The sequence below is a fragment of the Podarcis pityusensis genome, assembly GCF_964106645.2.
Source record: "Podarcis pityusensis genome assembly, chromosome: Z".
Taxonomy (NCBI): Eukaryota; Metazoa; Chordata; class Lepidosauria; order Squamata; family Lacertidae; genus Podarcis; species Podarcis pityusensis.
The window spans coordinates 18,954,678-19,063,835 of NC_138044.1; the positions used below are offsets into that span (position 1 = coordinate 18,954,678).

The 109,158-nt window shown below is 46.1% G+C and overlaps 2 protein-coding genes across 4 annotated transcripts; both read left to right on the plus strand.

Moving 5' to 3' along the window:
* The first annotated feature begins 6,875 nt into the window (after positions 1-6,875).
* Positions 6,876-19,265, plus strand: UBAC1 (UBA domain containing 1). The gene is made up of 10 exons (XM_080989902.1): positions 6,876-7,090; positions 7,723-7,843; positions 8,415-8,488; positions 9,390-9,497; positions 13,331-13,433; positions 13,709-13,817; positions 15,449-15,686; positions 16,273-16,359; positions 17,566-17,704; positions 18,417-19,265. Exons 1-10 carry the CDS (start codon positions 6,953-6,955, stop codon positions 18,530-18,532), a joined length of 1,233 nt encoding a protein of 410 aa, XP_080846028.1. The 5' UTR covers positions 6,876-6,952; the 3' UTR covers positions 18,533-19,265.
* Positions 19,266-38,349: 19,084 nt separating this feature from the next.
* Positions 38,350-81,283, plus strand: LOC308468001 (gamma-aminobutyric acid receptor subunit alpha-3-like). Of its 3 annotated transcripts, none has more exons than XM_080989873.1 (10): positions 38,350-38,742; positions 48,520-48,650; positions 51,932-52,056; positions 56,306-56,373; positions 67,931-68,151; positions 69,033-69,115; positions 70,980-71,114; positions 72,221-72,373; positions 73,104-73,315; positions 74,656-81,283. In XM_080989873.1, the coding sequence occupies exons 2-10, from the start codon at positions 48,562-48,564 to the stop codon at positions 75,013-75,015; spliced, it is 1,446 nt and encodes a 481-aa protein (XP_080845999.1). In that variant the 5' UTR covers positions 38,350-38,742; positions 48,520-48,561; the 3' UTR covers positions 75,016-81,283. The 3 variants fall into 3 exon arrangements, with proteins under 3 accessions (XP_080845999.1, XP_080846000.1, XP_080846001.1); XM_080989874.1 differs by lacking the exon at positions 38,350-38,742 and adding an exon at positions 39,529-39,793; XM_080989875.1 differs by lacking the exon at positions 38,350-38,742 and adding an exon at positions 39,837-40,048.
* Positions 81,284-109,158: the final 27,875 nt, after the last annotated feature.

Below are 109,158 nucleotides of genomic sequence, written 5' to 3' on the forward strand. Positions count from 1 at the left end.
AGAGCACTGTGTATAACTGGAATTGGTAGGTTTTTTTGGTCATTTTTACCATAGCTTATATCACCTCTTTCTCTTCCCACTTCCCATTTTTCAGCAATGGAAGTACAGTAGCTGTGATTCCCATGCCATATAAACCATCTTGATTCGTTATTAAATTCTTTTTATTAATCTAAAGCACTACAAAGAATTTGAATGGCTAAATCAGGTGCTCAATAGTCATTTCCTCTCTGCTGTAGCGCTATAAATATGAGACTCATTTACGAGCCTGAGATGCCAGATGAGAAGGGTTCTGTCGGCCTTCATCTTTATTGCTTTGTGTTACGGCAAAATGGGGAAGAGGCCCCCCCCCCCCGATAAAACATGCCATAATGCACACTCTCTTTCTAGGTTCTTAAGTAAAATGCAAGCCCCCTCAGAAAGCTCCCTACCTCCTCGTGGCATTGGGGAAAACAAGACCTGTCCTTTGTGGGGTTCGGTTGCTGAAAATGGGATCTGGGCAGGAACAGCACAGTCTATTAAGCTGTTTTTAAAATACTTTGAGAGTTAGTCCATCCATGCAGGGACTCCTGAGATTCTGTCCCATAAAGAGGGAGAAGAGGCAGTGCAAAATGGATTCCCCTCTAATAGCCAGCTCAGGTGGTTGGAGGCCAAGAGGAATAGAACACCAGGTTGAAGAGGAAAGTATCCACATGCCGAAGTAAGCTGCAAGACATGCAATGGAAAAAAGGAGGCATTGAGGATGGGCCGAAATTCCTGTTTGAAATCCTTACACAATTTGCTAGCAGCCTGGGGGGAGGCCATAAGGACCTGGGGTGCTGTGCAAGAGCTGAACTCTTCTCAGGGGATGAGGATACGCTGCACCCTTTTTGTTGCAGGTCCCCTTTCTGCTCATAGTGACACTGACTTTCCCAGTCCAGCTCAGAGTAACTGAGGCCATAGCATCTATCTGTTTGTTTAAATTTATGCCCCTTGATTGCTTTAAACAAAACAAAAAGCAATTACCAAAAAGATAAAACATTAAAATCCAGGAAAAAAATACAACAATACTTTAAACCATACAAAAGTTAAAATACAAAAACAGATTAAAATTCACATCAGCTTTCTAAGCATATGGACAGGCTTATCAAAACAGGAATTCTTTTAGCAGTCACCAAAGGAATACCGGGAAAGCACCAGCTTGATATTAAGATACAGGGAGTTCCAAAGTACAGGTGCTTCCACACTAAATGAATGAGTTCTTACAAATGCAGACTGGGTATGGAATTCTGTTCAGGGGTGGGAATCACAAGGGTCCTCTAGTCCGACACGCTGCAATGCAAGGATCTTTTGCCCGATGTGGGGCTCAAACCCATCACCTTCAGATGTCTCATGTTCTATGAACTAAGTTATCTCAGTGGAACAGACTCCCTTGGAAGGTGATGGTCTCTAGTTCACTGGAGGATTTTAATCCGAGATTGAGTGGCCACCTGTCAGGGATGCTTTAGCCATGATTCCTGCATTGCAGGGGGTTGGACTAAATCAGTGTTTCCCAACTCGGGGCCATACGGCCCCCTGGGAGCCCCCAGGATATTCCAAGGGGGCCACAGGTGGAAATCCCGTAAATGGGGGTGGGGTACAGCACAAGGCTAGGGGGCCACAGAGGGAAATGAGAAGTAAAGGGGGAAATCGTTTTTTTTTTTTTTTTTAATCCTGATTGACTGGCTATCTGCTTGGCCAATCACAAGTTGGCAAGAGGGTGGCCAACCAGGTCCTAATGCTCCTTTTTGCCACATGGGTTTTCTTGGAGCAGTCCTGGTTTGTTTCTGGAGGGAGAAGGTGATTGCTGAGCCTCCCATTTTGACCAGTAGAGCCTGCTGTCCAGAACCCCCAGGTCAGGTGAGTGCAGTGGTGGGGCAGCAATTGATAGGGCTGGGCAAGCCGGAGCTGCTTGTTGGTGCTTCCAGTGCTGGATGCGGTGGCAGCCTGGGCCTCACTCTGCAAGGTGCAGGGTGCAATCCACCCCAGCACCTAGTGGATCAGGGCCTTCGGATGTTGCCAAGTGACGCAGGGCCCGTCGGCCTGGCTCTACAAGGCACCCGGTGAAATCCACCCCAGTGCCTAGTTGAGTGGGGTTATCTGGTGTTTCTGACTTGCATCTAGTAAATAACTAAGTCTACTCAAAAGAAAGCCACACCGAGTTCAGTGGGCCTTACTCCCAGGTAAGGGTGTGGGGGGCTATAGTGTTTTATCTAGGCAGCCAGGGCTTCTCTGAATGACGAGCTTTTTGCACCAAGTCAGCGAGGACCACTTTCTTTTTAAGATTCTCCCATATATACAGAACTCCCTGTGCACCTTTTGGACTGTATCTGTAGGTTTCCACCTCTGTGTCAAATAACTAGGGTCAATTAAGTATTGTTTACTTTTTTTAATACATAGAAGATGGGTCTCCCTCAGGAGGTTCTGGACTCAACTTCCTTGGTGGTTTCTAAGCAGAGGTTGGATGGGCATCTGTCATGGATGCTTTAGCAGAGTTTCCTACATTGCAGGGGGTTGCACTAGAAAGATGATTCTATGTTTTTCTGTTTCAACAATGTTTCATTTTGTTTCTATCATTTTATGTAATTGTATTTTGTATAAACTATAAAAAATATAAATATAACATGTTCTATTTACAAACAAAACATTTAAATAGCTAACTTTCTACCAGTAGGATGGAAGGTGGCATGGGTGTAGCCAGGATTTTTGTTAGGGGGGGCAGAACCTCAGATTTGTATTGATTTGTTACTTATGGGGGGCAGCTGCTCTCCCCTGCCCCCTTCAGCTATGTCCATGGGGTGGGCCACAGGAAGGAAACCAGGTTGGAAGGGAGCCATGGTCGGAAAAAGGTTGGGGAACACTGGACTAAATAGCCATCAGGATCTCTTCTAGCTCTACAGTTCTGTGATTCTATTCTTCTATGTTCCTTCCAGAGGCAAACCATCTGTTTATACAACTTTTGTACTAGGACAGTAATGCTTTCTTCAGGTATTTTGAGTACATAGGCTTTAAGCATCTAAACCCAACTTTACCCAGTTAGGGCACACAGTTAAGCAAAGTAATGGAGCTGGGTCTGTAAAATACTGGAAATCAAGTGACGCTAGCCACCCCATTAAGGAAACCATCAAGGAATAAACGGCACAGCAATAGGGCTTTATGAATATTTGGAAAAGACAAAAAAGAATTATCTCAATCCTCAAGATCATTCAAAGCTCAGTGCAAGGGTGGCTAGAGGTTTGCCTGATGAATCTGGGAGGAGGAGGAGAAGATGAAGAAGATGAAGAAGAAGAAGAAGAATTTATTATTTGTACCCCGCCCGTCCGGCTGGGTTTCCCCAGCCACTCTGGGCGGCTTCCAACAAAGATTAAAAATACATTAAAATGTCACACATTAAAAACTTCCCTAAACAGGGCTGCCTTCAGATGTTTTCTAAATGTCAGGTAGTTGTTTATCTCTTTGACATCTGATGGGAGGGTGTTCCACAGGGCGGGTGCCACTACCGAGAAGGCCCTCTGCCTGGTTCCCTGTAGATTTGCTTCTCTCAGTGCGAGAACCGCCAGAACGCCCTTGGCGCTGGACCTCAGTGTCCCGGCAGAACGATGGGGGTGGAGACGCTCCTTCAGGTATACTGGGCTGAGGCCGTCGGAGCATAAACCAATCTGGCAGGTTGCATGGGGGAATGGCTTGTTCCCAGGAAAAACCCTCACCCCCACAAAAAAACCCTTCTCACCCTAGAAACATGGGGAAAGAAGTGTTGCAATGTTGAGGTCACATAACACTGTTTAGCAGCCACATTGCAGCACAGGTGAAAATAGCAACACCACATGCATGCCCCAGCCAACAATTTCCAGTGAAGGAAAGTGGTGGAACTGGAGCCCCTTTTCAAACCATCCACAGCATAATTTGTTACCCTTTCCTGCTGCCCCCAAACTTCCTGTGGGGAAAGGGGAGGCCATAAGAATCCCAAGATGAGTCCCCTTCAGGAGTCAGGCTCCAGGTGCTACCTTGAACTGGCGCTTCTCAACCTGGCAACAAAGTTTTCAGTTCAGATCCCCAAAGCAGGGTGCCAGGAATCAAAATAGAAGTGTCTGGCTTTCTCCCATGGCTGCTGATGTCCCTTTGCTTTCATCAGCCTGGGAAAGGAGTTTTATTTGGCTGGGGAAGAGGGGCGGTCCTGGTCAGGAGCTGGTAGGCTGAATTGATGTCAGGGGAGTCCAGGTGTATTCATCTGACTTATTTTCTGCCTGCCTTGGAGTCGTGTGTCTCTTTGTTTGTGCCCACCCTGTACCTTGCATTGCAAGGGAAGTCAAGTTTGAATGAAATTCATTGCTTTAATTTGAAGTAAATAGGTAAAATGCAATAAAAGAAGTGTGTGTTGCACTTTCCAATTAAGTATTGTTGCTAATGGGAATCCATCAATCACAGCAGATGTTCTAAGCGGCTGCTACCCCCAAGACCCTCTCATTGCAAGGAGTTGGACTACATGACCCTTGGGGTCCCTTCCAACTCTAAAGTTCTGTGATTCTATGCGGTGGAGATGATTCAATCTTTTCTGGCTGGTGCTTCCAGCCCTCCTCTGCCCTCTTGTGGGGCTTTGTCATTTCTAGAGCATCACTAATCCATCACGAAGGATGGCTTTGCCTTTGCCTTTCTGTTCCTTCTAAATCAAATTGTCAAAACCTATTGTGAAAAAACACCTTTGAAATGTTTTCTGTTTCTGGGCGAGAATTGAGACTATGACACGAGTGGGATCCAACCTCCCCACACTCACTTTCTGCGGGTGTTCCAGTCAACCCTCCTTGGAGACACCAGGGAGCAGGGTTAGAAACTCACAGCTAGGTCCCAAATGACTGCTTAAACCAAGGTTGTAGTCACCAAAATGGAATGTTTTGTTGTCATTTTTGGGCAAGACGGCTCTAAAGTCTTATTTTTCAAATGGTGGGCTGACTTTGATTGATTCTCAGTTAAACATCTGGCTAGTTTTGATGACAATCTTGAGCTAGGTTAAAAGCTCTGAGAACTTAAAGAAGAAAATTCACTTCATTCAGGGACAGTTCCTGTATATATTGACCTATTCCAAGCTCCTTTTCTTAATGGTGACTGTTCCTGCTCAGGCTGCACAGAAAAAGCAATTTGGTTCCAGAAATTCATTCCAATTATGCAGATAAAATATAACTGAAAGAATTCTACAGGATGGGATATTAGTGTGTGAAAATAATCCAGATCCAATGAGATATTGAGAGTCATCCTGGCACCCGGGCATCTTCACTTGGTCGCAAGTGGTCAAAATACAGGTGCAAAATGCAACTGGAGCCTGGCTAATTTCGAACACTGCCAGGGAGTCAACCTCACTGGGCTTACTCTGGAGTAAACCTGGGTAGATATGTTCAGGGCACATGCAAAACTCTGGAGCAGAAAGTGGGAATTCTGTGTTTTGGGGAGCAGCTGGTGTTCTGTCTCTCTCTCTCTCACCCCCCCCCCCAAGACAGAAAAATACCTTGAGCTTTAGGCAATGTGGTTGCAAAACCAACTTCACCCAGCTCCCACCTCCACCCTGTACAATTTATTACTACTGCTGCTGCTACTACTACTACTACTACTACTACTAATAATAATAATAATAAAATAAAGAGACCACTGGGCCTTTTACATATTAAAACATAACATACATAATATAATTGGGGCTTTTTTTCAGCCATAACTCACTAGAACTCAGTTCTGTCACCTCTCAGTTGGATGCCATTGCCATTATAAGAAAACAAAGGAAGCATTCATAGTGAGTTCTGGCACCTCTTTTTCTAGAAAAATAGCACTGAATATAATAATAGTAAAAGTGGGGGAGACAGCACCCATTCCATGCCACTTTCTCAGATGTCTCTGATGCAGGGATGCTACTGCAGGCAGTGGGAATCCTTAACAAACTACTAAGACTTATCTGCTGTAATGAAAAACCAGCAAAACCTTTCTCAAGGAACTGGAGGGGTTTGTCTAGGTACAGCCCCCTTCTTTCTCTCTGAACTACTGTGTAAGCTGTTTTCACTGTCCGATCCCACACCTGCAGTGTGGGAACAGAAACCTTGGCCTACACTGTGAGGTTGTAGGTCTCTTCCCCCCACTTTAAGCTGCAAGCAACTTTTCAACCTCGGAGTCCCACCATCAGCCCCTCGTGTAAAATTACAAAATCGTCCAGTAGCACCTTAGAGACCAACTAAGTTTGATCTTGGTATAAGCTTTCGTATGCATGCACACTTTTTCAGATACACTGAAACAGAAGTCACCAGACCCTTATATATAGTGGGAGGATGGGGTGGGGTTTTCCTCAGAAGGGTAGTAGGATATGGGTGATTGACTCAATGGGTATGGTAAACCTGTGGCTGTTAACGACTGCAGTTAGTCCTACAGGAAAAAGCAAGGGATAGTATGCAGATGACCAAAAATAGCTTTAGCCAATGTAATGAGACAAGAATCCAATATCTCTATTCAGACCAGGTCTCTCCATAGTTTTCAGTTTAGTAACTGAATAGAGATATTGGATTCCTGTCTCATTACATATGCTAAAGCTATTTTTGGACATCTGCATACTATGAGAGCTGTTCTCTCATGTTTGAAAACTGCGCCTGAAAGAGGAGCCTCTTTCCCCAAGGAGTTCCGCGGGAGTCCACTCGGGGTGGAGCTACCGGGTTGGGCGGGTTGGAAACGGCCCCCGAGGTTGCCTCTGTCAACCAGGCAATGATCCACTCTACAGCTTTCCTATCTCTATAGAAGAGCGTCGGGTAGTTCCGCGGCGGAGGCTGGGACTGCAGCTCCCGGTATCCCACGGGCGACGGGCTTCCTGCCCCTCCCCTCCCTTCTCTCCGCCCACATCCGGTCTCCTTTCCCGGCCGGCCGTTCGCATCCTTGCGTTCTCCCTGGGCGGCTTCCCGGCGGCGATGCGGCGATGTTCGTACAGGAGGACAAGATCTTCGCGGCGAAGGTGCTGCGGGTCCGCGTCTGCGCCCTGGACGGCACCGAATGGCTGGAGGAGGTGCCCGAGGACGCGGCCGTGGAGCGGCTCAAAGAGCGCTGCCTCAAACGCGTGAGCGGAGGGGAGCAGAGGAGGGAGCGGAGGGGGGCGCTGAATGCGGGGCCTGGCCAGGGGTCCTTATGTGCTCGGAGCGGCCCCGATCCTGCTGGGTTCATCAGCGGGGGGGGGGGGGGGGAGGGAGGCTTTGCAGGGCCAGCGTTGAAGTGGCGGCTGGTAGACGCGCCCGCTTCCCCGCTTCATAGCTGTCAACGCTTCCCTTTTTTTAATTCCGAATAGGATTCCTCGCAAGAAAAGGGAGAAGTTGACAGCTATGCCCCGCTTGCAGTCGCAGTTGTTGCCTCGAGAAGCTGTCGGATCCGACCCTCGGCCCTCTGGGGTTGGGAGTCAGGGGTGCTGCTATGCCCCCTCCTCCGCGGGGCCTTCTGCAGGCGAAGCTGGTGTTCAGCTGCGGAATTCCAGCCTTCCCTACCTTGCGTTCACTTCCTTCTCTCCCAGGGTTTTTCTGACCGTTTGTGATTTTGCAGAACATAGGGGCTGGGTTTTGTTTTGTTTTGTTGTTGCGGCGATGTACCTTGGAAGCGTTTGGCCCAGGTGGAAAAGGCTTGCGTGCACACACACCCCATCCCCACCCCCAGTTTAGTAGTTTGATTCAGCTTCTGCTTCTTTTTACTTTCCCACCTCAGTGTGCACCCGGCAGCCTGGAGGATCCAAAATGTGTAACACACCATAAATTGATACATGCAGCTTCAGAAAAGGTGCTGACCGACACAAAAACGGTCCTGGAGGAAAATATTCAAGACCAAGGTAAGGGAGTGTTGTGATAAGTAACACCCCAGGGAGTATCCAGATACCCAGAATGTGCAATTAGTCTTAAGCAATGGGCAGAAGTGTGCCCATCTGAATTGCTGTCTGGAGGACAACTTTCAGCTTCTTAAGCACTCAGGACACTGAGGGGAATGTGACTGTATCATTTACTGCCATATGCTGTCCTCAGAAATAGTATTAAAGTCATTACTCTGCAGGCAGCCCCCCGTTTATGCACGTTCAATATGTGAACAATTGTGTATACGTGCATCATGCTGAAGCCAGAAGTGACCTGGAAGCATCATGAAAAAATCACTGAAGCATCACTAAAAGGGGGAACAGGGTGTTGCAGGCTTTTCAATGGGTTTCAATTATACGCGATTTCACTGACGTATGCTGTGCCTCAGAACACCCATATAAATGGGGGCCTGTATTTCATTTCTCCTTGTGGACTCATCTTCTACTGGTGGGGACATAACACAGCAGAATACTTTATCTTCCCATACCCCCTTTGCAGAAAATGTGCAAGGAAGGCTTGTTCTCTGACTCCAGACAATTCTTCTCTCTCTAGATGTTTTAGTGCTAGTCAAGAAAAGAGCTCCACCTGCCCCTCCAAAAATGGTGGACATTTCTGCAGAGGAAAAAGTGAGTCCAGGGGCCTTGTGGGGTGGCTTCTTCTGGCCTTTGCCTTGACAAGTTGTAGAAAGATACCTGTGGCTCATCTGGCTTGGATTTCAGGAGAGAGCCCATCTTGTCAGCTTGTAGGAGTATTTCTGCTTCTTTCTTTGCATCCTTTAAGGCACAGTCTGCCTGTGTTTACCCTGTGAGTCTCTCTGTGAAAAAACAGCCAGCATGGGAGCTACCCAAAGCCAGTGCAGAGCAGATCTCCCAGGGCACTGGGAGAAATTTTAAGAGTCAGGTTTACGAAGTAGAGCTGTGTGGCTGATTGTGTGCATGTTGGGCGGCAAAGGCAGATCTGGGCAGCAGGTGGGAAGCAGCTGCTCTCTCTCCCCCCCCCCCCCCAGCCGGCTTTGAGCTCTATGTCCCTGCAGCCTATTTTGGGCGGTGTGTGCTGATCATTCAAGATCTCCTAGGTTCTATATTTAGCTGCTTGCTGGCAGCCTTCCTATCCTTAATTGATAAGCAGGGTGTCTGTATGTCCCCAAGAGAGCAGTTATCAATGCACACATCTTGTAAGGCATTTTTTTAAAGGGCCAGGGGATATTTTTTCTCCCAACATTTTTGTGGAAGAGATGAAAAGAACTGCAAGGCAAGAGGCATGACTAGCTGGCCAACAAAATGTGCATGTAGGGTGGTTGGGAAAGGGTGGCTGTTGCATCGTCCCCCCACCTGGTGGGCACCATTGGCAGAGAGTGAGAGGGTGCTTCCCTAAAGGATCTAGAAAGGCTCCTCAAGAAATGAAACCCTCATTATAAGAGGAATGGGCATTTCCTTTCTGGAGGAGCTGGTTCTTGTCTCATTGATGCCTGCTTCTTTGAAGGAGATTGCTGCACTATGCAGACAGCATATTTCACTTCTCTTTTAGCGGAAACAGGAACAGAAGGCACCTGACAAGGAGGCAATTCTGAAGGCAACCACCAGCCTCCCGTCCCACAGTGTGGACCGCAGTGTGGCTCACCACAGTATGAGGGATGTGAGTACTCTGCTTCTCTTCTGGGCTGCTACAGTCTGGGGCCCATCAGCTCTGCTCAGCGATCTCTAGCAGTCACTACTCTGCTGGCTAGGGATGCAGGTGGTGCTGTGGTCTATACCACTGAGCCTCTTGGGCTTATTGATTGTAAGGTTGGCAGGGGTGAGCTCCTGTTGCTCTGTCCCAGCTCCTGTCAACCTAGCAGTTTGAAAGCATACCAGCACAAGTAGATCAGTTGGTACCACTGTGGCAGGAAGGTATACTTGTCAGAGTGTTTCATGCACCAGAAGTGGTTAAGTCTTGCCACATGATCCGGACGATGCAATTAAAGGAATTAAGGTGGGGAGCAAAGCCTATAAATTGAAAGCATTCACAGATGATCTAGTAATCACGGTGGAAGATCCGATAGTTTTGTTATCGGAAGTACAGTGATACCTCGGGTTACAAACGCATTGGGTTACAGACTCCGCTAACCTGGAAGTAGTGCTTCCGGTTAAGAACTTTACCTCAGGATGAGAACAGAAATTGCGTGGTGGCAGCAGTGGGAGGCCCCATTAGCTAAAGTGGTACCTCAGGTTAAGAACGGTTTCAGGTTAAAAATGGACCTCCCGAACGAATTTAAGTTCATAACCAGAGGTACCACTGTATTGAGGAAAATAAAAAAAAATCGACCTAGTATCAGGTTTTAAATTAAATAAACAAAAACAAAACGTATAGTTAAAAATGTCTCAGGACAAGATAAAATTAAGATAGAAGAGAAGGCAGGTATAAATATTCATAAAAGAGTGAATTCTTTAGGAATTTGGCCAACAGGAAAAATATAAATATAATTAAAGATAACTATGAAAAAACATGGAAAGAGATAAAGAGGAATTTAGAGATTTGGATAAGAATAAATATGTCATTGATAGGAAGAATATCATTGATAAAAATGAATGTGATAATAGAGTACAGTGGTACCTCAGGTTAAGTACTTAATTCATTCTGGAGGTCTGTTCTTAACTTGAAACTGTTCTTAACCTAAAGCACTACTTTAGCTAATGGGGCCTCCTGCTGCCGCTGCGCCGCTTTCTGTTCTCATCCTGAAGCAAAGTTCTTAACCTGAAGCACTATTTCTGGGTTAGTGGAGTCTGTAACCTGAAGCGTATGTAACCTGAGGTACCACTGTATTGTCAAGAGTATGTAGCTTGTTGCTTGAATGGGATACTAAGGATGAAGACGTCAAATGTGTAGTGATAAAGTGGGCCAAAGACATGGGACATAATATCCAAATGTCAGATTGGAAAAAATTGTGGGGAAATGATTTGAAATTTACAGCTTGTACATTGTTAAAAGAAAATTATATGAAAATGATGTATAGGTGGTATTTAACGCCAGTAAAATTATCATAAATGTACAAATAAGAAGAAATGAAATGTTGGAAATGTAAAGAGGTAGATGGTACATTTTATCATGTGTGGTGGCAATGCAAAGTTATAAAGAATTTTTGGGAAAGGATATATAATGAATTGAAAAAAATGCTTAAAATAACTTTTGTTAAAAAGCCAGAAGCCTTTTTATTAAGAATAACAGCAAGGGGAATACCCCAAAAATATAAAAATCTATTTATGTATGCAACCACAGCCACACGAAAATTGATAACCAAATGCTGGAAAGAGGAAAAAATTTTCACGAAGAAAGATGGGCAAATTAAGTTGATGGAATATACAGAGGTGGCAAAATTAACAGGAAGACTCAGAAATCAGGATGATAACAAATTTAACAATGAATGGGAATTATTATTATTTTTGCATATATGTCAAAGCATTGTATACAAGTTGATACATCAGGATTTGAAAAACATTTGCAGTATTATGATGATAGATAAGAATTAGATATATACAGATGGAAAATATGACCTGGACATGCTTGATATAACCAAAAATAATGGAGCCATGGAGAGGGGAGAGGGAAGTCACAGGATGGGAAAATTCCCACATTGTGATATTGTATCAATGTTTATTTTATATGATGTTCATTATGGAAAAACTACTTTAAAATTTTATTTTTTAAAAAAGAGACGAGCACCATACCCCATAGTCGATTTCAACTGGACTTAACTGTCCAGGGGTCCTTTACCTTTACTCTGTTGGCTATGAGCACCCAGGGACAGCTGCTCCCTCCTGCCCTTCAGGGGCCCAGTTTACAAATTATGGTTCTGTTTAGCCATCATTAAAAATAAGTGATGGTTCACTGCAAAGTAGTTGCATGCTTCTGTACTAATGAATCCTCGCTGGGTCCCTACACTGCTTCCTGTTAGTGCTACATCAGGGCATAAACAAAGCTGAGTCTGGCTCCCATCTTGCTGGAGTCAGGGCAGCAGAAAAGGTACCCAGTCCAGACAGCACTGGATTCTAGCTATGGCTGCCTGTCTGTCAGTGTCATGTGTGGAAGGTTGGCTGCTTTTGAATCTCATACCAAAAGGTATTCTCCACCCCTGTGTTAAGCCATTATTTATTTATTTATTTATTTATTTAGTTATTTATTTATTTTTACTATATACTACAAAAAAAGAAATAGAAAAAAAGAAATAGAAACAATACATAACCATACATAAAAACAATTTGTCTACACAATTTTCCAGAATGCAGACTAGAAAAGAAGAAAGACAAAAGATAAAAGAAAGAAACAAGAAAAAAATGAAGAGAAAAAATACTTTTCATAATCAATTATTCCAAATTCATACTTCAAACATTACAATATTTAAATCCTAGTTAAAATATTATAAAAGACTTCCACCGCATTCACCACACGTCTCTTGGTTATCTAATTCACCTTTACATCTGTTCTTCAGTCCCTTCCTTTCCTTAAATTCTTTCGGAGTCCATCTAATCTTTGTATTCTCTGTATTCTTCACAAGGTTAGTCTAAGCACAACCAAACTTTCGTGTTTGATGCCTGTTTGTGTAAATATTCATTTAAGCATTCCCATTGTTTCTGTACCATAGTTTTAGATTTATGCCTTATTATATCCGTCAATTTTGCTAACTCCAGATACTCACATAGTTTACTTAACCATTCCTTTTTTTGTTGGGATGTTATTTACTTTCCAGTAACTGGCCACCAACATTCTCGCTGCTGTTGTTGCATATAGGAATATGTTAATTTTATCTTTGGGGATATCTTTACTCAAAATTCCTAATAAGTATGTTTCTGCCCTTTTGTTATATGAAACCTTTATTATTTTTTTAATTTCTTCATGGATTGTTTCCCAAAATTTTTTGATCTCTGAACATGTCCACCACATATGGTATAGAGTGCCCTTCATCTTATTGCATCTCCAACATTTATTACTAATCAATCTATTCATTTTTGCAAGTCTGTCTGGTGCCATATACCATCATTTTTAACTATGGTTGAATGTCACTAGCAAACCAGGCCAGTGATTTGGCATCCTCCTTTTCTTGATGGAACTAATAACTTATGTGTGTTGGAAAGCAATCAGGTTCATAAGATGTTGTGATCTGATTGACTTTTTGCAAGATTTCATGGATGGTGCTTTTCTAGTATTAGCGTAATATGAGTGTATTCTTAAGCTGCACCTCTTTCCCCGAGCCTTTGACACCTGAGCCCCACAGTGTTTTTCTGATTTGAACATTGTATTGTTATTTTATTGTAACCTACCTATAAACCTTATGGTGAAAAAAAGGTGTTTAAGAAACCCCCCATACCTTCCTCACCCCCTTCATTCTGCTCAGTACTCTTTGCCCTCCCTCGCTCCTGGCACAGGAACAAGGGCGGAAGGTGCATGCCTGACAAGTGACCTACAAAATGCCTTGACTGCCTTCCCTCTTTCAGTTCCAGACGGAGCTTCGGAAGATCTTGGTTTCTCTCATAGAAGTTGCCCAGAAGCTGCTAGCTTTGAACCCAGATGCAGTTGAGCTCTTTAAGAAAGCAAATGGTACGATGGGGTGTTTTCTGACCTTCTTCCTAGGACTTACATCCTGAGGTGTGTTTGGTCCACTGGTCATACAGAGGGGCTGACATGGCTCCTGCCATGGACTGCAAGCACTGTTTTGGAGATTAGGAAGGTCTGGGGAAGTTTAAGCGTGGTGGGGAGCAAGTGCCCCCCGGCTTTCGTGAGTAGAGATCGATGCTCCAAGCACACATGGACCTGCTTTTCCGCAGCACTGGTAGAGCTGAGGTGTGAACTGACCTTGCCATTCTTGTCCCTAGCCATGCTGGATGAAGATGAGGACGACCGAGTGGATGAGATTGCCTTGCGCCAACTGACAGAAATGGGCTTCCCAGAAAGCAGAGCGGTCAAAGCTCTTCGCTTGAACCAGTAGGTGTCCCTGGCAATTGAGCCTCCCCTTGAGATGGGTCCCCGCCCCCCACAGAAGACTGTAAGTGAAGACTCATAGAATTGTAGAGCTGGAAGGAACCCTGAGGGCCATCTAGTCCAACCCCCTGCAATGCAGGAATCTCAACTAAAGCACTGATGGCAGATGTCCATCCAGCCTCTGCTTAAAAACCTCCAAGGAAGGAGAGTCCACCACCTTCCAAGGGAGTCCATTCCACTGTTGAACAGTTCTTACTGTCAGAAAAGTTCTTCCCAGTGTTTAGTTGGAATCTCCTTTCTTGTAACTTGAATCCATTAGTTCGGAACCTACTCTCCAAAGCAGGAGAAAGCAAGCTTGCCCCGTCTTCCATGGGACAACCTTTGAGATATTTGAAGATAGCTATCATATCTCCTCTCATTGTCCTCTTATTGTCCTCTTCTCCTGGCTAAACATACTCAATTCCCTCAACTATTAAGACTTGGTTTCCATATCCTTGATTATTTTGGTTGCCCTCCTCTACACACCTTCCAGCTTGTTCATATCCACAGCACTCATTGAAATTAACCAACATGACAACAGGAGCTATAACCCTTTATATTGAACTTGTGCTTCGCTTCTGAGGATGAGCTGTTCCCTTTATTAAGCATTATATATATATATTAAGTGATGGTCTGATGACTTGATACCAGTAAATGAATCCGAATTGGAGAGGCTCCTTCTCCCATGATTGCATTGCTATTTGGGAATGCTATGTATAGGTATGCTTATTTTTTTTAAAAAAAGAAAGGTTCCAGGGAGAGCCACCATGTGATTTCTCTCCCTGTTCCCTTTCCAACATATTCCCCAAGCATATTATAGGTTTTATGAGCCAGGGGAATGGCAGGGGGCTGTTGCTGGTAGACAGAACTGCAAGTGAGTGTGAAGAGATGGTTGGCTGCCTGTTTTCAAGTGACAGGAGCAAGTAGAGTTGGCCACTTGCTGCCTCTTCAGTTTTGTGAATACACAGAATATACAGAAGTTGTAGCTTTCTGCTGCTCTTGAGGGAATTGGTGGTGAATGGTGAATGCTCGAGCTTAGAATGGGAGGCCCAGCCAAGTTTCCAGGCTGAATTAGCCAGTTGGCGTTGAGTTCTGTGAGCACTTGCCATAGTTCCTGCCCCTCTATGGCTTGCTAAAGGTCCCCAGCAACACCCAGGTCTCTGTGTTCCAGGTGTGCAGTTCCACAGAGTTTCAGCTGTCCTTCATTTCCTCCAGCTTGTTTCTGGTGCACACGCATAATGCTCTTTCTCTCCCAGGCTCTCTTGTCTCATAGAATCATAAAACTGTAGAGTTGGAAGGGACCCTGTGGGTCATCCAGCCCAACCCCTTCAGTGCAGGAAGCTCAGCTAAAGCCACCCAACCTCTGCTTAAAAACCTCCAGTGAAGGAGAGCTCACCACTTTGCAAGGGAGTCCGTTCCACTGAAGTACAAAAGTGTGGCTGGTAGTCACTGTGGTTTGCAGGGCCACTGGCAAAAGTGGCAGGAGCCAAAGTCCACTGAGAATCGGCAAAGGGTAAACCCCCACCCCCACCCCAGTTTGTTTCTGCCCCAATGTAGTTGGTGCTGCTTCCTTACTTGTCAACTTTTTCACCCAGCATGTCTGTGACGCAGGCCATGGAGTGGCTGATTGAACACTCGGATGACCCCACCGTTGATGCCCCCCTGCCAGGTCAGTTCTCTCTGGAAAATGCCTCAGTGGAAGGAGTGGCAGCCCCCCCTGCCCAGGCGCTCGAGGGGCCCAATCAAGAAGTCGGGAGAGAAGAGCCAAAAGATGAGCTGACAGAAATATTCAAGAAGATCCGCAGGAAAAGAGAGTTCCGGCCTGATCCGCGGGTATGCTTTCTGTATGTGCACATGTGTTCTTTTGGATTTTGGTGTGAGAGTCTGCTGATGCCACTGGAAATGGTCCATAAATTCTCAGTCCACAGTGTGTCAGATTCCCAAAATGGACATTTGATTCTATACAGTGGTGGTATTTTGTGGTAACTGCTTTTTTAATCTGAAAGCTGTGGCCGTCTGTTTTTTCCCCAAAAGCCAACATGATAAAAATGCTTTTGGGTAGGATGGTAACCATTTAGAAATTCTTCAGCTTCCCAGCTTGTCCCCTGGGCTGTTGCAGGCATCTCTAGTGCTGCTGCTGTCAAAACACCCACTTCAAATTTTCCAGCACTGACACCAAAAGGGCCCAATCTAGCCTGTGATATATTTTTGCATCTCTTGCATCTCAGAGCGTGGTGACAAGTGGGGCTCATCAAAATCAATGCATACTCTTTTACAGACAGGCTTGTGTTTTACAATCTCCTTGCTCCTAGAAACTTGGCCTCTCTCCTCCTCTTCTGCCACGTACTTGGGTATGTTGTAGACCTTTGGAAGGGCTTTGCCCTTGTCCCTGACATAAGCTCTGTGGTTCTGCTTTCAGGCTGTCATTGCCTTGATGGAGATGGGCTTTGATGAGAGAGAGGTGGTGGATGCCCTCCGAGTGAACAACAACCAGCAGAACGCAGCAGTGAGTACCTGTACCATCATGCCTGGGGGCTCTGCCTGTTCTCTTTTGCCTCCCAAACCATCACATGCACCTTGTGGGTGCCTTTGGGTGATGAGCCTCATGATGTGGGTGAATTCTTTCAAGGTCCCTTCTGTGGGGAACGTTTAGCGGATGGCATGGCTTTTTCCTAGATGCACCAAGAATGGATCCTTGCATTTGAGATTTTGGTGGAGATGCATGTAATTCTCCCTCTTTAAAAACCCTGGGCCACCCCAGTGCAATTGAATTGGCACAATCCTTGATCCTTGCCATGAAATGCAGTAATTCCTGCTTAGTGGAGAATTTTATAAAGCTGCAGCTTATTTCAGCTCATCCTGTTAGGACTCCTTTGGGCTTGGGAGTTGGAAGCCACATGTGAGGAGCTAGTGTTAAGCGGGATAGCACATGGAAGTTGTACTTTGCAGTGGGTGGCAAATGCCAAGCCTTATACTGGAAAGGACCATTGCTGGGCTGGGGTGGTAGTAGTAGAGAGGGGTTAGAGCAGGTAGCCTGCTTCTGTGTGAAATCTCCATTGGCTTCCTTGGAGCTTGTGTTCGTCTGCCATGCTCTTGTTTCCCTCATCAGAAAACAAATGTTGTTAGAAGATGGATGCTCTGTAAAAGCAAGCGAGGAGTGAGGCTGTTGCACTGGGGGGCTTTTCTTTTTTTCATCTGGCCACCGGATTCTCTAGAAAATGCTTGCAAAGCAGGTCTGTGTAGCAGGAGAAATTGTCTCCTTCCTGGGTGAGCTTCTGCTGCTTTCAGGTAATCTCTTAAGAAACTTTGTCTGTGTCTGAATTGTAACCCTTGTTTTTGTGCAGAAACTGTACTAAGACTTCCAAACTAAGCATTAAAAAGCAGAGCCATGCGTGAATTGTGTTTACAGGGAAAGGGAAGTACCGTGGTACCTCAGGTTACATACGCTTCAGGTTACATATGCTTCAGGTTACAGACTCCGCTAACCCAGAAATATTACCTCGGGTTAAGAACTTTGCTTCAGGATGAGAACAGAAATCGTGTGGCGGCGGCGCGGCGGCAGTGGGAGGCCCCTTTAGCTAAAGTAGTGCTTCAGGTTAAGAACAGTTTCAGGTTAAGTATGGACCTCCGGAACGAATTAAGTACTTAACCCAAGGTACCACTGTAAAAGGATTTGCTGCCTTAACGTATTTCCTTCTGACTTGCTCTGCAGTGTGAGTGGCTGTTGGGAGACCGGAAGCCCACCCCAGAAGACTTAGACAAGGGGATAGATCCTGCCAGCCCCCTCTTCCAAGCCATCCTAGAAAACCCAGTGGTACAGTTGGGACTCACGAATCCTAAAACGCTACTCGGTCAGTACTCTCGTGCCATGGGAAATCTGTGTGGGCTGAATTAGTATAACTCTTTGTAAAGGGACCCCTGACCATTAGATCCAGTCGTGGCCGACTCTGGGGTTGTGGCGCTCATCTCGCTTTATTGGCCGAGGGAGCCGGCGTACAGCTTCCGGGTCATGTGTCCAGCATGACTAAGACGCTTCTGGCAAAGCAGAGCAGCACACGGAAACGCTGTTTACCTTCCCGTTGGAGTGGTACCTATTTATCTACTTGCACTTTGATGTGCTTTCAAACTGCTAGGTTGGCAGGAACAGGGACCGAGCAACAGGAGCTCACCCCGTCTTGGGGATTCGAACTGCCGACCTTCTGATCGGCAAGTCCTAGGCTCTGTGGTTTAACACACAGCGCTACCTGCGTCCCTTTGTGTTAAGCAACCCCAAATCCTGCAGTATCCCAGGAGGCTTACAAAAAATGGTATTGCGTTTCAGATAAGAACCTAAAGACGGCAACAAAATGGAATCTGCAGCAATTAAACTACAAAAGTAGTTCAGCCTATTGGACCAGTTTCTTTTTGTAAGGGAATTTTCAGTCTCTCCAGTTGATGCTTGTTTTGGGCTGCTTAACTGGACTCAGAGTCCAGGTTGGAAACTGAGATGGGGAAATGCATAAAATGTTGTAGTTTATCTTGTATCTTATAAATTGAACATCCCCACCCTCCTTTCTTTGGCAGCCTTTGAAGACATGCTTGAAAACCCTTTAAACAGCACTCAGTGGATGAACGATCCAGAAACAGGGCCAGTCATGTTACAGATTTCCCGAATCTTCCAGACCCTGAATCGCACATAGGAGGAAGAGGAGGAGGAAGAAGAACAAGATGAAGAACAAGACGAAGGGGGGAGGAGTAAACCTCCTTGCTTGTATGGTCATTTTGGACTCTTTTTGGCCCCGAGTCTCCAGAAGAACAAAAAGGGCAAATTGTTTACCAGGAGAGAGCAGAAGTAGTGTGTTGGGTGTTCACTCTTTGCATTTTGGGGTTGCTGTGTCACCCACTTTTTTGTTTGCAGTTCTGGCTTACATACTGTGTGATTATTATTATTATTCCACACACACACACCCCGTGTTAGTGGAAGATGGTTTGAAGACTTAGGTGTTTGTTTTCTTTCAAGTGTTTCTATAGAAACAGGAAATTATACATCTAAATACATGAAAAGGTGTTCACAGTTATCTCAGAATGTGTTTATTGAAGAAATGAAAAGATAATTCATGTTTTTAATGTTCAGACTGAGTGCAGAGGCCTCTTCCTGACTGGCCCCACAGTGTCAGCTCCAGAATGTTTGTTTCTCCTCATACAGTTACCTCTGCACTGAGATAACGAACGCCATTCTGGCATTCTGTTTTTTGTCATTGTGGAATAGAGAGACCCTGGAAGTAACCTTCCTCACCCCATCTGAAGGAGCTGGCATTAAGAACATAAGAATTGGTCACCTCCAGCTTTTTCTTTCTGTCTGAAGCCCTTCTGAGGCCGGGCCTGGTTTTGGTCAGGGTTCCTTCGCAGAGAATAAAACACATCTTGCATGTGGCTGTCTGTGCTAGTTGTTTCTTGAGGGCAGCATGACCGGGTGGGGGTGAGACCAAGTGCTGTTAGACCTCTGGGAATAGGGTTGGTTTGTGCCTACCCTAAGAGCAGATTTGGTGTAACCAAGAAAAGCTGATTTGGTGGCTAGGAACAGGGCAACTGAATCAAGGCCATTACATATATCTTCAGGAACATGTCAACACAAGTGTTCAGGAAGGGTAGTGAAGAAGGATAAATCCTGGCATTAAGCGGCTAATATCATGTGCCTTTGGCCCTGTGGGAGAGGGGAGAAGTGTGCCGTTGTGTTAATGTTCCCTCATACTCAACTAGCAGAGAAATATTTAGCTTTGCACTCTCCCTAAGGTGCAACTAAACACCCTAGGCCAAATGAACCTATGAATTGGATATGGAGGAAGCAGAACAAAACCAGTGTGAATGCACCTATGCATGCAGAGGATTCCTAGTTCAATGCCCAGATACAGCTAGGAAAGACTCCCTGCTTGAAACTCTTGAGAGCGGCTGCCAGCCAGTGTAGGCAATACTGAGATGGATGTGACCAACATGATTCAGTATAAGGCAGTTGCTGCATGTGTTCTGTGAAATCTCTGAGCGTGGATTTCACTGGAGCCTTTCCAAGCATACTTGGACAATATAACATTTCCACACATACAACAATTGCTATGGACCAGAGGAACTACTGTCATAATTTTCAAACCAAATTATTATTATCATTATCATTATAATATTGTTTATACCCTGCCCATCTGGCTGGGTTTCCCCAGCCACTCTCTGTGTGGCGTCCAGCAAAATACAAAAAATAATAAAATGTTAGACATTAAAAACTTCCCTGAACAGGGCTGCCTTCAAATGTTTTCTAAAAGTTGTGTAAATCTTTATCTCCCTGACATCTGATGGGAGGGCATTCCACAGCCACTGCTGAGAAGGTCCTCTGCCTCTTTTCCAATGCAGACTGGAAAGGGATCTGCACTCTCAGCAGCAGTAGATTTCGGATGGCCTTGTCTGTTTTCAGACCCTCTTTGGACAGTTTCTAGCTTGAATGCAGTTCATTCAAAGTTGGAAAAATTAAGCTCAGCAAAACAAGATTACTGAATTTTTCAGAGTATAAGTATAATACAATGTTTCTTGCTAAAAAAAGTTTGTCAAAAATTGGGGGCTGTCCTTATACATGTACGGTGAATGCACAGGAGTTTGGGTTCTGGCGTGGGTGGCTCAGGTTCTAGTTCTGGTTCGGGCAGTCCAGGCTCGGGTTGGGTTCTGGCATGGATGTTTAAAATATTGATTTCTTAATTTGGGGTTCAGAAAAATAGAGACCATCTTATACATTGGGGCATCTTATACACAGTACTACCCTTGTTTAGAGGTGGAAGCTTTTCTTTTGTTAATTAATTGACCCTTAGCTTGAAAGGAACTTTATACATTCAGAAAAGAGCATAGAGGAAGGAAGAATCCTTGCACACTGAAAAGTAGCAGTCATTTTTAGGAGGAGGCTCGAACCCTTCTCCTTGACACACTAGCTTTCTTAGCATGAGGTTCCTGACTAGGCAAATGATTCATCCTAGCCATCCTTTCCTTGCATCCTGAAGTCATATAGTTCCATGAAGGCTGCATCATGGGTTTTTTGTAAATAGGTCCCAAATAACAGAACAGGAACTGTTGACCAGAAATAATACTACAGATTAAAACTGTTGCATACACAGGAAAGAGGGCAGGTTGGACTATTACACTCATCCTAAAGTGAAAAGGTGGGATGAAATTGGCTATCTGCAGGTGTTAATAGATGTGTGTTTCAATCTCTACTTGTCCTGTGGTTTATTGCTGTAGATCAAGCATGTCCAACAGGTAGATTGTGATCTACAGGGTGTTACTGGTAGATTTGGCCCCTCAGTGATCTCCCCCCTCCCCAAAAGGGGGGAAAAAAACACTGTGGCTTCCTGAAAATAGCTCAGCAACTTCGCCTTTCCCAAAAAAGCTGAACAACTCTAAAAAAAGCTGAACAACTTTGGACCATCCAACAACAATGGGTAGATCACTGCCACTTTTCCTATACTATGAGTAGATCACAGTCTGTAGACTATTGCATAGGTTTGACAGGAGACCTTCCACAATGAACTCTGCTGATCTTACTCTTGGTACAAGTCTGATCTCCAGATGTGTCCCGAAGGCATTCAGGAAACATCATGAGTTCCTCACACCTTGCATAAAGATCAGCATGTGTACATTTTGTTCCTAGTTGTCTTCTTTGGTAATCAACTCATAGCTGAGTAAGATTCCATGAACATGGTCTTAAGAGTGAGTCCGTAAGTGACTGTGGAGGCCAATTCTGGATCCACACATCCTTCCACACTGGAGATGTAAGTTTCCAGGTAGGAGTTGATCACAGTGAGGGTTTGCCAAATGTGCTTTCCTCTTAGCATGTTTCTCCCTTTTGTCCTGAGTTCAAGCATCTTCAAAGCCCATGACACCTTTGGTAAAGGCTGTTCTCCAACTGGAGCGCTCGCAGGCCAGTGTTTCCCAGTTGTCAGTGTTTATATTACATTTTTAAAGATTTGCCTTGAGGGTCTTCATACTACATTTTTTAAAGATTTTCCTTGAGAGAGTCTTAGTTGGCAACCAGCATTATGCTTTCCATTTTTAAGAATAGAGTAGTTGCTTTGGAAGATGATAATCAGGAATCCGAATAACATGACCAGTTCAACGAAGTTAATGTTGAAGAATCATTGCTTCAACACTGGTAATCTTTGCTTCTTCCAGTACACTGGCATTAGTTCACCTGTCTTCCCAATGTGTAAAAATTTTCAGTGACACTGTAGATGGAATTTTTCAAGGTGTTGGAGATGGCGCTTATAAATGGTCCAAGTTTCATAAGGATACAGTAAGGTTGGTAGTACAATAGCTTTGTAAACAAGCATTTTGCTTTCCCTGCAAATGTCCTGGTCCTCAAGCACTCTGCACTTCAATAGGGAGAAAGCTGCATTCACAGAGTTCAGGTGATGCTGGATTTCGGCATCAATGTTGGCCCTTGTGGAAAGATAACTACGCAGGGCGGAGAAGTGATTAACACTTTCCAACATGACACCGTTGAGTTGGATTTGTGGCACTGCAGAGTTGTTGTTTTGTGCTTGTTGGTGCAGCACTTTGGTTTTTTTGGATGTTGAGTGATAGGCTAAGCTTTTCATAAGCTTCTATGAAGATATTTAAGGTGGTTTGGAGGTCATCCTCTGAGTGTGCACACATTACGTTGTCATCAGTATACTGAAGCTCTATAAGAGAACTTACAGTAACTTTACTTTTTGCTTTCAGCCTACTCAGATTGAAGAGCTTTCCATCTGTTCGATACATGATTTCTACTCCAGTGGGCAGTTTCCCTTTGCCAAAGTGTAGGATCATGGCAATGAAAATAATAAACAGAGTTGGGGTTGTTTAACACCTGATCCCATTGTGAATGATTCACTTTGAGAGCCATTGTTATCTGCTGGTTGTTGCTGTCATATTATCATGGAGGAGCTGAATGATGTTTATACATTTATCTGGGCAGCCAATTTTCAGAAGGACAGTCCAGAGCATTACAATTTACAGTGCCGAAGGCCTTAGGTCAATAAACACCATATACAGGGGTTGGCTTTGCTCTCTGCATTTTTCTTGAAGTTGTTGAGCGGTGAAAATCATGTCCACTGTCCCCATAGAAGTCCTAAAACCATTTTGGGATTCAGGAAGGGTAGCCTTGGATATTGTTAGGTTTGCTAAGATCCTTGCAATAATTTTGCTGGCTGCAGCAAATAAAGAGATGCCTTGATAGTTTCTGCAATCCGTTCTATCACCTTTTTTAAAGAAACTGATAATTTTGGCATCCCTAAAATCTGCTGGAATCTCCTCTCCCAGATTTTTTCGATGAGCTTGTGAAGTTGTGTAAGTTCAATTCTTCCCACTTTGAAGACTCATCAGGTATCTCATCAGGTCCTCTGGCTTTGTTGTTTTCTCATTTGGTTAATAGCTGTGCACAACTCCCAGATTTGGAGATACTAAGCTGATCTCTAATTTGTTTTTGTGGAATTTGTAACCTCAGCAACTATGGGGGAGCTGCAGTTAAGGAGATGCTGGTAATGTTCTTTCCAGTGCTTCTTTGTCTTTTAGAAGTGTGGTACCATCTGTTGAGCGTAGGGGGCGTATGCCATGATTTATTGGCCCATAGATGGTCTTTGTGGCAAAGCCTACTCCGTGTATTTAACATTCTTGTTCTGGTAGGCCTTTCCAGAAGAATGTGTAGCCTCCTTTTTGTTCCTTCAGTTGTCACTCTCCTGCTCTTGAAACTCATTCTTGAAGCACTGCCATAACAATGTTAAAACGTCGCAACTCTCTTGCTTTTTTTTAATGGGGATATTTCAGGTTCTACTTTGGCCAGCAGGGGGTACCAGAGCCTCGAGAACAAAATCTAGTTCCCTTCCCTTCCAGCTGTGGAGTAAGGTGGGATTCTGACTGCTAGGGTAAGGAAACTGGTGTGATTTGAGTCTTACCAAACACAGTCATTTGCTCAGGTGCAAGTCCAGGGAAGGTGGAGGGTGTGTGTGGTAAAAGCAAAGGAAGAGCAGTGCCTATTGAAACCACTGTGGAGCCAGCCTGGGCACAACTGTGCATTAGGTAGTTCCTTCTTTAGTTTATGTGGGACATGGGTGGCGCTGTGGGTTAAACCACAGAGCCTAGGACTTGCCAGTCAGAAGGTCAGCGGTTTGAATCCCCGCGACGGGGTGAGCTCCCGTTGCTCAGTCCCTGTTCCTGCCAGGGAACCTAGCAGTTCGAAAGCACGTCAAAGTGCAAGTAGATAAATAGGTACCGCTTCGGCGGGAAGGGAAACGGCGTTTCCGTGCGCTGCTCTGGTTTGCCAGAAGCGGCTTAGTCATGCTGGCCACATGACCCGGAAGCTGTTTGCCGGCTCCCTCGGCCAATAAAGCGAGATGAGCGCCACAACCCTAGAGTTGTCCGTGACTGGACCTAATGGTCAGGGGTCCCTTTACCTTTACCTTTTCTTTAGTTTATACCCCTCTGGGGGGAACAGTCTCTTAAGTGCCAAGACAGACAGAGCCCAGATTGAGACCCACAACTAGTGATGTTAAATTCTCGAGAATAGTCTTTAAATGTACACACCTCATTAATCGAGAATATTCTCGAGAATATTCTCGATTAATGAAGTGTGTACATTTAAAGCAGCTGTGTAGATGACCCAGAATTTACAGTTTGTGGATGATATTCTCCGGAGAATTTTCTAGCAGAGAATATTCTCACCCCACCTCACTACCCACAACTGCCTCTAGGCACAGCAGGATCCTGGATGCTGTGGAAGGGGTTTATCCAGGGGTTTCCCTTACCATTTCACCCCCTGAGGTGAAACGAGAATATGCTGCCCTGTGCATGCACTGCACCCCTACCCCTTTGCCAAAGCCTCACTTACTGGGGTCATGCAGCTGTGGCTTCCAGGTTCTGGAGAGAACTTGCAAGAGCCCTCTGAGATTGTGAGAACCCTGGGAGATTGTCAGGATGCATCTCTACAATCTCGAGGGGCTCTTGCATGATCTCGCTGGATTCTGGAAGCTGCAGCAGCCACTTCTCCATGCTTCTCTTCTGGCGGTGGCAGGAAACAACTGTGTAGCAGAGATTGCCAAGTAAAAGCTAGCACACACCATGCACTCACAGTAATTACATTGGCTACAAGTTGTGCACTCTCTGAGCCCAGAGAGAGTTATTTGCTTTCAAAGTCCTTGTTGTGCCAAAGTCCACAAGGTACGTGCTAAGTCTAGCTGCTTTCAAAGTCCTGCAACTTTCAGAGTTCTCTGAGTCCAGACATCTTTTAAGTTGTCCAACTTCTTTCTGGTGAACGCTTCTCTTCACAAAGTTTTCTAAATATTTCCAACAAATTCTCCTACAGGGAAATGCCGTAACTTGAGCCCTTTACATACCCAGCTCTATGTGCTTATCTGCACAGCAACACAGTAAAGACAAGAGTTACAAGAGTCTGCAGCTGCACCTGCACCGTGTGGGGGGAATCATTTCTGCCCACTCAAGTGAAATTAACATTTTTTCACTTTCCCCCTCCCTCCCTTCTTGAAAGGAGCCTTTCCCCAACTAAACTGCACCTGGTGCGTGTGTGCAGCTCTTACTTGAAAGTGCTGATGGGGTAACAGGCTTTGCTTAGTGTGCTTTTGGGACTTGCTAGTGATCATGAAGGTGCTCATGTCTGCCAACTGCTTCTTTCCCCTGGACCAAATGCAGAGGTTGTACGCTTTGGGCTTTCTTTGACATTGCCTGCATGATCTCTAAACATCCAGAAGTGGAACATTGCTCCAGGATTGGCCAAGTCAGGAGGTGTGCCTGGGGATTCTGCTGTGGTCACTGCTGCCACTACTGCTGAGCATTGGCCCTCAAGCCTGATAATCATGTGATCCTCTAAGCTGATCTGAGGATCATAGGCTGGCTTACAATATAAAAACACAAAAATATGTACCATAACAGAGGAGGCACATGAAGAAGGGCCTCAGATGATAATCAACAGCTTAATAACTCTACTTAAAAACTTCCAAGGAGCGAGAATCCACAATGTTCCCCAGACCTTAAACTTTATTATGAATCAGCAGCTTTTTGCTGGCTGAAAGAATGGCCGCTTCTTGGAAACACAGACATTTTGGACTTAGAAGGTTTTAATAATGTATTTGGATGGCATGCATATTTGTGGTATGATAAGGTCAAAGCACATAAAGCATTTAAAAAATCATATTGTCAGGAAAGCATTGTTTAATGTCTGGATAAGATATAAGGATCTATTGGAAAATAAAACCCCAAGGTGGCTGTCACCGATGGAAGCGAAAGCACAGAAAAAGCTCAATATGGAGGCCAAATGGCCGAAATATTGGGAAATTCTGGAACAAGAGGGAGATAGATTGAAACTGCAGAGTTTTGAGAAACTAAAAAACAAAGTGCGAGATTGGCTTCATTATTATCAGATAATGGAGGCATATAATTCGGACAAGAAAATTGGCTTCCAGGTGGAAAAATCAAAATTAGAAACAGAACTGTTAGAACCCAAAACTAAGATTTTGTCAAAGATGTATAACTTGCTGTTGAAATGGAATACTCAGGATGAAACGGTGAAATCTGCTATGATTAAATGGGCACAAGATGTTGGACATAACATAATGATGGCTGACTGGGAACAGTTATGGACCACAGGTATGAAGTTTACGGCATGTAATGCCTTAAGAGAGAATATTATGAAAATGATATACAGGTGGTACATGACACCAGTCAAGCTTGCAAAAATCTATCATTTGCCCGATAATAAATGTTGGAAATGTAGAGAAACTGAAGGTACATTCTATCACCTTTGGTGGACGTGCCCAAGGATTAAGGCTTTCTGGGAGATGATTTATAATGAAATGAAAAAGGTATTTAAATATACCTTCTTGAAGAAACCAGAGGCCTTCCTCCTGGGCATAGTCGGCCAATTGGTGCCAAAGAAGGACAGAACTTTCTTTATGTATGCCACAACAGCAGCAAGAATACTTATTGCAAAATACTGGAAGACACAAGATTTACCCACCCTGGAAGAATGGCAGATGAAGGTGATGGACTATATGGAATTGGCGGAAATGACTGGCAGAATCCGAGACCAGGGAGAAGAGTCGGTGGAAGAAGATTGGAAGAAATTTAAAGACTATTTACAGAAATACTGCAAAATTAATGAATGTTAGAATGATGTCAGAATGAAGTTAAGTGGTTTTAGCAGCAATGTCATAAAGGTGTATGTAAAAATGGATTGTTAATAGGTGAGAATCCAAAGCTATAATATATTAAGTTAAAGGATTAAGACAAAAACAAAGAGGGAAAGGAATTGCTGAATTAACCAACTGAACTGGAATACAAAAAAGGGAGGTGAGAGGAGGTCAGGGAAGCAAGGAAATGAAATGTAAGGTACGGAAAGATTGATTTGTTTTTAAGTGTTTTTTATTTTATTTTTTTCTGTATTTTGTATTTTGTATTTTTTTCCTTTTTTCTTTTTTCTCTTGTTTCTTTTCTTTTTATCTATGTAATCTTTTGTTTCTGAAACTTTAATAAATATCATTTAAAAAAAAAAGAGAGAATCCACAACGTTCCAAGGGAGTCCATTCCACTGTTGAACAGCTCTTATCATTAGAAAGTTCTTCCTGATGTTTATTCAGAATCTAATTTCTTGTAATGTGAAGCCATTGCTTTGGTCCTACCCTCCAGATCAGGAGAAAACAAGCTTGCTCAGTCTCCTATTTGACAGATTTAAAATGGATTCCAACCCATCCATTACCACTGATGTCTCTGGATTTTTACATTGGGCTGGGGTGAGGCCCTGGGTGGGACCCTCTGGCAGAAAGGAAAGCTTAGCTAGGAGAGGGATTCTAGTCCAGAGCCATTTCCCTTTCCCACCGGAATGTCTCAATGGCTGGAAATAAATTACCATGAACCATGCTGCTTTAATCACCCATCCCTACTCCCATGGCATTGCTAATCACAAACAGTGAAATGTTGAACTTCGTTTGGGAAAACAGTAGTGGAGAGATGGAATTGGTCAAACGCTGTAAGTGTAAAGCTGCAGGAAAGGGGAAATCCCCACCTTTCCAGGGCATGCTGATGAGGAGGAGATTGTGGAATCGGGGTGTGCTGCCCCTGTCCCTGCAGTCCTGTGAATCTGGAGCTGGAGAGTGTGTGATCTTTTGACTAAGCACAGTGCTTGCGAGTTGTGGAATATCTGCTCCTCTGAATGGGGACACTGAGCTGGGTATCTGACTTCTAGCCAGGCAAGGAGAGCTGGGGGTCTCCTTGAGTTGAGCTGTAGATTGGTTACTATGGAGACTGGCTAATGAAGCCCTTGGCAGCAGCTGCCTTTGACGATGAGCGCATCCCCTGATTCAGAAGCAAAAAGCAATTACAGCTGTGTGTGTTTGCACGCGCGTGCGCAAGCACGTATGGGCAGGAGGAAGATGAGCTCCAAGCTGATGCAGCTCTTTTGTGGTGGGAGGGGGCAATGCTCAGTGAGTCAGAGGTCTCCCTCAGCATGTCAAAGGGCTTGCCAGGCCCCACCACAGGCAAAAGAAAATGCAGGATTTTGCATCTCTGATAGAGAGCCGGAGTCGGCTGTAAAGAGATCACAACAATGGAACCATACTTCGCTATGCACATGGCTTCCCGAATCCCCCCTGGAATATAAATTTTAAGCCTCTCCTGGCACTCCTGCCAGTACAGAGCTGCTGTTACTGCACACGTTGGCAGCCTCCTCACCACTCTTTCAGAGCTGTGCTTTTGTGCCTTTATTAAATGGGTCACCATAAAACATCCAGGTGCCAAAGGTCCTTGGCTTCTTCAATGCTTGGATGATTTCCTTTACAGGCTGAGAAGAAAAATGACCCGTCAGAACCACTGGCCTTTTGTCTTGTTTCCTTACAGCCATATGCTTCTTAAGGGATCCGTGGGGCTGGCCAGCAAGCAAGGGCCACAGTCAGCCGTAGGTAACCATCAGACTTGATTCCAGTGGCGTAGTGTGGGTTGCCAGTGTCCGGGGCCACATGGAGGGATGGGGTAGGTGGGAGGGAGGGAAACAGGTGGAATACTCATACACATTCAACTGCCTAAGGGAATCCATGTGACCCAGGAGATTGCAGCTGCAGAGATACGAAGTCATTCCATGATCTGAAGAGATCACTTCTTGATTTGCATGGAGAAGCCATTTTCAATGGAGACCAGCAATGGAAACATGCAGCTGTATTGAGGCAGCACCAGGTGTTGAAATTTTGTGCCCCTAACAATTTTACACCTGGGGCAAATGCCCCTGTGATCCCTTCCCATGATATGCCACTGCTTGATCCAAAGCTTTGACTTTTGCACAATTGCCCCTTCAGCAATTTCATTTCATTCATTCTGCCAGAAAAACCAATGGTAAGCAAAAGTGTAATGTAAGAAGAGCCCTGCTGGATCAGGCCAATAACGCATCTAGCCCAGCATCCTGGTCTCACAGTGGCCAACTGGATGCCCCAAAGGGAAACACACAAGCAGGAACTAAGCACAAGAGAACTCCCCCCACCCCTGGTTTCTATGAACTGGTATTCAGAAACATTACTGCCTCTAGAAGTAAGACTTTTCCTTTATTGTTTATTTATTTGATTTCACAAAATCTAGGCACCACTTGATTGTAAATAAAACACACACACACACACACACACACACACACACACACCAAAGCAGTTTCCAAAAGCAATAAAATCATCACAAAGAAAAAGGAACAATAATTTAAGACTATTGAAAAGTTAAAATAACAATAGACCGAAAACAGATTAAAACCCTTTTTTCCCCTACCACACTTAATTTTATGCACTTCTACCAAGTTGACATATAAAACTCTAGAACTGATTAAGAACGTGCCAGATTCCTCCATAGAATCATGCAGGTGTTTAAGCAACCACATTCATACCTATGATGCCAGGCACATTCATCACTGTGGCTGCTGTGGGGGGGGGGGGGAATAGAGCAGCCATGGAAATGTCTCTGGACTCCCTTCTATATGACAGCCCCTCTACACACATATACAAACATGTGGAGAAATTTGTCAGGGTGACCTGGCTCTGAGAGAGCAAACAGTTCAAGCTGTTTCAAAAAGGAATCCATACAAATAAGAAGGCAAGCCAAGGAAATGCCACGTGGGTGGCCGAAATCAGATGTCAGACGAGCCAGGAGCCTTTGTGTAGCAGAGAACAGCACTGAAGAATGTATCCCAAGTGATGCAGCATTGATGAAAGGGCAAAGGCCTTCTTGTGTGTGGGAGGATGTTCAGCCAAAATCACGAATGCATGATTATTAGTCACAAACAGGGGCAATGGCACCATGGAGTTTCAGAACCTGTATAGAGAAGACCTTTATAGTGGGGATATCATAGTCATACCCCCAAACCTAGTGGTGGGATCAGACAATGGACTAATCTGCACCTCTTCCTTCCTGTCATTACTCACCCTTTTCCTTACCTGCAATGAGGTCTGATGTCTGTAAGCTCTCCTCCAGATCGCACATGCCATTTTGAACTGGACTACGGACTTTTATAAAGTTTAAGAATTATTGCCTGCCTGATTTTCATGTTGAATTCTGGCAAGACTTTACTGATATGATGAACCTTTTTGTTTTCTTGTTTTACTTAAAGAGGCTGAGATTGATTGCTTGGTTAAGAGGGAAACCTAAAAAGGGAGAAGATAATTCAAGTCCCCCTAATGCAACATTGGATATCTAGAAGGCTATGCAAATTTGCCCTAATAGCTTCTACAGATAAGCTGAGCATGGGTGGTGATTTTTGTGGGACATTATTGCAGTCAAGCCTGCAATTCATGTTTTGCCATATGCACACATGAAGAGGCTGAGGCTCATAGAGGTTTTCTGAAAGAACAACAACAACAACAACAACAACAACAACAACAACAACAACAACAAACTGCTGGAGAGAACTCTGTGAGATCACTTCCTTTGTCTGCCTTGGCAAGAAGTTGTGACACTACAGCCTGCCTGCCAGCCTGCCTGCCTTCCCCTCTCTGTCTCTTTCTTCATCATGCTTCCAAATTGACCAGCTCCAACACTTGAACTTTCATCTTGTATTTCCTTTTACTATACAAAGTTATTATTGTACTTTGCCAGATCTTAACCTATTACAGTATTTGTAAGAATGGATTCCAAATACAGTGGTACCTCAGGTTAAGAACTTAATTCGTTCTGGAGGTCCGTTCTTCACCTGAAACTGTTCTTAACCTGAGGTACCACTTTAGCTAATGAGGCCTCCCGCTGCCACCACGCGGTTTCTGTTCTCATCCTGAAGCAAAGTTCTTTTAAAAAAAAATAAAAAATCATTTTTATTAGCAATCTCAACATACATAAATAAATTCTTTGTTTTTCTTGGCAGGACTTGTCCTACAGTCCCTAACAAAAATGCTTCTGGTTTCTTTACAAATGTCATTTTAAACATTTTTCCAATTCATTATACAGTGGTACCTCTGGTTGCGAATGGGATCCGTTCCAGAGGCCTGTTCGCAACCTGAAAAGAACACAACCCGCGCCTGCACGTCTGCCATGCGTGGGTCATGATTCACCACTTCTGTGCATGCGCGTGATGTCATTTTGCCTGCCTGTGGATGCGCAAGTGGTGAAACCCGGAAGTAAGCCGTTCTGGTACTTCCGGGTCGCCGCGGGACGCAACATGAAAATGCTCAACCTGAAGCAAACGTAACATGAGGTATGACTATATATCATTTCCCTTTTAAAAAAAATTTCTCTGCATTCCCACCACATATGATAAAAGGTCCCTGCTTTTTCTTTACATTTCCCACATATATTTGAGCCGGTTTTATAAATTTTTGCGGTCTGTACTGGTGTAATACACCATCTATACATCATTTTCATGTAATTTTCTTTCAAGAGAGAACAATCTGTAAATTTCAAGTTTATTTTCCACAATTTTCCCCAGTCTTCAAATTGTATATTATGTCCTATATCCTGTGCCCATGTGATCATAACCGCTTTGAGCTCCTCATCTTTTGTTTCCCATTCTAGCAAAATATTATAGGCTTTCTTCAACAGCTTCAATTCTTCTTCTATAACTTCCTTTTGAAATCTAGAAGTTGTATAACTAAACCCTTTCTTATTATCCTCCTTGTACATCTCATGTAGTTGTCTGTAATGTAACCAACTCTGAAAATGATCTTTAATTTCCCAGTAAACTTTTAACTTCCATCTCTCTTCTTGATCCTTCAGCAAATCTCTGTATGTAGGCCACTTCCCTTTTTTGCCAAGCAGTTTGAGTAATGAAGCTTCAATTGGTGATAACCGCCATGGTGTTTTTTTGTTCTATTAAGTCTTTATATCTCTCCCACACCCTTATTAGTGATTTCCTAATTATATGATTGTAGAATCCTTTGTGGACTTTCACTTTCCCATACCATAAGTATGCATGCCATCCAAATCTGTTATCATGTCCTTCCAAATCTAATGCTTCCTCCTTTCCAGTTTTATCCAGTCCCTAATTCATACCAAACATGCAGCCTCTTAGTATAATTTGAGGTCTGGGAGGGCAAACCCACCTCTTTCTTTTATATCTGTAAGTATCTTATGTTTAATCCTTGGCCTTTTGCCCCCCCCCCCGACAAACTTTGAAATATTCTTCTGCCATTTTTTGAGGCAATCATCTTTCACCATTACTGGGACTGTCTGGAACAGAAAAAGCATTTTTGGCAATACATTCATTTTTACCGCTGCTATTTTTCCTAAATTTCTAAATTCCTTTTTATCTCAGACCACACTTTTTCATAATTGTCTTTGTAAACATTTATGTTTTTTGCTGTTAACTATATCCCTAAATATTTTACTTTTTTATGAACTTCTATCTCAGTGCTTTGCATCAACTCTTTTTTCTCTTCTTCCTTCAAATTTTATACTAATAGCTTAGTATTATTTCTGTTTAATTTAAATCCTGCCACTTCCCCAAATTCTTGAATCTTTTCTATCACTCTACTGAAGCAAAGTTGTAAACCCAAGGTACTATTTCTGGGTTAGTGGAGTCTGTAACCTGAAGTGTCTGTAACCCGAGGTACCACTGTATCATTGAATTTGTCCATTGCAAGTCTGCGTTTATGTGCAAGTTGTTAATATGTTGCAAGTTTGTATAAGTTTCCAATCCAATCATAGAAGTGAGCCGCATTTTTCTTTTTCCAATTCATCAGTATCAGTCTTTTTGCTGTGGTAGGGGCACAGAGAGTCCACTCATATTGTCCTTTTGTAAGGTTCTACCTTGTACTTTTGTAACTTAGATAGTAGATTTAAACTTTCCTTCATTCTGCTACTGTAACTACTGCTTCAAGACCTAGATTAAGTAAGTAAACACTACTTTTATTCACAAAACAATGTGTGTGTGATTATTGTTTTTAAGGGGGAGAAAAGGGGTAATACCAGGAAAATCCAGTCTGCCTTACAGTATCCTGGATTATTGTTTGCAGAAGGTTAAATCAACCTTGTCTTAGCTTCCAAGTTTAAGCAGCAAAGGATGGTATTCTGCTGATCTCACAAACATGAGCAAGGAAGGATAATAACGAAGCAATATAACCTCTCCTAGTGTCAAAACCCATTCCTACAGTTTTTACTCTGCTTAAATAGGTATTTGCATTCTCACACAAGTGAGAAGAGGAAGGATAATTAATAAATAAAATATCTTCTCCTACTCAACCAAATCCATTCAACAAAGTGCAAGGCAGAGAGGCAGGGAGAAGCTGGAAGAAGAAGAGGGAAAAGTGGGAGTGTGGACTTTGGTGGTAAAAGGAAAGTTAAGTCCAGTCAAAGGCAACTTTGGGGTGCACACTCATCTCGCTTCAGGCCGAGGGAGTTTGTCCACAGACAGCTTTCTGGGTCATGTGGCCAGCATGACAAAACCACTTCTGGTGGAATGGAACACCGTGACAGAACTCAGAATGCACGGAAACACCGTTTACCTTCCTGCCGCAGCGATACCTATTTCTCTTGCACTGGTGCGCTTTCAAACTGATAGGTTGGCAGAAGCTGGGACAGAGCAATGGGAGCTGACCCTGTCACAGGGATTCGAACCACCGACCTTCTGTTTAGCAAGCCCAAGAGACTCAGTGGTTTCTCTGAACTTCAGGTGGTGCTAGAATCAGAGATGGAAGGAAGGATCCCCAAGGAGAGCTTGCCCAGCAACTCTCCTTATCCACCAAGATAAAACTATGCAGAACAGAAAACAAAGGAGAGATCTATCTATGGCTACTAGACATGATGACTACGCTCTGCTCTCCACAGTTGGAAGCAGCAGGCAGCAATGCTTCTGAACAGCAGTTGCCTTAAACCACAGGACAAGTGAGTGCTCTTGTGCCCAGGTCCTGATTGCTGGTTTCCCACAGGTATCTGGCTGGGCACGGTGAGAACAGAATGCTGGACTAGATAGGCCATTGGCCTGATCCAGCAGGCTCTTCTTATGGTTGCTGCAAACCAAGGGCAAGCTGGTGGCTGAGGTTTACAGGATGCCCCATGAGAGAGGAGCCAGGACCACCTTTGTGGCCTCCTTGCCAGGGAAAAGTCAAACATGCTCTCCTGTGTTCTAACCAAACTACAAGTCTCTGAACTGACCCAAATTTCCAGCACTTGGGTGTGAATGTTCTGAGAGGTTATTTTTAAAACAATCTGCTAATTAGTTGCTGAATGCTGCTTAAGAAAAAGTAGTGAAAACAAGTCCAGACTGTGTGTCATATTGAGACCTGCTTGTCTAAAAAAGGTGTTGGTGACACAAAGGCAAGAGGTACCTGCTGTGTCACATATGAGTTTGCTCTTTTCTGTAGAGGTCCCAGTGCCAGCCCAGCCCCTGCTATGATCGTGTGATGGCAGACAGAACCACTATGGGGAGGACCCTGTCCCAGATGATGCAGCCACAAGCAAGCCCATGGATTTCACTGGGAAGGGCCCCATAGCACTATCTGGGGTTCTGACATTATTTCATGGGTGGCTCTCACATGGTTTACAAATCTAATATTTGCCTTCCCCATGTATGTGGAACATTGTCCTTGACCCCATAGTGGCAGCCAGCCAGCCAGCCAGCCAGCCAGCCAGCTGTGGAGTTCTGAGGAGCTGCTCCACTCAGAAGAAATCTCCATTGCCCACAACCCAGCCATGGCCCACAATCCAAGGGGGTGCAAAGAGCAGGAAAGTCACTGACACATTCCCGAGCCAAGGGGAACTAGGAGCACAGTTTGCATCATCTACTGGCCTGGGACTCTGTCTTGTTTCCTTTCAATGGAAGCAGAAAATCTGAAGCAGTTTTGTTGGATGATTTGGACAAGGTGCTTTGCCTGTAGGCTCAAGCCTTTCCACCACCATTGCTAATTTTATCTAGCAGAGAAGGAATGTCAATCTGGGTCTAGGTGGCTCTCTATAAATGCTTCTCTGAGAGAGTGGGGGTGTCCCACTGCCTGTAAGTAAAAAAAGAAAAAGACCACTCCTGAAAAAAATGAGACCTGTCCCTGGAAAAAATGGAAAGCTATAGGCTTTTTATGATCCCTGCAAGGAAATAGGATCCCCACCCACCCCTACCCTGAACCCCACAGACCTTTAGGGAAAGGATTGGGGTGGGGAGTTAATCTGCTCCTTGGGATAAATCTATCCTTTGCCCCATGGGTACACTTATGGGAACTGATAATGTGGAACAGGATATATGCAATATAATTCAAATGGAGGGATTCCCTTGCAATTCCCCACCCCAATTCTTTCCAGTCCCAGCTTAGGCATAGCTATGGGGCTGAGTTTGGTGCCTTTGGCTGCACTGCATGATTTGGGCCAGGTGCTTCTTCCCCCTGCCACCACTGCTGCTTTCAGAGGAGCCCTGCATTGTGTGTGCGCACGCTGCTGTTCTCCCTTATGGGCCCTGCTCAGTTTCTCATGGCCCATGGTAACCCCAGGAGTCTGTTATCCTGCAGAAACCTGCACATGGCAAAGCTGACCTCAGAGGCTGTTGCCTCCAAGAGGTTTTCCAGTGCTGCTGTGCTCAACTTCAGTAGCATCTATCTCTGGGCCCAGGGGAGAGTTTGACCCTTGCATCTGCACTGCTGGCCCCTTGGGGACTGGCACAGATGCTGTGATGAGTCTCCTGTGCCTTGCATCTGCCAAGGAAAGGCAATTATTTTGCAGTTGATTGGAGAGCATTTCAGGGCAGGCAGCAGGAGTGCACCTAGGGACCATCTGTGGCAAAGACTACATTCAGCCAAGAGAGGGGTGTGCACGGCCAAGCATATTTAAAGTCCCCACTTCCCACACCTGGCAGGAAAGCAGGATGGGTGGCTGACAAAAGCCTTTGCTGCTTTTTTGCATTCTCAGGGGTGGAGGACTTTCCATACCCCAAGATCCAAATACATTCCTACATGGGGTGGAGAAGGACATACTTCTACCCAAGCAGAGGACACTGGATGACAGACAGATAGAGGAATCTGGGGCTGGTCAGTGAGGCCCATTTAACATTTTGGGATCCCTAAACCAACTCCGATCTCTTTTTTGCCATTATGTAGAGAAGTTGCAGTTTCTGTTTCTGTTCAATCTGACACTTAATCTGTTGTGGATGGATGGAAATCCACAAGGTGCTCAAGGGACACAGCAGGTGGCCAGGCTAAAAAGTACCCCCTCCCAAAGAGGTCACTGAGCACCATTCATTGCTCCCCTCTGTGACCATATTTATGTTCAGGCTGGTTACCCCAATGCTGTCATCAACCAAACACCCTGGGAAGACTCCTACTGATTATCCTCCAGGAACCCAAGATAGAGTCTGGTTTTAATGTTGCACTGGATATTTTTATGACTGTGGGATTTCACGTTTGAGTTCTTTAAGGGCTCAACTCTTGAACAAATGTCAGTGATCCAGGCACCAAACTTGGCCTAGTTTGCTGATGCCTTGTTCTTTGCCATCTCCCTGCTTTGGTTCTGCTGAGGTGGGAAACCCATGTAGAAATGACTGAGGTGTGGCTCAGCTCCTTCTGTGGAGAAGGAGCTGAGGCGGGACAGGGGAACCTTCCTTTCCCATAGGTATCAGCATTAACATAAGTCCACTTTCCTCATTCCCCCAACATCTTCTGTGTCTGATATGGTTAAGATATATTTAGTTGTTGCTCTTTACAGCAAAGTCATTTGAAATTTCTTTCTTAAGCTGCCTTATTTCAGGTTCCATTAAGTTTTGCTGATCTCAGGAAAGAGCAATTAGGGTGGATGAAGCCTTAGTGCATGTCATGGTCGACTTGGTGCTGCTGTGAGCCCCTATGGGCAGCCTTTTTATGTTTTTCCTTCTGCTTCTGCTCTGTTTTTACATTCAGCAGCCTCTCTCTAGCAATTCCACTGTTTGGAGTTAAACATGGCTGATGGGGCCATCTTCCCACCCATGTAAACATTGGCATCTAACAATGTGCTGACTGTTGCCAAGCTCTGCCTATGATAAGCTCTGAAGATTCTCCTTTGGTTGGCTCTCACAACTCCTTAAGAACACAAGAAGAGCCATGAGTCAGATCAAAGGGGGTCCATTTAGTCCAGCACCGAGTCGTCACACTAGCCAGCCATGTGTCCCAGTGTGAAGCCCATGAGGATATGAGTACAATTCTCTACTCCTGCTCTTGATCTTGCTCCCAGGCAACTGATATTGGGTGGCTACTATTGTTGGCTTTACCCTCCTCTGTTGGTTGTCCATGTTCCAGTGCTTTGAGAGAAGCAAGCTCTAAAATGCTGTTTTTGAGATTAGGCAACAAAGCACTGTATACCATCTTGCTCTGTTTGATTTGCATGAAGGCCTTGGCCTTTCCTTGCATTGTATCCTCCCGTCAGCTCAGCCTTTCAGTGGAAGCTGCTGCTTTTGCTCTAGCTTGGATCTTGGGGAGAGAGTGGCTGCTGCCCTCAGATCTAGTTTGTGGACCTCCCTTGGGGGCATCAGGTCAACCACTGTGAGAACTTTAGCCTCATCCATCAGCCAGGCTCTTCTTATGTTCTCACAGACTGCAGCCACAGCCACCCTGATCCTGCCCACCAGGGCAGTCCACAGCCTCCTCCAGCAGTTCCCCTCCTCCCTGCACCACTGATTGCTCTTTCATCAGTCCACACCCTGCCTCTATCTGGCTTTTAATAGCATTCATTTCTATTTGTCCTGCTTCTGCACACACACCCATGTTCAAGGCAGATTTTCCCCATCCACCAGGCCTTTCGCAACAAGTGGCTTCTCCTTTATAGAAGATAAGGTGGTCTGTGGGGTCTGGCTGACACTTCAGGGTCTACCAGTGGGCATTGTGAAACGGTGAAGGAACCTGTTGGAAGGACTGGCTCAGACACCCCTGCTGATCTCTCTCGTCTACGGAGGTCCCAGGTGGGCCATGCAGTACCCACCATGAGGCTAGCCGCCTGCCTCTAGCGGTGTGGGCAGAAAAGAGAGCGGTTGGAAAGAAGACCCTCCCCAATCTTTGCTTCTAGTCAGTAGATGGTGCGCCATTGATGCGCCTTTTCTGTTTGTTGCTTTTGGGGAAGACGGGAGGGAGATACAGTATTGCTAAACCCTCCTCCAAGGAGGAGGAGGGGAGGGAGGAGGCTGCCTTGCTTTCCTTCATATTGTCAGTCTCAGGGTAACAGCGAGCAGAGAGTGGCGATAGAAGGCTGATCTTGCAACCCTCTGGAAGACGGAGAGACCACGAGGTTCGCGCGTCAGCCGAAACACCCAAGGTTTAAATGCGTTCATCTCCTCCTCTGGATCTGTCCACCGCTGGATCAGCCGCTGCCACAGTCTGCTCCTCGTCACCCGAGACAGAAGCGCCAGACTCTCGGGGGCGCAAAGGCAGGACTGAGAGAGAGCAGCCGCGAGTGCCGCCCCAGTAGGTTTCTGGATCCAGCAGCAGCTCCGCAGGAGGTAAGGACCTGGCCCTCGGCTGTTTGCTCCTCGGGGTTGGGATGGGGCTGGCGTCGAGGGTCGCGGGGGATAAGCCACCCGCTTGCAAGCAGCCGTCGGAGCTCTTCCTAGCCTCGCCACCGAGCGGGAGCGCCTTTATTTGCTCCTCCTCTGCGTGGGAGTGGGCTCGTGGGTTCCTCGGCAGAGCTAAGGGGTGGCCCTGAGAGAAGCGATCGAGTGCGGTGACTATCTGGCTCTCCCGGTCCCGAAGCCAAAAGGCGAGCAGAATCCTGGCTTGCGGCCCCTCTCTGCTCTCCCGCTGTGCAGCGCAAGCAGCAAACGCCCAGCAAAGTTGCAAAGGAGGAGATCAATCTAGGAACTGGGGAGGGGTCGGGGAAAGAGAGGTTGTGTGTGGCAGGGGCGCGGGGGGACACACAAAGGCCGGCTCTTCTCCCGCTCCTGCGGGCGGCCCTGCAAATATTCTGGAGCTTGACGTGGCCCCAGCTCAGCCTGCAAAACGCACGTTGCCGGCCTCTTGCTAAAACGAGTTAGCCCAGAGGACAAAGGCGCGCGGCAGCCGCTTTATCCGTTCCTTTCCTTGGTTGGCATATGAGGCGTAGCGCTACAAGCCTTGGATTTACGCGCGTCGGCTAGTTTGGGGGTCGAGCTGCTGAGGGTTTCTAGCAAAAAGCAGGGGCCCCGCCAGTTTTGCAAGGGAGACTGGGAGGGTCTCTGCGCGTGTGGCGCGCCGCTGTCCACGGTCCTGAATGGGAGGCGCGTCTTTATCTTCCTGGCTGACGCTTTTTCCAAGGGCCCGGTGGACCTGCCTTTGCGCCCCCGAGCGTCTGGCGCTTCTGTCTCAGGTGGCGGGAAGCTGACTGTGGCGGCAGTGGCTTATCCAGGGAGGAGATGAACGCATGCAGTGGGGCTTGCCCGCCCCTCATTCCAAAGGCAGGCCCGCTGGCTGGTGAGGGGGACTGTCTGGATTGCCCAGGAGTGGAGCCCACCCCCTCGCCTGCCCGCCCGCAGCTTCCAGGACGCTCTGCGTCTCCCCAGCCGGACAGCCCTCTGGGTACGGCTGATTAATGTGTTGCTGCAAAGGACGGGGAGGGAGTGTTTCTCGGTTCTTCTCAGTCAGTATAGCCCCGGGCTGCATGGAGGAAGGAGCCGCCTCGCAGGGAGGACGACTCTGGAGGGCTACGCCGAACAGGCAAAGGCAGGAAGTGGATGACGCCACTGAGCCCACCGCCTGCCGTGGCGCTTTCCGCCCCCTCCCCAGTCCAGAAACGTTCCCTGTCTTGGGATTTGGAGACCGCTGAGATTTGGGGTGAGAACTGTGAGGGCCGCAGGCTCCCCGGACCATTGCGCCCTGCCAGAGAAGGAACGGCTTAGCCTTAGGTGGGAGCTGTGGTGAGCAGAGGCTGAAGGGCAGGGGATGGTGGGTGGGCGAGGCTGGTTAGGATACAGGCAGAGTGGGTGGGAGAGGAAAGGAGCAGCAGCTCTGCAGGTGGAGGGAGGGAGGGGGACAAGAGAGCCAGGCCTCTGGAGGCTGCATTTGGGGGCGGGGGCGGGAGAGACGGGAAGGGGTGTGTGTGAAAGTCCAGGGATGAATGTGCCCATGACCTTAAGCTTTAGCACAGACAGGTTCCAAGGGAATTAAAAATAGCTCTGGGTCACCCAGGATGGAGTAGAGAACAGCACCAGCAGCAGCCCAGACTTCACAGCTTCACACAGGTGACTGATGAGAGAGTTGGATGGCTGGGCTCTCAAGTGTGCCAGCTGAGGTTGCTCCTGCTGCCCCAGTAGCAAACTGGAAAAGGCTGAGCAGAAACAGATGAACTTTCCAGCAGCATTTTGCTCCATTCAGTTTTCTTATAAGGATTCTGGAGGCTTTGCATTCAGCAGCAAACACAGAAGAGCCTAGTGACTTCAAGCGGTTCTGCATGGATGCCTGGGCAAAGGTCTGTACCTTCACAATGGAAGTTCCAAAGCAGGTGCAAATCTCAGGAAGTCCCAGGCCCCTTCTGGCTTTGCCATGGGCAGTGTGGTAAATGAGCCAGCAACCCAGGATTCAGTTGCCCTGTCCTCTGGCAGCTCCAGGGCCAAATGAACAGCAAGAACAGTGGTGTGTCTACCGAGAGTCCAGACTTTGGAGAGATGGGCACTGGGTGGTGGAGCTGGTGCGGGCTGCTAGCCCTTAGATAGTACCAGGAAGTACCTGATTCAGAAAGCAGGGGCTTGCTGGTGTGTTATTTGGTGATGAAATAAGCAAGGGGTTAGCCAGAAAGTGATCATTTTGTACAATGACTTTGATTTATCATCACAAATAGGATAGTAGGGGGGTCCCCCATGTGTGACTGCCTGTGCTCTCTCTCACATACACTCACTAACATACTGCTTCTCACTTTGTGCCTTTGCATGAGGCTGCTGTTCTTTGCAGAGGACACATTCTTCTCTTCCCCTCTTGCCATTGACCACCACAGGCACAGCAGGCCACCCAGAATGCCTGCCCATCCATCTGGAGGATATGACCTTTCCCCTCCCTGCAGAGGGTAGCGTACATAGGATTGTTCCTTATAACTGAGGAGCACACAAAATAGCAACCTGCCTTGGAGGACTGTGGCTGGCCTGGCCACGGGGGTGGGGGTGGGGGTGGGCGGCTCTTGCTGCATCCAGTGCTTTCTGCTTTTTGTCTGCTGATGCATTTCTTCCCTGAAGCTGCTCTTTCTGCTGCCTTTATTCACCTTCCCATTGCTGTGTGTTGGCTCACTTTGCCTACCTTCCCATTCAGTCATTTATCCAACTCACTCTCTCACACACACATAAACACACACACAGCTCTTTTCCTCTCGAGCCAGCTTCTCTCTCTCTTTCTCTCTTCATTCCACCCTGCATGCCCCTGGCTGTCCTCTTGAATCCCCTCAACCTCATCCTTTTGCTGTGTCTCCAGCAAGAAAACCCATCCTACTCTCTCTGTGGGTATATCCCTGCCAAATGTTTACAACAAGTAGTTCGATGTACAGACTGAATCCTGGCATAATTATACACACAGACGGAGACCGCATAGTAAATAAGCCAGCTGCTGAAGACGCCCACTTTCCTCCTCGCTTGCTTTCTTATTAGAGCTGTTGCTGCCACCGCTGCCACTCTCACCTCTTTTGCCTCTCTGCCAAACCCCATTTCCAGGGCATCAGTGAATGCGCTTCTGGAAGAGAGCTCCTGGACAACCCCCACATCTGGGGAATGAATCAGAGTCGGGAGCAGAGCCCCAGTTCAAATGGGTGCTTCTTGTCTTGTCAAGCACCCACTTGTCTGGCTCAGCTTCAGGGAAGGTGCTTCACCCCCCCTGCCCCCCACAGAGCTGGCAGAGGACCCCTGGAGTTGGAGAGGTGGGGGAGTTGGAGGCTATGGCTCCCCCTCCCCTCCCCTCCCCACCACCCCACCCAACTGACCTCCTTATTTTACTGTTCCAGCCGCAAGAGGGGCAGGATTACCCACAAGTCCACCATGTGCCCTTTCCCTTCTATTAAGCATCCTTCCTAAGGAAGGACGGTCAAGAGCAAAAATGGAGGGGCTGGTGGGATGGGCAAAACATCTGGTATCTCAGCACTATCTGTGAGCATGAGCTATGACTGCTATGTGTGCAGCAGCATGGTGGTGAGTGGGGTGGTTTTTGGCCAGAGCTGCTTATCTTCAGTGGCAGGGGTTGTGAGTCTGGCTGGCCTGTGTTTGCCCCCCCCAACCCCCTGGTGTCCTGGACTAGCGGTTGCACTCTGGGACCTGTGCAGAGTTGCTGTTGCTTTGCTGTCAGTGGGCCCAGGTGGAGATTGATCCACTGACTTGGCTGGGAATCAATGTCCTCTCCTGGAGGAAGAAAAGGACACACACTGGTGTCTTATTTTTGTTTGGTGAAAATGCTGTTTGCTCAGCCTCTGGCTTGCACATCGGCCTCACCTTCAGGCAGGTGTCACCAGATAAAGGCTCTGTTTGGGCATCCAATTCCCACTAAAGGCATTAGAGTCACAATGTGCCTTGCCTGCTTTTATTTTTGGGACCAGATTCTATGCTAGATGCGATGAAAAGATTTCAAGGTGCATGGTGGCTTCAGCATAGATACAGTTGCTACCTTTCAAGAGATGTTTTTGAGCTTGATGCAAGATGTAACAAAGCCAGATGGTTCTGATCTATTTCCATTTCTGCTCATGGGTGACTTTAAGTGCCAGAAGGCCAGGGATATATCCAGTTGCTGGATGCTCTTTAATTCTTGTGTGGAACATCCCTTGGGATCTGTGGCAAGGGAAGGGAAGCTGCAGACGGCTTGGTCACCACCAGCAACTGCAGTGGGGGCGGCTCCATTAGGGCAGATAGGGCTTTGCCTCACTAGTCTCAGTTAACCCTCCAGTCCAGAGGATGACACCTCCTTTTCCACCTTCTCCTCTGTCTCAGCGTTACCCTTGTAGAACTCAGCAGGGAGGAGGAAAATGGGAACAAAACTAGATTTATGACTTGTCTACACTTCTGCTTTCCCCATGCCCAGAAAGCAGGAGTATGAGCTATTTTCCCCTTTACCCCACTGCTTTCCAAAGGAAAACCCACTCTTTCGTGATAGAACAAATGGCAATCATGGGGAAACCCAGATTTCTGTTTGCTCCAGAGCAGTTTTCCTTGGGGAGAAAGTAACAGGACAAGATGAAGTGTGGACAAACCCTTAGTTGACTCTACCTGCCATTGGCTCTGGCTCCACCTGTGGTTGGTCTCCTTGCCTTCCACCATACCAGCCACCACTTCCTATGTATAGAGTCAATAGGCACATCATCTCAAAGACTTTAAGGATAGCATGATGCTCCAGTATCTGGTTCTTCTTGTTCTGCTTGGCCCAAAACTAAAACAAACTGAAATATGTAAGAGTGAGGAAGCATAGGAAAAAAGAACTGTTGTCATATTTCTTACTTGGTTGTATGACAAACAGCATCTGCTAAATGCACCCACATAGTCAGAGGTCTGCATTATCCCCAAACAGAAGTAAACTCATTCATCTAATTGTGTTTGCCAAGGTAGCACGTAATGGGAATAAACTGGGGGACCTCATTCAGCTGGATTCCTGAGTCAGACAAAGCCCTCCTTCCCCTGATCAGGTGGCTATTAAGACTAATTACCATGAATACCAAAACTCACTTTTCATGGAACATAAGGCTGTCATTGGCTGCTAGCCATGATGGCTCTGCTCTGCCTCCACCATCAGAGGCAGTCATGCTTCTGGGCTTGGGTCCTGTTTGAGGGTTTCTCATGGGTGTCCACTGTGAGAACAGGATGCTGGACTAGGTGGCCTTGTGCAGCAGGGCTCTTTTTTTGCTCTATTGCATTCACTTGTCACAAATTCCAGGTAATGCTACTCCCTCCAAATCTCATTTCCTACTAGAGAGGCTGAGAAAGGAATAAAGAGGGCAGCCTCATAATCTTCCCACTACAGGTGCTCCTGCTGAAGGAAAGCTGGACCTTGGTGGGCTTGGAGGAAAGCTCTGCTCCTCCCCAGCTCGCCTTACAGATTCCCTTGAAGTGTGATGATGAGCCTTTGCAATTCATCACCTCTTGATACAGCTTTGCATCTGGCTCAGCTAACTAGATTTGTGGGTCTGTTAGACAAGAAAAGGCACTAATAGTGTGGGGTTTTTTAATATTCAGGGGGTATGCAGAGGTGGATTTAGGGCAGCATGACTGGTTCCTCACACACAAGGTGCCGAACAGAGAGGGCACCTTCCTGCCTCCTTCCCAAAGCCTTGTAAGCACTTACTTTGGGAAGGAGGTGTGAGGGCTCTGACAGGGTCCTAAAGTCCTCCTTTATCCTTCCCAAAGCATAGTTAACACTTGCCCAGCTTTGGGAAGGATACAGGAAAGTTGGATGTGTGTGTTAAATGTTGGCCTTGTACAGGGTATCATATTACCAAAGTCGACCCCTGGGGAGTGGTTGGGACTTGTGGGGAAATCGCAAAATTATAGGGTGCAAATATTATCCACTTGGGTGCATGATTTCGGCTCCCTCAGCATTTAGCATTTCTTAGCAGCATTCCCCAAATTTTGTTCTACAGCTTTTCAGGGCTCAGCATAAACTACAAGTGTTGAAGTTCTTGGGGACCTGCATTATTGATGCTCTTCTGAATGAGCCGGTCCTGACATTCTTTGTGGAGGATGTTCCTGTGTTGATGCTGTCAAGAATACTGCAGCTTTGCATGCCAGTATTCCCCAAATTGCCTTTCCTGTGCTGTCTATCCCTCCCTCCCTCACCCTACCCCATCCTAACCCATCACCAGAACTGATGCCTCCCCCCCACCCCCACTCCCCAGGAGATGAGCTCTGTGCACCTGGGCTTCCAAATTCTGAGAATTTCAAAATGTTGCTTAGTAAATCTGGGGTTGTCCTTTTTGTTGTTCATTTACTTTAGTGCAAGGTTATGAGACATGGTGAATTGGTATACCATAAATTACCTCCTTAGAGATAGGCACGCTAAAGAGTGCCTTCAGGAGAGTAACAGTGAGAAATCAGGTAGAGAAAAGAAAGGCAGAAATGAGAAGGATTTTTTTTTTAAAAAAAGCAGCACAGCTTATTTCCTTAAAAAACAAGAACAGCATTTGTCTTTCATATACCTGTCCCAGTTAAGGGCATCATCTGTGATATGGGTGCACTCAATCATGGGTGAGATACTCTGTCCCTTTTCCTTCTTCCAAAAGGCAGTCAGTTTGTCTTGGGAGGAGCTGCTGGTCCTTCTTGCTTAGGGACATCACTTTTTCCACCTAAGAACAATTGAGCTTGGGTGGATGGGTGGGAGAAAGTGGCCACATTTAATTTCCCCAGTCCTTTCCCTTCTAGGATCTCAGTGTTGATGTTGGTTTGGGCAAACTCAAATGCCTCCTTTCAGCTGATCCCCAAACCATCTCAGTAATGAATTGTGGAGCACAGAGAGAACTATGTTTTTGTATTGCCACAGATTTGCAAGGGCTCTCTAATGGGACATGTGTGTGGGGGGGGGGGGCATAGTGAAACACAGGCTTTACTGGTTTATTGTTGTTAATCTGCCTGCAACCAGTGTTGTGAATACATCTAAAATTTGTTTTTATGATGCACTGCTGTTTCATATGATGTATTATCCTCTTCCTCTTTTTTTGGGACACTGCTTGGATAGTTTGACGTTCAGCTTACTAAAAATTTTGCACACACACAAAAATAAGAAAAAAGAAAAAAAATTCCCAAAGGGATCAACCGAAATGCCACAAAAGCAGTTTATTTACTGTATTTGATTTATACCCAGTATTTCAACAAGTTCCCAAGGCATATAATGAGGGATGATGATAGGGAAGCATAATTGAGGATGACTGTATAACCCAAACATACAAAACAGCAGCAAAGCTTTGGACAGAGTTTAAGAGATGCATCTGCAGCACTCTCTACAGCTGTACAATGAAGGTGCCAGATACACGTCTGTGGGGAGGGAGTTCCACAACTTAGGGGCTGCTGCAGAGAAGGCTTTCTCTCCAGGCTACACACACAACTCAAGTTTCTGGTGGCAATGGAGGAAGCAAGAGGACCACTCCCCTGCCAGTTTTAGCATCCAAGAGGGTCTGTAGAGAAGGAGGTGGCCTTTTAGATATTTATACACAGACAATGTCTCACTGGCACCCGCAAGCATTTCAGGGAGGTTGGTTAGCTGGACACAAGCCTGAGACACACATTTCATTATGGTGTGTACGCAGGGGATTTTATTTAGAAAGGTGAATATTTGTTGAATACTCGCAGACATTAAATCATAAAGGACAATATTTAAATTCATCAAACGAAAGAAAATAAAACTTAACCAAACATATTGTTTTTTTAAATTAACTTAATTACTTTTAAAATGCAAATTTTAAAAATGAGGCACAAAAATCCCAATTTTTTGCTTTAGTGATAACCAGAGGTATGGTCAGCTCGGAGGCAGGGTGGAAAAAAAGAGTCTCTTCACAGGCAGAAGGAAATACAAAGGAAATACAAAGCAAGTGACCACACACAAAGGGTCCTCTCTAGGAAGTTCCAGAACTCTTCATTTACTAGCCCTGTTCTTGTCTACATTTTGCTTGCAGACCCCACAAAACAGGTTTAACTTGGCTGGATCTCCCTTTTACAAACCAAAATATCACCCTGCACTTAAAGAGAGCTTACTCTTCATTTTATTTTTAAAAAGAACTACTCATTAGTAGAAGGAAATTTCTTCCTAAATATTTCCTAAAGGAGAAATTCAAATGAGCCAAAATGGTTTTTAAAAATAAAGTAAGTATTGATGTTTAGTCTCAGTCTTACCAGTGTGCTTCTATCCATTAATACTTGTCCTCATCAAATACTTTAGCTGGTTAATTTGCTATTGGAAAGTTGCATCCATAATATACTAGTCACATTACCCTACTTCTGCTCCCCTATTTCAGTTGGTTCAGTCCATCAAAACCTTCACAACTTGTCTTCCACTTTGCACCTCACCCAGCAGCTTCTCCCTCACTTTCCTTCCCACCTGCCCTATTCCACACAGCAACTGCACATCCCACTGCCCTCATTCATCACCATAGACAGATGCAGGCAGAAACTGCAGATTGATTCCATAGTGCCAGTTGATTGGGAACACCTAGACCACAGACTGAGCAGTCACACAGTTCCCTGGATGTATTGAATTTCTATTTAAATTACAGTAATGAAATATTTCTAAATTTGCATCTGCACATTTATGTCCTCTTTTTATGATGGTGGTGGTGGTGCATTTCCTCTTTTGGGGGGGGGAAATGGACAAGTGCCCCCCGACCTCTGGGCAAAGCAGTCTTGCAAATGCTGCAGTATATGGCAAAGTCATGCCACATGGCCTGGTGCAGCCCAGCAGCAAAATGTTTACCAGCACAGTATGAATTGTGGCCTTTTCACCAGCTGCATATTTACACACACAGGAAATAAAAATTTCCAAAACCCAACACTTCTTACCAAAACCAAACTGTGACCATCTACCATGGCAGCCCAGATCCCTCCCTCTCTCACCTTTGTTCCTTCCTCATAGTGGTTGCTGTCACTACTACCAGGAAAACCACATACCTTCTCATATGGCATGCTGACTATTTTCACTGATCAGGAGAGCAACAGCAGGAATGAACTGGACTAGAGCCACTGACTGTGAGCCCTTGACTGAAATGGAAGGAAAGGAAGGGCCAGAATTTGCCTGGTTGTGAGGAGCTTCGGTGTACAGTCACCAGTTGGGCTGTGCATGTTATGCAGACTCCTACCGGGAGAATGCAGTGACAGTGTGCTAGAAGTATTGGGGTCATTGTCCTGATGAGATGTGGCCTTTGCTCTTATAAATACATGCATTTGCTTGTGTGGCATTTCAAAACCTCTGTGGTTACTGAGATGCCTGAGTCATGTCATTTTGTAGGATGAGATGTCACAGATATTATTTAAGGAAAGACCTCTTTCATTTCCTGATCTAGACCAAAAAAGGCAGGCACGTTTTCTACAGAGGCTCCCGTTGGCTGAGATTAGTAAGCCACACTTCCTACCACAGGTGGCCATGGTGAAACTGGCTAGGCTAAGCCCCTGTTGGGTCCTTCACCTCTTGGTGCTTTCCTTTCCCCTTGATGTTCTGAGCCTGCTGCAGCTATCAGCTGTTTAGTCAGAGGCCCATAAAGCACCTCAGAGACTTTCACCACAAGCTGGCCTTTGTGCACCCAATGCCTCCATCATCAAAGAGAGTGGCTGGTCCCCTTGACCATTTTCTTTTCTCTTCCTCCTTGGCAGGTGTGGACGTTCTGCTGGCTAGCACTGCTGCACCCTGAAGTGATGGCATTGACAAGGGTCTGGGCCATACCTCCGCTCTGTGTGACTAGCCTTGGCATTCTGCTGCTGGTTTATGCTCTCCCTGCAGAAGGGTAAGGTGGCAAGAGGCTGGGATTTTATTATATAGCGCAGAGGGAGTGAGGAAGGGTCTGGGGCACTCCTTCTCCATTACTGTACCTGCAACACCCAGTTGCAGTGAGGGAGGCTGTAAGGCAGACTTTGGGACCCTGGTTAGGTTTCACCTTCTGTCTCTCTAAGACTTGGTCATGGCTCTTTGGAACCAGGAAAATCCCCAGCTTGGTCCTGCAGCAAAGGCATCTAACAATAATCCCATTTTGCCCCACACAGCCACTCTCCATGCCAGCTTTTCTCCTGACTGTGCTAGAGAATGGTTGATCTGAGTAATTTGCCAAGGCGATCTTCCCCATGCCAGAATGGTCAGGACTTTTCCAGAGGCAGTTGAAGTGCCAGGGTCCAAAATGGAATCCTGCATACACAGCAGGCAGCTGCAGGCAACTGACTAACCAGGTACCTGGAAACCTCCGAGGAGCAAACCAAAAGCAGCTGGCAACCATAGAGACAGAGAGCAGTGGTTTGAAACACCTGGAGTTGCAAGTGCCCCTTTCCTTCCATTTTCGGAGACCTCCCCAGAGAGTGTTTGTCTGACTTCCCTCCCCTCCCCTCCCCTCCCCTCCCCTCTCCTTTTAAGGGGGAGACAGAAACTTTCTATTCCTGTCTAAGTGATGACATTGGGAGACCCTTTGAGGAGTGGTACTTCTGGCCTAGAGTGCCCAGGACAACAGTCTTCCCCATCCCCAACCTGATGTCTTCCAGCTGCCAACAGCCCCAGCCATCATGGACCCCTGGATGGTGCCAGGTCAGAGAAGACTGTATGGTACCTCATTCAGAAGAATTTTAGCTTCGTATCTCATTCAGCAAAAAAACAAAAACAAAACAAACAAAAAACAAATGAACAGCACACACACACACCAGCACCTCCAACTCAATGCATTGGACACCTTCTCTGTGCTCTCTTCAGCATCTGCTTAAAACATGTAGATGTTGACCTTTTAAAATCTTTTTTTACTGCTAATTTTAAATATCTTTAAATGTTTTAAACTGTTTTTATTGCTGCTTTTCATTTTTCTAGTAAACCACTTATATATTAAATAAAATGATTAAACAGTGTTCCCATGCTATTGGTGCCTTCATGAAGATGGTAGCACAAACGTTATTTCTCGAGTACATTTCTGTGATACTTTTGTCTAAGAGAACAGATCCAAGTTGGGTTGCAAATAATAAAACCAGCTCATGATGTGCCGGAACAGAACTCCTTCAAACACACACGCACACATACACCCAAATACAAATAGAGAGTACAAATTGTACTTGCCCATGAGCTCAGGTGAGCTAGTTTTGTCTGGCAGCTGCTCTTGGGAGGTATAGTCCTTTCTATTGTCATTGGTAGGCAATGTACACAGAATTCTTAGGTTATTATTTCCCACCTGTTTGTTGATTTGATGGTTTGCTAATTTGTAATCAGTTTGTGTGATGATGGCATTTTAACACAGCAAGAAATGCAACTTAACAATTCTCAGTGAGATTTCTGTAATGTAAACATGTAAAAAGGGTGCCACTCCTATCTCTGGGGAAGAGCAAGTATGACAAATAAATAAATGAAAATCCACATGCCTGGATGGGGGTGGGGGACAAGATAGAAAGATGAGCATGTGAGGAGGCTGCAGGCCAAGGCAAGAAATGAGTGTGACAAGCACTCTTCTCCTATGTGAACAAACAGGTTTGGGCATCCTCTTCTGACTAGAGAAGATTCCAGCATAAATGCAACACTCTGCACCTTCCTGCCTCTCTCTACCTGCACGCTTGGAGCAAGCAGAGGCATCCAAGAGTGATGGGACACATTAGCATTGCTCAAGACACAACTGCAAGAGTTACGGTTATGTCAGCACTTTTGTAGGAAACCCAATCCTCTTCCCAGCTGGCCCAGCATAGCAAAGACTTGGCAGCTACAGCTCATAGCCTGGTAGCAATGATTTCATCTGCTTTTCCTTCCCATTTATCACAAATCTCCTAGTAACAGTGGGCAGCAAGCAATAAAATTCTGGAAATAGGAAGCTTTTGATTAAAGGCACAGTTTGCCCTTGGAAGCCTCAGTTGTTCTTTGGCAGTCCATGCAGGACAGGCAATTGCCACTGCCATTTATTGTAAATGATAGATTAGCCACCAATCAGGTGTAAACACAGGGTGGTATTCAACTAAGTTTTATTCGGGATTGACCTGCTAAAATCAATGGACCCAACTCAGTTATGCTCATTCATGTCAATAGGTCTACACTAAGTAAATAACAGTCAGAAAATAGTTGAAGGCAATCATTTGACAAAGTGGTTGGTTGACAGATCTAACATCTTAGGGTAGGCAACCTAAGGCCCGTGGGCTGGATGTGGCCCAATAGCCTTCTCAATCTGGCCCATGGACATTCCGGGAATCAGCGTGTTTTTACATGAGTAGAATGTGTCCTTTTATTTAAAATGCATCTCTGGGTTATTTGTGGGGCATAGGAATTGGTTCAATTTTTTTCTTCAAAATATAGTCCGGTCCACCACATGGTCTGAGGGACGGTGGACTGGCCCACAGCTGAAAAAGGTTACTGACCCCTGATCCAAGTGAATTAATGAAAAGTGGTGGTGGTGGTGGTGGTTATGGTTACCCATGTGCTTCTCTCCCTCCAAATATCCAACCAAGAGAAAAATGGAAGGGGTGGAGGAAGGAGTAACAGCTGCCCCATCTTGTGAGGTGGCCTTAGACTGATTCACTATGCCTTCCCAAAGCAACCTCTAACCTTGGGCCCCTCAAGGCTACTGTTTTCTTGCCATAGGTATGGTCTCTGCCACATGCTCTTGGCACATTAGTGGCGAATTTATTCCGCCTTATCAGTTGCTCTGCAATGCTTGCTTGGTGCTAACACGTTATTGGTGTCCAGAGGGGCTATAGAGCAAGAAAAGCGAGAGGGAAATAAACCAGAGCATTTGTGGTGTAAAAAAAGTTATAAGGTTTCAGTTATGGGAAAGGCACTGACTGGAATGTGAAGCAGTGTGAATGTGCAATTAAAAAGGATGCCTGGAGGGGCCTCTTGTGACTAACAGCTACTCTGTGTCCAGTTGGAGTTAACATAAGGACATGTGGAGGCAGGGCCACGTCCATTAAAGGTAAAAAAGCTGAAAAATCCAGAGAAGGCCTAAAATCAGTGCAGGCCAGGGATGGGATTTTTTGTGTGTGTTTTTGTGTGTGAGCACACACAGAGCATCATTGGAGAAGTGACAGACCTTAACCCTCCTGTTCTCCCTTGATATGGCAGACTCGCTCAAAAGCATGGCCCAGATATTATCGATGATGACAACAAAGACAACATCACCATCTTCACACGCATCCTGGACCGGCTGCTGGATGGATATGACAACCGACTGAGACCTGGGCTTGGAGGTCAGTCTACTTCAGCTAATTGTCTGTGCAAGCTTGATGGCATTTCCTTATGTCACAGCAGGGGGAAAGGTGTGGGGGGTACAAACAAACAAACAAACAAACAAACAAACAAACAAACAAACAATATATGGACCATCCCTCCAATCTAACTGCATTTCCACTTAAAGCTGCCTGCCCCACAGCCTCCTTGGACTGCTTGCATAAGGGAAGGCCCCTCCCCCAATTTGGCAGAAGCAACTCCTCCTTGGGAGGGGCTATTAATTCTAGGGCTCCCTGGAGTCTCTTGCTGGGGGTTTGTGGTTTCTTGGGATCCTCTCCAGCCGATTACTTGAAGTCCTTCGGCCCAACAGTTAAGATAATGAAATGTCGGTTTCTGATCCAACAGAGGCTGCTTCATGTGGCTGCCTCATCCTTACACTCACATTCATGCACACTCTCTGCTGGCTTGCTCTCCCTACAGAGCCGTTGAATGGGGTAGGGGTGGACTTTTCAAATTTCAGCAGTGCCCTGTGTGAGACCAAAATTCAGCACCCCTGCCCCTTGCCTTCCGTTCTGCTCAATTTGGTACGCCATAGTTGCAACGCCCTGCAACATCCCCTAGGCTTGGCACCCAGTGTAGTGCAAGCAGTCACACTGCTCTAAATCTGCCTCTGAATGGGGGAAGGAGATAAAGGTATGAAAGAAGAGAGAGATGATCAGCCCTCCTGCAGCAAGACCAGACGTTTCAATGCAGTCATTGGCATTTTGCTTCCTGCTCACAGGGTCATAGGAAGCTGCCTTGAACCAAGTCAGACAATTGGTCCATCTAGCTCAGCATTGTCTACAATGACTGCCAGTACACCTGTGGTTTCAGACAGGGTGCCTTCTGCCCTACCTGGAGATGCCATTGCAGAATGAATCTGGGACCTTCTGCATGGAAACCAGATGCTCTGCCACTGAGCTTTAATTGTAGCACATGCTCATTCACTTAGGCAGACCAGGAAGATGCTCCTGTCTCCCCACCTCCAGTAGCAGGTGGCAGTAAGGTGTGGGTCCCACTGGCAGAGGAAGAGGAGTGCGGGGGGAGCGAACCGCCCCTGGCAGCATGATCCCGGTGCTATGCCCCTGCAGGCAGCGTGCCACACCCCCAGAATGAGTGCCACACTCCTGTGGGCGCATTGCCACACCCCCGGGATGCGTGCCAGCCCCGCCCCATCTGCTCTCCACCCCCTGGTGCTGGAGCATGAAGCTCTGCCACTGGTGGGTCCTTCAGGGAACTTGGAAGCAAGGTGCCACCTGCTACAACTGACCTGTCAGCATCTCATTACCACATCTAGCATCCGTGTGGGTTGGGTACTTCCTATCTGGTTTGTGCTGAAATGGGGATCAATGAGGATGTAAAACCAGCTACGGGCAAGAGTGTCTGTCCCATGTGCTCTTTGCATTCTGTGCCACAGCAGCAGCAGCTAGACTGGGAATAAATGGCTCGGAGTGTGATGCTGGTCCCTGAACTCATGAAATGAGCACTCAGAGCTCCCAGAAGACAAAATGCAAGTCCACCAAATGACAATACATCAGACACACTAGGGCATTACAGAACTGTGGCCAAGAGGAGCCCCCAGGGCCTCATGGGAACCTATCACGAAATCACAGTATTGTAGATTTGCAAGGATCTTCCACAATTTCTTTTTTGGATCAATCTAACAAACTAACTCCCCCCCCCCCCCGGAGGTACTCAAGGGTACGCAGCACTGGCACCTCTTGGTTTTTTTGGGTTAAAAAGTGTGACATTTTTCTTTAACAACTTCATGAGTACCAGCACATATTTTTTCTAGAAAAAAGCACTGTTCTCTCTCTGTGTCTGTCTGTCTGTCTGTCTGTCTGTCTGTCTGTCTCTCTCTCTCTCTCTCTCTCTCTCTCACACACACACACACACCTTATAAAGTTGTAGAGTTGGAAGGGACACCGAGGGTCATCTAGTCTAACCCCCAGCAATACAGGAATCTCAATTAAAGCATCCATGGCAGATGGCCATCCAACCTCTCCTTAAACACCTCCAAGGAGGGAGAGTCCACAACCTCCTAAGGGAGTCCATTCCACTGTTGGACAGGGCCTCTCCTCCTCCCAGAGGGGAGGGGTTTTGAGCGGGGGGGGGGAGGCGTATTCGGCTCCCTGCTCCTGATTGCTTCTGCTGCCATGGCCAAGCCTTCCAGCCGACCAATAGGGATGGCTGGTGGGCGGGGCTAAACACCTTTAAGCAGCCGCAGCAGTGCTCTGCTCCCAGTCTGTTCCTGCTTTCTTCAGATCTCCCGCCCTCCTTACATCTTAGGTCAGCTTCTTTTTGCGTATTGACCTTGCTGTAACCAATAAAAGTTGTGGCCTAATTTTGCCCATTAACCTAAAATAATGTGTCTGTGTATCTTATTATAATCCTATGCGGGTGGAGGGTCCTCAATTCACAACTCCTACTGTTAGAAAGCCCTGTTTCACACCACTCTTTATAGGGAAGGCATCCAAGGATGAACCATCATGCTGGATACTGCTGTGTATTTTCTTGTAGAAGGACATGATCACACTGCAAAGATTAGGTGGGGATCCTATCTTACTGATTTCTGTGAAGAGTCCTTTTCAGCTGATGAAGCTAAGGGCCTTAATCAGGTCTATGAAGGCAATGTAGAAGGGGCACCTCTGCCCTTGGCATTTCTCTGGCAGCTGGTGCAGTAAGAAAATCATGTTCACTGTTGACCTCATGGTAGTACAGCATATTATATGTAAATCATCTATGACATTTAAAAAAAAGTCTTCCTTTAGATTTGGTTCCTTGTTGTCTAGTGTTGGTTCTTCCACTTATACTAGAGGTTGCAGTTCACATTAATTTGCTTCCTGGGGCCCATAAGATCTATCTGCTAAACTAGTTCCCCACCTCTCTCTGTCCCCAGAGGTCTTCCAAAGCACCTGATTATGACAGTGCTGCAATTTCGATACTGCTGCAATTCCTGCATTTCACTGAATTGGACTATATGTAGCTTTGGTTCCTTCTAGCGCTGCAGTTCTATGATTCTATGCTCTCCTTTGCCCTCCTTACTATGCGCACTGACATTCAGTTGTGCTTCCAGACAGAAGCTCTGCTTGTTGCTCTTCAGCTCTGCATGCCTTGATCCTTCTTGATCCTCTGCACCTAGCCTTGATTTGTCCTTTCCTTAGCATGGGGTAAGTTAATTCCTAGGCAGGCAAGTAGCTTTGAGAGGAGACTAGGCACTGATATAATGGCCCCTGACATCATAAAGGCATCAGTGTCTACCCTGAGCAGAGAAGGGTGGTGCAGTGGGCCCCTTCTCAGCTCTATGTGGGATGTGCACCTGGAGACCTCTTTTCTTCATGATCTTCATGTGCCACCTGTCCAGGCAGCTCAGTATTCTCACCCCACCCACCATGCAGGCTAGTCATCCTTGTCCAGAAAGGAGCCCATACAGACTCAGATGTTCCCAGTCTGAGCCCTCTCAGCTCCAGACAGGCAGGCAGCCCTGACAGGGTTGTGCAGCTTTGGTTATTTCAATTGAACTATGGCTTGGCAACAGATTAGCCCATGTCAACAAACAGCTCTAAGCCTTTAAATCAAGTGGTGCTAACTTCATTTCTCACTGTAGGGGGTGGGTGTTCGGGAGACTTCAAAACTCACTAGCGTCTTGAGATATCATGGGGCTAGAGGTGTCCTTTTCTGTGAATGAGAGCAACAAGAGGAGAGGAGAAGGGATGGAGGGAGGAAAGCATCTGTTGGGAGGACTTGCCTATTGCATCAGGATTTGCAAATATGTCCACCTCACCCGAGAGAGAAGCCTGTGAAGAAAGCCACTACTTGCATTTACAAACAAATCCAAAGCATTAATAAAATCACTGTTTTGTGAATTGAGTGAGTGTTTCATTTAAATGCTTCTCCAAAGGCCCTATGGAGCTCATGGAGTGTAAGCTCAAAATGACTCTATTTTTGCAGAACGCATTATGTGCTGTTTAAAGGCACTTGTAGGAAGTCTTCCCTGATGAATGCCAGAGGGCCCTGATTAGAGGCCCACACACCCCATTTGTGTTTGTTTATGGAATTGGTCATTGTTCAGTGTCCACCACAACTAAGCACAAAAGTGGATCATTCGACTGTAATCCAGGGAAGGAGCAAGCCTGGAGATTTCAAACAAAGCTAAGGCAGAAATTACACAGGGAAACATTCACCATGCGAATCACCCCTAATTACTTTCTTCCTTTTTGCTTCTTCCAGATACAGTAACTGAAGTCAAGACCAACATTTATGTAACAAGTTTTGGGCCCGTCTCGGACACAGACATGGTAGGTGCTGTTGGGATGGATTTGGAAGGTAGGATAGGATTGATTATTTATTAATTAATTATCCTTCCTCTTACATGCTTGAGTAATATTGCATCTAGTTTAGCAGAGTTAAAAATCCCATCCTTCGCAGTATTAACACGGAAACTAGGGAAAAAAGACTGTGTAGCTTTCTATCATTATCCAGGATGTCTTGGGCAGACTGCATCTTCCCCTTTATTTATCCTTCTGAACAAAATAACAACATAAAAATCTGTTATTTTAGAATATAAAAATATTGTTTAGTTACAAAAAAGTTGCAGACTTGATTCAAGCAGAAAATAGCAGTGAAATAAGTCCAGAAAAATATACTCCTAGATTGCAAAATACATGATTTTAGGAGCACACAGACCCTGCATCCTATCCCTACAGTTGCATGATGAGAAAAAGAACGTTCTCCGAGCAGGAAGGAAGGAATAAGAATCATATTGCTACTGCTACCTTTCCTGCCTCTCCAAGCAGAGGATGTGACGTCACAGACTGATCTCTAGGAATTTACATGGAACTCTATGTGCCTTAGCCTTTTGGTCACCTAGCAAACATGGAATTTTATATTTTGACTGGAGCATCATTTTCCCACATTTGTGGAGGTAGAACATAGCGATCATGGCTAGTAGTCATTGATAGCCTTATCCTGCATGAATCCTTATCCTTCCAGACCTTTGCATCTGGTCGTGGCAGGCAAGGTCCCTTTGTGGGGGTGAATGGACATGTACCAGCTGCTGATGGCAAAGTGTAAGTATCAGCTCTTCCCAGGTCAGTGCGGCTGGTGTGTCCTCTCAGCCTCTCCAAATAGCCATCCTCACCCCTGTTCCCTCCCAAAGTGGGTAGCAAGGGAAATGAAGGACAAGCTGTCATGGGAGCTAAGCACCTTTTTATGCTTGGGCAGGTAGGCAGCTCCCGCTTTCTCTACCAGGCATGCCCACTAGAAGAGCCACCTGTTTGCAGCTGATCCTTATTCTATTGGCAGCAAAGAAGAAAAGGTCAGAAGGAGATTCAAAGCGTTCGCTATCACAAGGAAAATGTGAAGGGAGGGATGGCTGGAAGGTTGAGGGGACACAGCTGGCAGAAGTCCTAAGGACTGAATTGAGGCCTCTCTTCCCACAACTGCATGCCTAAATGAAATAGCCTAAATCATTGTCAGAAAGCAGCACACAGAGTTGCTTCTGTGCCCAAAAATCCCAAACCACAGAAAATGCTGATGAGGAATTAGTTCTTCCTGGGATTCCCCAATTAATAAAGGATGATGCAAGTTTTGTGGGTGGGGACCCTCCTCGCCAGGAGAGGTGCTTTTTATGGGCTCCATGCCCTGTTTTCCTTTCGTGTTCTGAATGTGACCATGCTAGTCTGGAGGTCTCCAAGCACGTTGAACCGGGGGAGGGGGAGGGGAGAGACACTATAGGGAGTGGCTGTTCCTTCCTTGGCAACTGGATTTGTCTTCCACAGGAAGATCAAAACAGAGCCACCAATCTATGCTGGTGAGACTTGTCCCTAATGGAGTCAGTCTAGACCATTCTTATGGTAGCCCGGTAGAATTGAGTGTCCTATTCTGCTTGTGCTCTCCACAACCCATGCATATAGCCATTTAGGACAAGGGATGCCATTTCCACAGCCCTTCTGGTGGGCTGCTCAGGAAGAGGAAGACAAGCAGCAGAATTCCAAGACCCAGCTACTGATTTAAGACTATATGAAATAGGGAAAGGAGAGTGAGAATGAGTGTGCACAATCAAATTGAATATAAAATGCTAAATCAGAATTTTAAAACTGGGCATATACTAAGTCACCTTTGGCTTCCAATGTCAGCTGCAGGAGGGACAACAAAATACCAGGACTCTTATCAATAAGAGGTCTTTTGTGCACAGATGACTTTAAGTGACAGGTCACTAAGCCCAGCCAGTCACAGGACAGCCACATACCACAGGGGTGATGTTGTAGAGAGAGTTTGGGAAGAGAGATTCTTACTCTCTTGTAACAGAGACAGCAGAATGGCAATTGCTCCAAACGTATTAAAACTTGATTAGATTTGCTTCTGCCCTCAACCACCTTTAAACAAATGTTCCCCATGAAAATATTTATGGCTAGAAGACACTTGGCTTTGCAAATAAGTGAAGTGTTTTATGCACAGAGTTTCAGGAGTTACAGCAAATAAGCTTCCATCCTTTGGCAGTAAAATAAAGAAGAATACCCCCATGACTTAAAAATAAAGAACTTGGTTTCCTTACAAAAGGATCATGTAAGATGTAAGCAGTAAAAATCTCTTTGAGAGAGATTCATTCGTTTTTTCTACAGCTGTGGGTATTCCTGGATCCTTTGCTGTCGCTTGAGGCTCATGTGGCCTCAGTGGCATGGAGTGCCTTCCATCAGCATCAGCTGGTGGCCCAGCTGCACCCATATCTGGACAAGGATAGTCTAACTTCGGTGGTCTATGTTTTGGCAATGTGTTATTTGTGGGGCTGCCTCTGAAGACAGTTTGGAAAATTCAGCTGGTTCAGCAGCCAGGTTGCTCACCAAGGCAAGACGGGTTGAACATATAATGCCATTCCTGGCCCAACTTCACTGGCTGCCAATTAGTTTCCAGGCCCAATTCAGTGTGCTGGTTTTGACCTATAAAATGCTAAACACAATACTTCAAGGACCACTTTGCCCCATATGAACCAACCTGGACCCTGTGATCATCATTTGTAGCCCTTCATTGCGTGTCCCCTCCATGGGAGGTCTGGAGGTTGGCAAGATAAGGACAGGTTTTTTCTGCAGTAGATTCCTGCTTGTGGAATGTTCTCCCCAGGGAGGCCCATCTGGTGCCCTGCTTACATACCTTTAGGTGCCAGGTAAAAACATTCCTCTTCTCCCAGGCCTTAGGCGACTTAAACAATCTACGGGCTTTTAAATGGGGATATTGTTTTTGTTTGTTACTATGGTTTGTATTTTGTGTTTTTATATTGCAAGCCACTCCGTGATCCTTGGGTAAAAGGTGGTATAGAAACTAACAACAAACTTTTTAGCTTAGAGAAAAGGCAAGTAAGATGTTACATGATGGAAGTTTATAAAATCAGGCATGGCATGGAAAGAGTGGATAGAGAGGTTTTTCCCCCTCTTTCATAACACTGGAACTCTTAGATATCCCATGAAGTTGAATGTTGGAAGGTTCAGGATAGAATAAAGGAAGTCCTCCTACATATAGCACAGAGTTAAACTATGAAACTCCTTCCCCCAGGAGGCAGTGATTTCCCCCCAATTTGGGTGGCTTTAGAAGAGGATTAGGCAAATTAATGGAGGATAAGACTACCAATGGTACTAGCCATGATGACTATGCTGCATCTTCAGATTTGGAGACAGTGATGCTTCTGAATACCAGTTGCTGGAAACTGCAGGAGGGGAGAGTGTTTTTGTGCTCAATAGGCAACTGTTTTGGTGACTCTGAGAACAGGATTCTGTGTGAGATGGGCCTACTTTGACCTAATACAGCAAGCTCTTCTTATTATCTTCCATGGATATAGACTGTGAAGCTGCTCAGTCATGGGAGCTGGACTCCAAAGGATCAGGCAGAAATTGGAGTGACTGGCCCAGCAGGGCTGGAAAATAATGTATTATAATATCCCATTTTGAGGAGTTACCCATCAATAGGCTCTTTCTGGCTTTAGAAGGCCCTCTTCCTCTGGGGCAAGGAGTTAATTCAGTGTTACTGGAGCTGCTACTTTCCCACTTGGTCCGGCTTCTGACTCTTTCTCTGTCACACTCGCTTTTCTCTCTTCACACCAAAGCAAAGAGCCATAATATATTCAGTCATCCAAGCCTCAGGGAGTCTCTCATAATTACTTCTAAGGTGGAGCATATTTGAATAAGGAAGCTTGTATAATGAACTGTGGAGAACAGGGAAATGGGAGGTATTGAAGAACGGGGTCCCCCCCCCCCCCTCTGCTGTGTGATTTTGAAAAAGGGGCTCCGAACAAGGTGGGCTGGTAAAGAATAATATGGTCACATCCACACAAGCTTGTTTTGGTTCCACAGATGTCATCCATGCATGGGAAATGTGATGCCCCTTTGGGTATTTTCTTTTTTGTGGGGGTTGGCTTCTGAACTGAAGAAATGTTGCCGACACTATTCCCTCTCTAGATAGAAGGGCACAGGGCTGACTCAAGGCATGTTGTTGCCTGAGGAGGGGCAGCAAATGCCCTTTCCCCAACCAGATGCACAGAAGTAGTACCTTGCAAGGCCAGTCAAGTTATTTTGCCACCTGAGATCCAACAAATGCATTTTCCCTTCCCTGGCAGTCAACACCCAATAGTAAAAAGAGGGATAAGAATGTGATACCTTTTGATGACAACCCAAATCAGCTACGTGAGCCAGTCACATCACTCCATCCAATGGCATGGCTGGTCTCCCTCCTGCACACACAAACACCCAATCACACACACCCCTTTAGTACAGGGATTATTGATCAGCTACCCTGGCCAAGCCATGAGGAAACTTTGCTTGTGCCTTGTTGTTTTGGTTGAACTGGACATGTCATTACTATTATTATTTTCAATTAGGCTTGGGTGACTGAATATATTATGGCTCTTTGCTTTGGTGTGAAGAGAGAAAAGAGATTGTGACAGAGAAAGAAAAAACCGGAAGCCAGAGCAAGTGGAAAAGTAGCAGCTCCAGTAACACTAAATTAACTCTTTTAAGAAAGATGTTGACAAACTGGAATGTGTGCATATGAAGGCAACCAAGATGATTAAGGGTCTGGAAACTAACCCGTATGAGGAGTGCTTGAAGGAGCTGGGTGTGTTTAGCCTGGAACCGATGAGAGTGAGAGGAGATATGATAGCCATCTTCAAATATCTTAAGGGCTGTCACATGGAGGAGGGAACATGCTTGTTTTCTCCTGCTATGGAAGGTGGACTGAAACCCATGGCTTCAAGTTACAAGAATTGAAATTCTGACTAAGCATTCGAAAAAACGTTTTGACAGTAAGAGCTGTTCAACAGTGGAATGGACTCCATTGGGAGGTTGTAGACTACTCTTCCTTGGAGGTTTTGAATCAGAGGTTGGATGGCCATCTGTCATGGATGCTTTAGCTGAGATTCCTGCATTGCAGGGGGTTGGATTAGATGACCCTTGGGTCCCTTCCAGTTCTAAGATTCTATGATTCTATGATTTGTAGGATTCATCCGGTACTATACCAGCTGCACTGGCTCCCGGTGGAGTACAGGATCAGGTTTAAGGTGCTGGTTTTAACCTTTAAAGCCCTATACGGCCTAGGACCCTCGTACCTACGGGACCGCCTCTCCTGGTATGCCCCACAGAGAAACCTACGGTCTGCAAATAATAACATCCTCAAGGTCCCAGGCCTCAGAGAGGTTAGGCTGGCCTCAACTAGAGCCAGGGCCTTCTCGGCTGCGGCTCCAATCTGGTGGAATGCTCTGTCACAAGAGACTAGGGCCCTGCGGGACTTGACATCTTTCCGCAGGGCCTGCAAGACAGAGTTGTTCTGCCAGGCCTTTGATCAGGGCGCAGCCTGACTCCCTCCTCTGGCAACCTGCACAGAACTTTGCTTAATTGGTTGCCATCAATTTGATTTAATTAATTTTTATAATGAAATATTTTTAGATTGTGTGATTATTTGATTTTTTGATTATTTGATTGTTGTTAGCCGCCCTGAGCCCGGCTTCGGCTGGGGAGGGCGGGATATAAATAAAATTTATTATTATTATTATTTATTATTGTATAAGGACATTATGATAATGGCAGTTTTATTTTAAACCCCTTTCCTAACAATCCCCAGCATGGAATTTTCCTTATTCATATCTGCCATGCATTGGCTGACATCTTCATCAAGCTATCTACTATAGCCCCAGGTTCTTGCTCCTGGTCCATCACCTGCTGTTGAGGAGGAGAGGGGAGGGAGAAGAACTGCTGGATATTGGTGTGACAGAGACTTTGAGTGGATGAGTGGGTGAGTGGGTGGCTGGAGCACTGGAGCAAGAAGGCTCAGATCCAGAAGTCACGCTGTCTTCCTTGGCTGGAGAACAGGGAGTCAGTCTGTCCATGACTCCTCACATGAAGCTGCTTGCTGGGATAGCCTTGGTCCTGAATTCTCCAATTGGGGTCAGCAGGTTTTAGTTACAGGAAGGAGGCTTCAAAAGCAGCTGTTCTGGTTCAAGGCTCACCATAGCAGGGGGCATCAGAGATGAAGAAGTACTGACTTGTTGCTCGTTGGGGTGTTTCTATTCTTCCAAAGGGGAAGGAACTGGGGGGGGGGGCAGAATGCCCAGTATCTTTCAAGAGGAAGAGTAGGGCAGCACTGGATCGGGAGGAGGAGGAAGCAGCAGCAGCAGCAGCAACAACTGGTCATGTCTTGGGCACCATCTGCACTTACCAGCTGCACCAGCGTTGCCACAGAAACTGCTGCTGAAGGTTTTGTTTGCCTGAACTTGTTGCTGGGTCCTTGATACCACTGATGAATCATGGGGGGGGGGGGAGTGTTTGGAGTGCTTGGAAAGAACTTTGCTACCCTTCCTATTCAGTTTCAGTGTTTGTGTAACTGAGAGGAGGGGTAGGGCAAGAGTATAAAATTCAGAGGAGAGTTGGGATCAGCTCTCTCACGCTCACACATAGAATCATAGAATTGCAGAGTTGCAAGGACCCACGAGGGTCATCTAGTCCAACCCCCGCAATGCAGGAATCTTTTGCTCAACATTGGGCTTGAACTCATGACTCTGAGATTAAGAGTCTCATGCTCTACCAACTGAAAACATTTTATTTGGGGGTATTTTTTAAAAAAAATGTGCATTCTAGTAATTAAAATAATATGCAAAAAAAAAAAAAAGAATGGCATTCAATTAACTGCTTTCTGCCGGTCATGGGCCCTTGCTACAACTTTGTGTATACACATGTGTTACTAGATTACTGTATCCCAGGATCTTCTTTTGAGATACAAGCAGGCCACCAGGACCAAAGCTGGACAGGCAGAGGGAAAGGGCAGTGCTTTTGTTTACAGTAGTTCTCTATATTCTTTTTGATTTGAGGAGACGTGAAAGGGAAAATGCGATCATTTAAACTTTATCCAACCTCTTTAATTCATATACAGTCATACCTCATGTTACGTCTGCTTCATGATACGTTTTTTCGGGTTGCATCCTGCGGCGACCCAGAAGTACCAGAAAGGGTTACTTCCAGGTTTCACTGCTTGCGCATATGCAGAAGTGCAAAAGACAACACGCGCATGTGCAGAAGCAGCTAATCGCGTCCCGCGCGTGTGCAGATACGCTGCTGCGGGTTGTATTCTATTCATGTTGAGAACGCTCCTCCAGAACGAATCCCGTTCGCAACCAGAGGTGCCACTGTAAAGTAAAAAGACCTAAAATAAGTAAAATCATAGAATCATACAACTGTAGAGTTGGAAGGGACCTTGAGGGTCATCTAATCCAACCCCCTGCAATGCAGCAATCTCAGCTGAAGTATCCATGACTGATGGCCATCCAACCTCTGCTTAAAAACCTCAGTAGAAGGAGAATCCACAATCTCCCAATGGAGTCCAGTCAACTGTCGAACAGCTCTTACTGTCAGAAAGTTCTTCCTGATGTTTATGCTGAATCTCCTTTCTTGTAACTTGAAGCCATTGGTTTGAACCCTCCAGAGCAGGAGAAAACAAGCTTGCTGCATCTTCCATGGGAAAGCTCTTTAGATATTTGAAGAGCGTTATATTTTCTCTCAGACTCCTCTTTTCCAGGCTAAGCATGCCCAGCTCCCTCAACCATTCCTCATGAGACTTGGTTTCCAGACCCTTGATCATCTTGGTCACCCTCCTCTGCACATTTTCTAGCTTGTCCATATCTTTCTTAAATTGTGACACCCCCACCCCACCCTGCTGCATCACACTATTGACTCATGTTACCCTTGGGGTCTACTGAGACCCCTAGGTCCTTTTCACATGTACAACTAGCAAGCCTGGTGTCTTGCATCTTATATGCAGCTCGTTCTTTCTGCCTAAATGTAGAACCTGACATTTGTCCCAAATGAAATTCATTTTGTTAGTTTGGGCCCAGTTCTCTAATCTGTTAATGTCATATTGGATCCCATTTCTGTCTTCTGTGGCATTAGCTGGCCCTCCCAGTTTGGTGTCATCTTCAAATTTGATGAGGTTCTTTTCAATTCCTTTGTCCAAGACATTTTAAAAAACATTGAACTACTATGGGCCCAGGTCAGAACCCTACGATACCCCTCTTGTCACTTTTTTCCAGGATGATGAGGAACCAATAATGAACACTTAGTAGTAGTAGTAGTAGTAATAATAATAATAATAATAATAATAATATTTTATTATTTATACCCCACCCATCTGGCTGGGTTTCCCCAGCCACTCTGGGCGGCTTCTAACAAAACACTATAATACAATAACCTATTAAACATTAAAAGCTTCCCTAAACAGGGCTGCCTTCAGATGTCTTCTAAAAGTTTGGTGGTTATTTTTCTCTTTGACATCACATCTGGTGGGAGGGCATTCCACAGGGCGGGCGCCACTACTGAGAAGGCCCTCTGCCTGGTTCCCTGCAACTTGGCTTCTCACAGCGAGGGAACCATCAGAAGGCTCTCGGCACTGGACCTCAGTGTCCGGGCAGAACGATGGAGGTGGAGACGCTCCTTCAGGTATACTGGACACTTAGGGTTCTGTCAGTCAGCCTTTTACAAATCTACCTAACAGTTACCTCATCCAGCCCACATTTTATCAGCTTCTGTGCAAGAATATCATGGGGGACTTCATCAAAAGCCTTACTGAAATTGAGATACCCTATGTCCACCACATTCCCTTGATCTACTAAACTTGTAACTCTATCAAAGAAAGAATGAAATTCATCTGGCATTCTTTTTGACAAACCCATGCTGAGTCTTAGTAATCACAACATTCTTTTCTAAGTGGTCACAGACTGATGGTTGAATTATCTGTTCTTGGACCTTTCCTGGAACTGATGTTAAGCTGACCTGTCAGTAGTTATCTGGGTCCTCTCCCTCCGCTTTCAAGATGGAGACAACATTTGCTTGCCTCCAGTTTGCAAGGACCTCACTTGTTCTCCAATAATTCTCAAATATTATAGACAGAGGCTCTGAGATTACAGTACATCTGCAAGCTCATCAGGCCCTGGAGATTCAAATTCATTTTAAGTAGCTGGGTCTTCCCTTACCTCCTATTTTGGGTTGCAGCTCAAGAAGGCAATGCTTGTGGAATGTACAGTTCCAGTTTCAGGGCCAATTTTTATTATGATTCATCCACTTACTTCTCCTGTTCAAGTGTGTGTGAGTGTGTTTAAGCTGCGTTTTCCACTTTCAGCCGTATCTGGTTTGTCAGACATATTTGCCTATTAATCAGTGGTGCCCTGTCTGCAGAAACAACTCCAATCTTTATAGAAGGTGCTCTGGAACATAGTACCAAACACCTTAGTTCTAACTAAAGAGCTCATCCACTCTTATCTTCTTGCCCATGCTTTCTAGGCATAGGTCCACACCTTCCTGGTCTGTGTCCGAGTGCTTGGGTTTTTTGCCGCACCACTTCCCCCAGGAAAACCTACTCTTTAATGCTGAATCAGATCAAATGGCAATTCGGGTTCCCCGCAGATTGCTGTTTGCTCTGATTCAGCGGTAAAGAGTGGGTTTTCTTGGGGAAAGTACCATGACCCAAAAGAGAGAGAAAGCAGTAGGAAAGGGGGTTTTAAAGCACAGATATGTGCTTAAAAATGAAGAGCACAGGCAAGTGAGGATGAGCCCTGACTTGAAAAGGGAAATTGCAATCACCCTTCCTCCTCTATATGTAGCTGTGTAAAAGGCAGATTCCTTGCTATGGTTCATTAGAAAAGGAACTGGAAATAAAACTGCAAATACCATAACTCCATTTTGCATATCTATGGTGTGGCCACATTTAGAGTACTTTGCACAGATCTGGTTGCTTTACCTCTAAAAGGATATTATGGAGTTGGAAAAGGTTCAGAAAAGGGCCACAAGAATGGTCAAGAGGATGGTGCAATTCCCCTAAGAAGAAAGAAGACTTTTTAGTTTAGGAAAAAGGCAAGTAAGAGGCAAGATGATGGGAGTTTATAAAATGATGGCATGGAGAAAGTACACAGAGAAAAATTTCTCTCTCTCATAACTCTAGAACTCCTGGACATCCAATGAAACTGAAAATTAGAAGATTTAGGATGGTTAAAAGAAAGTCCTTCACATAACTATGAAACTCACTCTCACAGGAGGCAGTGATGGTCACTAAGCTAGATGGCTTTAAAAAGAAGATTAGACACTTTCATGAAGGTGGAGAGAGCTATCAATGGCTACTAGCCAGGATGGCTGTGCTTTCATAGTCAGAGGCAGTAATGCTTCTGAATACCAGTGGCTGGAAACCACAGAGGGGAAGTGTGTTGCCCTTGTGCATGGCATCTGGGTGGCCACTGTGAGAACAGGATGCCAGACTTGATGGGCCATGGGCCTGATCCAGCAGGCTCTTCTTAAGTTATTCCTGAGTCCACACCTTCTCTCTGTAGATGATCCTTCTACAGTACTGTGTTGTGTCACTTTTAACTGCCACTATTTCCTCCAGAGGAGAATTGTCTTTTTGGAGATCTGTGGCACCCCCTTTCCTCATCTGCATTCCAGGCTCCTGGATAGAGGGGAGGCCTGTGAAAGCAGCTTAATCTGTAGATCTGACTAAATTCTACTAGCAGATCTATGTCATCCTCCTGGAGGCAGGCTAGGGCATTGCTGAGAAGGCAAAAAAGGAAGAGCCAAGATTAGCAGCAGGGAGGAAAGGTGGCTGCCAGGAGCAGATTAGAGACAGACACAGCAGCAGCAGGCAGGCAGGCAGGCAGGCAGGCAGAACTTGGCAGGTTGGGAATGAATGCATGTTGGAGGAGAGGTACAGAGGGGGGAAGACTATGGGGCAAATGGAAGTAGTGGAAATGCTGAGGGCAGACCTCACCACACATCTGGTTCCCATGTCGGTGGGAAGAGAAGGATGTGAGCACATTGTTGGGCTCAGAATGCCAAGGACTATCCCAGTTCCCCTCCAGGCTCTCTGGCAGAAAGTGGCCCCACAACAATTATGCTGGAAAGGAATCTCTCTGTCTCTCTCCCTCTCCCCCTCTTCCTGGAAACCCCAGGCAAGGAGAGGGCTCTTGTGCTTGGATCCCGCTTGCATAATCGGCATCTGGTTGGTCACTGTGAGAACAGGATGCTGGACTAGGTGGACCCCCTTTTGGCCTGATCCAGCAGAGTTCTTCTCATATTTTCATGTCCTTATATGCTTATATGTTTCACCGGTGGATCTAACTCTGCTGTGGGTAAGTATATAAGATAGGGAACTCCCCTGCCCCATAGATAGATGGAACAAGAATCTGCCTGGCTGAAAACATTCAAGACCAAAGTATTTTAACTTTGTGAAGTTCGCTGGACCAAGGATTTATTTTATTTTTTAGCAATATTTCTGCATATGTAGTGAACCATCTGCAAAATAACTGTTTAAAATCTAAACCTGCATCTTCTCTTCTGGCAGGAGTACACAATTGATGTATTCTTCCGGCAGTCCTGGCGAGATGAGAGGCTAAAGTTTGATGGCCCCATGAAGATCCTCCCCCTCAACAACCTGCTGGCCAGCAAGATCTGGACACCTGACACCTTTTTCCACAATGGCAAGAAATCGGTGGCTCACAACATGACCACACCCAACAAGCTTCTTCGACTGGTGGACAATGGTACCCTCCTCTACACCATGAGGTAGGTGGTGGTTTTGCTTCCCAAAGGCATGTCTTCCTTACTCAGCACCCGCCATCACCTCCTGGAAGGGATTGAGCCTCTCAGCTGAAATGGGGACCAGAGGGTTCGCCTTGGGCATCTTCCTCTGGCCTTCCTGCAGCTTGACTAGCATCTCCTGCTGCCCAAGCATCTTCACAGCCCTACAACCAACCTGAGTGTGTCACAGACACTGCAGGTTAGGCTCCACTGGGAAGAGTCAGCTGCCATGCAACTTTTCTGGAGACCACAGCTCAGGGGTAGTAAGAGGATATGATAAAGTATGCAGCCACTGGATCAATCCCGACAGCTTAGAGGAACCTGAAGTGCAGAATGGGGTGGGGATCTCTGCCTTTCCCTGTCTGAGCTGTCAGCATAATCATATCACATGAGCCGTTGGCCTGACTTAGTAGGCACTTTCTCATTTTACTGACGGTCTTAATGATTTGCAGGATGTTGTTCAAAATCCCTGGTTCAGTCCATCTCCTCCTCCCTTGGTCTTGTAGAAGACTTGTCACTCCAACTCACAAGGAATAAAGCTTCAGCAGAATGTTCTTGGTATTTTTTTTGCAGTTTAATGACTCCCAATCCTGCAATGCCTTTGTGTCCCTTTGTGCTGGGAGAAGCATGTGCTGCTTATGCAGCTTTAAGAGTATGCATTGCAATCCCCCATGGAAATGTGTGGATGTGAGCATTTGGATTACAGCGATCATTTCAGAAAGCAGTGGCCTACAGGAGCACAACTCCCTCTCAGGAAATGTCCATTTGGCCAAGAGTTTGCCTAGGAAACTCCTTGCTTGCTGTGGGAGAACAGGGTTGGTTTAACACCTGGATATTCCATTGGCAGTGGTCATTGTTTCTTGTAGATTGACCATTCATGCGGAGTGTCCGATGCACCTGGAGGACTTCCCAATGGATGTGCATGCCTGTCCACTGAAGTTTGGGAGCTGTAAGTACTTTCCTGACAGCACAAGCAAAGTGTCCTTGCATTCTTGGCTTGAAGGCAGCAGGTACGGGTCCTTGGCAGGCTAGTTATCAGGTGAGCAAACATCCCTGAGAGTGTGAGCTTATGCGACATCCTGCGTTGCTATGAACCTCTATTTTCAAAGTGGCCTTCCAAAGTGAAGCTGTCATTTTAAGGTAATTTTTTCCTCACAGATAAATGAACTTTGAGGTTTACATCTCCACCTTATACAGAATTGGGTGAAAATTGATTGTAGGACAGCAGTCTCTAGAAAAACCCCTTCCTGTAGAATACCATGCTCCCCTTAATTGTCTTAATTCTTTCTAATATTGTATTTTTGAATTATTGTAATCCACTCATCACCATCTAAAACAATTATTTCACATGTAAGGTAAGGTAAAGGTAAAGGACCCCTCGACGGTTAAGTCCAGTCAAAGGCGACTATGAAGTGCGGTGCTCATCTTGCTTCAGGCTGAGGGAGCCGGCGTTTGTCCACAGACAGTTTTCCGGGTCATGTGGCCAGCATGATAAACCACTTCTGGTACTACGGTACACCGTGATGGAAACCAGAGCGCACAGAAACACCACTTACCTTCCCGCCACAGCGGTACCTATTTATCTACTTGCACTGGTGTGCTTTTGAACTGCTAGGGTGGCAGGAGCTGGGACAGAGCATTGGGAGCTCACCCCATCACATGGATTCGAGTTGCTGACCTTCCGATTGGCAAGCCCAAGACACTCAGTGGTTTAGACCACAGTGCCTCCCACTCCCTATTATTTCACATGTCTCTCTATGCACTGCAGTATAAGAAATCACAAGCTCACATGCATACAGACCAGTCTAAAGGAAAGCATCAAATAACTGCAAATGTTGTGCTTTGTTTAATAATGATAATGATAATGATAATGATAATGATAATGATAATAATAAATTGGACCCAAATCAATATTTGATCAACCAGCTAGGGGAAGATTTCCTTGGAACATGATATGGAAATGGGATCAATGTTGCTTTGCCATACTGGATCTGAGAGCTCCTGGACCTGGTGGCTCTATGACCCCCCCCCCACTCCCCTCTGCTCAACCAGTGGAAATATATTTAGTAGACAGAGGTGCCCCACTGCCAGCTTCACTGTGTGATGTGTCGAGCCAAGAGTCTGGTTCCCACAGGTGTGGCCAGCCTGGCAAACATCTGGTATCTCTTTGACATGACGCCTTAGATGCCTCTCCTTGGGTCTCCATTTGGCCACAGACTTGGCTGCTTTTGTGGCCTCTGTTTGTCTGCCATGAGCAGCCAGGTCTAATTGGAGCAACACATGAGCAGCACAACTGAACCTCCCAAGTCAGCAGGTCCTATCCAATTGCTGCTTCTGCTGCTTCAGAGCCCCATGGAAAGGAGGTGCTGCCACAGTGCCTGCAGGCCCCCACTGAGGTTGCCTTCTGGGACAAGCCTCTGAGTGTGGGCTTAATATTTTCCACCTGCTTTGGCTAACTTGAGTACCCACTGATGCTTCAGCATGGGATGCAGTCCAGAAATATCTCCAGTGGTCCAGTGGCCTGGTTATCGGAGAGGCCAATGGAAGCCGCTGGAACCACCACTAGTCTTTTGCAGGGCATGGAAGATCTCAGGTGGCAGCCTCCTTCCCTCCCACACCTTGAGAGAGTGCAGGGTTTCAGTCAGGTGTCTCTGTGCCAGATACAGCTTTCTAATGGGTGTCTCTTTTCCTGGAGTTGGGGTTGACCTTTGGAAGCCATTCTGGGCACCATTTTGGAGATGCTCCTCATTGGGCAGGAGCTGCCATGGTGTAGCTAAACCTCCTCCATCCCATCCTTTCTGCTTTCTCCACAGATGCTTACACCAAGACAGAGGTGATCTACACCTGGACCCATGGGAAAGTGGAGGTGGCCGAAGAAGGCTCCCGCCTGAATCAGTACGACCTCCTTGGCCACAATGTGGGGAGAGACTCCATTGAATCCAGCACAGGTAATGGAGAGCCTCCTTGGATGGTTTCCTGCAGGGTGTCGGACTACATGACCCTTGGGCATCCCTTCCAACTCTACAATTCTATGATTCTCCATGATGAGCAGGAACCACAAAGGCAGGACTAAACGTCTCACTTGTTTAACGAGGCTTACAATACTAAAAAGCCCAAGCCCTGGTAAAAGAGGAATCGGGGCTTTTTCGCCTAGCGCCTAAAGCTATGTAGTGATGGCACCAGGTAATCCTCCCTGGGGATAGCATTGCACAAGTGGGGGGGGGGCGCCTACAACTGAAAACACCCAGTTCTTCTGTCCCTACCTCCCACAGATGGGGCACTCAGAGATTGGTCTCAGGTGAAAATTGCAGGGTCAGTTTTTATGTGCATTGTTTTGCAGCCCCTCCTTTTCACAAATAGGCCACTATAGAGGTGGCATTGGCGAAGGTGCTGCCAAGGAGGAAGCAGATCCAGCTTCCAAGGAGCATGCCACAGCCATTGGTGCCACAGTGGCAGAGGCAGTGGTGGTGGTGGCAGCAGCAGCAGTTGGTGATGCATTCCTTGGAGGTCGGATCTGTAGATCCCTTCAAGGTGGTCCCCTTACCTTGCCTCCTGGGTAGGCCAACCCTGAGGAGGGTGGCAGTGCAAGAACGGGCCTTTTCAGTGGTGGCTCCCTGCTTGTGCAGTACTCTCCCCAGGGAGGCTCACCTTCTTCCTTCCTTACATATCTTCAGGTGCCAGGCAAAAACTTTCCTCTTCAATCAGGTCTTTGGCCTTTAACTATCTGTGACCTTTTAGAAGTGGGTGGGATGCTTTAAATGTATTCCCTCCCCTTGCTTTTAATGTATGTGGGGTTTAATCTATATGGAGTGTGTGTTTGTTTGTTTGTTTGTTTGTTTGTTTGGCTGGCTGGTTGTAAGTTGCCTTGGGTTGCCCTGGGCAAGATAAAGTGACTGACAAATTTAATAAATAAAAACAAAAACGATTGCTTTCCACTGCAGGCCGTATCTCAACAATCATGTTTACTGGCAAGGATGCAAAAAAAGAAAAGAAAAAAGGCAAATAAAAACCCCTTGTATCCCTCTCTACCCCCCACCCCTCCATATCACTGCAGGAACCTACATTGTGATGACCACTTACTTCCACCTTAAGCGTAAGATTGGGTATTTTGTGATCCAGACCTACTTACCCTGCATCATGACAGTCATCCTCTCCCAAGTCTCTTTCTGGCTCAACAGAGAGAGTGTTCCAGCACGGACAGTGTTTGGTGAGCTTCTGATGGAGGATGGTCTGAGGGCTGACTGGAAACAGGGAGACAGGGGGGGGGGGGAGCATCAAGACTGGTGCTGGAGAGAAGCAGCAGCAGCAGCAGCAGCAGCAGCAGCAGGGACCTTCCTGCCTGTCAGCCACATTCCCTTCATGTTGATGACAGACATTTGCATAAGGCTTAAACTCTGAGGTTTCCCCCAGGAATATCTGCTAGCCATGATGGCTATGTTCTCCCTCCACTGTCAGAGGCAGTAGTGCTTTTGATTATCAGTTGCTGCGAACTGCAGGTAGGGATCCAGTTGGCTGCTGTGACAACAAGATGCTGAACCAGCTCTTTAAATCAGGGGTGGCTAACCAATGCTGCTGCACTCCAACTCCCAGCAGCCAGAGTGGCTAAAGGTCAGGGATAGTGGTGATGATGATGGGATTTGTAGTCCAATATCACCTGGAGGGCTCCTACAGGTTCCCCATCACCCTATTTTAAGTGTCTTGCTAATTTAATCCTGCAACATAATTGTATAATTAGACACAGCTTCCCTGGTGTTGACAATGGGACTGTGCTCAGGTACGGCACTGACTCCTTCCACCTTTTCTTGGGGCATCTAGGGCAGTGGCTGCTGTCACAAAGCAGCCCAAGGAGGCTCAATGGATCCCCTACTGCCCTCAAGAGGGAGAAAACCTCCTGTGGCCCCATTTCAGCAGTGCCTTTTCTGGTTTTGTTCCCACAGGAGTCACCACGGTCCTGACCATGACCACCCTGAGCATCAGTGCAAGAAACTCCTTGCCCAAAGTGGCATACGCAACGGCCATGGACTGGTTCATGGCTGTCTGTTATGCCTTTGTGTTCTCTGCACTGATTGAGTTTGCTGCCGTCAACTACTTCACTAAACGCAGCTGGTCTTGGGATGGCAAGAAGGTTCTGGAGGCCCAGGAATTGAAGGTGAGAGAGGGAGTCATTGGAGGGAGCAGGAGAGAAACAAAGAGGGAGATCAATCAGAACTTGACGTACAAGAATAGGCATTGAAACCTTACTTTGGTTGATTCCAAAGTGGGTGGTAGCACACCCTGGGGGGTGGGATTCCCTAGGGGGTAGCAGGGGGTGCAGGAGGAGTAAATGACTATCAGATTTTGGAAAGCTGCTATCACTGGATCAAGTTCATCAGTTTTGTTGAATTAATTAAATGAAAGGGTTTTAATTGGATTTTGAATAAATGTGCAATTAATTGTCACTGTTTTGACTTATATGGTGTTGTTATCTCCCTTAGTGTGTTAGGCAAACTGCTATTCTGAATAGTGCTTTTGTAGGGTATGGGGCACTGGGGGTGAGTTCATGGAACCAAGGGGGGATTGGCCCTCAAAAGTTTGAGAACCTCTGCCTTACTCCAAACAGAGCTAAACATCAATGTTTTGCAGCCCAGAGAGGGAGGGAGGGAGGGAGGGAGGGAGGGAGGGAGGGAGGGAGGGAAAGAAAGAAAGAAAGAAAGAAAGAAAGAAAGAAAGAAAGAAAGAAAGAAAGAAAGAAAGAAAGAAAGAGTCCATTGCTGCTGCTGCCCCTAATCCCCCCTTTCCTTATCCTGTATGGCTTTTATGCATCACCAAAGGAGCTCTGAGAATAACTATAACCCAGAAGCATTTTTTCACCTGTGAAAGGCCAGTTGGCTTCCCACATCAGTGGAGATGATCTCAAGCCCTGCAATGTGTTAAATGTCACCTGGAATTACACAGATGACCTGCTGTATAAAGGGGTTGAGAAATCACATAGATACTGCTCCTGTTCTAAAAGGGGGGAGGGGGAGAGAAGAGAAGAGCCCTACCTGCAGATTCCCTGTGGTGTGAGGCAGCACACGTACATGATTTGAGATTTCACTGGCCATAAATTTCCTGTTGGAGATGCCATGTTTGGCAAGGACTTGTAGCATTTGCAGCTCACAACATGGTTTACTCTAGGAACATTGGAAGCTGCTTTGTACTGAGTCAGACAGTTGGTTCATCTGACTCAGCATTGTATACACTGACAATACTCTTCAGGGTATCAGGCTGGGGGATCTCTCCCATCCCTGCCTGGAGATGCCATTGGGGATTGAACCTGATACCTTCTGCATGCAAAGCAGATGCTCCCCTTCCCTCTGATCCAGGTTTGACGGGGTGCATTTTTGAATTGCACCAAGTTCATCTGGTTGTTTTTTTGGTTTTTTTGCAAGCCTTTTATTTCTGCAGTAGCGAGTGTTTCTGGGAGCTGTTTCTGGGCTGGTTTCCAAAGACTTTTTCATTCCTCCTCAGAAAAAAGAGCCCGTCATGCTGGCAAAGAAGACCAATAACACCTACAACATTGTTGGCACAACGTATGCCCTCAATATCACCAAGGAGCCAGGCCTGCCCACCATTGCCAAGAGCGCATCAGCAACTACAGCCACACCTGTCACGGCTGCTGCTGCTGCTGCTGCTGCTGCTGCGCCCCCAAAGGTGGCCCGGTTGGAAGAGAAGCCCCCTGAGAACAAGAAGACCTACAACAGTGTCAGCAAGGTAGACAAAATGTCCCGCATCGTCTTTCCGGTCTTGTTCACCATTTTCAACATGGTGTACTGGGCGACGTACGTCAACCGGGAGTCGGCTATCAAGGGCATGATCCCCAAGGAATGAAGCAAGCCCCTCGCCCCTCTTCCATCTGTCCATGTGGCCCAGGCAGAGGAGTCTCTATGGGGGCTCCTTTGTCCCCTGGCTGGTTCTATATTAATTTTATCTTCTTATTAATTTTATCAGCTGACTTATTCCTTCTCCCCATGCAAATCAAACTGTGATTTTTTACAAGGATAACCCCAAGAACTTTTCATTTGTTACTTGTTTGGTCTCTTCTATTTCGTTGTTGTTGTGGAGGTGTGTGGAGGTATGTGTTGAGAGGACGTATAATAGAAAAGTGGTGCCTCCCGCGTGGTGAGTCTGACATCCTTCTCCCCTGCTTGCCCCACACCAATGGGAGCTGGCTTCATTCCCAGTTCATTTCATGCTAAATTCTGCTGAGGAATGCAGGGCAGTTTCTTCTTCCCTTCTAGTGACCTCTGATGGTCTGCCCTGGTGTCTCCAGTGGTCACCTTTCTCATCCCTTGGTGAGTTTGTCTTGGTGGTTCCTCTTCTGCTGTGCTTCTTTCCTCCAATGATGGGGGTGGGAAATTGTGGCCCTTCAAATGTTGCTGAACTGCAACTCCTATCAGCTCCAGCAAGCAGGGATGTTGGGAGTTGTAGTTTGGAAATATTGGGTGGATTTGGGGGATAGGGGACAGTGCACCCCATCCTCTGATGATGAGGCCTCCCAGAACCACACAGATCCCTCCTACCCTGGGTGTCTCCTTCCCTCTGCAGTTTTTAAGCAGGGAAAAGCAACCAGACCCTCTTTCCTTTTCCACACCCCACGCAAATGAGAGGTGTCCCAGTTCTCCGTGCCTACCAGTGGGGAGGGGACTGGTGGCACCACAAATTATGGGTGGCTAGTTTGCTGAGTCAAACATTATAACCCCCTGAACAAAAGTAAGCCTGTGGGATGTTAGATGGCTTTGGAGCATAGGATAGGATATTCTTCATTATTTATCCTTCCTCATGCTCACTTGTGTGAGTTTATCATCTGGTTAGCAGAGTTTAAAATTACCATCCCTTTGTGCTATAAAATGTGGAAACTTCTGGGACAAGGTTGCTTAACCTTAATAATTAACCAGGGTGTTCTAGCTGACTGGACCTTCCCCCTTTTATTCCTAGAAACGAAAGAATAACACAGAAGTCTGTCATGTAAGAATAAAAATATTGTTTACTTTCATAATGTCTCAGACTCGATTCAGCAGTAAGCAGCAGTGAAATAAGACAGGCAGAATATATTTTTTCAATTACAAAATAAATGGTTGAGATAAAAAATGGAATCTGTCCAGGAAAGCACAGAGAAGCATTCCTCTCTTTAGTTACATGGTAAAGGAAAACAACAACCTGAACTTTTAGGAGGGAGTAAGTAATAAGGATTATTTTCCTTTTGTTACTTTCCCCCACCTAGAAAAGCAGGGGATATGACTTCACAGAATGCCCCATCTCCATGTGTCTTAACCCTTTGTTTGTCTAGCAACCCATGAATTTTTACTTTGGCTGCAATGCTATTTACCACAGACTCCTCATACCTGCTCAAGGAGAAAGATGTTCCTGTTCTGGAGAGCAATGCCATGGGGTGGTGATGGCCACCATGGGCAGCAGAAAAGAGAGATGCAAGGTGATGCAAATTTGGCCTGCAAACAGCCAGGACAGCCATGGAGTTTGTGCAGGTTCTGTTCTCAGAAACTGGCAACTTTAAATAACCTTGTTTAAGAGTGAGTCTGAACTACAGGTGCTGACAGCAGTAGGCATAGGTTTATCCCACTCTCTGCACTGTCTTGGCATCCCTTGGTTTCCTTGGAGATGCTTTCAAAACCTCTCTTTCCAAACAATGGATTTTGTAGTTCTGCACTGCCTGATTCAGAGGCACCAGTGTGTTAGTTATCTGCCATTTTGCTGGACTTGGATTTCTAGATTTTGTTTTAAAAGGGAGGTGGGGCAGAGTTGACCCTTCTTGCAGTTTTCATTCTTTCATCCCCCCCGCTTCCCTCTTTGGTTGCTTTCGGGGTGAGATGCTAGGACAAATGTTCACACTGTGCCCTAAATGGTTTCTAGCCCCCTCAATGGTTTGTGTGAAGGAGTGGATTATCATCTGCATTTCTACTTTCATTCTTTGTGAATATAATGCTCCCTGTGGATTGTTACAATATCTTGACATTTGGGAGCATGAGAAATGCTTCTTTTAAAATGTTGTTGGGATATTACTTCAACCACCTCATGAAAATGGGCCTAGTTTGGAGGAAGCCAGAAGGCTAGTCAGCCTCTTCCTTCTTGGCACACCGAGGTTTGGGAGGGGACGGAAATTTCTCAGCTCCTTGTCCCTCTAAGGAACTGAACTGTTGGACAAAGAGGAGAAATAGGAAGTCGGAGTGCTGGTCTTTGCTTGGCAGCAGTGGGCAAAGACACTGGGGGTGTTGTGTTCATTTGCATGTTCGTTCAGGGGGGAAGATACAGGTAGGAAAAGTAGAATTCCTGGATGCCATGATCCAAGTTTGGGGCTAGTACTCTTTGGTGAGAGACCCCCAGCAGAGATTTTAAAAACATAAGGGTTGTAGACCTTTAACATATGCCCTTGTAAGTTCCAAAACTTCTCTCTTTCCCTAGCTTCTCACACATTTGAGAAGCTAAAAATGGTTTACTTACACACTCTCTAAAGGTCACATTCATGTGCTTTTCCACAAGGGCCAGGAGACTTGGCTTAGTTACTAAGTGGTAAAAGTTCCTAAATTAATCAAGAGTGGCTTGTAAGAGCCATGCAGTCTGAGCTGCAACAACCAGCTCAGATCTCCTCACATGTTGAGCTTTCCTGATAGTTTGCTCTATGGTCTTAACCCCTTCGTGCAATAATTAGACTTAATCATGTTGGGTATATGAGGCTGGTTATCTCACATTGCACACACACATATGCACATACCATTGGCCTCCACAAGACTTCATACATCTCAGGAAGAGAGCAGCCACTCACTCACTCACTCATTCATTCACATCCTTGCCATGATGGGTATCTGCTGCTGGGTGTCCTTTGTGGCATTCATGGAAGCAAGCCTTCTCTCCCTGCCTGGGCCTGTGTGCCATTGTAGTTGGGATTCCTTAAAGAGAGAAAAAATGGGAATGGACAGAAGGGAGCTGCACACAGCAAATTCCCAAATGCTACCACCACCTTCTTTACTGTCTCTGAGAGGAGCTGTCGAAGGCAACCAAAGTCTCTCGCTTCCCCTGGAAGCCCCAGCCCAATTTAGAGTAGAATGAGCAATTTCTCTCCTTATAAGAAGAACGTTGGTCTTGAAAAGGGTTTTGTTTTTGTTTTGAATCAATATGCATCAAGCAACTCTCAGGGAAATCCTGGTGCTTTTCAATTTCCCTTTTGTTGGGGCTTAAAAGGTTCAGCTTGTCACGTCTTGTGTGATGTATTGTGGTGCAACTATTGAAAGTTTTTTTGAAAATTTGAAAAGCCATTTTATTTTATTATTATTTTCTTTTTTATACAAAATAATATCAAGTCTTTACAAAATCGTATCACTGTGAAAATCCTTGAGAATAGTAGGGGGGAAATTGTTTTTGAAGCCACTACTTATAAATCTAAATATCAGGACAAGGATGCTATTTTCTCCCCCCACCCCGTGTCACTTTCCCCCATTTTTTCCTGCTACTCAGAGTGGCTACAGAGCTTTGTGCAGCCCAGTCAAGCCTTGGCTTAACACCAGCCAAGGGCTTGTAGTGGAGCATCAAAGCTGGGTAAGCCTGATTCTATAATCAGCCTCCCTTTACCCAACTGCAGAATGGCCATAATAACCATGGCCTGTCTCATAGGACAAGCACAAAGAAAGGCCTGCATTTTGCATAATTTACTGGTGTGACAGTGACTAGACTAACCCTCTCCTTGCTACACTTCTCTTTTCTTCCATGGCACTTTCCTTTTGGGTTCACATTGTCCTGCCAGAACTGCATGCTTGAACTGTGTTTTTAAAGAAACTCTAATTTTGAACCCACACCTCTTGATGTGCCGAACTTAATCAGATGTAGAGAGCAAAAAAGAATGTCAAGGAAGAGCATTGAGGCAGCAGGTTTAGCGGAGTTAAAAGAACCTGAAGAGTTGTCCTTGGGAATGGCATAAATTCATAACTGATTTATTTTCAAAACTGCACAGTTGATGCAGGCAGGGTGTGCGCCTGCCCAAGGCAATGACTGAGTAGGACAAAAGCTTGAGAGACCTCACCTGGACCTCTCATGGGAAGTTTTGGGTCTTAAAATATCTGGAAATAATGTTTGCCACAAACTCAGACTGGTGGCTTGCAGATAGACCAGAGTCTCCTTCATCCTGTGCAGAAAGCTCCATAGATGAAAGGTGTTCTCTGCACCTGCAGTGTTTGCTGGATTAGGAAGCACAGGTGTTAATCAGACACACATTGGCACGTTCTTTCAAATGGGAGTCCTGCTTCTCATCCATACTACAATCATTATTTTCACCCTTAAATGTGCATCCACAATCTGGCACTAAATAGAATGGATTAGAATTTAGGGCTTGTGCCAGCATCCTTATTCTCCTCTCCCTCTCTCTCTGATTGTAGAATGATTCAATTCGAGGAAGGCACATGGGGTATGCATTCTAATTTAATAGATCATCTAGATCAGGGTGGTCCAAAATGTGGCCCTTGAGGCCTTTTTGTGTGTGGCCCTCAGCAACATTTGACCCCTTCCCCCTCAGCCCTCCCAAAGTCAGGTAAGCAAGGTGAGGTGCTGGGCTTTGGGAAGAAGGCATGAGGGCTCTGACAGTCCTCCTCCTCCCTTCCCAGAGCCTACTTAGCACTTTCCCAGCTTTGGGAAGAAGGTGGACAGGATCTGGTACCCTGCTAGAGCCTCATGCCTCCTCCCCAAAGCCCAGCACCTCACTTAGCCAGTTTTGGGAAGGCAGGCTTGTGGGTGTTAAATTTTGACTTCATTCCCCCCCTCCCACACAAGGCAGTGTGTGGCCTGCAGGTTTTGTGTTGAAGTATTTTTGTGGCCCACTTAGTATGAAAAGTTGGACCGCCCTGATCGAGATGGATATTGCTCCTCACCCCCAAAGGAGGCCACTGGATTCCAACTAAGTCCTGGTGAAAAGCCTATTTCATGAAAATACCGGGGAAATAGAGACCCAGTCCTTGGGGGGAAGTCTTCCTCAGTGGAAAAGGGCTGTCCAGCCCAGCAAGGCTGGTTTGCATATACAAAACCTAATAAATATCATCCCATAAAAGCAACCCACCTTCAGAAACCTCATTGGAACAAAGAAACTGTAATGCAAAATGTAATCTCTATGGAGAAGGCATTACATAAAGAAGTCTTAGATCACCAGCAACCTGCCTGGAGGATTGATAAGCAACAGGTTCTGCTTGGATGCAGATGGACATCCTTGTGATCCATTCTGAGGCAGGATATGTGAATTCCTGAGCCTCTTCACTCTCTTAGCCATGTAACTGCCACCTACAGATCTGACTGCCATACATTTCCTTTGATGTCTGCTTAATGTATCACCATTCTAAATTATTGTGCAAACATATGAGATAAACAACCAAAGGCATTCAGGAAATCTCATTAGGCATCACAGTGCATAAGCTGAAATGGCAAATGTGATCCTCAGGTTGGAGTTTTGCTTTGCTTCAGAGGCCCAGTGAGTCAGCTGCTCTGCATCCAGTGTAGAGCTTAGAGCGTGGCAGGGGGAAGGAAAAGCCCCAGTCTCTTCTGTCTCTTTGATGCAGCACCCCAAGGTACATTTTTGGGGAAGCTCCTGAGAGTGACAAGGAGAGGTTGGAGTCACTGAGAACGCTAAGCCTGAGGTGCCCCCTAAAGCCTTGCATGTCTTCTTCTGTAACAGCAGTTCCTGGATTGTGCTTTGTTGGGGGGGGGGCAGCAACTCAGATGAGCCAGTTGGGTAGGGTTGGCAAATGCTCTTTGGAGTTCTAGCTTTTTGAGAGCGATCCAGCAAAGACAGCAGCTCAGGCAGCTGCTGCCTGGCCTGGCTTTCTTGGAGCAGTTTCTTTGCCTATCATGAAAGAGAGAGAAGTGGGAAGAGATGGAATGCTCCAGCTTGACTTCCATTTCTGCAAAGAGATTACTTCAGTAACCCACTGGACTTCCTTATGTTTGCTGCCCAATCAGTTATCGGGCTGATGAAGGGGATCAGCCTATCTTTGCAAGAAGCATTAGAGGGAATGGAATGGAATGACAGGGAGGGGTATGATTGATGATATGGTCAGAAAAACAAGAAGACTTAGAAGAGCAGAGAGGGGGATGAGGAGGACACAGAGTGAAGAAAGACAAAAAGGAAGCTGGAGTACCACCACAACATTTGGGTCACTCCAACATAAAGCAAGCCAAGCCTGAGGAGGAGCCGCGGGTTGGTGTGCAGAGCGAGGAGAAGGTTCTCTGCTTCCTGCTACTTAACCAATTCCTGATCCACAAGAGGACCTCTCCTCTTATTCCTTATTCCTGTTATGAAGATGTCAAATCATTAAGAGAACTCTGGTTTACACACACTCACATGAAGATGGAGTGTATATGTAAGAGGCCCATGAAAGAGAGCTCTGAGTGTAGAACGTGCCATCAGTTCCAAGCCACTTCTTCGTAAAAACAGCTAAAATTAAAGTTAAAAGAGAGGGAGGAAGGACAGCTTATTTATAAGATTGCAAGAATTAGAAGTGAGGCTCTATTGTGACATGGAAGCAACAGAAGGGCAGAGCGGTGAGGAAGGGGCAAGGGGCAAGAAAGAGGGCCAGGAATAGACTGTAGATCAAATGAAAAAGACAAAAACAAGGAGGCTTAAAGAAAGGAATATATAAATGTTGGAATCCTGGCAGCTACGACTCACGTTTGAGGCAAGTACTCTTTGGTGAGAGAACTCCAGCAGAGATTTAGCATTGCAAAACATGCAGCAAAGAAAATCATGGAAATATAGGCTGTAAAACCTTTTAAATGTGCTAATCCAGTGAACCCCCAAATTGTCCCCTTTTAAAAGTTTCAAAAGTCAGTTTTATGTGCTTTTCCATACAGCAGTCAGGAAAAGATTCACGGGCAGTAAAACATTGCATGGGAGGACTGGTCTGAAGCAAAAGAGGCTTGTAAAAGACCAGCTCAGACCTAGGAGCTTGCAACCAGACCTTGCAATCAAGGACAAGGTTTGCTGGGGGAGACTGAAGAGAGTGAGCGTGTATCTTTTGGAGCCTGAGGGCGTGTGTGGTTGATAGCTCTGTGGGGACACAGGATCTGATGGGGAGGAGTTACAGCTGAGAGAAAGCCAGGCTGAGGGAGGAGTTAGCAACTAGCAGCAGTCAAACTTAGCTCAGTGCAGATCCTGGGAGCTTGTGACCAGACCTTACAAACAGGTCTGATAATCTTGTGAGGTAAAATGTGTGTTGAACAAGGTAGGTTAGGTGGATTTGTAGCTGTTGACTAACTGAACCCAAAGAGTACTATTCATGGTTCCTCGCCATCCTGGAAAACAGGGACAAGTGGGGTGCTGCAGGGTTCTGTCCTGGGACCGTTGTTGTTCAATGTCTGTATAAACAAATTGGGTGAAATAATTGAGGGGATGCTCATCAAATTCACAAATGATACCAAGCTGGGAGGGGTAGCTAATGCCATAGAAGACAGAATCAGAATTCAAAATGACCTTAACAGATTGGAGAACTGGGTGCAAGCTAAGAAAATGAATTTCAATAAGGACAAATGTAAGGTTATGCCCTTAGGCAGAAAGAACCAGATGCACAAATATAGGATGGGGGACACCTGGCTTACTAGCAGTACATGTTAAAAAGATCTCAGGGTCTTGATGGACCACAAGCTTAACATGAGTCAACAGTGTGATGTAGCAGCAAAAAAACCACACCTAATGCTATTCTAGGCTGCATCATCATAAGTACAGTGTCCAGATCAAGGAAAATAATAGTATCACTCTATTTTGCCTTAGTCAGACCACACTTAGAATACTGTGTTCAATTCTGGGCACCACAATTTAAGAAGGATGTTGACAAGCTGGAATGTGTGCAGAGGAGGGCAACCAAGATGATCTGGAAACTGAGCCTTATGACGAGTGCTTGAAGGAGCTGGGTATGTTTAGCCTAGAAAAGAGGCGACTGAGAGGAGATATGATAGCCATCTTCAAATATCTTAAGGGCTGTCACATGGAGGAGGGAGCATACTTAGCTTGAATGGCCATCTGTCATGGATGCTTTAGTTGAGATTCCTGCGTTGCAGGGGGCTGAACTAGATGATCCTTGGGATCCCTTCAAACTCTAAGATTCTATCATCCTATGATTCTATGACCTCTAGAACTGAATTCCAGAGAGAGAGAGAGAGAGAGAGAGAGCGCGCAAAGGACTTGGTTAACTATTTCTTCCCAGGGTGTATGAAAATGTCATTGGTTAAGCCTGGCAGGACAGCTTACTTTATGGTTTTAACCCCTCCATGCACTAATTTGACTGGTTATATGAAGCTGGTTACCCTACAGTAAAGAGTAGCCCACCTTCCAAAGCAAGTAAATTTTTGCTGGGAGTGCCAGTCATAGCACCAAGCCACCTATACCCATTCAGCATAAAGACTAAGAGTCCATGTTGAGGTGGCCTTTCTAGTGGCTGCTGCCTCTAAGGTAACAAAGATGTCTTAATTTTTGCCTCTGGCCTTGGGTGCTGGCAACGGCAGCAGCAACATTCATGAAAGCTTATACACCCGCTCTGTGAATGTGAAGCTAAATGGTGACAGGTGGTGTTCTGGAAGGAGGCCATGACTTGGTATGATATTGATAACTGCAAGGTATAAATATTTAATGTTTGACCTTGTTATTTCTCAGGCAGCCAAATGCTACCAGCTGGCTTGGGGGTGGTGCAGGCAGGGGGAAAGAAAGTGCTTTGTCTTTGTGGCTGGGGAAATGTCAGGCTGTTTGGAATGCTTTCCCTGTGTGTTTGTGTAGTAAATCTACAAAATCTGAAATTAGAATGGAGCAATGAGAACACAGGGCCCTACTTTTGGCAGCAGGAAAAGCAGAGGAGAAAAGAACCATATTTGCAGTCATGGTTCAATAGCGGTTTGCTTCCTGGGCCAATGACATGGTGGGGTAGGGTTGGGTGGAGCAGCTGGCACCTGTCAAGAAAATCTGGTGCCTGGGAGGGTCACCCTTTCCACTGATGCTGCCCTCTGGTAGTCCTAGCTGGGAACACAACGTGACTTTCAAAAACCCTCAAGGCACATCAGAAATCCTAGCAGGTGAAAATTTCTGCCTAAGTATTCTACGCTTCACATCTAAGAAGGGTAGGAAGTGGTTGTTTGGCCATAAAAAGGGTAGTCTCTCATTCCCCAAGCCTTCAAAATCTTACCTGGGTTGGAGGTTCAGAAACTTCAGCTGGTGCAGAATTCAGCAGTCAGGTTGCTCACTGGGGCAAGGCAGTTTGAGCATATAATGCCAATCCTGGCCCGACTACACTGGCTGCCAATTAGTTTCCAGGCTCAATGCAAAGTGCTGGTTTTGACCTATAAAGCCTTAAATGGCTCAGGACCACAATGCCTCCAGGACTGCCTCTCCCTATATCATGGGTAGGCAAACTAAGGCCCAATCGCCTTCTTAATCCGGCCCATGGACGGTCTGGGAATCAGCGTGTTTTTACGTGAGTAGAATGTGTCCTTTTATTTAAAATGCATCTCTAGGTTATTTGCAGGGCCTAGGGATTCATTCATTTTTTCCCTTCAAAATATAGTTCAGCCCCCCACAAGGTCTGAGGGACAGTGGACCAGCCCCCTGCGGTTTGCTGACCCCTGCCCTATATGAACCAACACAAACCCTGTGACCATCAACTAAGGTCCTTCTTTGTGTGCCCCCTTCACAAGGTATCCGGAGGGCAGCAAGATGAGAGAGGGCCTTTTCTGCAGTGGCTCCCCGTTTGGGGAATGCTCGCCCCAGGGAGGCTTGCCAGGCATCCTCATTGCCTATCATTAGACACAGGATAAAAAATGTTTCTCTATAACCAGGTCTTCAGCTGATTAACAACTTATGGCCTTTTAAATGTGTTTGTCAGAGGGGAGTTATTGATTTGTTTTGGTTTCTATTCCATTTCTGTGTTTTGTGTTCTTGTCTTGTATTTTTATGTTGTGAACCACCCTGTGATCGTTGGATGAAGGGTGGTATAGAAACTTAGCAAACTCTTCCCATAAAGTGCTACATTACAAGAAAATTCTGGAAACCAGTCTGTTTGATTTCTGAATTATTCTTACCATAGCCTGTGTTCATCCCATACTTGTGGCACCCTCTGACCCAGGTGCAAGTGTGGTGAGTTCATGGGGCAGTTCATAAAGATCATGTCTCATGGGGGGGGGAGGCAGTGGGCTGGGCTAGACAACCGTGTTCAAATGTAGCCTTGTTTCTGTGTTCCTTTCTTTCTCTGATCAGAAGCGTTTCATGCTAGGATTTTCAGAGGATCAGCTTCTCATGCCCCAAAATCCATGTCAAGTTTCTTCTCATCATGGGCCGAGGTTCATATCCTTCCTCTTTGGTTGTATGTAGGGCCGTCTTACCCATAGGTGCTAGGGGTGCGAGGCACCCAGGCTCAGGCTCTCAGGGGCACCAGGCCGAGAGTCCAGGGCCTGAGAGTTGAGTCCAGGGAAGAGCCTGCCAATCGGTCAGAGCACCGCAGTGGGCTCTGCGCCGCAAGTTCAGGATGACCGAGCCAGCGAGACGCTGAGGCGGCCAGCTGACTCCGCCCTCCTGCGCACCTGGGACTGGGCAACCGGAGGGGGGGGTGCCAGGTGGATCTTAGCACCCCGGTGCCGCATATGTTTAAGACAGTCCTTGTTGTGTGCTATGGAACGCCCTTTCACAGGAGGCAGGGATGGCCACCAACTTCGATGGCTGTAAAAGAGGATAAGAAGAATTCATGGAGGATGAGGCTATTAGTGGTTACTAGCTGTGCTCTGCCTTTCCAGTCTGAGGCAGTAATCCTTCTTACTACCAGTTGCTGGAAACTCCAAGAGTGGAGAGTTGTGTTGCAATCAGGCAGGGGCATTGTATTTCACCCCTTGAGGTGAAATGATAATGTTTGGCCATGCCACCCCACTGCCCTTACCTGGGAAGCAGAAGAGCTTCCCACCCAACCACCATCAAAGATGCGGCACTAGCAGCAGCAAAAGTTTCTGGTGAATTCTTAGAATCATATTGTAGAGTTGGAAGGGCCCACAAGTGTCATCTAGCCCAACCCCCTGCAATACAGGAATCTTTTGCCCAACATGGGGCTCAAACCCACAGACCTGAGATTAAGAGTCTCAGCTATCCCAGAGTTGTTGCAAGATCTCACAAGATTTTGGTGCGATCTTGCCATAAGCCAGTGTAGCTACCAGTGCTGCTTCTCCACTGGTGGGAGGGACACCATTTATTCAGCTTCTGCTGCCCAAAGTGGCTGCTTCACCCATACCTCATGGGCTGGCTGGCCCTGTGTTCATGTCCTGCTTACAGATTTCCTGTTGGCTGCTCATTGTGAGAACAGGATGCTGGACTAGATGGGCTGCCTTTGGCCTGGTCCAACAGGCTTACCTTATGTTTTTATAGTCTAAGCATCCTTGGAAGGCTCCGCTTGCAACATCCAGCTTCCTCCCTTTTATCATGTTCTGCTCCCATTATTCTGACCCAGCCAACAATTTATGGAGCCCATAAAACTGATGGTGGAATGTATGCCTGGATAGAGCAAGCTCTGTTATTCTTCCTAGGGAGCGTTTGATCTTCAGTACCCTGCCACCTTGAAATCAGTATTCTCCCTCAATAAGAATCTGCTTTTGGACCTTGCCTTTGTCACTCTTTCCACCTCTTCTTAGGCTTTCTCACAATAATAGTAGTAGTAGTAGTAGTAGTAGAAAATTGCAGTGCACTGACTGTGGGTTATATCCAGCATAACTCCTTCTTAGTGAAGGTGTATTCAGATCAATGGACTTTATTTAGCTATTCCCATCTACAGAGTAGTGGGTCTACTCTGAGTAGGAGTTAGTTGGATTCTCACAGTGTACTAGATTCTCACAGGTAGACCTACCTTTTTTCTTTTATATGGAATACGGATGGTGTAACCTTGGACGATGCCATCTTAAAAATAAAACAAATCCCTAAGTGAGCATGGAAGGTTACAAATTCAAAGTGAAGAGTCTGATCTTGTGAAAACCAATTTTTAAAATGAATATGTTAAGCGTCAGAAACGGATCAGGCCTTGGTGGTTGTGCTCAACTAAGGCTCTTACCTGAGCTAGCCAGTGGCAACTTACTCCTCCTCCTCACACTGTGTGACTAAAATATTTCAAGAAAAGGGGGCAGAGTCCAAGGGAGCGAAAAGGTATTGTGGGGTGGACATTAGTAATATGGCACCTTGAGCAAGGACACCCCCCCCCCCATTTCTTATTTTCACATTAATTCCTTTTGGTGCAGTTGCTTCTTTATGGATCTTCTCAGTAGGTCCCTGTCTAAATACAGGCATTATTAATATTAACCTCCTCAGCTCAGCACCCTGTGCAGGGGAAACTGCCTGCACTGGCCTAAATCTGGCGGTGAGATCTTGGCATGCTGAATGCAACCCATTGGCCTTAAGCAACTCCCACCCCACCCTTGTATCCAGTGTAGTATACTGGCGTTGGCAGTCCTTTAGCACAGCCTTCAGAAGAGGAATTATTGGGGAAAGAGGAGCCGCCATTGCAGGCTCATCAGAGGCAATGCACAGTGCAGCCTTTTGCCAGCTGATGAGCTGCAGTTTTGAAGGTGCCCAGCAAGGAAACACCAAGGCAATCCATATCAACATGGCAGCCAGGACATCCTGGAGGTCCCGATCCAACTCTGCCTTATGTTGCACCTGCTCCCTTCTGGCCTCCTCTTGTTTCCTCTCTCATCTTATGGGACTGTCTTTCCTCAGCTAAGAGAGAGAAGCGAGCCAGCAGCAGTTGAATGCATGACAATCCTCTGACTACTCCTCAGACCACATCTGTAAATAATTTGTGACTAGGGGGAAAAAAAGATACATTTCCTTAATTTTGTTGTATTTTCTTTACTGAACTGGCTGTTAGCTGCCGTCTTAAGGGATGTACTCATGAAAACTGTGATTTCTTTCTCTCCTGTCTGAGATTGGTGTTCTGAGCACTTTTGGTGCCCACATTTAAATGCCTGTTTGTATTTATGAATTGTATTTTTCAGCATTTGCTGTTGACTTGTACAGTTGGTTTTAACTGGCAGGATTTGCAGTCTTGCATCCCCCCTCCCCACCAGCTACTAGCTTTTTCAATAAGTTAAAGCAATTAAAATGTTTAAAAAAATATGCAGGAGGGGATGAAATACTACTGCTACTAATGATGACAACCCAATGGAATGCTTGAGGTGAATCAGAAAAGGTGGATGAAGATCTTTCCAACTGGAGCCTTCTCCTCCTCATCCTCTGCTCCCCAAAGAACACGTGACTTCAGATGATCGTGCAGCCCATCCTTTGCCCAAAAACATCACTCTGGCACTCACTCCACACACACTCAAAACCCAACTGAAGCAAACAAATAAAATTCATATTTTAACAGAAACTGGCCTGTTATTTTCTTTCTTGGACTGTACAGTACTGAATTGAAGAGTGATTTCGCCTGGTAGGGAATTGGGGTTGGACAAGGCAGCCTGAGCTGGAAGGACCTAATCCTTAGCAGGAAATAAATGTTGCCATTCCCAGCGAGCAGTAGCAAACAATTTATGTTTGCAAATTAATGCCCCCCCCCCAAAGGAATGAAAGCCAGCTGAAAACCCTTGTGGTTTTTTTCTCCAGCCATTGTGGCACTAAGAAGTGGAAACAGCATTTTTAAACGAGCATAGCTTACCTCTCTGGTTGCTTGGGAGAAGGGGGGGTGGCCCATTTGCTTGGCAAGGATAAAGGGCCAGGCTCAGTCCCCAATGGCAACTCTGGGTGGGGGTGGGGAGGATGGGAACACCCCCTGCTCCTTATTGAGAACAGCTCAGTGGTGTCTCCTTCTGCATGAATGTGTTGATGTTCAGGTCTCTACTTGCATTCCTGCTCCTTATCTGCCCACAACATTCCTTGGTTGTTTGGCTTGAGGAATGAGCTCCATCAAGGCCAGCCAGTGCCAGGGACAAGTCCCCTGTGAATCTCAGTCTCAAGGTGGAACAGAGGAAGCTGCCTCAGTCAGACCACAGGTCCATCTAGCTCAGTACTGTCTACACCAGTGTTTCCCAAACTTGGGTCTCCAGCTGTTTTTGGACTGTAACTCCCATTATCCCTAGCTAGCAGGACCAGTGGTCAGGGATGATGGGAACTGTAGTCCAAAAAAACACACCTGGAGACCCAAATTTGGTAAACACTGGTCTACAATTTCCAGCAGTGGCTCTCCAGGGTTGCAGGCAGGGTTTCTCTCACCCCTGCCAGGAGATTCTTGGGGTTGACTTTCTGCATGTAAAGCAGGTGTGCTGCCACCTGAGCCATGGCACCATTCCTTTCCATGGAGATTACTGCAGACAAATTGAATTAGTCTCTTCTAGCTGCTGGAGGTGTCAGGTCACAGCTAAGATTCTGGGGCACAGAAGTCATATCTGATCCCCATTTTTGAGAACATTAAGTGCAGCTTTTCCTAGAATAGTCTCCAATCTTAAGGGAAAAACACAGATGTACCTCATTAGACAGCGATCAGAAATAAATATATGGTTTAAGGGAGATATTTCCCCACCTTCAACTTCTTATTCATGTCATTGAAACTTTTAAAGAGATCTTATAATTAGGAAAGTTCCATAGCTCAGCGGTAGATCGTATGACTTTGCAAGTAATGGGTCTTGGGTTCAATCCCTGGCATCTCCAGGTCATAGCTGTCAACTTTTCCCTTTTCTTGCGAGGAATCCTATTCAGAATAAGGGAACTTCCCTTTAAAAAAGGGAAACATTGACATCTACATTCCAGGTGGAATTGAGGAAGATTCTTGTCCCTGGAGAGATGGTGCCGTTCAGTGTAAAATAGACAATACTTGATGAATCAATGGTCTGGCTGAATACAAGTCAGCTTCCTATATTTCCTAGGCAGTTAAACAAATATGTGGGTTTTGGGGGAACAGCACTTTGGAGAAATTACTTGCTCCTTCTTTTGTATCCAGTTTAATAAAATTGGGAGTATGTACTACATACAGAAGGACAATTCTCTTATAAACCACACACACACACACACACACACACACACACACACACTATTCTGTCTATGATAGCAGAGCTGCATGGAGGATAAAGCTATCTGTGGCCACTAGTCATGATGGCTATGCTCTACTTCCGCAATTGGCAGTAGTCATGCTTCTGAATGCCAGTTGCTGGAAACCAAAGGAGGAAAGAGTGTTGCTCTTGTGCTCAGGTCCTGCTTGCTGGTTTCCCATTGGGACATCTGGTTGGCCACTGTGAATACAGGGTGCTGGACTAGATGGGCACCCTTTGACCTGACCCAGGAGGCTCTTTTTATGGAGAATGGGCAGTACCTCTGTTTGTTTAACCTGCAAGTAGCCACCTGAACATGACTTTTGACACAACTAAATTGGCACATCAGCAAGTGGTTCAAACTGGTGGATCCATGCAGAAGATAGTGTTGTATCACCTTTTTACTCAGTGGGATTTCAATAGCTTTTATAGCAAGGTAGGAGCTATGGGCTGAATTGCTGAGCAGATGGGGGGGGGATCATGGGTCTTCTTTACCAAACTACAAACCCAAGTTGCCTCCCCCCAGCCCTGGTGTTGCTACTGTTGCTGTTCTCCTGCTCTTGTGAACTGCCCCTTGGGTGATGGGCTCAATGCTGTCCCATTTACCCCGGCAGCTGGTTGGGTTGTGCACAACACCAAAATGCCTGGCATTTACTCTATTGTCATGTGTTGCTTTATATAACCAACCAAGTAGGTTAACACAAAACTTTTAACATCATTAAAAATGATGTATAAATCAAGGACTTTTCCTATAAGGCATCAGACGTATTTTTATGTTGCAGATCACACACAGCTTCCTGTCCTTTACCTTATACTTTGGAACTCATCACCTTCAGATGTCATCCTTGCCAAGAGTATAAATGAATCAGTTCACAAAAGGCAAGAGTGGGCGCCTGAGGTTATTCATTAATGAGAGTGGCAGGTGCAATGCATGAAAACTAACCAGGCAGTCGTGCCTATGAAATGGAACACTTAAATTCACACACATGCAGTTTAAAATTCTCTGAAAATGCAAATTTTGGAAGGCAAAGCCAGCTTATTCAGTCTCAGCAGTGAAATTCAGGTGAGTGAGACCCAGATTTGGGGGCTGAAGCCTAACAGAGTGCCTAACATTTTGCAAATGCAGTCATTGCAAGGCAGTTAAATCACCCACTCGCACCCCACTCCAGGAACTTCTTCCAGCTAGGAGGTCCCAGAAGCCATGAGCCCCAACTGGCCCCAACCAGAGCTCAGTTCATGCATGAAGTTACTAGAAATAGGGCAAGCGATGGGCCACAACACACTGTGTTGTGTGTGTTGTGTAGATCTTCTGTTAAGTGAGGTGTACATGTAATCCATTTTCATGTAAGCTTTAGGGGAAATGTTACTGACAGCCTTTCTGATATTGTGAGGTTAAGCGTATTTCTTTGTTTGCTTGATTTTTGCCTTGCTCCATCTTCCTGCTCTGCCCCTTTCATCTGCTCTATTCATGGCTGCTCTGTGGGGACAAAGCCTGTTCTTTGGTTAGGCTGAAGCCACTTGATGATGTCATTTAAACATTGTTTGATCTGGCTTGGTTTGTTGCCATGGTAACTTCCCTGGCAGGAAGGTGAAGCAGGAAGAGCACAGGTCAATGTCTGAAAGGACGCCACCCTTTCACCCTTCCGCAATGAGTAGAATTTCAAGAGCCTCTTTGCTGTTTCTGGCGGAGGAAAACGCTTCCTTTTATCGGGAGGAACAGATTGGAAGTGGGATCTGATTTTTGTGCTCAAGGGATCCAGAAAGCACTTCACAGCGCTGCAAATGGAGTGAAGTGGGCACTTGCCGTGTGGACTCCTCAGCCCACATGAACAGCAGCCCCAAACAATAGTGTGCTTCAAATACCCTGACATCCGGAACAAAACAACTCCCTTGCTGGCAACTTAACTAAATAGCTTTTTTGTCGCTTTTCATTCCTGAATGTTAATTTAAAGATGGTACAGCATGTTCTCTTTGTTATTCATTCTGAATATTTACACCCCAACATTGAAGCCAAGTTCTTGAGGTGGTGTTTACAATGCGTAGCGTGATAAAATAGGCAAAAGCAGTGAGGGGGTTTTTAAATCGGAAAACCAAAATGGGCAAATAATTGGTGCAACTCTAGTGATGACAATTCAACAAAAAGGGGAAATAACCGAAGAGCCTTGTTGGTGGGGATTAAGTACAGCACACCTTAGCCCTCAAAGAGGAAGTCCCCCCCCCCCCAAGATGGGTGAATTTGTCACTTCTACTTCTTTTAGGCGTTAGAGAGTTTCCTTTCAGGAATTCAGACTTCAGATTGCAAAGAGCTCATGCCCCAGGTGGTGGTTAAGACACCCACCCACCCACACCACTTTGAGGAGTTGAAGGATGACTGATGGCATGACACCCTCCTGGAGTGTCAGCCCAGAAGCAGAGACAGTGTTATATTTAGAAGGGACGAGGGGATGGGCAAGGGGAGGATGCCTCTTGAAAGGGGAAGTGGGGGGGGGCAAACAGCACTGTAGCTGTTGTTTTGACTAGGAAGCTGCAGGGAAGATGAGAGGGAATTCTGGAAAATGTGGAAGTTCCTCATCTCTCTGTTCCCCTGGTTGTTGGAGACAAACTTCTGAATGGCAGCCAACTTTACGAGCTTGTTCCTATTCCAGGGGCAGGGCAGAACTGGAATTGCCTGCCAGGCCTTTCTCTCTCCTTAAATACCAGCACTCCAGAGGCCTGGCTCAACAGTAGAACAAATTGATCACCTCGGTGTAGCACCAGTACTTTGCTAATTGCAAGGCAGTGATGAGCCGCTCTGTGTATTGGCCAGGCCAAGTCAGGAGGCTCCGATAAATGTGCTGCTTGCATCCCACAACATCCTTTCCCCCTTGGAGCAGAGAGTGGCATCCTTCCAGACTCACAGGCACCTGGAGAGATGTGCAAGGTGGAGAGCAAGCCATTTGCTCAGAGAGGGAAGCCCAGAACATTTAAGAGCATAAGAAGAGCCTGCTGGAGTAGGTCAATAGTTCCATCCTGTTCCCACAGTGGCCTACCAGATGCTTTTTCTAGGAAACCCTCAAGCAGGATTAAAGCATGAGAGCACTCTTCCCTCCAGTGGCTTCCAGCAACTGCTGCCTCCAACCATGGTTTCATGACCAGGTGAGGATTTTGCGGGATAACCAGCCTCATAAAACCAACATGCTCAAGTCTAATTAATTTATGAAGGGGTCAGTGCCATAGACTGTCCTGCCGGCTTAGCTAAGTCACTCCCCCTCATCTTGGGAGGAAGATAATCAAGCCTATTTTTCTCCTTCATTCAAGCTGAGAAGCGCAGTATGAAAAGAGGTCTGAGCTGGCTGCTCCAAGCTTCAAGCCATTCTGGTGTTCATATAACAATAATCTAGGAACGTTCACCACTGTACCTAAGGCAAGTTGTACTGCCTGTGTTTTCTGGCTGATGTATGGAAAAACACATGAAACTGATCTTTGAAGAGTTTGTAAGTAAATCATTTTTAACTTACCCAACGTGGCCTTTTTCTATGCTAGGGGCAGATGGAAGTTTTTGGAACTCACAAGGGCATATTTTAAAAGTCTAACAACCTATATTTCAAGGCTTTACTTTACTGCATATTTTGTGACTTTAAATATCTGCGAGAGCTCTGCCCAAAGAGTACTTGCTCCAAACCTGGATCTTGCCATCCAGGGAGTTCTCCTTTTTATACGTATCATATTTTTTCCTTGCCAGCCAACATATTTGAGCCTGACATTTCTCACCCCATAAGCTGAGGGATGTTGCACAAAGAGGCTGAGTGTGAAAAGCCTGGAGGGGAGTGAAAAGCGGGGATGCCAGATTCAAGGAGTCTTGCAAAACAACATCAAACCTTGCATTACGTGAAATATATTCGACAAACACACAAGACGTAACCGCCTGTGCATTCACATAAACAATACTCTTCTATATATTCTTATCACAACATCAAATGTTGCAACATCTTGCACATAAACAACAAATAAAGTGCAATAATATAGACGGAAGTCCCAATAAATCAGTTCATTCATAAAGACCAAATGTCTGCTAGTTTCTGTTCCACATATGTTCATAAAGTCCAAATTGGAGCCTACTACAGTTCCACAGTGTTGACAAGGATTTCCGGAATAATGCCTTGTTTTGCTCTCATGTGCTTCATCAGTGGTACATGTTCATACGTAGTATATCAAAGTCATAGAACTCACCTTCCTGGGCTTCATCTGTTGTACATATTCTAAGTAATATAAATGAATATAATATTGTAATTCAACATATTTTGACAAAATTATATAAACAATTGTGCTACAGAAGTACATACCATATACGAAGTATCAAGATAATAGAACTTATAACATAGTGGTTTCTGCAGTGAACAACAACTGTTACAATGTAAGATTATATAGACAAAGTGGGTCCCCATAGCTTTGGTGTATTTACTAATCTCACTCATCTATACTTCTCCTCCTGTGCTGGAAATGGCAAGTTCTTTGAAACAGCCCCAGGGTCAGGACTTGGCCACTAAAAGCCTTCCCTTGGATAATTAGTCCCCCCTCCCCACTCTTGGCTGCCTTCTTTGGACTAGTGGGGACCTGATGGCCCAGTTGGATTGCTCCAATCAACTTGGCTGCCAGCACATCCCCTCCCTGACCTTCAGGGCTCCCATCCTTCAGTGACAGCAAACCACTCCTTCATGAATGAAGTTGCCCATTCCCCCTCCCCAGCCCCTTGGCAAGCAAAGGAGGAAAGGCAGGACACCATCAAGGAGCAGGAGCACCTCCAAAAGAGCTTTCTTTAGCGCATGTTGTTTTAAGTAAAAGCAGTTCTCTGCCCTCTTCCCCATTCTGCTTGCATCCAATCCCTTGTTTTTTCCATGGGGAGTAAGGAGGGGCGCTCCCTGCTTCCCACAGGTTGGCAGTTCCATAGTAGGAGGGTGTGTGTGTTTGTGGGTGGGGGTATGGATTAGAAGTGAGTAACAACGTTGGGAAGCCAATGGAAATGCCACTTATATTTAGCATCTAGAGGAAGTTTCTGCATCAGATTATGACACTGTTAAGTAGGTCAGAGCAAAGACACACAGTCGCGGAGGCAGCACTAGAGTCCCCTTCAAAGACGCCCGTCCCTCACTTGCTATTCCAGTCACTTCCCTCCTCCTGAAAGCCCTGTTCCTTTTGTCGGCCTCACAGTCCCTCCAGCCCAGAGCTTCCCACGACACTCCTTGTCCCTCAAGGGCTTCATTAGAGACGCCCCGGTTTCTCTCCTTCCCCCAGGGCCTGGAAGCAGGCACCTCCACTATTATTACTATTACTATTAATCATCATTGCCATTCTCTTCTGCGGGAGAAGTGCAGTGGTGGTGTAGTGGGGAAGACAAAGGGGAAGGGCCATAGCTTAGAGGTAGAGGATCTGTCTTGCAAGCAAAAGGTCCCAGGTTCAATCCCTGGCATCTCTAGGTAGGACTTGACAAGATCCCCCTGCCAGAAATCCTCAACAGCTTCTGCCAGTCAATACTGAGCTAGACAGAGCAATGGTCTGACTCAGTATAAGGCAGCTTCCTATGTTCCTATGACCCATTCATCTTCTGGTTTCAAGTAGAAACGCTGGACAGGTAGGGGACCTTCCCTGCCAAGGAGGAGGAGGTGGCAGCTGCTGGCAGGAGGACCAGACCAGCCTCCTTTTCTGCAAAATGATTGGCAGGTGCTGCTTCAGCTTGGGGAAGCACAACACAGAACTCGCCCACCCTGGGGCTGGAAAAGGATGTGCTGCAGGCAAAACAGGGTGCCAGAAATCTGCTGGTTGCATGTCTGAGTGAGTAATGGATGAATTCCAGAGCTGAAGCAGACGACTGGTGAGCTGAAGGTGGCAGCATCAGCCTCTTGACAGCTGCAGGAGGGAGGGACACTGGTGGGTATCTCCTGTGAAGATGGCAGAAGAACAACTTACTGCACATGGGTTTATGCGCTCCCCCTTCCCAAATCTGTGGAAGCCTTTCATGAGGTCAGATGGATTGAGGAAGGAGGGCTTTAGAGATTTATGGGCCACTGTCCAGAGATTCACATTAGAGTGACACCATTATGCAGGCAACCAAAATGTCAGAAAAAGACATGGCAAAGAAATCAAAAGTGAGTTTGTGGGGGTGATTTGGCAGGTGCTGATTCATCTTGCGGAAGCACAACAGTTACATTGAGCTCTATACCTGTTGATGAAGCTGCCTCTGTCTGAATCTAATATGGACCAAGGGAGTCTTGAGGACTTGAAAGCCGGCACACAGTCTTGTGACAGGTTGGTTGCTCACATAAAGGTATTGCTGTAATGCAGATTTATTTAATTTTATTTGTAGGATAACACACGTGCCTGTTGCTTTCTGTTCAAAGGCAGTTGCATGTCATGTGCTATTAAGAGCAGCTAACTATGAGAACATAAGCAGAACCTGCTGGAACAAGACGAAGGGGCCCATCTAATCTAGCATCCTGTTCTCACAGTGGCAAACCAGATTTCCTCCAAGGAAGCCTGTTAAGGACATGAGTGTGAAAGCAAACTGGTATTCAAAGGTATACTGCTTCTGACAGTGGAAGCAGAGCATAGCCATCAAGGCAAGTAGCCACTGATAGCCCTCTCCTCCTCCATGTATTTGTGTAATTTATTTTAAAGCCAAGTTGGTGGCATCACTGCCTTCTAAATGAGTGAGTTCTATACTTTCACTCTGCACTGCATGAAGAAATGATGTCTTTGATCTGTCCTGAATCTTCCAACATTTAGCTTCACTGGATGCCCATGAGTTTTAGTGTTGGAGGAGAGGGCAGGGGGAACTGCTGTGGCTGCCTTGAGAAGAAGGCCAGTGACTTGAGGCAGAGATATGTGCTGCACTGTGGATGTGCCTGAAGTGGGGGTTATTTGCTTGCACAGCTCCCAGCCCAGCAAAAGAACCAGCAAGTGGAAGCTTGATTATCTCAGTTGCTGGATCTGGGGCAGCCTCGCTAGTTTTTGCACCAGCCCACATACAGATATGTCATTAATCAGGTTTGCAAAGGTGCAGTAACACACACACACTTCAGGCTACTTCTGCCAGCTGGCACCAGACTCAACACCTCTAAGGATGCATTCTTTAGATATTTGTTCTCTCCCCCCCTTCTTGTCCATTGCTGAAAATTTCAACAAACAAACTTTATGTTAAAAGGAAAGATGCTGCTTCTTTTCTCATCTCTCTTTGGCAATTCTGCTACCCAGGTTCCAACTGACTGGCGCCCTCCATGCTGCAATTCTGGGAGTTTGGAGCATCATTCGCCCAGCAGGTTACAACAAGGTCCAAAGGGCTGGCTGCCATTTCGCTTTGCATAACTGATAGAGCGTCATTGCCACAGCCGTCATGTCTGTGTAAAAAGTGCCCTAGGACTCCACCTTCCTGTATTCCAGCCTGCTGTCAATTGCAAAGAATTGTGGGGGGTGGGGGCTGTCAGTTTCCAGCCCATTTCCTTAGAAAGTCCACAAAGTGTGTGTCAGGTTGTGGAAGAATCAGAGGGTTCTTGACATGATGCCTGCCTCTACAAGTCTCTGGGCAGGCCAGGATCCATGTGTCTGGGGGAAGCAGGCAGGCTCAAGTGGCAGCTATCACCACTAGGCAGGTCAGGAATCAGAGTCCATTTGCAAACACAGAAGGCAGGCCCACTCAGCTGTGCTGCAAAGTCTTCCACTTGTCAGATACTGTTAGTCTTCCCAGTGGTTCCCTTCCTGAGGCTGTCACTGCTATGAAAGAAGTAGGAGGAAGGAGAAGGGGCATGGGCGCCACCTGGCCAGGGCTGCATTTGTTAAAGGAATTGTGAGTCCAGAAAGCTTGGGGCAATATCACTAGAGCAGAAGCCACATGATAAAACCCAGCTCCTTCCCTGCTGCACAGGCAGGCTCAGCACTGCTTGCTTTGGACTCAGGACAGCCCTTCTACTGCATGGGAAAAGAGAAGAATTGTGGTGTAGGTGGCAGCAATCTCTTCCCCATGCCAAGCAATATTGCAGAGGATGCCATCCTGCAGCTAATGCCGAGGGGAATTGCTGTGGAACAGTCTCCCCATGAGTCATGTTCTGCAATGCCAAAGTTCTATACTAACTGTTCCAGGAAGGCAGGAAGAGTAATTCCCTTCAGTGAGCAAGAGCAGGAGCCTTTTTAGACTAACCTTCAGGTGTAGGAGCCGTGAGTTGGGCTTTAGTAGGTAGGAGAGGATATATTATTTACAATTTATTCCTCCAGTCTCCCATGTTTGAGGGTTTATACAGTGTTTTAAAATCCCATCCGTGGCAGCAAAAATAGAAGCTTTGGGAAATTAGCTTGCAAAGCCTTCTGTTTTGAGCAGTTGCAGCTTAGGAATTAAGCTGGCTTCGCCTTGGTTTCCCCACATAACAAAGAATCAGGCAACGACTTGTAAAGTAAGCTTTAAAAATATTGTTTACTTACTTAACATTCTTGCATTGGTTCACAGCAAAGGTAGCAGTAAAACTATGCAGGTAAAATACTTATATTTATAGCATAACCACTATCAGGATTCTGCCTGAGCTAGATCAAGCATAGCCATGTGTGCATTCGTTGCAGCTTGAAGAAGAGAGAGAGAGTGAGAGAGAGTGAGAGAGAGAACGACAGAAAGGAGAAGAGTTTATATCTCTTGTTTCTTCCTGCCATTGGAAACAGGGGGAATGACACCACACAGAGCTCTCTTTCCACCAATAATAATAATAATAATAATAATAATAATAATAATAATAATTTATTATTTGTACCCCACCCATCTGGCTGGGCCTCCCCAGCCACTCTGGGCGGCTTCCATAGAACCAAAAATACACTAAAATATCACACGTTAAAAACTTCCCTGAACAGGGCTGCCTTAAGATGTCTTCTGAATGTCAGGTAGTTGTTTATCGCTTTGACATCTGCTGGAAGGGCGTTCCACAGGGCGGGTGCCACTACCGAGAAGGCCCTCTGCCTGGTTCCCTGTAGCTTTGCTTCTCACAATGAGGGAACCGCCAGAAGGCCCTCGGCGCTGGACCTCAGCGTCCGGGCAGAACGATGGGGGTGGAGACGCTCCTTCAGGTATACTGGACTGAGGCCGTTTAGGGCTTTAAAGGTCAGCACCAGCACTTTGAATTGTGCTCGGAAATGTACTGGGAGCCAATGTAGGTCTTTCAAGACCGGTGTTATGTGGTCTTGGCGGCCGCCCCCAGTCACCAGTCTAGCTGCCGCATTCTGGATTAGTTTTAGTTTCCGAGTCACCTTCAAAGGTAGCCCCACGCAGAGTGCATTGCAGTAGTCCAAGCGGGAGATAACCAGAGCATGCACCACTCTGGCGAGACAGTCCGCAGGCAGATAGGGTCTCAGCCTACGTACCAGATGGAGCTGGTAAACAGCTGCCCTGGACACAGATTTGACCTGTGCCTCCATGGACAGCTGTGAGTCCAAAATGACTCCCAGGCTGCGCACCTGGTCCTTCAGGGGAACAGTTACCCCATTCAGGACCAGGGAGTCCTCCACACCTGCCCGCCTCCTGTCCCCCCAAAACAGTACTTCTGTCTTGTCAGGATTCAACCTCAATCTGTTAGCTGCCATCCATCCTCCAACCGTCTCCAGACACTCACACAGGACCTTCACCGCCTTCACTGGTTCTGATTTAAAAGAGAGGTAGAGCTGGGTATCATCCGCATACTGATGAACACCCAGCCCAAACCTCCTGATGATCTCTCCCAGCGGCTGCATGTAAATGTTGAAAAGCATGGGGGAGAGGACAGAACCCTGAGGCACCCCACAAGTGAGAGCCCAGGGGTCTGAACACTCATCCCACCCCACCACTTTCTGAACACGGTCCAGGAGGAAGGAGCGGAACCACTGTATGACAGTGCCCCCAGTTCCCAGCCCCTCAAGACGGTCCAGAAGGATGTTATGGTCGATGGTATCAAACGCCGCTGAGAGATCCAGCAGAACTAGGAAACAGCTCTCACCTTTGTCCCTAGCCCGCCGGAGATCATCAACCAGTGCGACCAAGGCAGTTTCAGTCCCATGATGAGGCCTGAATCCCGACTGGAAGGGATCCAAATGGTCTGCTTCTTCCAGGCGTGCCTGGAGTTCTTCAGCAACCACTCGCTCAATCACCTTGCCCAAGAATGGAAGATTTGAGACTGGGCGATAATTGGCCATCGTGGCCGCATCTAAAGATGGTTTTTTAAGAAGCGGTTTAATAACCGTCTCTTTCAGCGGGTTTGGGAAGGCTCCCTCACGGAGGGAAGCATTCACCACCCCACGAAGCCCATCTCCCAGTCCTTCCCGGCTAGCTTTTATAAGCCAGGATGGGCAAGGATCCAGGAGACAGGTGGTTGGTTTCACTCGTCCAAGCAGCCTGTCCACATCTTCGGAGGTAACAGATTGGAATTGATCCCACTCAACTTGACTAGACAAAACTCTAGCACTCTCCCGCCCCGGCCCTGCTCCCACGGTGGAGTCTACTTCTTCCCGAATCTGAGCGATTTTATCTGCAAAAAACTTTTCAAAATCATTGCAGGAGAACATGTGGCCCGTACTGGGCCCCGATGTTGCAGGTGGTTCCGCTAAATTGTGAACCACCTGAAAAAGTCTCCTACTGCTGTTTTTTGCAGGTGCAGTAGAGGCGGTGAAGAAATTCTTCTTCGCCGTTGCTATCGCCACTTGGTAGGCTTGACGTTGAGCTCTAACCTGTGTCCGGTCAGATTCAGAATGAGTTATCTGCCACCGGCGCTCTAGCCGTCTCAACGATTGTTTCATTGCCCTCAGATCCGTGGAAAACCACGGGGCTGTCCGGGCTCCATGCAATAGGAGAGGGCGCTTCGGAGCCAAACAGTCAATAGCCCTGGTTAACTCCACATTCCAGCGGGCCACCAGGGAATCAGCTGAAAGGCCATCAACATGGGATAAAGCATCCCCTACCATTCTCTGGAAACCATTTGGATCCATTAAGTGGCGGGGGCGGACCATCCGAATTGGTCCCACCTCCCTGCAGGGGGGTGGGTCGCAGAGAAGTCCAGTTGCACCAGGAAGTGATCTGACCATGGCACTTCTTTCATTTCGCTTTTACTTAGTGTCAGATCACCAACATCCATAGAGGTAAACACCAGGTCCAAGGCATGTCTGTGGCTATGGGTTGGGCCAGACTTATTCAGGGACAGCCCCATGGAGGCCATGCTTTCCACGAAGTCCCGAGCGGCACCTTGTAAGGTCGTGTCGGCATGGATGTTAAAATCCCCTAGGATGACCAAACTAGGTGTCTCCAGGAGAACATCTGCCACGACCTGAAGCAGCTTGGGCAGGGAATCCTTGGTGCAGCGGGGAGGTCGGTACACCAAAAGGAATCCTGTACTGCCCCTATTGCCCAACTTCCAGAACATGCACTCAGAAAACTGGGTCTTCCCAATGGGACGCCTGGTGCAAACTAATGACTTCCTAAAAATCACTGCAACCCCCCCTCCCCGCCCACATGACCTGGGTTGCTGTGCGTAAGAGAAACCTGGTGGACAAGCAGCGGCAAGGACAGGCCCATCTGCTTCATCCAACCAAGTCTCTGTTACACATGCCAGGTCAAGTCCTCCATCCATGATCAAGTCATGGATGGCAGTGGTCTTATGAATCATTGACCTGGCATTGCACAGCAGCACCTTCAGGTCAAGTGGGTATCCCTTGCTGATTCTAGTATCCATCCGGTCAGGACCAGACCCGGAGGCAGGAATAGTCCTCAGAGAACGACTAAACCTGCCTCCTCTGTAATGACATGGTCTAGTCTTAGCGTAACTCCTCCTCCTACCCATGATCACTGAGATCGGTTGCCCCAGTGCATCCCCCCCTGTGGAACATGCCCCAGCCATTTTGTGGGCTGGGGCCCACTCCCCGGCAGCCCTGACCCCTCCCCTTAAGAACAAAATAACACCTTAAACAAACAAACAAACAAACCCAATAAAACAATACAAAAAACTGTAAAAATTACAAAAACATCAAAATCAAAAAAATTCCCTAAGCCCAACCAAACATCCATCCCACCCCCACCCCCCACATACAAAAAATTCAAAAGAAAATTTTAAAAAACATTTTAAAAACACTCTGTGCCCCTCCAGCAGTAACAGCAACTGTCCTAGTGAGGCCTGTCAGGCCCCGTGCTGGGCCAGGTGGTAAGTGGCAAGAGCAGGGCCCTCAGGCACTCACTCAGGGGAGTCTTCCTGGGCAGCAAGCAGCAAGCAGCAAGCAGTCCTTGTGAGGCTTCAGGCCCCGCCCCGGGCCAGGTGGTAAGTGGCAGGAGCAGGACCCTCAGGCACTCACACAGGGGAGTCCTCCTGGGCAGCAGGCAGCAAGCAGTCCTTGTGAGGCTTCAGGCCCCGCCCCAGGCCAGATGGTAAGTGGCAAGAGCAGGGCCCTCAAGCACTCACACCGGGTGTTACATTCCTATGGTCTGCATCTGCCTACCTAGAAATTTACAGCACCTAGACTTACTCAGGGACGCGGGTGGCACTGTGGGTTAAACCACAGAGCCTAGGACGTACTGATCAGAAGGTCGGCGGTTCGAATCCCCGTGATGGGGTGAGCTCCCGTTGCTCGGTCCCTGCTCTTGCCAACCTAGCAGTTCAAAAGCACGTCAAAGTGCAAGTAGATAAATAGGTACCGCTCCGGCGGGAAGGTAAATGGCGTTTCCGTGCGCTGCTCTGGTTTGCAAGAAGCGGCTTAGTCATGCTGGCCACATGACCCGGAAGCTGTATGCCGGCTCCCTCGGCCAATAAAGCGAGATGAGTGCCGCAACCCCAGAGTTGGTCACGACTGGACCTAATGGTCAGGCGTCCCTTTACCTTTAGACTTACTCATCAACAAGAATACACATTTGTTGAATTTGACTGCAGTCTCCCACAGCAGGTACACTCATGTCCTGCTTACAGGCTTCTCTTTGGGGTTTCTGGTTGACCAGTGTAAGAAGATGCTCAACAAAATGGGGCCCCTTTGTACTAATCCAGCTGCATGGCTCTTCTTATGTTTTTAACTTCTCTGCGCTATCAAAGAGCAACCCACTTACAAGGTTGCCAAGCTGGGCTAGGAGCTCCAGGGATGTTGTCCAGAACTTAGACTGAACTTAGAGGAAGGGCTGTTTTGTCAGGGTTCATGAAAGGTGGTGCCTCAGCATCAGGGCTGAGCACTGGCCAGACTGATACCTCAACAAGGTAGGGCCTTTTCCTCCACACTCCACATAGAGCTCCACACTGAGAGCCTGCTGCCCTGACCAACCCTTTCCAGGCACTAGTGGACCTAGTAGCAAAAGAGATTCAGAGTAGAGTCAACTTGCATGACACTAGGGTGAGAACTGGAGTTGAGACAATGATGCTTTTGACACAGAAGTGTGTTTCAAGTGAAATAATTATCATTACATAATAATGCATTATTTATAGCTTGCCGTCCTATTAAATGTAAAGTAGTGAACCACAGAGGCCCCATTTGCCTGTTCTGAGGGGGACCCTGTTTGCCTGCTCCTGAGAGGGTTCTCTGCAAGGTTCTCCTTTGCTTCCCTTTCATTCTCCTTGTTTCTGCTTTTCATGTTGCTGGGGCTTCCTGAGGCCTCCTTCCTTTCTCTCCTTGGAAGGGTTTTCCTCTTTGTGGTGCATCTCCCCTTCATCTCTTCTAAGCATCTCAGGCTGTGGGATATCAATCCTCATATAACTAACATGCCTAAGTCTAATTAGTGCATGAAGGGGTTAACACTATAGAGAAAACTGTTCTGCCAGGCTTAGCTAGGTCACCTTCCCCTCACCTTGGGAGGAAGGTATTCAAGCCTATCGTTCCCCTTCAGTCTACAAGAGAAGTTCAACATGTGATTAGGTTTTGAGCTGGTTGCTGCAGCTCTTTTTTTTTTTTAATGATATTTATTGAAAATTTTAGAATTACCAAAGAAAACAAAAAAGAAAAAGAGAGAGAAAAAACAAAGAAAAAACAAACCACAATCAAACAATACAAATTAATAGAAATCAAAATCAAAAAATAACACAACACGATCAAAAAACAAAAATATACCACAAACATTTAAAAACAAATCCAACATTCTTAAATCCTTAACTGTCATTACCTTCTTTCTTTGACCTCCTCCTCCTCCCTTTTTTTGTATCCTAGTTGTTAATTGTCGCAGCAAATCCTTTCCATATTTCATAATATTCTGTTATTACATTACCTTAATCTATTTTAATCTTATCTTACTATAAAAAAACCTTAAAGCTTAAAACTTAAATCTTATTTTTACCAATTTCTCATAACCATAATATTCTTACATAATTCTTTAAACATTTTTGCTAAAGCCAAATAATTTCGTTCCAACATTTTTCTAACATTCATCAATTTTGTAAAACAGTCCTAATAAAAAAATAAAAAACAATCCAATCTTCATCCAGCGTCTCTTCCTCCTGGTCCCGGGTTTTGTCAGTCCTTTCTATCCCATCAATCTAGCGCACTAACCTGGTAATCTTATGTCCGAGGCCCTTAAGTCCCTTCCATATCCCTTCCGCGGCTCTTCTTCTTATTTATAGCTGTATTTTCCTTTGTCTGCTCCTTTCACTCGTGGGAACTCCAGCTTGACAATGATTTTGACCCTTCTCAACAAATCAGCCCCTTTTCCATAGTCCACACTAAACTCCATGTGGTATTTAAGAACATGTTTCAAAGTCCTTCCAAAATTAAGAGCCCCCACAACCCCAAGCATCTCATGGCCCATTGCCAGACTTGAAAGGTCCAAACATCCCTGCATAGAGGGGTCTATCCAACCCCCCATTTCCAAACCAAACCAAACTTTATCTTTCCAAATCTGGCTTTTTCCAAGTTCATTTGTCAAATCCAAGAACTCATGTTCCTGCTGGGCCACAGCTCCCTCCATCTCTGGCGCCCAAGATTCAGCAACATCCTCTTCCCTCATGGTTGCTGCAGCTCAGACTGCATGGCTCTTACAAACTGCTGTTTTGTTCCTATACCAATAATTTAGGAACTTTCACCACTGTTAACTAAGCCAAGCTTTACTGCCTGTGTAATGTTTCTGGAGAGTTTGTTTTTAACTTACCATGCATGTGGTCCTTTTACTATGCTAGGGGAAGAGGGAAACTTTGGTAGGAACTCACAAGGGCATATTTTAAAGGTCTAACAGCATATATTTTCACACTTTACCTTGCTGGATATTTTGTGATTTTAAATATCTGCAGGAGCGCTGACCAAAGAGTACTTGCCCCAAATTTGTATTTTGCCATCCAGAGAGTTCTCTGTTATATGTTTAGTTTTTCTTTGCCACCAACAGATTTATCCTGGGTTTAAGAGTGACAAACAAGATTAGCAAACATTAGGAGAGAAGACACCCAAGTGACACAGCAATTTGCAGTTGTGTGTGCTGTCAAAAATAGAGTGAAATGCGTATGTGTGATCATTTGTGCAAAGAGGTGCACCACTATTTGCATTCTGAGCATTAGGGTATGTGTGATTTTGGTGTAAACCACAGTTTGCAGCACTAGCATTCCTATGTTTCAAAACCAAACTGAAATTTAGCAGAGAAGGAAGGACACACACACACACACACACAGAGAGAGAGAGAGAGAGAGAGAGAAATTAGCAAATCTGTACCACAAATAATAGGGTGTGGGCCCTACTAATAACACCTAGATATGCTGGGAAGAAGCACTCAGACACCAATTTTTCAGCCACACCACAGGAAATTTCAAAGTCACCAGAGGATACATTTGTTGACAACAGTGAAGGGAAGGAGTTTTTAGGTGGAGCTCCATGTATGCTTTTGTTTAATCTCACATGATGCCATCTGTTTCCTTATCTCTTTTCCACTTTGCCTGCTCTACTGGGAAATGGTTTTCTACACTGGGAGTTGGCCCTCTTGAAGAACAGAGGTGCTCAGATATATGGGGAGGGGAGAGAGAGTAGGAGGGAAGCTACTTCTTCCCTCCCCTTTCCATCTCTTCTGAATTTCCATCTTGTCACAACTGCTCAACCTGCACTTCTAAAACACTTTCTGTTCCCTCTGTCAGCCCATGGAGCACAACCAGGCTCCTGGAAGCCAAATGAATCCTTTCTGCTTCATCCATGCAGCATCACTGGCTCTAATGATGCTGGAAGCAGAGACCAGCTGGAGGGCTGATCAATGATGTGCAAGACAGGACAGAGCATCTGCTCTGCGCTGGTTCTTCCCAGCTGGCTTGTCTGGTGTGGGACAACTGCCCTTGAAGAGGGACCATAGGACAGGAGAGATGCTTACATCATTGAGCATATTGCTCCACCCAGAGTCATCATCACCTCAGTGCGGCTGGGCTTCTCAAAGGTCCACAGGCCAGGTTACCCTTCAGTGAGTAGGGGCAGCAGTGCCACAACATGCCTTCCAATTATCATACAACAGAACAGGGCTGTAGGCTGGCACCCTTTGGAACAAATAGGGCAGAAAGCCGAGAGACCAAATGAAGCCAAATTCAGTGACCAGCAAAGCCAGTTAATCCTAGTTTCCCTCCTCCTCCTCCTCTTCCTCCTCCTCCTCCTCCTCCTCCTCTTCTTCCCTGCCAAATTCTACAAAGGGCAACAGTGAACTTAAGGAGAAGGAAGCTGACAAGCAGCACCATCTTCTGCACTGGTTGGAAGAAAGAAAGCAGGCAGGTGAGGGCTGGCTAATACCAGGTGGTGACTGATGCCCAAATACACCTGCCTCCTCTGGGGTTACATTTGCCAAGAGACAAACAATGCAGAACCCTAATTTTGCCTCATCATTGCCCAATAAGAATGAGCCCATTGAGGACAAGCACTGAGGGCAAGTTTGAGGGAGGGCACAGAGAGCAGGGGGCAATGGATGAAAAAGTTCGTTTTGTTTGGGGCTTAGAACCTTGAGCTCCTCAAATAGAAGACTGTGACCTAAACACAGAAAAGACACTCCTTAACAACAAACCACTTGGCCAGGAAGGGGTGGGAGATTCAGCCTTCCTGCACCAAGGACTGGAACTATCAGTGTGAATCTGAGCAGCATGACTGTCAACTGCCACTTGTACTGCAGAACTCAGCAGCGCAACAACTGTCCACATGAGGCCATTGCCAGGCCACCATGAGCTGCCTTCTCGAACTTCTTATCTCTGCTGTAGCCCCAGTCTACCTCTTGAGGAAAAGGCCTGAGTTTTCCTCCCTCTCTCATAACACTAGAACTCATGGGCATCCAATGCAGGTGAATTTTGGAAGACTGGGGATGGATGAAAGGAGGTACTACCATGCAGCACATAAGCTATGGAATTCTCTCCCATGAGAGGCAGTGATGGGCACCAAATCTGATGGATTTAAAACAGTATTGGAAAAATTTATGTAGTGGCTCTTCTCTGCCTCCATGATCCGTTGTTGGAAAGCACAAGTCTCTGCTTCTTTGAGGAAGACCTTCTTGTAAAAGATGAGTTGTATCTCACAGCAGTTGGCAAGAATGTGCTTGCTAAGAGTCTTGTGAACCTGATCAGGAGAGCTTTAAACTAAATCCCGAGGGCGAGGGAAGCAACACTACATATGACAGGGGAACACCTGGTCCTGGGGATAATAGCTTCATTGATGCACAGGAAACTGAGGTGGTACTCCAGAAACCTGCTAAAGGGCAAGGAACTACAAGAAGGAAGCAGGTGGAGAGAATGACTCGTGGTATCATTGTCTCTACACAAATGCAGAGTATGGGAAACAAGGAAGACAAATCAGAGCTTTTAATGCGGGATGGCAAATATGACCTAGTAGGCATTACTGAAACCTGGTGGGATGAAACTAAGGACTAGAATGTAGAAATACAGGTGTATTAGAGGAAATAGACTAATCAGGAAGGGAGGGGGAGTAGCATTCTGCTTGTAAAGTGACCCATGACCCAGAAGGCATATTGAGAGTATATGGGTAAAAATTGTAGGAGAAGGAAACAATATTGACTTTACAGTGGGCGTTTGTCATAGATAGCCAAGCCAGACTTGGATAACGCCTTCCTAGAGCTGATTACCAAAGGTTCAAAAAGGAGAGATATAGTTGAAAAGGGAGACTAGACATTTGTTGGGACTCAAACTCTGCCATGAATGTAAGGTCCAACAAATTGCTCCATAGCCTCACTGACAATTTCATTTCCCAGAAGGTGGAAGAAGCAACAAAGGGATCATCTGTCTTGGACCTGGTCCTCACCAAAAGAGAAGAACTGATCACCAAAATGGAAGTACTAAAAAAACTTGGGAGGAAGTAATTGTTTTCTCCTGAGTTTCACTATATAGAGGTGAAAGAAAGCTGAGTGTAGTCAGGCATGCACTCTGGGCTTTAAGAAGGCTGATTTCCAAAAGCTGAAGGAACTACCAGGTGAAATCCCATGTCAGAAATAATCAAAAGAGAAGGGTGTCCAAGATGGATGGGAATTTCTTAGAGGTGAAATATTGAAGGCACAAATGCAGACAATTCTAACAAGAAAGAGAAGTGTGAGGCATCTAAAGAAAATGGTGGGGCTGCATAAGGAGCTTAGAGATGAGCTAAGATTTAAGAAGGGCATGTATAATAAATTGAAGAAAGAGGAAATCACAAAGGGAGAGTATGCATGAATAGCCAACAGCTGCAGGGTGAATGTCACTCAGGCCAAAGCTCAGAATGAGCTCAGGCTTGCGAGACAGGTTAAAAAGAATAAAAAAGGTTTCTTCAGCTATGTTTGAAGCAAGAGGAAGAACAAGCAAGTAGTACATCCTCTGTGTGGAGAAGGTGGAAAAATGCTATTGGGTGGCATAGAGAAGGCAGAACTGCTGAACACCTACTTTGCCTCTGTCTACATCCAAAAGGAAAGAAGTGCCAAACCTAGTGATAACAGAATAAACAATGCCAGGAAGTAGCTGCAGCCGAAGATAGGAAAAGAGGTGGTAAAGGAACACCTAGTTACGGTACTTTAAATGAATTCAAATCTCCAGGGCCTGA

Excerpts from the sequence above, each read along its gene's own strand:
- UBAC1 (XM_080989902.1), top strand. The coding sequence starts at position 6,953 with ATGTTCGTACAGGAGGACAAGATCTTCGCGGCGAAGGTGCTGCGGGTC. Across the intron at positions 9,498-13,330 it reads CTCACCACAGTATGAGGGAT|TTCCAGACGGAGCTTCGGAA; the intron begins GTGAGTACTCTG and ends TCCCTCTTTCAG. Across the intron at positions 13,434-13,708 it reads GCTCTTTAAGAAAGCAAATG|CCATGCTGGATGAAGATGAG; the intron begins GTACGATGGGGT and ends TCTTGTCCCTAG.
- LOC308468001 (XM_080989873.1), top strand. The coding sequence starts at position 48,562 with ATGGCATTGACAAGGGTCTGGGCCATACCTCCGCTCTGTGTGACTAGC. Across the intron at positions 48,651-51,931 it reads TATGCTCTCCCTGCAGAAGG|ACTCGCTCAAAAGCATGGCC; the intron begins GTAAGGTGGCAA and ends TTGATATGGCAG. Across the intron at positions 68,152-69,032 it reads ACCCTCCTCTACACCATGAG|ATTGACCATTCATGCGGAGT; the intron begins GTAGGTGGTGGT and ends TGTTTCTTGTAG.